Source organism: Electrona antarctica (assembly GCF_951216825.1).
Source record: "Electrona antarctica genome assembly, chromosome: 9".
Taxonomy (NCBI): Eukaryota; Metazoa; Chordata; class Actinopteri; order Myctophiformes; family Myctophidae; genus Electrona; species Electrona antarctica.
The window spans coordinates 19,251,537-19,395,715 of record NC_136790.1 but is presented as its reverse complement, the minus strand read 5'-3'; the positions used below and the strand labels follow the sequence as shown (position 1 = coordinate 19,395,715).

Sequence of the window (144,179 nt, the reverse complement as noted above, 5' to 3'; positions counted from 1 at the left end):
TGGTTGCGAAAAATTCCAGACGCATTGTCAGCATGCACCCCAAGTGTAAAATCAGGCATTATACGACGCCATCAAGGCCTGTGAAAATATCTATATATGTCGTCAAAATCAACTTCAGATTTTCTCGACTAAAATCTTGATGATATTTATTCGACTAAAAAAAATAGAATGAAACTAAAACATTTCAGATGATTAAAATATGACAAACTAAATGAAAATTCTATTCAGCGGCAGTGGCTCAGGGCTCAGGGGTAGAGTATCTGGTAGAACAGCCGGATGGGAACTGCAAGGTTCCCTGTTTGATCCCTGTGGGCTCCCCCAGAGTTAGTATTGAAGTGTCCTTGAGCAAGACACTGAACCTCTAATCGGTGTATGAATGTGTGTGTGTGAATGTAATGCACAATCCATGTAAATCGCTTTGGATAAAAGCGCTATATAAATGCCAAACCATTTACCATTTATTCAAAAGACTAACGACTAAAAACGGTCAAAATTGTCTTTCCCACAGGCATCGACCAGGGCCAGATGACGTACGACGGACAGCACTGGCACGCCACGGAGGGCTGCTTCTGCTGCGCGCGCTGCAAGCGCTCGCTGCTGGGCCGCCCCTTCCTGCCCAAACAGGGCCAGATCTTCTGCTCGCGCTCCTGCAGCCTGGGGGAGGAGCCCAACGGCTCGGACTCCTCCGACTCCGCCTTCCAGAGCGCGCGCTCCACCCGAGAGTCGAAGCGCAGTTCCAAGGCGGGGAAGAGCGGAGGAACGGCCGGGGGGGGAGGAGGAGGAGGAGGAGGAGGAGGTGGAGAAAGGGGCCAGGCCGGGGGGAGGTTCTCCGGCGAGGTGGACCCGCTGTCCCTGCAGATGGACCTCCTCAGCCTCTCCAGTCAGACGCCCAGCCTGAGCCGCGAGCCGCCCGCGTGGCAGAGCCAACAGGACCACCAAGGGGCCGACTGCTACCCGTACGAGTCCCGCGGCCAGTCCGACCCCACCGCCAACAACGCCAACCCCACCCCTCTGCAGCTCCTCAGCCAGTGCAACGTCAGGACTGCCTATAACAACAACAATAACCCTGCCTCCTCCTCGTGTGGGCAGCAGCAGAACGGCCAACAGCAGGACCCCATGAGGGTCAAGGAGAACGGAGGCATGATGAAGAGGCCGCCCATCTCGGCCATGAAGGGCCAGTCGATGAACGAGGCCTGGTTCCACGGGCCGGGCCCGGAGGACTACTACCCCCCCAAGCTGAGGAGCCAGCAGAGCTACAGCGACAACATGGCAACACAGCAGCATCACGGCGGCTTCTCTCCCGACCGGCGCTCGGTCAGCCTGCACGCCGGCTTCCAGAGGGACAGGGACATGGTGGCCGCTCTGCCGCCCGCCCAGCAGCTGGGGAGGAGCAGGAACCCCATCAACGCACTTAACTTCAGCGGGCAGCTCACGGATCTGGAGCAGACCCCGAGGGGATCCATGGAGTCTCTGGCCCTCTCCAACGCCACAGGTTGGTACAGTCAGTCAGGGATCTGTCACAGCTGTCTGTCTGTCTGTCACAGCTGTCTGTCTGTCTGTCACAGCTGTCTGTCTGTCTGTCTGTCTGTCTGTCTGTCTGTCTGTCTGTCTGTCACAGCTGAGGTATGCATGGGCAGGGTTAGAGATGGTTCAAGGAGAGATGACATATGGGAAGATGTTTCAGAATTAGTGTTATGTATTGCTATTCACTATTGTCCTTCCACTTGACAAAAAACATTATTTTTTTTTGTATTACAATGAACAAAACCCTCTTTACTCATCGTTTTCCAGGGCACTCGGCAGATAGGGGCGGCAGGCGGCAGGAGCACCTCTCCCGTTTCTCCATGCCCGACCTGAGCAAAGACTCCGGCATGAACGTGTCGGAGAAGAGCAACATGGGCACCCTCAACTCCTCCGTGGCGTACCGCAGCTCCGAGTCCCTCCGCAGCCTCACCGCCGGTCAGCCCTACCTGGAGATGGACCCCCCCAACGCCTCGCGCCAGTACCCCATGCCATACTGCGACGCGCCGGGCTTGGCCGTGGCCCACCTGCCCCCCGGCTTCACCTACCAGGAGGAGGACCGGGTCAGCCTGGTAAGCAGCGCCAACGCCGCACGCCTTCCGCCTATCGCCGAGCGGCGGGACGGCGGCATCGGAGGTGGAGGAGGAGGCCGGGGAGGAGCGGATCGAATCCGCGTCGAAGACCCCGGGGAGACCCAGCAGAGGCGCCGGCACCACCACCACCACCACCGCTCCCGGAGGTCCCGGCGCTCTCGCTCCGAGAACGCGCTCCACTTGGCGGCGGAGCGGCGCGACCGCCCCCCGGAGCGGCCACTGCAGATGCGCGTCCGCGAGGACTACGACCGCTTCCCTCCGCCGCGCGGCGCCACCAAGGACCAGTTCGGGGGCGGGGTCCTCCGGGGCGGGGGCGGGCGCAACCAGCCGCAGCCCTTCAGGCAGTGCCCCCGCACCACCTCGGACCTCACCCTGCAGAACCACGCTGGCGGCGCCTCGCACCGCCGCGCGGGCCTCAGCCAGTACTCGTCCTGGGACGACTACGACGACTATGACGACGACGACGACTCGTGCTCCACCTGCTCCTCGTCCTCCGAGTCGGAGGACGAGGGCTACTTCCTGGGCGAGCCCATTCCCCGGCCCGTCCAGCTGCGCTACCTCAGCAATCAGGAGCTCATGCACAAGTACAACGGTGGTGGCAGTGGTGGCGGTGGCGGCGTGGGGGGCGGGCCCAGCGCACGCGGCGGCGGCGGGCAGGTGCACACCCGCAAGCGGCGGAAAAGCAAGAACTGCATTATCTCCTAACGTTCTCTCTCTCCGAACAGTCATGCACCTCGCCTGGGCTAAAGGAAGTGTCCCCCCATGTCCCAGCCTGCGTGTGGGAGTGTGTGTGTGTGTGTGTGTGTGGTACACTAGTATACAGTATTTCATCTGAAACAAAAAATGTAAAAAAAAAAAAAAAAAGAACTTCACTTCTTTTCAGTGTTGATGAGTGTTGGGTGTCGTACGGTCGCCAGTATGTGGTATACTTACTGAAGTCGGGTAAACAGTGTAAAAGCACCAATGTTTGCATGTTTATCCATCTTACAACAGTGTCAGAAATACTCGAGTGTCGCGGCTAACAGTACACTCCGCAATCCTACTAGTCAAGGCAAAATGCTTCTGAAAGCCATCGCGTTGCAGTTAATTACAATAAATGTCCTTTCCGTGCAGAAAGCCATGTTAAAAAGGTACAAAGTCACATTAGTACAGTCCTGCTTTTACAGTCATGCGTAGTGTGGTTCAAGTCACATAGGATATACTGTACTATTGTATTGGGTTTATAGTAAATGTACATAGTGCAAATGAATGAATAAATTCACTTAAGTTAAGGAAGTCAATGTAAATATGATTGTACAGTAAATGAGGCCCCAAATATTTTTATATTTTGTATGGATAGAATCATTTATGTATTGAATATCTATAATGTAGAGGTAGACCATGATGACAAACACAACGCATGCATGCTTTATTTGGCTAACCTGATCCTGCAGTTGGAATAAAAGAGTATTTCACAGAGACCTTTGAGTGACATGTCGTGTTTCTCTTGAGTGCGTGCGTGCGTGTGTGTGTGTGTGTGTGTGTGTGTGTGTGTGTGTGTGTGTGCACACACGTGCGCGAAAGCATGTCGTGTGCACAGGAGTGTGTAAGGGTAGTCTCCCTGCTATCAGTCATCTTTTCCATCTGTCTAATGCATAACGAATGAGAATAAATCGTCGCTGTCGAGCAGAAAACTCTGATCTATGGTGTTTTTTTCCCTTCCCGTAAATGAACGCCCTACGACGTGATCATACTTCAGCGTCGCACAAAAGGCTCAAAAGTAGCAGATGCACAAGTTCGAAACGTTTGAAAGCTTGAAGGATCTGCTACTTTTGATGCTTTTGAATTTGAATCCTGAAAAGTAACATTTTTGAACATAAGGAGGTTTCCACCCGACAGAGACGATAAGCCAATAGAGGTTGAAGGAGTCACTCTTCAAGGGCCCACTATGGCCCACTAACCTGGGGTGGATGGATGGATGGGTGGTCCTAATGGCCCACTTACCTGGGGTGGATGGATGGATGGATGGTCTTTCAGAATTATCATCCTTGAAACTTCTCAAAGTCCAAACGTTAACCAACAAGGTATGATCTCAATGTCTATTGTATTAATAGACAGTGGCGTGCACATGTACATTCTGACTTTAGAGGGGCAGGTGCTCAAGTGGAAAAGGGCACCTTGCGCGGCGCGCGGAACAGCCTTAATAGTGTGAGATTTATAGAGATTATTTTTATCCAGAACTGATCAATGTCAACATGGGCCACATACTGTACACTACAAAACAAAATAAAATTAACAAACTGCACAAAAAACTAACTTTCGATTTCAAAAGGGCGCATTGCTGTCCAGAGGACAGCATCCCTGTTGAGCATGACAGGTCGAGTTGGTCGATCGTAAAGGGGTGTAAGACGCAGACGCAGGGCACACCGCGAATCGTATTCTCTCTGACGTCCATGTGGTCGGTGTGGGGGATTAAACTGTCGACGATGTCTCCTCTCCCGCCCCCCCAATAATCCACACGCACGCTTTGGAACCCAGGTATTTCAACCTCAGCCTCTTGATTAGAGGCGATGGGGGCACTGATGCTGTTGACATGAGTGGCACATTAGTGGGTTTAGAGACTTCACCCTGATAGCCTCGACTCGCGCCATGTGTTCCACTTCTCGTGTTTACTTTGGTATAATCAAATAACTCCCGCCTGAAGCTGCTCATTTAGTCAGCCTTGTTATGACAATAACAGCTGCTGCATAAACTCACGCCATACATCATGTTGGCTGATGATGACGGGGCGGCGATGTGGGCAGCGTGGGCCCCGCCCGACTTGAAGGGAATCCTCAAAAACCTTTAACGACGTGGAATGTTTATCGCGGTTGATCGTTTTCTAAATTAATGAGATCACTCAGAATAAGACAAACATACAGCCTTTCTCAAGTTACAAGCAGGCGTTTTTTTATTAATGTTTCCCACACACCTCTTTGTGGTTTTTATCTCTATGGTTTTTATCCTGTGTTTTTATCCACTAACTGCAACGAAGCCTTCGTGTGTGTGACTGTGTGTGTGTGTGTGTGTGTGTGCGTGCGTGCGTGCGTGCGTGCGTGCGTGCGTGCGTGCGTGCGTGCATGCGTGTGCGGCATCTCCATGTGTTTAATTAAAAAGCAAGTGGAGGACGTAGGCCGACAGTGAGCGGGGGTGCCACAGATTGCAGCCATATGCTTTGGGGGCCGTGCCATATCATTCAAGATATCAGAGGGTGGGGTCGTGTTGAAGCACCCTGTAAGTGGCATCGTGCCGTTGTCCGCTCGGACTCCTCTGGGATTGGGAAGATCTAATCCACGAGTGACTAGGAGGTTGAACCAGACACACACAAAAGGCCTTCATATACTGTACATCGTTGCTGATGTTGGGGCAGAAACCTCCCATCTCCATATTCCAACTTTTTGTGTTTTAATGTAGGCCTACAATAAACACCGCACTTCATCATACCACAGACTCAACGCAAAATAATCAAAAGTAGCAGATCTACAAGCTCGAAACGTGGCTCGAAGCGTCACGTTCTGATTGATTGATTGATTGAAATATGTATTAACAGTTTGCAGAATTACAGTACATTTCAAGCACAACTCAATACAAAGACTGAGCTTGTAGATCTGCAACTTTTGGTATTTTTTAAAGTAACTGTTGTGGACATATTAGGTTTTCCACCCGACAGAGACAATATAGTGTATATAGTCGATTAACCCATTTTGTGTGGGAACCCCTTTTGGTGTTTTAAGCATTCTGTTATACTTTAGCTATTGAAAAATAGCAAGCTCAGTGCCGCGCTATGAGCTTGTAGGTCTGCTTCTGGGAGGTCCCTGGAACAACATATTTTCAGATGGGGGGTCGGCGGCCATTTACAGATATTTCTTTGGGTCCAAGACATGAAATATTGAGCAACACTGATATAGAAACATAGGTATTTCAGAAAACTGTCAAAATCTGATTGATTAGTTGAACAGAAAACAAGATGTTTGCTTATTATGTGCTTCCTGATCCATCATCCTCCATCCTCGACAATGGAAAACTGATTTCCCCACCAACGTCCACGCTCCACTTCATTTCCACGAGTCATGTTTATACCATTTCACAGTGATGGAAGAAGTACTCAAATATGGAAATACTCCTTTACGTAACAGTCCTGTATTCAAAATGCACAAAGTACAAAAGAATTGGCATCAAAATATACTTAAAGTACCGAAAGTAAACTGTACTGTAACGTAACTACAGTAGTATGAGGCTTACCTAACGTTTTCAAATAATTGCAGTGGAGTAAAAAGTACAATACTAGGCCTATTTGAGATGTAGTGGAGTAGAAAAGTATTGAACATTGGAAATACTCCTACTACAGATCTGCTGCTTTTGCTGTCCATCTCTCCATTGTGCAGAATGCCCTTAATGAAAAAGATGTATTCATTTATAAAGAAATACCGGGTAGGAAAATGCTACTGCGGTGCTTCTATCATCTGAAACACACACACACACACACACACACACACACGGACAGAGACGGACAGACGTTTTTACCCATAGCCCTCAGTGTCAATTTATCCACTTGTAAGAAAATGTTTACCAGATCCATTGGGTTGCATTCTGTACACAGGCTGTTGGGTTTGACTGTGTATCTCTATCTTTAACATTCCTCTGGCTCAGACACAAATCGTTTCATGTGACCACCAAGTATAGCGTGCAGTCACGATGCGAACGCACAAAGCAATTGAGAGAAAAAGTCTGAGAAATAGCCGCAGTTAAGTTTGCTTATTCACGGTTGACAGGGATGTCAGTGAAAGGAGAACCGATCACGCTCTCTCTCTCCTTCTCTCTCTGCAGTTATAACTCTGAGGTATGTGTGCTGGATGAGCGACGCGCACGTCGACGCGCACACCAGCTGATCCGGCCTGTAAATGGACACACCGGGCCTCAAACCTCTGCACAAAGCCTGTTTTCTGGCTTTTGAGATTGTTAAAATGCCATGCAATATAGACGAGGAATGCTTTTCAGTCCCTTGCACACTAAGGCGGTGCTTCGCAAACCGTTTTTATTTCTTTGCTTCAGCCAGTGGCATATCTACAATAAGGCGAGGACAGGCCTGTCCAAATCCATTTCTGCCAAAATCCATACACTGAGAAAAAAAGAGACGACAAACACCAGACCTGAGAACTATTAGTGGACAGCGGATTGGCCGTTGCGTGTAGAACGCGACCCTCAATCACCCATTGGAATGCAAATGCTTGCCTTTCAGCCTTTGTAGCCTACTTCGTCTGGCAGGTATATCTCTTTGAAAACCTTTAGTGCTTCTGATCGAGCGCGTCGTCGTCCCCCCGACGATGACGACGACGATAAGGACAATAAATCTTGTCTGCCCAAAATGTAATTCCCGGAAACGCCTCTGGCTTCAGCAGTGCATGGTGGAGTTACTTGTGGGTAAATGTATAGTATAGACACTCCTAGCCAAATATTACGCAAGTACAAGTGAACTTGAATTAAAGGCCTACTTCTGTTTTTCAAAGGTTTGCCTCCTGATGGCGCTATAACAGACTGATGTGAAATATTTGAGGCAGCGGTTCTGTTCTGTTCTGTTTCATGTTGATCAAGCTAATGATGCCGGAGATCAGCTGAAGAAACACGCACGCGCACGCACGCACACACGCACACACACACACACACACACACACACACACACACACACACACACAGTATACAGACAGTTGGCCACTGGTATTCGGCCTGGCGGAGACAATGAAGCAGTCTGGAGTCTACTAGTGGGCCTTGCCGGGTATCCAACTGGTTAGTGCTGCTACCTGTGATATGAGAGAGAGACCTGGGTTCAAATCCCCATCTGCATACTTATTTGTCTTTGTTGTTTGACTAGGTTAAGACTATAAACACCTTGCACTTAAATGATAAATGCATTTGAAATATAAAAAGTGAATGTGTCAAATCCAATCTCTTTCATCCTTTTTTGTCTCAATTTACGTATGTCTCCCACTCATTTGTGAGCTAGAGACTTGTTTTCGCTGTCCCATCTGTGTGTCCGTCCGTGTGTTTGTGAGAAGCTAATATCCGGCACCACTGAACCAATCAGTGTGTATCTTTACACACATACTCCAGGAAGGCCAAGGAAGAACCCTCTGCCCGGCCTGGGGCACTTTGGCCTGTTATCGCGAAACCAGGAGGCCGATTTAGCACTGTGGAGCATAGCTGTGTGCAGACTTCTCTCTTTTTACACCATATTTAGCACTGTGGAGCATAGCTGTGTGCAGACTTCTCTCTTTTTACACCATATTTAACACTGTGGAGCATAGCTGTGTGCAGACTTCTCTCTTTTTACACCATATTTTATTCTGGCCATGATGCTGACCAGGATGCTGACATGAATCATGATCATTTGAAATATAACCTATGCCCATTCCACATACCTGTACCTCTTTTCAGCAACACTGCACTAAAGGTGGCCTTACACTAGCCGATTCTTTTCAATCTGAAATCTGATAGCACCACACACTACAGGATAATCGGGGCAGAGCAAATATCAAACATTCTTGATGTTGATCGGGCCGATCCCGATCACTCTTTGAACGGTCGGGCACCCCCCGAGCGTCAAAAATGACCGATTATCGACTAGTGTAAGGCCACCTTAAGGCAATGGTTTCCAAATGAAAGGTCCGGAACCATTTTTGGGTCGCTGACCCATTTTTACGGGTTGCAATGAAATATCCCTTTTTAATGATTCCTTGCAAAAAAAATACTTCAAAAGATTCTCATACAAGATCACAAGACGTTCCATTGTGACCTTAGAATAGTTGTGTTCCAAAATGCATACAGTAGGCTATATCCCTCACATCTGAAACTCATCATTTCTAGAATGCATCTAGGATCCAGTCCAGCTAGCATAAATATTATTTCCCAACCAAGGGCCTATATGTACCGTATCTAATAACAATTTGACAAATAAATTAACTTCTCTCCCCCAGATGGTTTTACGTCCATAAACGAAGGCATATTTCCATCCAGCAGCCAGATGTAAGACACATATACAACAAACAGCTCCATAACATTCCATAATTGATGTTAACCCATTTTTGGCGGGAACCCCTTTTGGTGTTAGCATTATGTTATGCTTTAGCCATTGAAAAATAGCAGATCTACAAGCTCATAGCGCGCCACCGAGTGGCGCGCTATGAACTTGTAGGTCTGCTATTTTTTGAAAAATCGAAGAACGACTGACATAGAAACATAGCTTTTTCAGAAAACTGTCAGGATGTAGAAGACATTTTTAGAATCTGATCTCAGGTCAGAATGGGTTAACTGGGAAAATAGCCCAAATATACTGTATACATTAGACTGGCACCGGTCCACCATGCGAGTCAGGAATGATGCAAATTGGGAGTTCATGCCCCACCTGGTGGTGCCCCTATAGAGGGTATGCACATGCCCCACCTGGTGGTGCCCCTATAGAGGGTATGCACATGCCCCACCTGGTGGTGCCCCTATAGAGGGTATGCACATGCCCCACCTGGTGGTGCCCCTATAGAGGGTATGCACATGCCCCACCTGGTGGTGCCCCTATAGAGGGTATGCACATGCCCCACCTGGTGGTGCCCCTATAGAGGGTATGCACATGCCCCACCTGGTGGTGCCCCTATAGAGGGTATGCACATGCCCCACCTGGTGGTGCCCCTATAGAGGGTATGCACATGCCCCACCTGGTGGTGCCCCTATAGAGGGTATGCACATGCCCCACCTGGTGGTGCCCCTATAGAGGGTATGCACATGCCCCACCTGGTGGTGCCCCTATAGAGGGTATGCACATGCACCACCTGGTGGTGCCCCTATAGAGGGTATGCACATGCCCCACCTGGTGGTGCCCCTATAGAGGGTATGCACATGCCCCACCTGGTGGTGCCCCTATAGAGGGTATGCACATGCCCCACCTGGTGGTGCCCCTATAGAGGGTATGCACATGCCCCACCTGGTGGTGCCCCTATAGAGGGTATGCACATGCATAAAGTGAGTGGCAAATCGAGTGGCAAAGTGAGTATAGCGTTGTCTAACGTTGTTTAACCCATTTTGAAAAAGCTATGTTTCTATGTCAGTCGTTCTTCGATTTTTCAAAAATAGCAGACCTACAAGCTCGTAGCGCGCCACTCGGTGGCGCGCTATGAGCTTGTAGATCTGCTATTTTTCAATAGCTAAAGCATAACATAATGCTAACACCAAAAGGGGTTCCCGCCCAAAATGGGTTAATGCAATCAGATAGGACTTCTCTATTTGGATGTATGTATGGGCTGTCAAACTTCCGTGAAATAAAATAAAAAAGTTTTGAGAATCACTTTGGGTTGATTCAGCTAGTGGATCTCTCAACCTTTGGGTCTGGTCCCCATATGATTTTCCACGGTTCAAATACGATTATTTTTTGGGGGGGGGGGGTCATGACTTGTCCTGGAAGCGTGATTATGAATCCAACCAACGTTCTAGGGTAGACCCGCCTCACCATGTGTCTGATTGGCTCCCGGGAAGGCATCGTTTTACTGAGGTTAGGCCGTTCGGGTTAGGTTTAGGGGGGTGCATACTTAGTTTAGACTAGTCATTGGTTAGACATGGGTTAAGGTTAGGTTTAGGTGTGCTGCCACGTGGGAGGCTAGGTTTAGGGTGAGGGTTTGAGATAGGTTGTAGTTGTAAGACTAATGACTGGTCGCAAAAATGAGAACTGTCAATCACAACGACTACTGGCCAATCACAGCAGGGCTTTCCTAGAACTGCGGTGGGATAAATAATAACGCGTCCTGGAAGGTTGAGAGCCACTGGGCTAGTGTACCGTGTGCCCGGACCGGAGCCCCAGATGCACAGCTGTCATGAGTTGAGGCTGGGTGAGTTGTTTTGGAAGACTCTAAAAGCCATAATTACCGGTCCTTTAAGAGTAGAACGGCTGCAAATTACAGCTGCGCTCTGAGCACACTAAAATAGCCTGATTCAATTATTTACAATTTGAGGAATGTGGGTGGTGTGTTATCACCTCTAACCCCCACCCCCCACCCACACCCACACCCACACACATGCACAAACTCACACACACATGCACGTACGTACACACACCGGGGAGGTAATATAACTGTATAATAACCAGGTAGGGCCGGGCCTTCATTTTCGGGCCTGTTGAGAACTCTAGTTTTCGCCGGCTGCCGGGCGCGGCTGCACTAATAACTTTGGGGTATGAATGGACAGGTATCAGTCAAAAGGGAGACATCGAAGAGGAAGGACGGGTGAGGAAGGATCAACATATATAATAATAATAATAATGAATTGCATTTTTATAGCGCATTTCCAAGTGCTCAAAGCGCTTTACAATGGTTCATTCATTCATAGATTGGGAGGTGAAGCCTCCCAAAGGAATGTCAGAACAGGTCAGCTCCATATATGGAGATCTAAGGGTTTGAGGTTTGAGATCAGATGTAGAGTTGCTGGCCAGCTCCATATATGCAGATCTAGGCCATGATCCAGTCTTCTCCATGTATGGCTATCCAGGGTTTGATGAGTCAGTGATGTGATCTTCATATATGGAGCGTGTCACGAGGCATGCAGGTTTTCATAGTAATCTGCGACCTACTGTTGCAATAACAGTACTAGCAGCAGTAGTAGTGATATGTACGAAAATCTACTTACCTGAAAGCACAGCACTAGTGATTTTAGTGCTAAAAAACATAGCCTACCTAAGTACATGACAAGGCAATTGCATTACTTTTCAACCCTGTACAGTGTACGCGCACGCACGCACACACACACACACACACACACACACACACACACACACACACACACACACACAGGAGAGACCATGCAGGCGAAGGGAATGAGAGACTCATGACAGGAACATCAGAGCTCTTTCTTCCTCCTCGTCTGCCCCTGTCATCATGTGTGTCCAATTGCCTTGATAAGGCCTCGTTTATGCCTCAACGCATGATCGTGTCGCACGCCGAAACTAGCTGACCTACAACATCTCGACGCGTCACAACCGCAACGCATTGAGAGCTTGCAGATCAGCTAGCGTCTTGACATGTGACACTGACAGTCATGCGACGAAGCACAAATTAAGTAAATCAGGCTTTATACTTTGCCAGTGCGGTCGACCAGTGGTCGTACTTAAGTAAAAGTATCAATAGGCCTACCACAGTGTATAAATACTACAGAAATACTAGAAATTTGAAGTATGTCAGGATGAAATGTTTTTTAACCCAGATGCAGACACAGAGACAGACAAGCTTAGGTTGCAGTTTTTATTAATATAGATTTAGAAACCCCATTCAAATCTATTTAGGTTCATCTTACAGTGGACATGTTTGCCTGAAAAGGAACCTTTGAAATGTTTCATCGTTTTAGAAATATAGTGCTTTCAAATTTGAGACATTTACAATGGGGCTCAATGGCAGATATTGGCACGTCAAAAAAGCACTTTCATAGAAACTCCATTCACACTTTTTATAATTCAGCTTACTGTGGAGACACATGCTGGAACTTTTTACTTTGAAATGTTTTGTAAAACATGTGTTTTGTTAAACACCCAATGCATTCCCAATGGCAATATCACAAACTTTGGCATGCTACTAGTCCTACATACTTACACCTAGAATCCCCATTCAAACCTATTTAGGTTCATCTTACGGTGGACATGTTTGCCTGAAAAGGAATCTTTGAAATGTTTCATAGTTTTAGAAATATAGTGCTTTAAATTTGAGAAATGTACAATGGCAGATAGTGGCACGTCAAAATCACTTTCACCTAGAAACTCCATTCACACGTTTTATAATTCAGCTTACTGTGGAGACACATGCTGGAACTTTTTACTTTGAAATGTTTTGTAGTTTCTGAGTTATTTAAGTTAAACGCCAAATGCATTCCCAATGGCAATAGCACAAACTTTGGCATGCTACTAGTCCTACATACTTACACCTAGAAACCCCATTCAAACCTATTTAGGTTCATCTTACGGTGGACATGTTTGCCTGAAAAGGAATCTTTGAAATGTTTCATCGTTTTAGAAATATAGTGCTTTCAAATTTGAGACATTTACAATGGGGCTCAATGGCAGATATTGGCACGTCAAAAAAGCACTTTCACCTAGAAACTCCATTCACACTTTTTATAATTCAGCTTTCTGTGGAGACACATGCTGGAACTTTTTACTTTGAAATGTTTTGTAGTTACTGAGTTATTTAAGTTAAACGCCCAATGCATTCCCAATGGCAATAGCACAAACTTTGGCATGCTACTAGTCCTACATACTTACACCTAGAAACCCCATTCAAACCTATTTAGGTTCATCTTACGGTGGACATGTTTGCCTGAAAAGGAATCTTTGAAATGTTTCATAGTTTTAGAAATATAGTGCTTTAAAATTTGAGAAATTCAGAATGGGGGTCAATGGCAGATTTTGGCAAGTAAAGATTTGAGTGGGGTTTGTACCCACAATCTCCAGATAATGCAGCCAGTGTGCTAAATCAATGATCTACTTGCTACCTGCCACAACACAGTCTGCTGTTCCCTTTGAGTACAACATTGATACAAAAATAAAATACAAAAAATAAAATAACAGGAGATTTGTCTATTGTTTCTTTTGCTGTTGTTTATCTCTAGACGTTTGAATGTTTATGAACCACAATGGAAACAAGTCTCTGGCTCTTCTGTCATTTTCTATTCGGCCTTTTAAGAACAGCATGCACAGTGGCTCAATGGGTACAGAGCCTGCCTGGGAATCAGGAGGCTGCAGGTTGAAGTCCTGGCTCTGACATAGTGTTCCATAATCATGAAAATATGACAAAATATATTATGCCGTCCCAAACCATGGACTATAGTATGTCGTTTTTTCATGATTTTCATCTTTTTTTCAAATCCTCCAAAATCATGAAAAACAACATGCTATACTATGCCGTCCGAAACCATGACCATAGTATGTCGTTTTTTCATGATTTTCATATTTCTTTCAAATAGTCCAAAATCACGAAAAACGACATGCTATAGTATGCCGTCCGAAAAAAAATTATAACTTTGGCATGCTACTAGTCCTACATACTTACACCTAGAATCCCCATTCAAACCTATTTAGGTTCATCTTACGGTGGACATGTTTGCCTGAAAAGGAATCTTTGAAATGTTTCATAGTTTTAGAAATATAGTGCTTTAAATTTGAGAAATTTACAATGGCAGATAGTGGCACGTCAAAATCACTTTCACCTAGAAACTCCATTCACACTTTTTATAATTCAGCTTACTGTGGAGACACATGCTGGAACTTTTTACTTTGAAATATTTTGTAGTTTCTGAGTTATTTAAGTTAAACGCCCAATGCATTCCCAATGGCAATAGCACAAACTTTGGCATGCTACTAGTCCTACATACTTACACCTAGAAACCCTATTCAAACCTATTTAGGTTCATCTTACGGTGGACATGTTTGCCTGAAAAGGAATCTTTGAAATGTTTCATCGTTTTAGAAATATAGTGCTTTTAAATTTGAGACATTTACAATGGGGCTCAATGGCAGATATTGGCACGTCAAAAAAGCACTTTCACCTAGAAACTCCATTCACACTTTTTATAATTCAGCTTTCTGTGGAGTCACATGCTGGAACTTTTTACTTTGAAATGTTTTGTAGTTTCTGAGTTATCTAAGTTAAACGCCCAATGCATTCCCAATGGCAATAGCACAAACTTTGGCATGCTACTAGTCCTACATACTTAGACCTAGAAACCCCATTCAAACCTATTTAGGTTCATCTTACGGTGGACATGTTTGCCTGAAAAGGAATCTTTGAAATGTTTCATCGTTTTAGAAATATAGTGCTTTCAAATTTGAGACATTTACAATGGGGCTCAATGGCAGATATTGGCACGTCAAAAAAGCACTTAGAAACTCCATTCACACTTTTTATAATTCAGCTTTCTGTGGAGACACATGCTGGAACTTTTTACTTTGAAATGTTTTGTAGTTTCTGAGTTATTTAACTTAAACGCCCAATGCATTCCCAATGGCAATAGCACAAACTTTGGCATGCTACTAGTCCTACATACTTACACCTAGAAACCCCATTCAAAACTATTTAGGTTCATCTTACGGTGGACATGTTTGCCTGAAAAGGAATCTTTGAAATGTTTCATAGTTTTAGAAATATAGTGCTTTTAAATTTGAGAAATTCAGAATGGGGGTCAATGGCAGATTTTGGCAAGTAAAGAATTGAGTGGGGTTTGAACCCACAATCTCTAGATAATGCAACCAGTGTGCTAAGTCACTGATCTACTTGCTACCTGCCACAACGCAGTCTGCTGTTCCCTTTGAGTACAACATTGATACAAAAATAAAATACAAAAAATAAAATAACAGGAGATTTGTCTATTGTTTCTTTTGCTGTTGTTTATCTCTAGACGTTTGAATGTTTATGAACCACAATGGAAACAAGTCTCTGGCTCTTCTGTCATTATCTATTCGGCCTTTTAAGAACAGCATGCACAGTGGCTCAATGGGTACAGAGCCTTCCTGGGAATCAGGAGGCTCCAGGTTCAAGTCCTGGCTCTGACATAGTGTTCCAAAATCATGAAAATATGACAAAATATATTATGCCGTCCCAAACCATGGACTATAGTATGTCGTTTTTTCATGATTTTCATCTTTTTTTCAAATCCTCCAAAATCATGAAAAACAACATGCTATACTATGCCGTCCGAAACCATGACCATAGTATGTCGTTTTTTCACAATTTTCATCTTTTTTTCAAATAGTCCAAAATCACGAAAAACGACATGCTATAGTATGCCGTCCGAAAAAAATTATAACTTTGGCATGCTACTAGTCCTACATACTTACACCTAGAATCCCCATTCAAACCTATTTAGGTTCATCTTACGGTGGACATGTTTGCCTGAAAAGGAATCTTTGAAATGTTTCATAGTTTTAGAAATATAGTGCTTTAAATTTGAGAAATTTACAATTGCAGATAGTGGCACGTCAAAATCACTTTCACCTAGAAACTCCATTCACACTTTTTATAATTCAGCTTACTGTGGAGACACATGCTGGAACTTTTTACTTTGAAATATTTTGTAGTTTCTGAGTTATTTAAGTTAAACGCCCAATGCATTCCCAATGGCAATAGCACAAACTTTGGCATGCTACTAGTCCTACATACTTACACCTAGAAACCCCATTCAAACCTATTTAGGTTCAACTTACGGTGGACATGTTTGCCTGAAAAGGAATCTTTGAAATGTTTCATCGTTTTAGAAATATAGTGCTTTTAAATTTGAGACATTTACAATGGGGCTCAATGGCAGATATTGGCACGTCAAAAAAGCACTTTCACCTAGAAACTCCATTCACACTTTTTATAATTCAGCTTTCTGTGGAGTCACATGCTGGAACTTTTTACTTTGAAATGTTTTGTAGTTTCTGAGTTATCTAAGTTAAACGCCCAATGCATTCCCAATGGCAATAGCACAAACTTTGGCATGCTACTAGTCCTACATACTTACACCTAGAAACCCCATTCAAACCTATTTAGGTTCATCTTACGGTGGACATGTTTGCCTGAAAAGGAATCTTTGAAATGTTTCATCGTTTTAGAAATATAGTGCTTTCAAATTTGAGACATTTACAATGGGGCTCAATGGCAGATATTGGCACGTCAAAAAAGCACTTAGAAACTCCATTCACACTTTTTATAATTCAGCTTTCTGTGGAGACACATGCTGGAACTTTTTACTTTGAAATGTTTTGTAGTTTCTGAGTTATTTAACTTAAACGCCCAATGCATTCCCAATGGCAATAGCACAAACTTTGGCATGCTACTAGTCCTACATACTTACACCTGGAAACCCCATTCAAAACTATTTAGGTTCATCTTACGGTGGACATGTTTGCCTGAAAAGGAATCTTTGAAATGTTTCATAGTTTTAGAAATATAGTGCTTTTAAATTTGAGAAATTCAGAATGGGGGTCAATGGCAGATTTTGGCAAGTAAAGAATTGAGTGGGGTTTGAACCCACAATCTCTAGATAATGCAACCAGTGTGCTAAGTCACTGATCTACTTGCTACCTGCCACAACGCAGTCTGCTGTTCCATTTGAGTACAACATTGATACAAAAATAAAATACAAAAAATAAAATAACAGGAGATTTGTCTATTGTTTCTTTTGCTGTTGTTTATCTCTAGACGTTTGAATGTTTATGAACCACAATGGAAACAAGTCTCTGGCTCTTCTGTCATTATCTATTCGGCCTTTTAAGAACAGCATGCACAGTGGCTCAATGGGTACAGAGCCTTCCTGGGAATCAGGAGGCTCCAGGTTCAAGTCCTGGCTCTGACATAGTGTTCCAAAATCATGAAAATATGACAAAATATATTATGCCGTCCCAAACCATGGACTATAGTATGTCGTTCTTTCATGATTTTCATCTTTTTTTCAAATCCTCCAAAATCATGAAAAACAACATGCTATACTATGCCGTCCGAAACCATGACCATAGTATGTCGTTTTTTCACGATTTTCATCTTTTTTTCAAATAGTCCAAAATCACGAAAAACGACATGCTATAGTATGCCGTCCGAAAAAAATTATAACTTTGGCATGCTACTAGTCCTACATACTTACACCTAGAATCCCCATTCAAACCTATTTAGGTTCATCTTACGGTGGACATGTTTGCCTGAAAAGGAATCTTTGAAATGTTTCATAGTTTTAGAAATATAGTGCTTTAAATTTGAGAAATTTACAATGGCAGATAGTGGCACGTCAAAATCACTTTCACCTAGAAACTCCATTCACACTTTTTATAATTCAGCTTTCTGTGGAGTCACATGCTGGAACTTTTTACTTTGAAATGTTTTGTAGTTTCTGAGTTATTTAAGTTAAACGCCCAATGCATTCCCAATGGCAATAGCACAAACTTTGGCATGCTACTAGTCCTACATACTTACACCTAGAAACCCCATTCAACCCTATTTAGGTTCATCTTACGGTGGACATGTTTGCCTGAAAAGGAATCTTTGAAATGTTTCATCGTTTTAGAAATATAGTGCTTTTAAATTTGAGACATTTACAATGGGGCTCAATGGCAGATATTGGCACGTCAAAAAAGCACTTTCACCTAGAAACTCCATTCACACTTTTTATAATTCAGCTTTCTGTGGAGTCACATGCTGGAACTTTTTACTTTGAAATGTTTTGTAGTTTCTGAGTTATCTAAGTTAAACGCCCAATGCATTCCCAATGGCAATAGCACAAACTTTGGCATGCTACTAGTCCTACATACTTACACCTAGAAACCCCATTCAAACCTATTTAGGTTAATCTTACGGTGGACATGTTTGCCTGAAAAGGAATCTTTGAAATGTTTCATCGTTTTAGAAATATAGTGCTTTCAAATTTGAGACATTTACAATGGGGCTCAATGGCAGATATTGGCACGTCAAAAAAGCACTTAGAAACTCCATTCACACTTTTTATAATTCAGCTTTCTGTGGAGACACATGCTGGAACTTTTTACTTTGAAATGTTTTGTTGTTTCTGAGTTATTTAACTTAAACGCCCAATGCATTCCCAATGGCAATAGCACAAACTTTGGCATGCTACTAGTCCTACATACTTACACCTAGAAACCCCATTCAAAACTATTTAGGTTCATCTTACGGTGGACATGTTTGCCTGAAAAGGAATCTTTGAAATGTTTCATAGTTTTAGAAATATAGTGCTTTCAAATTTGAGACATTTACAATGGGGCTCAATGGCAGATATTGGCACGTCAAAAAAGCACTTTCACCTAGAAACTCCATTCACACTTTTTATAATTCAGCTTTCTGTGGAGACACATGCTGGAACTTTTTACTTTGAAATGTTTTGTTGTTTCTGAGTTATTTAACTTAAACGCCCAATGCATTCCCAATGGCAATAGCACAAACTTTGGCATGCTACTAGTCCTACATACTTACACCTAGAAACCCCATTCAAAACTATTTAGGTTCATCTTACGGTGGACATGTTTGCCTGAAAAGGAATCTTTGAAATGTTTCATAGTTTTAGAAATATAGTGCTTTTAAATTTGAGAAATTCAGAATGGGGGTCAATGGCAGATTTTGGCAAGTAAAGAATTGAGTGGGGTTTGAACCCACAATCTCTAGATAATGCAGCCAGTGTGCTAAGTCACTGATCTACTTGCTACCTGCCACAACGCAGTCTGCTGTTCCCTTTGAGTACAACATTGATACAAAAATAAAATACAAAAAATAAAATAACAGGAGATTTGTCTATGTCTTGTTTCTTTTGCTGTTGTTTATCTCTAGACGTTTGAATGTTTATGAACCACAATGGAAACAAGTCTCTGGCTCTTCTGTCATTATCTATTCGGCCTTTTAAGAACAGCATGCACAGTGGCTCAATGGGTACAGAGCCTTCCTGGGAATCAGGAGGCTCCAGGTTCAAGTCCTGGCTCTGACATAGTGTTCCAAAATCATGAAAATATGACAAAATATATTATGCCGTCCCAAACCATGGACTATAGTATGTCGTTTTTTCATGATTTTCATCTTTTTTTCAAATCCTCCAAAATCATGAAAAACAACATGCTATACAACATGCTAATCTTTGAAATGTTTCATAGTTTTAGAAATATAGTGCTTTAGATTTGAGAAATTTACAATGGCAGATAGTGGCACGTCAAAATCACTTTCACCTAGAAACTCCATTCACACTTTTTATAATTCAGCTTTCTGTGGAGTCACATGCTGGAACTTTTTACTTTGAAATGTTTTGTAGTTTCTGAGTTATTTAAGTTAAACGCCCAATGCATTCCCAATGGCAATAGCACAAACTTTGGCATGCTACTAGTCCTACATACTTACACCTAGAAACCCCATTCAAACCTATTTAGGTTCATCTTACGGTGGACATGTTTGCCTGAAAAGGAATCTTTGAAATGTTTCATCGTTTTAGAAATATAGTGCTTTCAAATTTGAGACATTTACAATGGGGCTCAATGGAAGATATTGGCACGTCAAAAAAGCCCTTTCACCTAGAAACTCCATTCACACTTTTTATAATTCAGCTTTCTGTGGAGACACATGCTGGAACTTTTTACTTTGAAATGTTTTGTAGTTTCTGAGTTATTTAAGTTAAACGCCCAATGCATTCCCAATGGCAATAGCACAAACTTTGGCATGCTACTAGTCCTACATACTTACACCTAGAAACCCCATTCAAACCTATTTAGGTTCATCTTACGGTGGACATGTTTGCCTGAAAAGGAATCTTTGAAATGTTTCATAGTTTTAGAAATATAGTGCTTTAAAATTTGAGACATTTACAATGGGGCTCAATGGCAGATATTGGCACGTCAAAAAAGCACTTTCACCTAGAAACTCCATTCACACTTTTTATAATTCAGCTTTCTGTGGAGACACATGCTGGAACTTTATACTTTGAAATGTTTTGTAGTTTCTGAGTTATTTAAGTTAAATGCCCAATGCATTCCCAATGGCAATAGCACAAACTTTGGCATGCTACTAGTCCTACATACTTACACCTAGAAACCCCATTCAAACCTATTTAGGTTCATCTTACGGTGGACATGTTTGCCTGAAAAGGAATCTTTGAAATGTTTCATAGTTTTAGAAATATATAGTGCTTTTAAATTTGAGAAATTCAGAATGGGGGTCTATGGCAGATTTTGGCAAGTAAAGAATTGAGTGGGGTTTGAACCCACAATCTCTAGATAATGCAACCAGTGTGCTAAGTCACTGATCTACTTGCTACCTGCCACAACGCAGTCTGCTGTTCCCTTTGAGTACAACATTGATACAAAAATAAAATACAAAAAATAAAATAACAGGAGATTTGTCTATTGTTTCTTTTGCTGTTGTTTATCTCTAGACGTTTGAATGTTTATGAACCACAATGGAAACAAGTCTCTGGCTCTTCTGTCATTATCTATTCGGCCTTTTAAGAACAGCATGCACAGTGGCTCAATGGGTACAGAGCCTTCCTGGGAATCAGGAGGCACCAGGTTCAAGTCCTGGCTCTGACATAGTGTTCCAAAATCATGAAAATATGACAAAATATATTATGCCGTCCCAAACCATGGACTATAGTATGTAGTTTTTTCATGATTTTCATCTTTTTTTCAAATCCTCCAAAATCATGAAAAACAACATGCTATACTATGCCGTCCGAAACCATGACCATAGTATGTCGTTTTTTCACAATTTTCATCTTTTTTTCAAATAGTCCAAAATCACGAAAAACGACATGCTATAGTATGCCGTCCGAAAAAAATTATAACTTTGGCATGCTACTAGTCCTACATACTTACACCTAGAATCCCCATTCAAACCTATTTAGGTTCATCTTACGGTGGACATGTTTGCCTGAAAAGGAATCTTTGAAATGTTTCATAGTTTTAGAAATATAGTGCTTTAAATTTGAGAAATTTACAATGGCAGATAGTGGCACGTCAAAATCACTTTCACCTAGAAACTCCATTCACACTTTATATAATTCAGCTTACTGTGGAGACACATGCTGGAACTTTTTACTTTGAAATATTTTGTAGTTTCTGAGTTATTTAAGTTAAACGCCCAATGCATTCCCAATGGCAATAGCACAAACTTTGGCATGCTACTAGTCCTACATACTTACACCTAGAAACCCCATTCAAACCTATTTAGGTTCATCTTACGGTGGACATGTTTGCCTGAAAAGGAATCTTTGAAATGTTTCATCGTTTTAGAAATATAGTGCTTTTAAATTTGAGACATTTACAATGGGGCTCAATGGCAGATATTGGCACGTCAAAAAAACACTTTCACCTAGAAACTCCATTCACACTTTTTATAATTCAGCTTTCTGTGGAGTCACATGCTGGAACTTTTTACTTTGAAATGTTTTGTAGTTTCTGAGTTATCTAAGTTAAACGCCCAATGCATTCCCAATGGCAATAGCACAAACTTTGGCATGCTACTAGTCCTACATACTTAGACCTAGAAACCCCATTCAAACCTATTTAGGTTCATCTTACGGTGGACATGTTTGCCTGAAAAGGAATCTTTGAAATGTTTCATCGTTTTAGAAATATAGTGCTTTCAAATTTGAGACATTTACAATGGGGCTCAATGGCAGATATTGGCACGTCAAAAAAGCACTTAGAAACTCCATTCACACTTTTTATAATTCAGCTTTCTGTGGAGACACATGCTGGAACTTTTTACTTTGAAATGTTTTGTAGTTTCTGAGTTATTTAACTTAAACGCCCAATGCATTCCCAATGGCAATAGCACAAACTTTGGCATGCTACTAGTCCTACATACTTACACCTAGAAACCCCATTCAAAACTATTTAGGTTCATCTTACGGTGGACATGTTTGCCTGAAAAGGAATCTTTGAAATGTTTCATAGTTTTAGAAATATAGTGCTTTTAAATTTGAGAAATTCAGAATGGGGGTCAATGGCAGATTTTGGCAAGTAAAGAATTGAGTGGGGTTTGAACCCACAATCTCTAGATAATGCAACCAGTGTGCTAAGTCACTGATCTACTTGCTACCTGCCACAACGCAGTCTGCTGTTCCCTTTGAGTACAACATTGATACAAAAATAAAATACAAAAAATAAAATAACAGGAGATTTGTCTATTGTTTCTTTTGCTGTTGTTTATCTCTAGACGTTTGAATGTTTATGAACCACAATGGAAACAAGTCTCTGGCTCTTCTGTCATTATCTATTCGGCCTTTTAAGAACAGCATGCACAGTGGCTCAATGGGTACAGAGCCATCCTGGGAATCAGGAGGCTCCAGGTTCAAGTCCTGGCTCTGACATAGTGTTCCAAAATCATGAAAATATGACAAAATATATTATGCCGTCCCAAACCATGGACTATAGTATGTCGTTTTTTCATGATTTTCATCTTTTTTTCAAATCCTCCAAAATCATGAAAAACAACATGCTATACTATGCCGTCCGAAACCATGACCATAGTATGTCGTTTTTTCACAATTTTCATCTTTTTTTCAAATAGTCCAAAATCACGAAAAACGACATGCTATAGTATGCCGTCCGAAAAAAGATTATAACTTTGGCATGCTACTAGTCCTACATACTTACACCTAGAATCCCCATTCAAACCTATTTAGGTTCATCTTACGGTGGACATGTTTGCCTGAAAAGGAATCTTTGAAATGTTTCATAGTTTTAGAAATATAGTGCTTTAAATTTGAGAAATTTACAATGGCAGATAGTGGCACGTCAAAATCACTTTCACCTAGAAACTCCATTCACACTTTTTATAATTCAGCTTACTGTGGAGACACATGCTGGAACTTTTTACTTTGAAATATTTTGTAGTTTCTGAGTTATTTAAGTTAAACGCCCAATGCATTCCCAATGGCAATAGCACAAACTTTGGCATGCTACTAGTCCTACATACTTACACCTAGAAACCCCATTCAAACCTATTTAGGTTCAACTTACGGTGGACATGTTTGCCTGAAAAGGAATCTTTGAAATGTTTCATCGTTTTAGAAATATAGTGCTTTTAAATTTGAGACATTTACAATGGCAGATAGTGGCACGTCAAAATCACTTTCACCTAGAAACTCCATTCACACTTTATATAATTCAGCTTACTGTGGAGACACATGCTGGAACTTTTTACTTTGAAATATTTTGTAGTTTCTGAGTTATTTAAGTTAAACGCCCAATGCATTCCCAATGGCAATAGCACAAACTTTGGCATGCTACTAGTCCTACATACTTACACCTAGAAACCCCATTCAAACCTATTTAGGTTCATCTTACGGTGGACATGTTTGCCTGAAAAGGAATCTTTGAAATGTTTCATCGTTTTAGAAATATAGTGCTTTTAAATTTGAGACATTTACAATGGGGCTCAATGGCAGATATTGGCACGTCAAAAAAACACTTTCACCTAGAAACTCCATTCACACTTTTTATAATTCAGCTTTCTGTGGAGTCACATGCTGGAACTTTTTACTTTGAAATGTTTTGTAGTTTCTGAGTTATCTAAGTTAAACGCCCAATGCATTCCCAATGGCAATAGCACAAACTTTGGCATGCTACTAGTCCTACATACTTAGACCTAGAAACCCCATTCAAACCTATTTAGGTTCATCTTACGGTGGACATGTTTGCCTGAAAAGGAATCTTTGAAATGTTTCATCGTTTTAGAAATATAGTGCTTTCAAATTTGAGACATTTACAATGGGGCTCAATGGCAGATATTGGCACGTCAAAAAAGCACTTAGAAACTCCATTCACACTTTTTATAATTCAGCTTTCTGTGGAGACACATGCTGGAACTTTTTACTTTGAAATGTTTTGTAGTTTCTGAGTTATTTAACTTAAACGCCCAATGCATTCCCAATGGCAATAGCACAAACTTTGGCATGCTACTAGTCCTACATACTTACACCTAGAAACCCCATTCAAAACTATTTAGGTTCATCTTACGGTGGACATGTTTGCCTGAAAAGGAATCTTTGAAATGTTTCATAGTTTTAGAAATATAGTGCTTTTAAATTTGAGAAATTCAGAATGGGGGTCAATGGCAGATTTTGGCAAGTAAAGAATTGAGTGGGGTTTGAACCCACAATCTCTAGATAATGCAACCAGTGTGCTAAGTCACTGATCTACTTGCTACCTGCCACAACGCAGTCTGCTGTTCCCTTTGAGTACAACATTGATACAAAAATAAAATACAAAAAATAAAATAACAGGAGATTTGTCTATTGTTTCTTTTGCTGTTGTTTATCTCTAGACGTTTGAATGTTTATGAACCACAATGGAAACAAGTCTCTGGCTCTTCTGTCATTATCTATTCGGCCTTTTAAGAACAGCATGCACAGTAGCTCAATGGGTACAGAGCCATCCTGGGAATCAGGAGGCTCCAGGTTCAAGTCCTGGCTCTGACATAGTGTTCCAAAATCATGAAAATATGACAAAATATATTATGCCGTCCCAAACCATGGACTATAGTATGTCGTTTTTTCATGATTTTCATCTTTTTTTCAAATCCTCCAAAATCATGAAAAACAACATGCTATACTATGCCGTCCGAAACCATGACCATAGTATGTCGTTTTTTCACAATTTTCATCTTTTTTTCAAATAGTCCAAAATCACGAAAAACGACATGCTATAGTATGCCGTCCGAAAAAAGATTATAACTTTGGCATGCTACTAGTCCTACATACTTACACCTAGAATCCCCATTCAAACCTATTTAGGTTCATCTTACGGTGGACATGTTTGCCTGAAAAGGAATCTTTGAAATGTTTCATAGTTTTAGAAATATAGTGCTTTAAATTTGAGAAATTTACAATGGCAGATAGTGGCACGTCAAAATCACTTTCACCTAGAAACTCCATTCACACTTTTTATAATTCAGCTTACTGTGGAGACACATGCTGGAACTTTTTACTTTGAAATATTTTGTAGTTTCTGAGTTATTTAAGTTAAACGCCCAATGCATTCCCAATGGCAATAGCACAAACTTTGGCATGCTACTAGTCCTACATACTTACACCTAGAAACCCCATTCAAACCTATTTAGGTTCAACTTACGGTGGACATGTTTGCCTGAAAAGGAATCTTTGAAATGTTTCATCGTTTTAGAAATATAGTGCTTTTAAATTTGAGACATTTACAATGGGGCTCAATGGCAGATATTGGCACGTCAAAAAAGCACTTTCACCTAGAAACTCCATTCACACTTTTTATAATTCAGCTTTCTGTGGAGTCACATGCTGGAACTTTTTACTTTGAAATGTTTTGTAGTTTCTGAGTTATCTAAGTTAAACGCCCAATGCATTCCCAATGGCAATAGCACAAACTTTGGCATGCTACTAGTCCTACATACTTACACCTAGAAACCCCATTCAAACCTATTTAGGTTCATCTTACGGTGGACATGTTTGCCTGAAAAGGAATCTTTGAAATGTTTCATCGTTTTAGAAATATAGTGCTTTCAAATTTGAGACATTTACAATGGGGCTCAATGGCAGATATTGGCACGTCAAAAAAGCACTTTCACCTAGAAACTCCATTCACACTTTTTATAATTCAGCTTTCTGTGGAGACACATGCTGGAACTTTTTACTTTGAAATGTTTTGTAGTTTCTGAGTTATTTAACTTAAACGCCCAATGCATTCCCAATGGCAATAGCACAAACTTTGGCATGCTACTAGTCCTACATACTTACACCTAGAAACCCCATTCAAAACTATTTAGGTTCATCTTACGGTGGACATGTTTGCCTGAAAAGGAATCTTTGAAATGTTTCATAGTTTTAGAAATATAGTGCTTTTAAATTTGAGAAATTCAGAATGGGGGTCAATGGCAGATTTTGGCAAGTAAAGAATTGAGTGGGGTTTGAACCCACAATCTCTAGATAATGCAACCAGTGTGCTAAGTCACTGATCTACTTGCTACCTGCCACAATGCAGTCTGCTGTTCCATTTGAGTACAACATTGATACAAAAATAAAATACAAAAAATAAAATAACAGGAGATTTGTCTATTGTTTCTTTTGCTGTTGTTTATCTCTAGACGTTTGAATGTTTATGAACCACAATGGAAACAAGTCTCTGGCTCTTCTGTCATTATCTATTCGGCCTTTTAAGAACAGCATGCACAGTGGCTCAATGGGTACAGAGCCTTCCTGGGAATCAGGAGGCACCAGGTTCAAGTCCTGGCTCTGACATAGTGTTCCAAAATCATGAAAATATGACAAAATATATTATGCCGTCCCAAACCATGGACTATAGTATGTCGTTTTTTCATGATTTTCATCTTTTTTTCAAATCCTCCAAAATCATGAAAAACAACATGCTATACTATGCCGTCCGAAACCATGACCATAGTATGTCGTTTTTTCACAATTTTCATCTTTTTTTCAAATAGTCCAAAATCACGAAAAACGACATGCTATAGTATGCCGTCCGAAAAAAATTATAACTTTGGCATGCTACTAGTCCTACATACTTACACCTAGAATCCCCATTCAAACCTATTTAGGTTCATCTTACGGTGGACATGTTTGCCTGAAAAGGAATCTTTGAAATGTTTCATAGTTTTAGAAATATAGTGCTTTAAATTTGAGAAATTTACAATGGCAGATAGTGGCACGTCAAAATCACTTTCACCTAGAAACTCCATTCACACTTTATATAATTCAGCTTACTGTGGAGACACATGCTGGAACTTTTTACTTTGAAATATTTTGTAGTTTCTGAGTTATTTAAGTTAAACGCCCAATGCATTCCCAATGGCAATAGCACAAACTTTGGCATGCTACTAGTCCTACATACTTACACCTAGAAACCCCATTCAAACCTATTTAGGTTCATCTTACGGTGGACATGTTTGCCTGAAAAGGAATCTTTGAAATGTTTCATCGTTTTAGAAATATAGTGCTTTTAAATTTGAGACATTTACAATGGGGCTCAATGGCAGATATTGGCACGTCAAAAAAGCACTTTCACCTAGAAACTCCATTCACACTTTTTATAATTCAGCTTTCTGTGGAGTCACATGCTGGAACTTTTTACTTTGAAATGTTTTGTAGTTTCTGAGTTATCTAAGTTAAACGCCCAATGCATTCCCAATGGCAATAGCACAAACTTTGGCATGCTACTAGTCCTACATACTTAGACCTAGAAACCCCATTCAAACCTATTTAGGTTCATCTTACGGTGGACATGTTTGCCTGAAAAGGAATCTTTGAAATGTTTCATCGTTTTAGAAATATAGTGCTTTCAAATTTGAGACATTTACAATGGGGCTCAATGGCAGATATTGGCACGTCAAAAAAGCACTTAGAAACTCCATTCACACTTTTTATAATTCAGCTTTCTGTGGAGACACATGCTGGAACTTTTTACTTTGAAATGTTTTGTAGTTTCTGAGTTATTTAACTTAAACGCCCAATGCATTCCCAATGGCAATAGCACAAACTTTGGCATGCTACTAGTCCTACATACTTACACCTAGAAACCCCATTCAAAACTATTTAGGTTCATCTTACGGTGGACATGTTTGCCTGAAAAGGAATCTTTGAAATGTTTCATAGTTTTAGAAATATAGTGCTTTTAAATTTGAGAAATTCAGAATGGGGGTCAATGGCAGATTTTGGCAAGTAAAGAATTGAGTGGGGTTTGAACCCACAATCTCTAGATAATGCAACCAGTGTGCTAAGTCACTGATCTACTTGCTACCTGCCACAACGCAGTCTGCTGTTCCCTTTGAGTACAACATTGATACAAAAATAAAATACAAAAAATAAAATAACAGGAGATTTGTCTATTGTTTCTTTTGCTGTTGTTTATCTCTAGACGTTTGAATGTTTATGAACCACAATGGAAACAAGTCTCTGGCTCTTCTGTCATTATCTATTCGGCCTTTTAAGAACAGCATGCACAGTGGCTCAATGGGTACAGAGCCTTCCTGGGAATCAGGAGGCTCCAGGTTCAAGTCCTGGCTCTGACATAGTGTTCCAAAATCATGAAAATATGACAAAATATATTATGCCGTCCCAAACCATGGACTATAGTATGTCGTTTTTTCATGATTTTCATCTTTTTTTCAAATCCTCCAAAATCATGAAAAACAACATGCTATACTATGCCGTCCGAAACCATGACCATAGTATGTCGTTTTTTCACAATTTTCATCTTTTTTTCAAATAGTCCAAAATCACGAAAAACGACATGCTATAGTATGCCGTCCGAAAAAAATTATAACTTTGGCATGCTACTAGTCCTACATACTTACACCTAGAATCCCCATTCAAACCTATTTAGGTTCATCTTACGGTGGACATGTTTGCCTGAAAAGGAATCTTTGAAATGTTTCATAGTTTTAGAAATATAGTGCTTTAAATTTGAGAAATTTACAATGGCAGATAGTGGCACGTCAAAATCACTTTCACCTAGAAACTCCATTCACACTTTTTATAATTCAGCTTACTGTGGAGACACATGCTGGAACTTTTTACTTTGAAATATTTTGTAGTTTCTGAGTTATTTAAGTTAAACGCCCAATGCATTCCCAATGGCAATAGCACAAACTTTGGCATGCTACTAGTCCTACATACTTACACCTAGAAACCCCATTCAAACCTATTTAGGTTCAACTTACGGTGGACATGTTTGCCTGAAAAGGAATCTTTGAAATGTTTCATCGTTTTAGAAATATAGTGCTTTTAAATTTGAGACATTTACAATGGGGCTCAATGGCAGATATTGGCACGTCAAAAAAGCACTTTCACCTAGAAACTCCATTCACACTTTTTATAATTCAGCTTTCTGTGGAGTCACATGCTGGAACTTTTTACTTTGAAATGTTTTGTAGTTTCTGAGTTATCTAAGTTAAACGCCCAATGCATTCCCAATGGCAATAGCACAAACTTTGGCATGCTACTAGTCCTACATACTTACACCTAGAAACCCCATTCAAACCTATTTAGGTTCATCTTACGGTGGACATGTTTGCCTGAAAAGGAATCTTTGAAATGTTTCATCGTTTTAGAAATATAGTGCTTTCAAATTTGAGACATTTACAATGGGGCTCAATGGCAGATATTGGCACGTCAAAAAAGCACTTAGAAACTCCATTCACACTTTTTATAATTCAGCTTTCTGTGGAGACACATGCTGGAACTTTTTACTTTGAAATGTTTTGTAGTTTCTGAGTTATTTAACTTAAACGCCCAATGCATTCCCAATGGCAATAGCACAAACTTTGGCATGCTACTAGTCCTACATACTTACACCTAGAAACCCCATTCAAAACTATTTAGGTTCATCTTACGGTGGACATGTTTGCCTGAAAAGGAATCTTTGAAATGTTTCATAGTTTTAGAAATATAGTGCTTTTAAATTTGAGAAATTCAGAATGGGGGTCAATGGCAGATTTTGGCAAGTAAAGAATTGAGTGGGGTTTGAACCCACAATCTCTAGATAATGCAACCAGTGTGCTAAGTCACTGATCTACTTGCTACCTGCCACAACGCAGTCTGCTGTTCCATTTGAGTACAACATTGATACAAAAATAAAATACAAAAAATAAAATAACAGGAGATTTGTCTATTGTTTCTTTTGCTGTTGTTTATCTCTAGACGTTTGAATGTTTATGAACCACAATGGAAACAAGTCTCTGGCTCTTCTGTCATTATCTATTCGGCCTTTTAAGAACAGCATGCACAGTGGCTCAATGGGTACAGAGCCTTCCTGGGAATCAGGAGGCTCCAGGTTCAAGTCCTGGCTCTGACATAGTGTTCCAAAATCATGAAAATATGACAAAATATATTATGCCGTCCCAAACCATGGACTATAGTATGTCGTTCTTTCATGATTTTCATCTTTTTTTCAAATCCTCCAAAATCATGAAAAACAACATGCTATACTATGCCGTCCGAAACCATGACCATAGTATGTCGTTTTTTCACGATTTTCATCTTTTTTTCAAATAGTCCAAAATCACGAAAAACGACATGCTATAGTATGCCGTCCGAAAAAAAGTTATAACTTTGGCATGCTACTAGTCCTACATACTTACACCTAGAATCCCCATTCAAACCTATTTAGGTTCATCTTACGGTGGACATGTTTGCCTGAAAAGGAATCTTTGAAATGTTTCATAGTTTTAGAAATATAGTGCTTTAAATTTGAGAAATTTACAATGGCAGATAGTGGCACGTCAAAATCACTTTCACCTAGAAACTCCATTCACACTTTTTATAATTCAGCTTTCTGTGGAGTCACATGCTGGAACTTTTTACTTTGAAATGTTTTGTAGTTTCTGAGTTATTTAAGTTAAACGCCCAATGCATTCCCAATGGCAATAGCACAAACTTTGGCATGCTACTAGTCCTACATACTTACACCTAGAAACCCCATTCAAACCTATTTAGGTTCATCTTACGGTGGACATGTTTGCCTGAAAAGGAATCTTTGAAATGTTTCATCGTTTTAGAAATATAGTGCTTTCAAATTTGAGACATTTACAATGGGGCTCAATGGCAGATATTGGCACGTCAAAAAAGCACTTAGAAACTCCATTCACACTTTTTATAATTCAGCTTTCTGTGGAGACACATGCTGGAACTTTTTACTTTGAAATGTTTTGTAGTTTCTGAGTTATTTAACTTAAACGCCCAATGCATTCCCAATGGCAATAGCACAAACTTTGGCATGCTACTAGTCCTACATACTTACACCTAGAAACCCCATTCAAAACTATTTAGGTTCATCTTACGGTGGACATGTTTGCCTGAAAAGGAATCTTTGAAATGTTTCATAGTTTTAGAAATATAGTGCTTTTAAATTTGAGAAATTCAGAATGGGGGTCAATGGCAGATTTTGGCAAGTAAAGAATTGAGTGGGGTTTGAACCCACAATCTCTAGATAATGCAACGAGTGTGCTAAGTCACTGATCTACTTGCTACCTGCCACAACGCAGTCTGCTGTTCCATTTGAGTACAACATTGATACAAAAATAAAATACAAAAAATAAAATAACAGGAGATTTGTCTATTGTTTCTTTTGCTGTTGTTTATCTCTAGACGTTTGAATGTTTATGAACCACAATGGAAACAAGTCTCTGGCTCTTCTGTCATTATCTATTCGGCCTTTTAAGAACAGCATGCACAGTGGCTCAATGGGTACAGAGCCTTCCTGGGAATCAGGAGGCTCCAGGTTCAAGTCCTGGCTCTGACATAGTGTTCCAAAATCATGAAAATATGACAAAATATATTATGCCGTCCCAAACCATGGACTATAGTATGTCGTTCTTTCATGATTTTCATCTTTTTTTCAAATCCTCCAAAATCATGAAAAACAACATGCTATACTATGCCGTCCGAAACCATGACCATAGTATGTCGTTTTTTCACGATTTTCATATTTTTTTCAAATAGTCCAAAATCACGAAAAACGACATGCTATAGTATGCCGTCCGAAAAAAATTATAACTTTGGCATGCTACTAGTCCTACATACTTACACCTAGAATCCCCATTCAAACCTATTTAGGTTCATCTTACGGTGGACATGTTTGCCTGAAAAGGAATCTTTGAAATGTTTCATAGTTTTAGAAATATAGTGCTTTAAATTTGAGAAATTTACAATGGCAGATAGTGGCACGTCAAAATCACTTTCACCTAGAAACTCCATTCACACTTTTTATAATTCAGCTTTCTGTGGAGTCACATGCTGGAACTTTTTACTTTGAAATGTTTTGTAGTTTCTGAGTTATTTAACTTAAACGCCCAATGCATTCCCAAATGGCAATAGCACAAACTTTGGCATGCTACTAGTCCTACATACTTACACCTAGAATCCCCATTCAAACCTATTTAGGTTCATCTTACGGTGGACATGTTTGCCTGAAAAGGAATCTTTGAAATGTTTCATAGTTTTAGAAATATAGTGCTTTCAAATTTGAGACATTTATAATGGGGCTCAATGGGAGAGAATGGCACCTCAAAACAATCACTTTCACCTAGAAACTCTGATCTCCATTCCTACTTATCCTCAGTTGTTTTCCTTTTTCCTTGTTCTTTAAGTCTCTTGGTGGATCCAGTAGGTGGTGGTGGTGGCATGAGGGTTGAACCTGCAAGCACTGCAGCACAAACATCCAGGTATCAGCAATCTATCCACTCCACCATCACTACCTTTGCCAGACTGATTGAGATTTCCGGGGACTTTTATCTTCTTCTTTCTTCAAAGTAAAGTTTCAGAGTAAAGAGCAGAGTGGGGTTTGAACCCACAATGTCTGGATCATGTGGACAGACGCTTAACACTGTGAGCTAGCAGCACTCTCTCTGTGGTCTATCATGGTTTCTCCTCTCTTTTATCTGACTAACATCCATGATAACAAAGCACTAAAGACACGTGATGTACCAGCAAACTCTGTTAAGATGCGCTGTACATGATCCCAAGGCCCCATTTGAAGTGACAACCAGAAGAACAACCTAAAATAGAAGCAAAACTGTGAGGAATCTCAGAGAGCTCAGTGGCTCCCGGTGTTAAAAACTACATACTATAGTATGTCTTCCGAAACCATGATATAGTATGTCGTTTTTTCATCATTTTCATCATTTTTTAAAAATCCTCGAAAATCATGAAAAACGACATACTATATGTCTACCGAAACCATGAACTATAGTATGTTGTTTTTTCATGAATTTCATAATTTTTTTAAATCCTCAGAAATCATGAAAAACAACATACTATAGTATGTCTTTCGAAACCATGAACTATAGTGTGTCGTTTTAGTATGCCGTTTTTTCATGATCGCCCAATGCATTCTTAAGGCGTCTATAGTCTGTCTTCCGAAAACATGAACTATAGCATGTCGTTTTTTCATGATTTTTTTAAAACTCCTCCAAAATCATGAGAAACGACAAACTATAGTATGTCTTCCGAAACCATGAACTATAGCATGACATTTTTTCATGATTTTCATTCTTTTTTAAAAGTGTGACCAAAAAGCGTGACCAAAAAGCGCGACCAAAAAGCACGACCAAAAAGCGTGACCAAAAAGCGTGACAAAAAGCGACACCTCTGATTTGTTGTGAGACATAAGCTGCTTGGACAAACACGTCTGTGTCTCCGCAGTCTAGAACAACAGGTCCAGTGTAGTTGGTGGTCCTCACCTTTGCATAGGCGGAGAGCAGCATTGTATCTGCCTCTGGATGTTTGAAGACAGTCTCCATTCGCCACGCCAGTGCTGAGGTTGGTTGACAGTTTGACACTTCTCCCTCACAGTATATGATATCACCCTGCACTTGACCAACTTGTTTTTTCAGCTCGCTTTTCACAAGTTTTTGCAGTCTGACCTTGTTTCCTGAGTTGACCACGAGTTCACTGAATTCAGCAGCACCTGCATGGGAACCTGTCTTCGGGTTTCGGGTAGACTTTTGGGACCTGTGGATGTTTTGCTGCCCGACGATCATGCTCATCATCCTTGATGCTGAAGGGAAGGTCATACTTGTCGTTGATGAGAATGATGAGGTAAGCATGGGCATGGCATGAGAAGATGATTGCGCAGATTTTATGCAGGTAGTCAATCCAGCAGAACTCTGAACCCTCCGTTTCCTAGCCTCTCGGTCCTCAGGTGTGGGAGTGGCAAGCCGCCATATCATACCCATGTCTACAAGGCTCACGTGGTTCTGTGGTTTCTCAGGTACTGGTTCTAGGGTGAAAACCTCTAACATCTTGCTCTTCACAGTCTTGCGCATTGACCCATCCACATTGAAGAGTGAAAGGCACTCCTCTGTCACTCTTCTCTCAAGGGCTGATTCAAGTTGTATCATTAAGAGGAAAATTAGCAAGACAGGCCAACTTTGCTTTACTTCCTGTATCTGCGTGAGGTGGGCGGTAACATTATTAGGAGACAGGAAGAATGTTGGAGTCTATTCATTTCCAATGGAAGAGTGAACGTGAACACAGCTTCTGAACCATTCCTTAACTCCATGGTCACTGAACTAAATACTGGACCCAATCATCACAAGGCACACAATATTTACAAGATATTCATAGTAAAATGGCTTCTTTTAGCGAGACAAATCAGGAGAAAATCTACTTTGTTAATGACATTTCTTTATCCCAGCAACAAACTCTCGCGAGATTTGAGATGAGTCCGGAAGCCACTGGGTATGGGCACATCTAAGATTCCATGCGCGGCCAAAGGAAGCTGACTCCCGGGGTCTCTTCCGGCTTTTTAGACAGCTGGTGGATGGAAATGAAGCTCCACCCACCCGGCAGATTGCCGCGACGGCCAGCTTCCCGGAAAAGCTTGCCCCAGCGGCATTCTGCCGCGTGGGTGGAGCTTATTTTCCATCCACCAGCTGTCTAAAAAAACGGAAATGACGCAAAACACAGCTTCTTCTGTCCGCGCATGGAAGTTCAAGTGTGCCCAGGCAGTCAGCCTGGGCACACTTTAGATTGATTGATTGATTGAAATATTTATTAACAGTTTGCAGAATTACAGTACATTTCAAGCACAACTCAATACAAAGACCCAATAAAGCATTACACTTGTTTACAACCTTGTTCAATTCATCAAAACATTTAGAGACGTACAAATAGACACTTCTATATAGCCAAAGAACAGAACAGGAATGCATCATAAAGGAGGTAAAAAGGGAAAAGAAACATATACAGTGAGGGGGAAAAAGGGGGGGGACATTATGTCACACAAACATACACGATGCAATGCAATATAACTGTACAAACAAAATAACAGGTAACACAATGGCATGATGGTAACCATGGCAACGAATGGTGTCTGTTTCCTGTTTCTGCACAAGGAGGGCGAGTGCATTTCCAAACTGTTTTTTATACCCAGCACCCTAATCAAGGGAACTTGATTCAGCTGGAGGGGAACTTCCTGACGAGGGAACCTCCCGAGAGCACTTCAAGTTAAGGGACTGGTTTCAAAAAGGGCCGATCGGCACAGACTTGAGGGCCTTATAAGCCGCTTCCACTTCCAGGTCGGGGAGAAGCAAACCAGGCCTACTATATTTAGGGGACCATTTGTACTAGGCTTTGTGTACCATTTTGCCTCTAGTGGCTCCAATGAAGTTGGCCCATCTTCATACATAAACTATCTTTGATATGTCTATGGTTGTTGTAGACTAGAGGAAATGAGAGAGAGGCGGGGCTATTGGCCTGTGCTGCTCTCTCTCTCTCTCTCTCTCTCTCTCTCTCTCAAAAGTCAAAGTCATCTCTCTCTCTCTCTGTTTCTCGCATGCACGCACAGGACTGTTACTTGTAAGAATCTGGTATTCTCCCTCCCTCTCTCTCTGTCTAACAGTGCAACTCTCTCTCACTCTCTGTTGCTAGCTCAACCGTGCCACTTTGGCACCTGTTGGTACCCTAAACATAGGGACATACTTAATACAGACATACCCTAAACATAGGGACATAATATACATAGGGACAGACATTGCTGTTCCTTGGAGTGGCTGCACCACTCAAAAATAAATAAATGATAACCAACTTAGAATGTTCTCTCCTGCAGCCACCCCAACCCAAACTGCAGCCCACTGACCCACCCGATACCCCAACTGTGAATCTCCATATTCCAAAACTGCATCCGGATAACTGTGTGGGATAATTGGTCTATATATGGCCTATAATCCACATACACATAAACTCTCCCCTGTTCACGCCCTCACAGAAGCCCTTGTGTTAAGTAACGGGAGCTGCTAAGTAACCAATCCCTTTGCCTGAGAGGTTCTGGTTGTTTTAAAGCCCACCCTTCTCCTGAGGTAGATGCCCTGCAGACGATCAAATCCCCTGTGCCTCTCCTCTCTTCTCCTCCCCAAGCCATAGTTAGCAATGACAGTCCTCATTGCCTTAAAAGCGATCTGAAAGAGGCTTAATTTCATAACGATTTTTTATTTTTCGTCGAAAATCATGAAAACCAACATACTATAGTATGTTGTTATGTTGTTACTATAGTATTGTGTTGAAAAGCGACATACTATTGTATGTAGTTTTTCATGATTTTCATAATTTTGTTAATACTATAGTATTCATGTTACCAACGAGCAGGGACGTGCAGAGAGTGTTAGAGGAGCAGGGGCTGAAATCCTGTAAGAGGGCACTTTTGGACATTAACTGCCAAAGACACCAACAGCTGGTAACACGGGCACCGGTCACGAGGACGTCCGACATTAATGTGGATGTGCTCAAGAAAGACGCAGGAGTGCAAACTCAGCAAAGCACCAACAAGCTGGCCAGATGTATGGAGAACCAATTCTTACTTTTTGTGTTTTTAATACATTAACGCCCAACTTGATTATACTACAGTAACTACACTGTAGTATGAAAAGCATCACAAGTAGATGTGCAAGCTCGAAATGTGGCCCGAATCGAGGTGTTTTGAGCTTGTAGATCTGCTACTTTTGCTACTTCTGAATTAGAATCCTGAAAAGTCACAGTTTTGGACATACTGTATGAGGTTCCCTCCCAACAGAGTCGATATCTACAATTAATCAAAGTACCACAGACGAAAAACAGTCTAAGTCCAAATTTCATTCTGACCCCTCCACGGAAAGGCCTCGTTGTCCTGATCGCTTATCCATCATTTATACATTATGGATAAATAGTGTGGACTTAGACTGTTTTTCGTCTGTGGCATTTTTTTTTTTTTTTTAAGATATTTTTTTGCGGCTTACGCCTTTTATTGTTTTTTGAAGGGACAGACAGTAGGCTGACAGGAAACGGGAGAGAGATGGGGGAAGACATGCAGTAAAGGCCGTGTCGGGCTCGGGAGTCGAACCCGCGGCACACTGCGACTGGATTACCAGTCGGGTGCCCAGACGGTTACGCCACTGCCTGGGGCATTCTTTATTGTTGATGGTTGTCAAACCATTGGGTGTTATGGGTTAAAAAAAAGAAGCCATCTTATATCAGTATACATAATAGACCTACTGTTCCTGTGTCAGACATTATCCAAAAACCACATCTGACTTGGGCCAAACTTATGAAACAGCAACTCGTGTCTCATTTAATCTGTAACAACCAACGGTATGAACAAACAAATTGGCTCAAAACCTTACAGACTACTCAGCAAGCAACGCGGTTCGAGTATAACTCTTCCTCAGGCAGCAATGGTAAGCGTGTATGAAATACTGTCAAATATATAGGCAGAGGGTCAGTGGTCTGTGATAAGTAGGCGACATCAATCAAGATTCCATCCTAGGCCTATAGACAGATATAGTTGTAAAATAGCTGTTTGAAAGGCATTAGGCCTATACCGCATTACATACAGTGTGTATAATTGTTGTCGCATTGGACGCAAAAGTACTTTCCACGACATCATAATCATTTTAACCACTTTATCCCTTTATATGTTACTTTTTTAAAGTTGTTGACTTATGTATGTGTTGGCTATCCACTATACAAGCTTGTTGGGCATCTGCTATTTTTTCTTTTTTTAAATAAAATAAAATTAAAATAAATATTGTAACTGTTTGGAAATGTTTGATTAAAACCAAATCTCCTCTTCTCCATATGAGCATCCCTGGCACAAAACACTTTCAGATGGGAGCCCAAATTGAATACGTATCAATTTGGGGGTCCTTGGTTTGAGAGCTACACGGCCAAACAGTACAGCCTACAGCAGTTCTCCTACTCTTTTTGCATTGGTTCTGGTTGGCGGCGCTATTAGTGAGCTCACGCACTGTGACTTGACTACGGTGTTGCCAGGCGAACTAGAGAGCAGCCAAAAGCAGGGTAATGGCCTCGCTTTCACCTCTTGGGTCCCCATGGATTCACTGCTGCACGGAACCTTTCTGTTCTGCTCCGCCTCAAGTCTTTGTGAACTAAGGCACTGAAAGGTTTAAAAATACCACCGTTTGTGACGCAAAAGAACAATGCCTTTTGAAGCTGTAGTCTTTACCGTAGGCCTACTACCTCTTGTCTCATATTATTAGAATAGATACGATGATATAAAATAAGAGTCATGCTTCTATGTTGGATAATTACATGTACTATGCCTACTATTTGTTATCATGTACTGTACTGTACTAACATTTGCATAAACACATGAAAAAGGACATGAAGAAACTGTTTGTGTGCGTGTGTGCGTGTGTGCGTGCATGTGTGTGTGTGTGTGTGTGTGTGTGCGCGTGTGCATGCGTGAGTGCGCGTGCTTGTGTGTGCGTCATGTGAATGTATGTCCTTGCTTCAGAATGATGTAAATTCTTCAGAATTACCCTACAGTAGACCATTGCCATTGGAACACTGGTTTAAGCCTGTCAACAGCAGACTAACTGCGCCATCTGTTGACGCGATAGAGCCATTACACATCTGTAAAACATTACTGAATTCCACAGGAGGGATGCAGCACACAGAGGCCCCTTTTCCACCAAAATAACTTTGGCTGTAGAACTGGTTCCATTCTAGATTGGTGCTTTCACGGAACCGGCAGACATTATTTTCAACTTCTAGGATTCTGAATCCGAACCATTTCATTTGCAATAGAAACACTGAACTCGAAAAATGAAGCGAAGCGGTTCAACCACGGTGAAAAAGGGGCCCGAGAGGAGAACAAGGTCCATCATGTTTATCAATATTACAACCTCTGGCGTGGTTCCCACGCCACTTTTCTTTTCTTTAAAACCTTGACATGTTTTATTTTCACTGTGAAACCAATAGAAACTTAAAGTATTCTACTATCTTACCCTTAGTTCCACAATTGTTCATTAAGAGGCTCTGAAAATGCACGTGTCCCAGACAGACCCATGCATGCACCCATCAGACCACTTGACACGGTAGCCATTCGTCCACCATAAATGGTGATGACATTGGACATCACATCACTCAGATTAAACCTGCATCCCAAATACCCGTCCCCTCCTCCTCCTCCTCCTCCTCCTCCTCCTCTTCCTCCTCCTCCTCCTCCTCCTCCTCCTCAGCATGCATGTACACATTTGACACACTTGTGCATAAAACATCGTAGACAACAAATGTCTATAAATGATTTCTATAAATTAACAGCAAAACCAGCCACAAATAGTCCATAGCATGCAGGCTCGTAAGAGTGAATGGTTAAGATGTTACCATGGTTCCTCTCATTAATCCCCCCCCTCCCGCCCAAAATTAATCCCCTCTGAAAAGCAGCGGGATGCTGATGCAGGGTGATCAGCCCGGGCCAAGATAATGCCAATCCTAGCTGTGCATCCCCAGAGCTCTGCAGAGCCAGGGGCCGGTGTGCGTTTACTGGCTAATGACCTCCCTGGTATACCGTTATAGCAGCTGCTGACTACTGATAAGGCAGAAAGGAGGTGCAGGGACGGATTATTTTTAACCACCCTATATATTATAATATGGTTGACCGGAGTCCCTCAGGGATCTATACTAGTGTATTTTCTTTTTCTGCTGTTGTGGGGAAAGCTTTTGCTGAAAATAGCAGATCGACTATAGCTCACAGCGTTGTGACGTGGATGCTGGGGTTCAAGTAAAAACTCACGTTCGTGGGAAGTGAGGGCACACACACACACAAGCTGTGCATATGAGCACATTCCGTGCTCAGAGAAAAACACAAAGCTGTGCATAGGAGGGGCTAGCGCACCCGTGTGAAGTGAGGGGCGCTCGATCTTATCATCGTACATCCTCATGACGTAACATTTTTCGAAAATTGCCTAATTATAAAATAGAGATTTATTGGTATAATGTATGTTTTGTAATCATAATCTTAGTAGAAGATTATTATTGCATGTTACACCACTGAAGGAACACACAGTAAAATCATTGGTGTTAAATTGACTCTGAGAGTTACAATTAAATGGAACCAAATGGTAAGGGTACATTGCCTCCATTCCACTTTTACTCTAAGTACAGTACCTACACGTAACTGAAACAAATAATAATGGATACTGTCAGCTTAACCCATTTTGACCTGAGATCAGATTCTAAAAATGTCTTCTAAATCCTGACAGGTTTCTGAAAAAGCTATGTTTCTATGTCAGTCGTTCTTCAATTTTTCAAAAATAGCAGACCTACAAGCTCGTAGCGCGCCACTCGGTGGCGCGCTATGAGCTTGTAGATCTGCTTTTTTTCAATAGCTAAAGCATAAGATAATGCTAACACCAAAAGGGGTTCCCGCCCAAAATGGGACCACTTCAGCAATTTGGCAGCTCGCTAAGTACAGGTATGAGGAAACTGTACATGGACCCACATGACGTCACAGGGACCCTGAAAAGTTTATACGGAATAAAGTCGGGCCATTTACTATAGTCTGGTTAATGAAATAAAACTGATACATGTAAAAAGTTATTTCTCCTCATGCATTAGAACAGCGGTTCCCAAACCAGGCCATGCACCCCCTGTTACCTCCTGACCTAGCTGACGCGCCCCCCACACATGGAAATATAAATTGCATAAGCTATATAGAGACATACATTTCCTATTTATCCACATATGCACATATATGAACCTGAATATGGCATATATATGCAGCATAGGCTATGTTAATATATTTATAATAAAACCATAACACCACCATTAGCCTTTTCATGTCGTGCAGCCCCTAGAAGGCGCTCGCGCATCACAAGGGGTGCACGCACAGAACCACTGCAGTAGAAGGACAATATCAGTCACCAGAACCAAGGACGGGTGTTTTTAATCATGGTTGAAATGGAGTTGTGACGTTACAGTGGGTTTGTATAGGAAGGGGGGCGTGTTTGTTAAAATGAATATCAAATATCTATAAATAGTATATGAATCAAGCAACTTAACATTACTGACATTAAAATTACCCCAAACATTTTTTAAAGTGAATCAATACTGTATCAACACTGCAATGTAGAAATACTCCGTTACAAATGTAGCAGGGCTATATTATGAAATGACTATGCTAACCTCACAAATAGGAGTGAAGGATCCTACAAACACATTGATACCATATGCTAGCTAGCTGGACAATGTAACTGAACAAGGTAAGGTTCCCAAGTACAGGTAACTTCAGATACGTTCAGAATGAACAGAACCAGAGGCTGATGTGACAAAACAATGTAGTATGCAACATGTAGAAAAATATATTCAAGTTAAAATACAGAAGGGAAGAGGGGTTATTATAGTTGGGAAATCATGATCCTATATAAAGTGGGACCGGGCCAAAGGGCAGGTATTAGTATGTACTGTAGGGTGAAGGAGGCTTCAGGGCCTACCGGGTCCTCCTAACAAGCATACCCAGCAAATAAACAAATCAAATCAAGTCCGGTATTCAAAATGGGCTTAAGTAAAAGTACAAATGCATCGGCATCAAAATATACTTAAAGTACCAAAAGTAAAAGTACCAAAAGTAAAAGTACTGTTTTAGTTTCAAAAAGTATAAACATTTGGAAAATAGCCAATCTACAAGCTCATCGTGAGCTTGTAGATCTGCTATTTTCAAATTGTCAAAAGGGCTGAAGTGTGTTAAAGTGTGATTTGTAATAATCCCAAGTCAGTAGTAATTAAAGTTTTAATATAATTCCTAGTGGAGAAAGGAGTACAATGTTTGCCTCTGAAAGTGGAGAAGTAAAAGTAAATATCCAGTAAAGTAAAAGATCCTCATGTGTACTTAGGATGAGTACATGTACTTAGGATGAGTACATGTACTTAGGATGAGTACATGTACTTCCAGTCTTCCACCACTGCAAAATGGAAATGTTTGGTTCCATTTGTACACCCTCAGAGTCACAGATCTATAAAGGTCCATTTGGTTAAACGGGCATGTGTTCCAATACTGAGAATCAGTGGCATAAATTAAGCACTGATTGTTCCTCTGATAATGAAATACATGGGCAAAAATAGTAATACAATAGTGTGTACGTGTGTGTGTGTGCGTGCGTGCGTGCGTGTGTGCGTGCGTGCGTGCGTGCGTGTGTGCGTGCGTCATGAGAAGCTTCAAACTAAGCATGTGTGGCCGTTCTCCACATATTATCAATTTATTGATATATTTATCCCCAGAGATCACTGATGTCATCAATATGACGCCGAAGACTGCGTGGCATCCAACTACTATGATAATGGGTACTGCGAAGAACCTTACAAACGGGTACAGCGGGTATTTGCATAACAAAACAGGCATGTGTTCCAATACTGAGAACAAAAATATGTATATCTATACACAGAACAGATAAATGTGGCTTGACATGATAACTAGGTTGTCATATTGAGTTCAAATGTCCATGGCGCTGATGGAGGAAAAACATTGAAGTGCGGGGCGCCTCACTCCTTTAAACAATCACACTCTAAACAAAGACAAAAACATTTAAAAGTCCATAGACTTGGCTGCCATATGACATCTTGCTTAGTACTCTAAAAAACATTTAAAAGTCCATTTTACATGTTTGACTTGGCTGGCTGCCATAAGACATCATGCTTAGTACTCTAAAAACATTTAAAAGTCCATAGACTTGGCTCCCATATGACATCAGTTCCAGTGAAACTCCTCCCTGTGACGTCATCTTCATTTCCAGCCATCCACTACTTTCCAGATACTGTTCTTCCTTTTCCCCGATGGCACCATGTCGTCCAAATCGAGTTTGGTTCGGCAAAGCTCTTTCAATGGCTCAGGATCGATACCCTGCTTGTGTAAGAATGTGAGACATTTCTCCTCCAGTTCCTGTAGTTCTAGCGCGAGAGACTTCTTTATCTCTAGGATCTCAGCCCCTACCGATCGAATCTGTTCCCCCAGATCGTTAATCCAATGCTCCGTGAAGCAGGACTTTAGAATCAAAACCCGATTGTTTTTAACCATCTTACTTCTCTCCTTCTTCCAGGCTATGCCCCTCATGGCCGTCTCTCTCCTGAACTCGATCACCTTAGCTTTGCGCTCCTCTGCCCGGAGAAGATCTTTGCTCCTCACTTCAGTCTTCTGTACGGTCTTCTGGCACCGAACCTTTTCTATCCCCCCTTTCCATTTCTTCTCGTCTTTCTTTAACGCATCCTTGAGGCAGACCATGTTGTCGTAGTGCGCTTTCTTCATGACCGCCTGTGCGTCCTGGCTCTTCATCATCTCCTTGATCTCGGCCTCCGCGATGATGAGTTTCCCACTGAAGCTCACGCTGTCATAATTCATCTGAACGCGCTCCCGCTCCCAGTCTGTCTGCTTCTTCTCTATCTCAAACCCGAAGCGCTGTTCCAACAATTCCCGCTGCATCCCTATCAGACTGTCCTTTAACTGCATCTCCTGGCAAAGGAGTTTCTCCACGCTCTTTCTGCTGGACCTCTCCCTTTCCATGGCGGTCTTGGCCTTGTCCACTTTGTACACAAGTTCTTCGTGCTTCTGATCGATGGGCGCCTGTGCCTTTATGGCGGCCTCAAGCCTTTTTATAAGGTCTTCGCCATGCAACTGGTGGTCCTTTTGTTGACGTTCGAGGGCATTGACCGCCCTGTCCTGCTCCTCATCGTCCCTCTCCAGCTGATGGAACATGCGCAACGACTTCAACCATGATATTCGCTCCTTTGTAATATTGTAATCGCTCATTGTTGTCTGATGATCTCCTGCTCAAGTCTGCTCAGTTCACAGCGGTTTGAAGCTCACTCAAGCCTAATTCTGATTGAATGATGAGATTGACTCTGAACCGACTCATATATAAATGAGGGCAGGTCATACGTCACGTCGATGTCGTCAGAACAGCCTTGGCCTCAAAGAGCCCTCATGTACTTTTCTGGGCATAGAGGGGGGCGGGCCAATCTAGCACTGGAGACGGACGGCGGCTGTGTGTGTGTGTGTGTGTGTGTGTGTGTGTGTGTGTGTGTGTGTGTGTGTGTGTGTGTGTGTGTGTGTGTGTGTGTGTGTGTGTGTGTGTGTGTGTGTGTGTGTGTGTGTGTGTGAGAGAGAGAGATACAGGTGCAGGGCATGATCTAATCAAGGAGAGAGAGAGAGACAGAGAGAGAGTAGCATAGCCCTGCTATGCCACATTTCCAGGGGATCACCCAGGCTTCTTTTTTTTAATTTTATGGGCGCTATAGCCCCTCCTATGCCCAGCTTTCCGGGTTTGTGTAAACATTTAAGACAAAAGTGAAGACGGAAAAGTGAGGACGCAAACTGTGATTGGCCAGAATGAGATATATGATGATAAGAGCGCCCCTCACTTCACATGGGTGTGATTTGTTTTTCTTTGAAAACAAAACGACTGCAGTGTCCGAGGCTAGAGCAGCCGTGACAGGAAAGTGACATGCGCCTGCTCTCATATAGTATAGGGCCTATACTATATGAGAGCAGGCGCATGTCACTTTCCATTGGCCTATACTATAGGGCGGCCAATGGTTTCCAAACCATGGGTCAGGAGTCGGGATGGAGCTTTGGGCTTATCAAGCCTGTTATCGATGACGTCGCATGACTTGTTTAAACAATGAAGACAAGAGGCGACCAAGAATTAAATGTAATCACCCATGCTGGCACATACATGTCAGTTGAAAAGTGTATTGATACCTGCCAACCAGCGCTGCCCGGTTAAGCAAAATGACGCTTTTAAAGTGACTGTACTCATATTAACCAGTTAACCAGTTTCTTTAATATTATTTTATTGGTAATAAAGTCAATTGCCTTCCGTCTGTTAGAAAAGTACTGTATTTGAAGGCCCTACAGGGTTTGACATTAAAGCGTTATTCATAGTCACCACCGAAAATACAGACATGGATCCATGAATAGGCCTTAAGGCTTGTCCGCTTGTCCGGGACAAGTAATAAATCTTCCCGGACAAGTGCATCAAAATTCTACTTGTCCGTTGGACAAGTCACTCTTTGTTTCGCTTTTTCTGTGACGCTCCTACCAGCCAAAAATATGATCTGGCATTATTGTCTGGCTTTCCTAATCACCTTTCCAATATTGTTAACAGATTCTGGGCGGGAACCACTTTTGGTGTTTTAACTAAGCAATATGTTATACTTTAGCTATTGAAAAATAGCAGATCTACAAGCTCAGCAGCGAGTGGCGCGCTACGAGCTTGTAGGTCTGCTATTTTTGAAAAATCGTGAAAATGCGGCACAAATCTTTGAATATATATTCTTTCAGAAGACTTCGATGTCAGGCCTAAATGGGTTTTAATAGCCCTAGAATGTCTGTGTTCAAATATGATCATTCTGGGATCTCAGGGAACCCTTGGTATAGGCAGTGGTGGTAAGTAACTAAGTACATTTACAGTTTTTTACTTTTAGGCTACTTTGAGCATGTCCATTTTTCAATACTTTATACATCTATTCAACTCCACTAGGATTGTTTGAAAACTTTAGTTACAAGTTACTTTTGTATGAAGCTTCTAGGTTATTAACAGAAACATAAATGTAGCACAGAATAGTACATGATTACATGCACTTTCTTTCGACCATATATGAGAGCAGGCTTACGTCACTTCTCAGTCACGGCTGTTCTGACAACAGCGATGTGACGTATGACTTGCCCTCATTTATATTCATTTATATACATATGGCAGTTCAGTGACAATCTTTTGACTTTCGCTGAACACCTTTTCAGCGTCATTCACTGAGTTTCGCTGAGCACATCTTCAGTTTCGCCGAGCACATCTTCAGCGACAATCACAGAGTTTTGAACCATTGTGAGCCGTGCAGACTTGAATAAGCAGGAGACGGCACAATGGCCGATGTCGCCAATATTCCAAAGGAGAAGGAGAAGGAGGTAATAGAAAATTCTCTCCTAGGAACAATAGGAACAATGGGCGATTACATAATTTCAAAGGAGAGAATATTATGGCAGGAGTCGCTACGCGAGTTCCATCAGCTGGAGAGGGACGACGACGAAGATGACCAGGCGGTCAAGGCCCTTGAAATGGAATACAAGGAGTATTGTTTGATTGGCAATGAGATCCAGATGAAGCTCAAAGAAGCCCTGAGCATACATCAGCCCATCGGTGAGAAGAACGCAGAGCTCTCGTTCAGAATGGAGAAGGCCAAGACCTCAATGGAGAGGGAGGAGGCCTTAAGGAAGGAGACAGAGAAACTCCTCTCTCAAGAGATGCAGTTCAAAGACAATCAGATCACGGGTCAGCGGGAAGGTATGTCGCTGCGCTTCAAGATCGAGATCGCGAAACAGGAGAAGAATCGGGAACGGGAGCGATTGAAGATGAGAATAGAGTGCGAGACAAACAGCGAGAAACTCATCAAGGCTGAGAGCGAGATCAAGGAGATGATGAAGTTAAATGACGAATTAAAAAACATGCGTAAAGAGCACACTGCCAAAATGACCAACCTCAAGAAGGATTTGAAGGGGGACGAGGAAAAATCGAAGGTGGAGATAGATAAAATCCAGCGCCAGCAGATCCAACAGAGGACTGAAACTAGGAGCAAAGAGAAGCTCTGGGCAGAGGATTGTAAAGCTAAGGAGAGCACGTTCGGGAAAGAGATGGCCATGAAGGAGATGAGCTGGAAGACAGAGAGACATAAGCTGCTTAAAAAGAACCGGACTTTGGCTCTAAAGTCCAGCTTCACGGAGCATTGGATTAAAGATCTGGAGGAACAAATTCGAACAGTAGGGGCTGAGATCCTGGAGAAGAAGAGGTCTTGCACGGTAAACATACAGGTGCTGGAAGAGAAATGTATCGCAATCATGCGCGATCAGGCTATCGATCCTGAGCCTTTGAAACAGCTTTGTCGAACCAAACTTAATTTGTCTGACACGATGCCATCAGCGAACAAAAAGAACAGTATCTGGAAAACAGTGGATGGCTGGAAATAAAGGGGACCTCACAGGGAGGAGTTTCACAATGTTGTTTTCTAATCATCGCACTCTAGTATAGTGGTTCTCAACATAGGGTCTTGGGATCCCCAGAGATCCCAACTAGTAACTACCAATCATTTAGCTGGGTAGTTAGGTCCCTTAAAAGTCTGTAAATCAGAGAGAGTGAAAAATGGAATCAAAAGAATCAGACATGGGCTAAAAGGATGACACAAAAAAGTCCTGGGGACTTGTTTCCATTGTGGCCCTATGTATTCAATTCATCAACATAGCATAAAAATAACACAAATACAATATCGTCAACAAATATAAAACACTATGTGTACAAATGGACAAGGGGGAGATCAGGCGTTATTTGTGAATGGTTTTGAAGGGTGCTGCAAGGTGCTACAGGGTGCTGCAATGTTTCTGATAATGTTTATTAAAAAAGATCCCCATTAATTTAAGAGACTGAGGAATGAGGCTCTAATCTTCTTGCATGGTGTCCTGAACAAAGCAAATACAATACAGACTTAAAGTAAAAACTACAAATATTAAATAAAAAAAGTAAAATACAATAAGACTAATTAACATTGTAAACTAAAATCAAATCAAAATGTCAAGTCAAATTAAACAAATACTGTACACAAAATGAATGACAGCTAAATACTGATACTGATATCTTAATGTTTTTTTTGCACGTTTTTTACGATAAGAAAAATCAACTAATCTTCAAAAATAAAAAGGAAATGTAAAACATAAACAAAAGGAATTCCATAAATGTACAAAAATCACACCCATGTGAAGTGAGTGGTGCAACTCCATGTGGGGGTCCCCGGGGGGGGGGGGGGGGGGTGTTCCAGACCCACAGGTGCGTACGCACCTAGGGTGCAGGCCCGATTCTGGTGAGCCGCCCCGCTTCCGAAACAGTTGAGAAATGACATAGTTACCGTGTGGGGGTCCCTCTACTGTACTGTACTGTACTGTACTGTACTGTACTGTACTGGCACACTCGAAATCACCATATATAAAGTTAATATGTGCGTGTGTGTTTTAGGTTGCGCACAGGTGGTGAAAAACAACCATGCTGTTTTCGTGCTCAGACGCACCCACCCAGCCACCCACCCACCCACACACATAGCTCCGTAAGGGAGTGGTTGCACCACTCAAAAAGAAAGAACGAAGAAGACATTCTTCTATGCAGATAGATGCTTGTGACCGTTGTTGCTCCCCCCCTGCGGGTACCCAGAAGAGTGGGCACTTTGGGGGAGAAGAGTGGGCACTAGTGAAATCTGGGCACCAAAACAGAGTGGGCACCGGGAAAACTGGGCACCTGAGAAGAGTGGGCACTAGGGAAATGTTGGTACCAAACATAGTCTACTATACTATTTGTTGCATCACCGAATCTTCTCGCAGCTTGACATGATAGAGTACAGACATGATACTGACATGATACTACCATGATAATGACATGATACTACCATGATAATGACATGATACAGACATGATACTGACCATAATAATATGATACAGACATGAGTCAAGAACAAGTTGTCTCTTTTCCAATGGGCTTCCGCAGGCTTTTCTTTTTCTATAATTTTTATCCCACGATTTTGTAACCCATTTTTCACCCCTGTGTCAATTATCTATTGTGATCCTGGGCTCTACACACCCTCCGCCAACCTAGTCCCCATATATGGGGGACTTGGGGAGAGCAACGGACTTGAACTCATGCTTCCTTCATGCCTGAGTGTCCAAGTTGCTCCTTTACACCTGACAGGGGGGAGTTTCCCTGGTTGGACGTAGCGCGTGGAAGGAACACGTTATTCCAACCAGTTCCTTTCCCCTCCATCAGGCGCCCCGGCTGGCCAGGGGGAGGCAGTTTAGAGACCAGGATTACTGCATGTTTTTTGTGAGGGTACCTACCCAATGGGACACGGGGAGAACATGCAAACTCCACACAGAAAGGCCCTTTCGCCAACCCCGCCTCGGGTATGGGCACTGATGACGCGGAGGAGGAAACACGCCGCCAGCACCCACAGCGTCCCGAGCGGGAATCGAACCCAGGACCTTCTAGCTGTGAGGCGACAGCACTACCAACTGTGCCCAACTGTGCCACCATGCCCCCATTTTGAGCTGAATCCGAATATAAATAAAAGTACCGAGCTAACATGACACTGACATGATACTGTCATGATACTTAACATGGACCATGATTCTGGCCATAATTCTCTCTCTGTCTTTTATTTTTGACGCTCCTATGTCCTAACACAAACATTAAATGCCATTGACAATGAATTATGGGGTCAGAACAGTATCAAAAGTGTCACGGTAAATCTTACATATTTGTAACTCACAAGTTCAGATTTGCAACTCACGTGAGTGAACTCACAGGTTCACATTTGTGTTTTGTATCCACAAGTTCAGATTTGTGTTTGGTATTTGTATTTCGCATCTGTGTTTTGTATCCGTGTTTCGCATCTGTGTTTTGTATTTGTGTTTTGTATTTGTGTTTTGTATCTGTAATTTGCATCTGTGTTTTGTATCCGTGTTTCGCATCTGTGTTTTGTATTTGTGTTTTGTATTTGTGTTTTGTATCTGTAATTTGCATCTGTGTTTTGTATCCGTGTTTCGCATCTGTGTTTGAAACACAAATACAAAACACAGTTGTGAAACACAGATACAAAACACAGATGCAAATTACAGATACAAAACACAAATACAAAACACAAATACAAAACACAAATACAAAACACAGATGCGAAACACGGATACAAAACACAAATGTGAACCTGTGAGTTCACTCACGTGAGTTGCAAATCTGAACTTGTGAGTTACAAATCTGTGAGACCTTTGAGACTGTGCTAAAACTGCTGCTCTACTATTGAGACTCTTCTGACATTGGGCGTTAACGAACGTCATCATTGGCTGAGGGAATCTGTCAATCATTCTGATTGACAGATTGGCCCCTGCCATTGGGCGTTAGGGCTATGGACTAGCGTGCCCCCCACCATAGGGCATTAGAGCTATGGACCAGCGTGCCCCCCGCCATAGGGCATTAGAGCTATGGACCAGCGTGCCCCCCGCCATAGGGCATTAGAGCTATGGACCAGCGTGCCCCCCGGGCGTTAAAGCTATGGACCAGCGTGCCCCCCACCATAGGGCATTAGAGCTATGGACCAGCGTGCCCCCAGGGCGTTAGAGCCATAGGATTGGCTGAAGGCGGACCGATCTGATTGGCCGAGGAATCTGTCAATCAGAATGATTGACAGATTCCCTCAGCCAATGATGACATTTGTTAACGCCCAATGTCAGAAGAATCTCAAAAGTAGAGCAGCAGAGTTTTAGCACAGTCTCAAAGGTCTCACAGATTTGTAACTCACAAGTTCAGATTTGCAACTCACGTGAGTGAACTCACAGGTTCAAATTTGTGTTTTGTATCCACAAGTTCAGATTTGTATTTTGTGTTTTGTATCCGTGTTTCGCATCTGTGTTTTGTATTTGTGTTTTGTATTTGTCTTTTGTATCTGTAATTTGCATCTGTGTTTTGTATCTGTGATTCACAACTGTGTTTTGTATTTGTGTTTCAAACACAGATGCGAAACACGGATACAAAGCACAGATGCAAATTACAGATACAAAACACAAATACAAAACACAAATACAAAACACAGATGCGAAACACGGATACAAAACACAGATGCAAATTACAGATACAAAACACAAATATAAAACACAAATATAAAACACAAATACAAAACACAGATGCGAAACACAGATGCGAAATACAGATACAAAACACAAATCTGAACTTGTGGATACAAAACACAAATGTGAACCTGTGAGTTCACTCACGTGAGTTGCAAATCTGAACTTGTGAGTTACAAATATGTAAGATTTACCGTGACACTTTTGATACTGTTCCCACTCCATAATGAATGGACAATTTTGAGTGTTTGTGTAAACACAAAACACATTTGTCATGACGGCTATGGCCATTTTTAGCCCAAGCCTCAAACATTGAAGACGAAGGTGAGGACGCAAATTCTGATTGGCCGGAATGAGATGACGTACGATGTTAAGACCGCCCCTCACTTCACATGGGTGTGATATTTTAGGGGCGCTAGCCCCTCCTATATTCAGCTATTAGTGTAGATTTTCGTCTTACACAAACATTAAATTCCCATTGACAATGAATGGAGAATGTACGTCATATGTGGACGAGCAAATATACATGCTACGCCATGATGATGTACGATGATAAGAGCGGCCCTCACTTCACACGGGTGTGATTTTTGTAATCCCACGATTTTGTAACCCATTGTTTCAACCGGTGACAAATTCAGGGTACCAAAAGTTAGCTCTGAACTTGGTAGATCTGCTTTTGGCTTCTGTGGCCCTAATACATGGAATAACCTGCAAACGACATTGAAACTGACCACATTGGTACCCTTGAACCTTGGTGAGCATACAGACCCCCACAATATGTAACTGTTTTAGATCATTTTGAAATTTGTCTTAGCTTTTTATTTTTGAGTGGTGTAAACCACTCCTACAACTGGCTTTGTTAGTTTACGTGTCTGTCTGTCTGTTCGTACCAAAAAATGAGCATGGTTGCTATGGTCACCCAGTTCACACGGGTGTGATTTCATTACGTCAGACATTAAATTGTAAACCTATGTAATTCACATGTATATCTTTTGTTTTTCTTTTCCTGATCTTCTGTATTGTGATGTTTTTTGAGTGGTGTAAACCACTCCAACAACTGGCTTTGTACCCGTGTGTGTTCGTACCAAAAAAATGTACCCGTGTCTGTTCGTACCAAAAAAATTTAGCATGGTTGCTATGGTCACCCAGTTCACACGGGTGTGATTTCATTACGTCAGACATTACGTCAGACCACAGCTGATCAGGCTATATAAGACCTTGCACCACTCAGTTCACACGGGTGTGATTTTTTCTGTATTATATTGTATTGTTGTATTGTATTGTATTACTCGACGACACTGAAAATGAGTTTGATTACTCAGTGTAATTTCGAGAATAAACAAAACTTGAATGAAAACAAAAAGCCTAAACTGTAATCCTGGGCGCTACTCTGGCTGGGGAAGCTCATGCTTCCTTCAATGCATGAGGAGTGAGCAGGCCGCTTCTTATCACCTGACAGGGGGGAGTTCCCCCGGTAGGATGGATGTTTATTTGACCTTTTTACCTCCTTACGTGACTTCCTGTTTTTGAGGGGCGCTAGCCCCCCTCCTATATACAGCTTTTGTCCCCACACGTCTCAATATCTGCCATTGACAATGAAAGGAGAAATTAGGTCAGTTCAGTTCAGTTCAGTTCAGTTCAGTTCAGTTCAGTTCAGTTCAGTTCAGTTCAGTTCAGTTCAGTTCAGTTCAGTTCATGAGATGATGTATGATGATGTATAATGATAAGAGCACCCTTCACTTCACACGGTGAAGTATATATTTGTAACCAGGCTACGTCTCTAAATGCTCTGATGAATTGAAAAAGGTGGACCCTGTTGTAAACAAGTGTTCATCAGTTTATCAGTGTGTCGTCCACAGTAACAGTCTTTGTATTGAGTTGTGCTTTCATGTGAAATGTACCCATTCTGCAGACTGTTAATAAATATTTCAATCAATCAATGAATCAGGACACACCCACAGCGTCCCCGGTGGGAATCGACCCCTGGACCTTCTAGCTGTGAGGCGACAGTGCTATACCGACTGCGCCACCGTGCCACCAATAATTCTGTTCATAGTCCGGCAGCCGGGCTTGTGGGGTGGGAAATTTTCTCTTTTTTTATTGGCCTAAAATATTGTCTATATACATACATTCATGAATCCACTTCTTGCTGACCGGCTGTCGGTATTGAGCAATTTTTTATAGGGGTTTCTTGTGACCCTATACCATTAACATCCAATATAAGGCAAAGATGCCAAACTTTCCTTATGCTTTAAAGGACAACTTTAGTTTTTTTCAACCAAGGTTCATGTTTTAGGTTGTTATTAGAAAGAAAGTAAAAGTAAAGTAAAATGTGAGTGTAATTTTTTATTTATTTGCTGCTTTCTTTCGTTTTAGGGATTTTAGCTGTTTTTGACAGGGGGGCGGGGGCATTCGAGCACAGGGCTAAATATGTATTTCTTTACAACATTTTATAGCGATTTATTTTTGTATTATTTACTATAGTCCTACTAGACCCCAAGAAATTACATTTGTCCACAAAAGATCACAGGATCTACTGAATGTGTCAAACTGACATTTTGACCCTTTGACACACAGTGTGGCTTCCCCCCCAGTAGGCTACCTTCACATTCAGTAGATCCTGTGATCTTCTGTGACCAGATGTAATTTTCTGGGGTCTATTAGTACTATAGTAAATAATAAAAAAATAAATCGCTATAAAATTTTGTAAAGAAATACATATTTAGCCCCATGCTCGAATGCCCCCGCCCCCCTGTCAAAAACAGCTAAAATCCCTAAAACGAAAGAAAGCAGCAAATGAAAAAAAATTAACACTCATCTTTTACTTTCTCTCATAACAACCTAAAACATGAACCTTGTTTGAAAAAAAACTAAAGTTGTCCTTTAAGTAGCATGTGACATGTCAAACTATAGGGGATTTTCATGATTCTGAATCTATTCCAAGCATTAGTTTTGCACAAAAAACACTTCTTGGGCTAAAAATGGCCATAGCCGTCATGACAAATGTGATGAAATTAGCACAAATGTGATGAGGTCAGCACATTTTGGGCACATTTGGTCAAGTGGCTATGGCTGTTTTTAGCGTTTTTTTGTGTTTTTTGTGCAAAACTAATGCTTGGAATGGATTCAGAATCATGAAAACCCCCTAGTTTGACATGGCACATGCTACTTAAAGCATAAGGAAAGTTTGACATTTTTCCCTTACATAGGATGTTAATGGTATAGGGTCACAAGAAATAACCTGACTCCGCCAGATGGGCCAGCAGAGAGTACACTGTTACTCTCTGCTGCCCCATCTGGCGGAGTCAGGTTACACAAGAAACCCCTATTAAAACAATTGCTCAATACTGACAGCCGGTCAGCAAGTGGATTCATGAATGTATGTATATAGACAATATTTTAGGCCAATAGGCCAAAAAAAAGACTATAGCCGCCCTATACTAAATTTCCCACTTTAAAAAAGAAGCCTGTCGGCTGCCGTGATACTGACCATGATACTTACCGAATATTATACTGCCATGATATGCCCATGCCTGTATGTATATATATAACGGATGTTTAAAAGATGTGCACTTCGCACGACAGACATATATTGTGCATATATATGTGCATGCATATATTGTCATTTTGGCTTTCAATATGCTGTTATGATCAACATCCATAGCAGGATCAAGAAACTTCTGCAAGCAGATCAATCAATCAATCAATCAATCAATCAATCAAGAAGAATCACTCACTGCCTTGCCTTGGAGGACCACAGGTTGCATCCAGTAGGTTGCGCTATGTGCTTTGAAAGTAAAAAATAAACCAAGGCGGTAGGGGCAGCGTTGCCATGTCTGCTTATTATAAGCGACTTTGGGGTGGTTTCTTTTTTCACTTGTCACTTGGCAGTTGCAGTTTTTTTTTCTTCCTATGCTGTCCATGTATTTGTCCCTATTTTTTTTTTACAGTCTATGATTTGTCCGCAGAACCCCACCTGAAAATATTTTGCCAGCAGGGACCCCATACAAGATTTGTGTAGTTAAAGATCTAATAGATCTACAAACATTCTTATAACGCAACGTATAGTATCCAGTCATTTTGTGGCATAAACAAGAAGTTGATGGATAAAATCAAGTCTGTACCGTGCATGTTCACATCATATTTGTAATTCTTTAACATTTTTAACCCTGGTTGCTTTTCTCCCTCACAAAATCTGGCAACGCGGAAAACAAACACCGACCGACCATTGAAGAAATCCTTGTTTTCCGGCGGAAGCGGCAGTGCAGTGTTTTTCTCAATTTTCTGTAGTCATCGTTGAGGCTAGCCGCTAGCAGCAGCAGACAGACAGGAGAGAAGAAGAACAGAAGCTTCTCCAGCACAAAGAAACCCCTTCTAGAGATATTTTTGTATTTTTCGTCTTTTATATATTATCACACACTGCTATACTAAGTCGTCAGCCATGCCTCAGGAGAACCTAGAAGAGGAGGGTCTGCCCAAGAACCCAGACCTGAGGATAGCTCAGCTAAAGTTTCTGTTGACCATGGAGGGACACAAACAGGACGCCGCGGTGAAGAGTGAGCTCATGGACTCCATCAGAGCCAACAGTAATTTGATTTAATGATTCATAATAACACGAACGTCTACCTGTGTATGATAGAATGCAGTTATTGTGTGCGTGGTTGGTGCCTGGTGGTCGTCGGGGTGGTTACTTGGAACGTGGCCTCCTCCCCGGCGTTGTCGCGATGGGAGCGTACATGTTTTTTGCCCATTGTAAAACGTCACGATTGATGTCAATCAACTTTGTCTCTCGACTCAGGCGTCAATTAAAGACAAATAACATCATACATAGAGAAAGAACACCCTTATACCATAATAAACACGCATCAGCGCGATTACAAGAGACAATCATACCAGTGTGTTTCCAGAAATGAGACCCAATATCTTGTAACACCGACGCTACGGTTAGACAGTAGCATAAATAGAATAATAATTCTGAAATAATTTGATTCAGTAGACAGTAGACACGTGCATTTGTTTATCAGGTCTCTTCAGGTGCCTAAAAGGTGTTGATTGGGGTTATCTCTCTGGTACCCCACTACTGTATGATGTGGTCTGTCATTTTGGTCTACAATTAATTTACTGTAGGCTACTGACTACTGTACAGTACTATGTCTGTATGTGATATGGACAGTGCAACTCTGGTCAAAATATCCATTCTTGTTACTCTCTAGTATTCATTGTCTTGTTTATGTATTAATAAACATGAAGATTGAACTATCATTTAACTGGGGGGGGGGGGGGGGGGGGGGATATTAATGACTAATATTTAGTCGCATCAAGCCTTGTGTTATTCCTACTGATTAAATGTACCAGACGGCGATGGCAACAACATGGTCTTTCTTTCACGTGGTGTTCTTAGACATGGCTCCCTACTACGAGGTGCTGTGCAAGGACCTGAAGTGGCAGCTGGACGGCGACCTGCTCAGCAAGATGAAGAAGGCCAACGAGGAGGAGCTCAAGCGTCTCGACGAGGTCCTGGACGACGCCGAGACGAACCTGGGAGAGAGCGAGATCCGAGACGCCATGATGGCCAAAGCAGAGTATCTCATCCGCATTGGAGATAAGGTAGAACAGTGGTTCCCGAAGTGGGGTCTGGGGACCCCTAGGGGTCGTTCTTGAGGGAGTTCCAGGGGGTCCCCAGCTAAATGATAGTTTGGAACCAAATGGACCCACATATGGGTCTGTAACTCTTGAGAGTTAAATTGACATTGATTTTACAATATAAATTGGGGTCCCAGAGATAGAAATGCCATTAAATGGGGGGGTCTGTAGACTGATGCATGTCAAACTGGGGATCCTTGAAATTTAAACGGGTTGAGAATCACTGCTAGAGCCGTACAAATCTTCTCTTAATGTGGGGGTCCCTGGCATATCTTTTCAAATGGGGGCCGTGGGATAATTGGTGTCAATTTGGGGGTCCTTGACATGAAAAAGTTTGGGAACCACTGGGGTAGAAGATTGAAATGTATTGCTAGTTATGGTCTCAATGTCCTCATGCAAGTTCAGATCTTAATGTGTGCTCACAGTGGTTTATTATCGGTCAACCCACTGAGGAGAAAATGTGGTTCCAGACAGACCGAGGTGTCATTTTATCTTTATTTTATCCCATTGAGAGATGAAGCCGATTCTGCAAATGCCTTCAAAATCTGTATTTCTTAAACATTTTTGTTTGGGACCCTCCACAATTATATGCATTTGCCCCCGCCCCAATCTGAAAATGTTTTGTGCCAGGGACCCCCAGAAGAGAAAATTTGTGTTAAAGGAGAATTCCATACTAGAAGGCTTTCTTACCTTTATTTGTAATTGTTACGTCCCCACTAAAGAGGTCCAGGTGTTATTTTGTGCAAAAGTGCATTATTGGCTATTTCCCCTACCATAAGCCCTCAATGGGGGTTGGGTTTTTGTGGTAATTCACTTGATTTTTGAGCGATGGAAATAAGTGAATTAGCACAATACCCCATAGCCCAATTCAATTCATTGAGGGCTTATGGTAGAGGAAATGGCCAAACTGCACTTTTGCACAAAATAACACCTGGACCTCGTTGGTGGGAACTACAAATAAAGGTAAGAAAGCCTTCTAGTATGGAATTCTCCTTTAAAGTAAAATTATAGGACACTTTTCAAACACTTTGCAGATGTACAATTATGGAAAAATAAATGCTGCAATTATGATCATGTTTAGACTGGCTTCCTGCTGCTGTAGCCCTGTTGACGGAGATGTTCTTGTCCTTGCTGTGTGCTTCCACAGGAGGGCGCTCTGACAGCCTTCAGGAAGACCTATGACAAGACGGTGGCCCTGGGCCACAGGCTAGACATTGTCTTCTACCTGCTGAGGATCGGCCTGTTCTACATGGACAGTGACCTCATCACACGCAACTCTGAAAAAGCAAAAAGGTACAAAAGTTGTCTGAACCTGCCATTTATTTTCTTGCCCAAAATGTACTTGGTGAGCAGAGCAGACGGCCATCATCATTATCATTGGTTTAAAGTCCGCTTTTCCAGGCACCGCTGGGTTGGACTGGATCCTCAGTGCTATGGGGATGTTCTCTGAACTTCTTCCATCCACTTCTCACCCTTGTGGTCACCTGCCGACTACAGCCTGATTTGAATTCCGTAGATGAACTCTTTCGCGACAGCCTAACTAACACTACTGTAGAGCTCAAGACCCTGAAGCTAGATAGGAGAGTGGAGGGCAGCGATTCAGTCCGAGTTGGTGTTGGCTAGACCGCCCTCTCGCATCGCACTTTAACACAATCAGCGCCGGGATTCCTTCAAAATAGAAGCTCTGGGGTGCCGGGAAGACATGGCCGCTTTTACTCTGTAAAGCCTTTCTGTTCCGGAAAAAAAAACATATTTTTGCTTGCTTACCTTGCTCCCGTTACCATAATATCGCTGAATGATCTCTCGCGTTCATATTTTAAACGAGAGGCAGGTGAGAAGTCAGAAATGAAGAGCTTATCCATCAAAACCACAGAGAGCAGATACAAGGCTCTTTCTGCACTTCCTGTAAACTAGGAAGTGACCGGGACCAGGGGTGAACGAAGAGCGAAGCGTATGGGGGGGAAAAAAGAGAAAGATTCAGAATATTCTTCTCTCGTATGATATCATAGAAGATGCGCTAGGACGTGTACACACGTCATAGCACCCCGTCGGTTGATTTGCTTATGGCGTGTGTGTGTGTGTGTGTGTGTGTGTGTGTGTGTGTGTGTGTGTGTGTGTGTGTGTGTGTGTGTGTGTGTGTGTGTGTGTGTGTGTGTGTGTGTGTGTGTGTGTGTGTGTGTGTGTGTGTGTGTGTGTGTGTGTGTGTGTGTGTGTGTGTGTGTGTGTGTGTGTGTGTGTGTGTGTGTGTGTGTGTGTGTGTGTGTGTGTGTGTGTGTGTGTGTGTGTGTGTGTGTGTGTGTGTGTGTGTGTGTGTGTGTGTGTGTGTGTGTGTGTGTGTGTGTGTGTGTGGAACCAGTGTCTGCAAATGTGTCCACCAGAGCGTTGTTGAAAACATGATGGTCTTGTTTTTCCCCTCCAGTCTGATTGAGGAGGGTGGCGACTGGGACAGGAGGAACCGTCTAAAGGTCTACCAGGGCCTGTACTGCGTGGCCATCAGGGACTTCAAGCAGGCAGCCGAGCTCTTCCTGGACACCGTCTCCACCTTCACCTCCTACGAGCTGATGGACTACAAGACCTTTGTCACTTACACAGTCTACGTCTGCATGATCGCCCTCAAGAGGCCCGACCTCCGGGAAAAGGTTAGGATATGAAGAAGCCTGCAGTTTGACATGTTTTGACGTCGTGTCAGATTGGCTTGTTAGGCCTGTCACAATTATTACGCAATCCGAATCGCCCTAATTGCAGTTATTTTAATCGTTGTCATCGTTTCCATGTTTAAAGATTTTCATATATTTTCACTTCAGACATTATCCAGCTTGTAGATTTGCAATTTTTTGCCGAATCAATTTGTCTAGAGTGAAATATGAGTGTACCAAATGCAATCTTTACAGGTCTGTTATATAAGCAAAGACACAGGTTTAAGTGGTACTGAATTTGGAGCTCAACAAATCGTAAATCATCATGACAGTTTCACGATGAATTTAAATCTCTGCGATACGATTCCTGTGAAGTTTATTTTTTATTTTTTAATTGTGTCCCATCCCAAGGTGTAACATGAAGTTCTCTCTCGTCTCACGCAGGTCATAAAGGGAGCAGAGATCCTGGAGGTGCTTCACGGCCTCCCTACCATTCGGCAGTACCTCTTCTCTCTGTACGAGTGCCGTTACTCCGTGTTCTTCCAGTCTCTGGGTGAGCAACACAGGGTTTCCTTTAACTGGCATGAAGCTTCTCATCTCCATCAGCCACACAAACGATTGTTTAGCACTGGTTATTCCTTTGTACATGGCTCCTTGACAAATACGTTTAGATATGACGCCAGTCATGTTATACAGATATATGTTATCATCTCTGTCGGGTAGAAACTTCATATGTACCAAACTGTTACTTTTCAGGATTCAAATAAAACAAATGCCTAAAGTAGCAGATCTACAAGCTCAAAACGTGTCACTACATGCCACGCTTCGAGCTTGCCGATGACGACATGACGATGTGGTATGATCAAGTAGGGTGTGAATTTACAAAACAACACAGTTAAAGTATGGACATGAGGGGTTTCTGCCCGACAGCAACATTATTTACTTGTTCGCGTATGCTATGCATGTCGATAACATGTAATTTAAACCAGAGGTTCCCAACCACTGGTCGGTACTAGTACCACTAGTGGTACTTGAGCCCCCCTCTGGTGGTACACAGCGCCCAAAAAGGAGAAAAAAAGACTAAAGTGGAATGAAATATTTGTATTACTACAGTTTTACTATTGGCTGAAATAAGCATGACAGCACACCTGTAGCCGTTAATAGAAGATCTGAGAACAGATTAATCACATTAGAAATATAATCAGTTGTGCTGATTAGACAGTTTTGTCAGAGCAGCAGCATTATTGGCTTAGGAATGCAACAAAAAGTGCAGGTATACGCTCGTGTATGTTAACATCAGTTGTTATGGTGGTACTTGGAGAGCCAAATATTTTCTGAGGTGGTACTTCAGTATAAATAGGTTGGGAACCAATGATTTAAACAGACTCTAGGTTTTGATATTTATCTAGTGTCCTGGTGGTTTTTCTTTGCACTCTTGTTGACCATTTGTTTGTGTGTCATATATGTGGTCGTGCTGTAGCCACGGTGGAACAGGAGATGAAGAAGGACTGGCTGTTTGCCCCTCATTACCGCTACTATGTGAGGGAGATGAGGATCCAGGCCTATGGTCAGCTGCTGGAGTCCTACCGCTCTCTGACCCTGGGCTACATGGCCGAGGCCTTCGGGGTCAGCACAGAGTTCATAGACCAGTACGTCTTCAACACACACACACACAAACTAGACTCAGGCCGATATATCGGTCCTTATTAGATTATTATTATTTTTTTAATGGTCTCTAATATTTCATAAAAGCAAAGGTTAAAGCCTAAATCTGCTTAGCAGTATGTAACGGAAGGAACAACATATTTAAAACATGTTCATTTTACATATTGTGTTAAACGGCACTAGTGTGTGGGGGGGGCTCCTTTCAGACTGTTTCGCAAATCACACTTTAGGACTTGGCCATAAAAAAGATTGCATTTTGTTTAATTCCATTAGTTTCTATCGACAATGCATTTCATTAAAACAAAAGTTTTAATTCTGGCATCGTCAGGCTCGAACAATTCAGAGGTTTTATCTCTGATAGAATCTGTGGCTATTCCGTTTGGCCCGTGTTTTCACTGCCACCGTTTTGTACTAAGTGACGTTATCTCACTCCTGTCCCCAGGGAACTGTCCCGATTCATCGCCGCTGGGCGTCTCCATTGCAAAATTGACAAAGTCAATGAGATCGTGGAAACCAACAGGTAAATTAAGACTTGTTTTTAACGACCAAACCGCAGTATTATTAGTTTATTTTTAGATGCTCAACTCAAACAGGGGGAAGCAGATTTCTCTGAACTGTTGCCGTTTTCCTCCCTAGACCTGACAGTAAGAATTGGCAGTACCAGGAGACCATTAAGAAGGGAGATCTGCTCCTCAACAGAGTCCAGAAGCTGTCACGAGTCATCAACATGTAAACCCCTGTGGAGGCGTGGCCTCTTTATTTTTTTCTAAGTTTGTCTGACAAAGTGACCCTTATGTTGTGTATATAATAAAGTTTTCTCTGGACATGTTTTCATTCAAGTCTTTTAATCTCTCTGCAAGCTGCTTTCTATTATAGTCAGGTGGAAACCTGTCATGTTAGAAACTTACTTTTCAGGATGCAAATTCAAAAAGGTTTCTTTTTCTCCTTTGAAATCTTTTCAGGGCAATTTTTCTACTTAGGGTTTTCTGGTTCAAAAAGTTTCAAAGGGTCATATCCTTTTCAAATATTTTCCAATTTCAATGAACAATACATCATATGAAAGCTTACATTCTGTAGTTTCATAATGTGTAGAAAGCAGAAAAATGACCATGGCCTATGTGGCCTATATATACGAGCCAGCCCTGGGTGCATTTATATAGCGCCTTTATTCAAGGCGCTTTACATAGATTGTGCATTACATTCACCCATTCACAGACGCCTTCAAACTGATGGCGACGGAAATCATGCAAGGCACCAACCAGCACATCAGGAGCAATTAGGGGTTCAGCGTCTTGCTCAAGGACACTTCGACACTAACTCTGGGGGAGCCCGTGTTCGAACTGGCAACCTTGCGGTTACCATCTGGCCACTTTACCTCTGAACCACCGCTGCCCTATAGATATATAGTACAGTAGTTACAAAAAAAAAATCTAGCTCAAGTTGAATAGCAAAGTGCAAAACTAACAATGTAACGATAGTTAGTGTTTGATGTGATCGACCGATGGTCGGCTGATTCTACATAAAGGCTTCATGTGGGGTTCCTCAATGTTTTAGAACCACTGGTATATAGGAGGGGCTCGCAACCGGATTGTTATACTTTAGCTATTGAAAAATTGCAAGCTAGATCTGCTATTTTTGAAAAAGTGGTGCAAATCTTTGAATATATATTCTTTCAGAGTGAAAGTTTTTAACTCAAATCTTTGCTTCCCTGGAGCAACATATTTTGAGATTGGGGTCCGGGGCCAATTAAATCAAATTTTGGGGGTCCTTGACATGAAATAGTTTTAGAACCACTGACATAGAAACAGGTTTTTCTGAAAACGGTCATGATTTAGAAGACCTGTGTAGAATCTGTTCTCAGGTCTAAATGGGTTAAAACGTCTACACGGATGTGTATACAGTGGTGGATAGTAACCTTTACAAGTACATTTACTAAGTACTGTACCAAGTGAGTTCCTTTATTTTATTTTTTACTTTACTGCAGTATTTCCAAGTATCCATTTTACAAAACACATTAACCACTTATCAACTCAACGGAGCAAGATCTTGCATGGAGGGCCCTGAACGGCATGGCCAGTGTATGGAACTTCAACCTCCCCTGTCGAACCAAACTTAGCTTCTTCTATGCAACGGTAGAGACTGTTCTCCGATACGGCAGTGAATGCTGGACCCTGAAGCCAACCCTGCAAAAGTCTCTAGATGGGTGCTGTACCAGAATGCTGCCAGCAGTACTTAACATCAGCAAGAGTACAAGAATCTGTATGATGGAATGCCAAGGGTGAGCCAGAAATAGCAGGACACTGCCAAAGACACCAAGAGCTGCCAGCCAGCAAAGTAGTGCTGTGGGAACCAACACATGGGCACCGATCAGGCGATCACGAGGATGTCCCACATTAACATATGTGGACGTACTCAAGAACGACGCAGGAGCGCAAACGAGCTGGCCAGATGTATGGCGAACCGGGATGACTGGAAGCGACGATGGAGGGCTCGTCTGAGGACGACCTATAGAGCCCTATATACTTCTGCTATTTGACACATTGTGAGATTGTAGATCTGCTATTTTCAAAGGATTTTCATGCTTGTGAAATGGGACATTCTGCAGGAGTACCTTTACTTTTGACAAAGTATATTTTGATGCCAATGCTTTTGTACTTTTATTTCTACAATGGGGTATTGCTACTTTTCATTTGACTTAACCCTAGAATAAAACCCAGGTGATTTTCATAATATTGCTGATGTCTGAGGTGGGTATAGTAAGGGCATTTGATCAGGTATTTGACCAATCTGGGAACTAAATCGTTACCAAGAATTTTCTTCACCAATGTGTTTCTAAAGGTGTCTAATAACATATACTAAAAGTTTGAAATTCAACTCCTGTGGGAAATTGAGTTATTAGCATAATATGTGACCATACCCTTAACATGCTATATAAGGCAAAAAAGTCCAAATTTCATCATTCTTTAAGTAGCATGTGACATATGAAACTAGGGGGTTTTCATGATTCTGAATCCATTCCAAGCATTAGTTTTGCACAAAAAACACTCCTTGGGCTAAATTAGGCCATATCCACTTGACCAAATGTGCTGACCTCATCACGTTTGTGAGGCCGTTTTCCTCCCAAGGAGTGTTTTTTTGTGCAAAACTAATGCTTGGAATGGATTCAGAATCATGAAAACCCTAGTTTCATATGTCACATGCTACTTAAAGAATGATGAAATTTGGACTTTTTTGCCTTATATAGGATGTTATGGGTATGGTCACATATTATGCTAATAACTCAATTTCCCACGGGAGTTGAATTTCAAACTTTTAGTACATGTTAGACACCTTTAGAAACACATTGGTGAAGAAATTTCTTGGTAACGATTTAGTTCCCAGATTTTCATAGATTTCTCTTACTAGTAGGTCCTTGCCACCTTCAGGATGCTCAGTGGCATCATAGAAGGTAGGCGTTTCCCTGACCACTTTTTTAATTGTTCTTTTGCATGAAAATTCATGTTGAAAAATAAAGAGTAACTCAAATTGCCATGTATTGTACTTTAAATATTTTGATGAGAATTATTTGTTGAGTTTAGTGTTCTACAATAAGTACTTCAATCACTGTTCAGAGCTAAACTTCCAGTGACAGTGTATTAAGTGGTTAACAGGTGCCCCTATAAAAACCAGGAGTCTGGTTGGACCCAAAGCTATACTTTTAACCACGGTTAGAAATTAAATACAAGACCCTTTTTAATCTGCTCTGAATAAGGCGGTTTGCCGAAACGCGTCAGCGTTCAATAAAATGCGAAATTTGCTTCTGAGCCAGTCTTGCATTTATGAGTTAATGTGAGTTAACCACTTGCCTTTACTGTAGTTTTGATGCTCCGTGGCCGTGGGATCAGCTTTACTATAGTTTTGATGCTCTCTGGCCCTGGGATCAGCTTCAGACATCAAAAGTGGAAGTCTGTGCTGCAGTTTTACTCAAGATTGTATAAAAGTGGAATTTGACTTTGTTTAGAATCGTGTTTAAATCCCTGGTTGTTGCTTGCTCGTAAAAGACACCTCAAAAGGGACTCGCATGGTTAAATCCGAGAAAAAACAAAATTGGAGAAAAGAGGCAGAGACATAATTTCATATAAATAGCAGTATAAATTATTTTTTTTATTTACAGAAACTTGTTACAAAACAAATAGACTATACAATCTTTCTTTAAATATTAAGTAATTCTAACCTAACTGTTTTGTTCATGAATTACATAGCAGCCAATACATAAAAGTCCAGCTGATCAAAATTATTTTTGAATGTATAAAAAAAAAAGGAAAAAGAAATCTATACACGCTTTTACATTATATGAATGGATTATTTTTTTTCCTCCCAGAAGCGAGCTCTGTTCTTTCACTTTTAACATTCCAAGTCTATGGTGCTTAAACTTCACAACATGTTTCCATGTGAATGGAAACGAGATGCAAAGATGTCAGTGGAATCTGAGGGTAAACAAAACACTTTGATTGAACATTTTACATACAGATCATAGTAAACCAAGGGGGCTTAAGCTGCACACCTAGGCCTACAGAAAACCTTTTGATGTAGTAATGTCTGGAAAACATTGATAATCCAAACTATATATATATAAAAAAAAAAAGTTAAACTAGAGTTTCATACCGGGCAGCCGACAAAGCTCTCGGGTTTTTCTTTTTACCACATATAGGGTTCATCATAGGCAGATTTGAAAAGCAAGCTTCCTAAACATTCAAGTAAGGTGAAACTTAACCCCAAACATACTGTCCTCAAAAACAGTCAGGGTGAAACAAATTCAGGCACTTTCTTATTTAATCATTTCTTTAAAAAGCTGCAAACTATTTCCTTATATAAGCTGTGATTCAAATGACTAACGTTTGGCAACGATGATGCAAAGCAGTTTTCACTGTTTTCCAAGTGTTCCTCTTCCTTGCAATGATGATTGCTTCAAGTCCCTTCAGCCTTACAAAAAACAAACAAAAAAAAAAGAAATAAGTGCTTCAATCACGAAATGGGGTTTAAGGTCTTCCATCTAGGAAGATTAAATGATTGAAGAGTTAATGGAAATTTGTTTAACGGGCACAGCTTTTAAGCCTGCATAACATATTTTAGAATCACAGGCAAATTGGGACATAAAGATTTCTTTTTTGTGTCGATTCATAGGCAACGTAAAAGGTATAGAGTACGGAAGTCCTGACGTCACTCGTGCATCCCCATGGGCCTCGGAAGTAATTTCTCTATGGAGAACAACATCTTCTTCTCATAAGAATCTTCGTCTCATAAGAATCGTGTCCCCCTCCTCCCTCAGTTGATGCTTCATATCCACCATGAGTCAAACCAGCGTGCTCGTTTGTATTTTTTTGGAACAGTTCTTGTATGACGCAATCAATATTAAACAGAATTTGGGGGGGCGTGACCCACGTAGGATGCGTACGTTACGTCAAGACTTCTGTGCTCTATTGAGAAAGCACACGAGTGAGACCTCGACTTGAAGTGAATGAAGGTATCCTCTGTCAGACACATGCTACAGTGGCAACACTTCACCTTTGTCTTTTTTTATTTCTTCCTTTAAGGACCCCAGTACACGATTCATGAGATGCTTTCAACGTTTTACTTATAGGCGTATTGCATTATATAGACTTGGCAGTGAACCACTTCAAATAATCAAGTCTTTTGACTCATCTTGTTTATACTAAATAAATAATAATTACTTTTCAATTGTACCAAAAAATCATCCGTATGTGTACGAAAATGCCTGTGCAAAAATACATATTTCAATATGTACAATTTGTTAACAAAATATGTATTCTGAAATAGGGATACTTCAATACTTGTTTGATAAATAAGCTACGAGGAGGAGGAGGAGGGCAGGGGAAAAAAGGAAGTTACAAAAAGAAAATAGTCTCCTCCGCTCCCAACACTTGACATCTGACATCAGTGGAGGTTCAGCGAAACAACAGGTGTCACCTAAAAGTATAAACATTCCCTGTTAAGTTATCACCATTAATCTCGCACCAAAAACCCAACACCACCTGAACACACGTCAGTGAGAGGGAAAACTCGGAAGTGATGGGGAAGTATTGCCAGATTTTAAGACTCCACTTAGACAAAAAGGAATACGAAGAGTAAATGTCGGCCTTTCCTTGCCTTCTTGTGACCAAAATCTCCATCGCACACCGTGTGGCGTCGTATTCCGATGGGACATAGAAAACCTTTACAGCCAAAGCTGGGGTAGTGGTTACACCTGCGAGTAGGGTTTGGGAAGGAAGCTAGTAGCGGCCTTTGGCTAGCGTTGTGGGGAAACTAAGCACTGCCTGTGTGGAGCAAGTATTTATTTAGTGCTGTTCACAGTCGCGGGGATAGGTCTACTGTGGCTGTCCTTTTTGCACAAGGAAAAACAAAACATTCAGGAAATACACAGGTGTACTCGATAACCAAAACGATCTCTCGGACAAAAGATTCAATTGAATGAATGGGCACGTCAGGTGTCCTGTTTCACATTTGCATGCACGACTGACTGTCTTCGCCAAATTTACTACAAAGAGTCTTTGTAGTTCAGTGTAAAAAGCTCATAAGAAAAAACATAAAAAGGTTAACACTTGCATAATCATTTGGGGTCATAAGAATCGACTGGATCCGCGCCTAGCGGCTCGTCTCTGGCTACCGTACGTAACCTGAGGTTACTTAGGAAATGTCACTAAGAAGAGGAGTCGGGACTAATGGAGAAGGGGAACGACGGGGCAATAGTGTGTGGGTTCAAACGTGACCGTCAGCTCCGACCGTTGCCTGCTCCTTCCAAGGCTTAGGAAATCAGGCGTTGGGGGCGTCAATAAGGTTTAGAGTTTCCAGTAGTCCAGCAGAATCTGACAAAATAAAAAAAAAACGTACACGCGCGCACACACACACTAACAGACGGAAGAGATCGGCTTGTTGGCTCCCCCTAGTTGCTGAGTGTCACGGTGGCTTCCTTTTTCGGTGTGGGGCTTTGCACTGGCCCTTTACCTGAACCCCATCAACTCTGACCCAACCACAGGTTACAAACCCCATGGCTGCTGCTGCTGCCGTCGTTGCTCCTTCCAAAAACGGACGGGAAGACCTTACAGAGCATCAGGACAACACTGAGACGGGCAGGGTGCTGGCTTACTCCATCAGAACCCCAAACCCCCCCCCCCCACCCACCCCCCTCCCCAGGGCACTGTACGCCTACCGGTTTCCTCACACGGAAGGTGCCCCTGAAGTCCCCCCCCCCCCCCCCCTACACTCACATGGCTTTGGGAGAAAAAAGTTCAATGACCACGACAAAGTTGACGTAACTGGGCTGTCCAGATCATCTCCACCCTGAGGATCGTGGGAAGCTGAGAGTAACGCAGATTTGCTTCTAGAAGGCCTCGTGCAGTCTGGAGCAGCACGCCGGCTGCCGCCCTCCTCCTCCTCTCCGTCTGCCCACCGGTTCCACACACAGAACCCCAACACCGCTGTCAGGGACGGGCCTTTGGCTGGGGGGGAGGGGAGAGGTGAAAGCAAATTGGTATTAAAGCAATCCAGTTTCAGTCAACCCATTTAGACCCGAGGACGGTGTTTCTATGTCAATGGTTCTCAAATATTTTCATGTCAAGGACCCCAAAATTATATGTAATTGGCTGCCGAACCGCATCTGAAAGTTGTTCCAGGGACGCCCCAGAAGCAAAGATTTTAGTTAAAAACATTCGCTCTGAAAGAATATATATTCAAAGATTGCACCACATTTTCAGTACTTTTCAAAAATAGCAGATCTACAAGCTAATAGCGCAGCACTCGGTGCAGCGCTATGAGCTTGTAGATCTGCTATTGTTCAATAGCTAAAGTATAACATAATGCTTAAAACACCAAAAGGGGTTCCCGCCCTGAATGGGTTAATATAATGTTAAAACATCAACATGTTGGCCTGGGCCATGGCTCAGTGGTCCAGGCACCTTGGCTGGTAATCCAGTCTGGCAGTGTGCCGCGGGTTCGACTCCCGATCCCGAAGGCCTTTACTGCATGTCTTCCCCCCATCTCTCTCCCCATTTTCTGTCAGCCTACTACTGTCTGTCCCTCCATAAAAAATATAAAATAAAGGCGAAAGCCACAAAAAAAACATGTTTCGACTCACAAAGGAGTCTTCATCAGGGCAAGTGGATCGCTGCCTTTTCTTCAGCAAGAAAAAAAGTAATCAGAAATAAGGCAAAAAAACCCACCTGATGTATGTGAGAGTTGTTGGGCAGCCCCGGGGTCCCCGGAACGCTCCGGCCATGCTTCCCGTGGATGTTGTTGATGGCGGGTGACTTGGGCACCTTGGGCCTGCCTGGGCCCGGCCCTGCTCCTCCACCTGCTCCCCCCGGCCCCCCGCCTCCAACCCCGCTGCCGACACCGCTGGAGGCCGGCGAGCTTTTGCGCTTCTTGCCCTCCAAGCGGCTGTCGGAGGAGGCGTGGTGGCCGAAGCCGGCGTGGTGGTCCGACAGGGACTGGTGGTGGACGAAAGGGCCCAGGGAGAGGGTGGAGTCGCTGCTGTTCATCACCACGCTCATGCGCTTGATGGACTCGGCCGGACTGGCGGAGGGGGGTCCGCGGGCAGGCGGGCCCGAGGAGCCGCCCGCGGCCCCCGCCGACGCCTCCGCCTTCAGGCTGAGGGAGTTGGTCCGCACGGTGGGGCCGCAGTTCAGCCCCACGCTGTGGACCCCGCTGTGAGAGGACGACAGCGAGGAGGCGGGGGTGGAGGTGGCAAGCGGGCCGTGGTGGTAGTTGCTCCCTGAGCTGCTGACGGCCACGCAGTTTTTCTTGGAGGAGGAGGAAGAGGAGTAGTTGGCGTTCGACGACGACGACGACTCGGTGGAGCCGTGGGACGAGGAGAGGAGCGAGCTATTCTTCCTCTTCTTTCCCGAACTGAAACTAGTGGTGCTGCTACTGTTATTGTTGTTGTTGGGCCCACTGCCGACACCCCCGCCGGTCGAGTTGGGGGTGACGGGAGCAGAGGAGGTCTCCCTGGGCCTGAAAGAGGACGACTTGGTAGTGCTGCTGCTAGAGGTGGAGGAGCGGGACTTGAGCGCCCGGCCTGAGGCAAGGGAGGGAGCGGACGAGGAAGAGGTGGAGTGGGCTGAAGGCATCTGCGGCGACGAAGACACTTGCCGGGCCTGCGCGGTGCCGTAGGCCAGCTGCTCGGCCCCGCCCTGTGGGGAGCTGCGGGTGTTTAAGGTGGTCCCGTAGGAGAGTGCAGACTTGCCCTCGTAGGATTGGCTGTAGGGGGGCTGGGGCGGCGTGGCAGGGGGCCCCAGGAAGCCAGAGGAGGGAGTGCTACCATGGGAGTTTGTGCTTGTCCTGTGGGCCGGTGCAACGGAGGAGGAAGAGGAGTTCTCCAAGGCCAAAGGGATTTTCCTACAAAGTTTAATGAATAAATAAATTAGCAATTTAACCACAATAACCCATCACTGATATAAGCTAAAAAACTGGCCAGTCGATGTCGGCAGAAACCTTGTATCTTCATATTTTAACTTTTTTCGTAAATGAATGCCTTACTGGATCATACTACAGCGTCACACAGAAGCATCACAAGTAGCAGATCCACAAGCTCGAAGTGCGGCACAGCATGTTTTGAGGTCGTTAAGTCTGCTTTTTTTAATCTCCATTTTTTAATCTTGAAAAGTAACGGTTTTGGAAATATGAGGTTTCCACCCAATTAAGAAATAAACAAATCACCTTTAGCGGAGGCACATGGCATTTATTGCCGTCAAGATCAAAGAAGCAACCCCAGAATCTTGAGTCATTCCAGGCTAGACGCCTATTTTCGTATGTACCTCATCGCCAATTGCGCCTTTTGACGCCTTTTTAAATATCGATAGATAAACTGCTTCCAGTATCCCCGGAAATGAAAATGTGGCTCATGCAGTCTATGGGGACACAGCTTTTTGAACGCAAATATCTCCGATTACTCTTTTTGGGTCAAAACAAGCTAGATTTTCATTCATTTCTCAAAACGATATGATCCCAGCTTACAAAAAAAGTATGTTTTGGGTGGACTAAATAACAATCGCGGGATATGTTAAACAGCAGATTTTTACTTCCAGATTCTCGGTTTTCGGCCAAACAGGGCTTTCAATCTAAAGGTGCTGCAATTGAAAATGCACTTGTGGCAGCGAGAGCCCTCCACCAGATGGCGCTGTGGCTCCGAATGAGTTAAGCCAGAAAATACATACTTCCACATTTGTGAGTTGACATGTTTGTCCATCATGGCGGTCAGTGCACATCGCATCCGGTCCCAGCGACGGTCAAACGAGTAGCAGCTTCTGCCAAACAGTCGACTTCCGAAGGTACAGTACTGGAGGAACAGAGACAAGGTGTTTGGTCTGACGTCTTTTTGTCTGAGCTTTAAACGGCACAGCAACATCAATATCTACGTTACATTTTTGTTTGTCAAATTAAACAATTCGGGAACCGGAACTCAGAACAAACAAGGAAGGCATTTAACCCATTTAGACCTGAGGCCGATCCTAAAAAAAACGTCCTAACAGTTTTCTGACGCCTCCTATTGAAAATGAATAGGTGCGTCAGCCGCTCCCCGTCTGGAATAAAAGGCCTTAACAGTGTTCTGACAAACTTATACCATCTTTGTCAGGTGGAAACCTCAGGCTCATATGTCCAAAACCGTTTCAAGATTCAAATTAGCAAAAGTAGCAGATCTACAAGAGCTTTCAGATCTCAGATCACTGTAGTTTGATCCATTCATTTACAACAAGTTGGATAGGAGGTTTCCGCCTGACAGCTGCGATATATATACCCTATCCAGTGGTTCCCAAACTGTGGTGCGTGCACCCCTTGTGGTGCGTGCACCCCTTGTGGTGCGTGCACCCCTTGTGGTGCGTGCACCCCTTGTGGTGCGTGCACCCCTTGTGGTGCGTGCACCCCTTGTGGTGCGCGAGTGCCTTCTAGGGAGTGCGCAACATGAAAAGGCTAATGGTGGTGCTATGGTTTTATTTTAAATATATTAAAGGTATATTCAGTGATTTGACTTAATCTAAATATCACTTATTTTTTATTTTTTTCTGGATAATCCTCCCTACTATAAAGTGTGCTGACCATATAAGGAGTTCCTCCCTGTCCCCAGTGAGCCCCTGGGGTCAAAAAACCCTAGTTTCAGTTTTGGTGGCGGGTGGCAAAACCGTCATCCAATCAGGATGAGTGGGACCTTCCTCCAATCATGATCGAGTGGGGGGCACATGCTGTTGGCCTGTTGCACTTCCCCCCACTGTAGAGCGTGCATGTGCACATTTTGTTACCGGGGCGGACTGGGTGGTTTTCCAAATCACCCGAATCACTGAATGCTCCTTTAACATATTATGCCAATATATGGCAAGTATATGCAGAATATAGCCTATTCTGCATATATATGCCATATTCAGGTTCATATATGTGGATAAAATAGGAAATATATGTCTCTATATAGCTTATGCAATTTATATTCCCATGTGGGGGGTGTGTCAGATAGGTTGTGAGGTAACGGGGGGGGGGGGGGGGGGGGGGGGGGTGCATGGCCAAAAAGGTTTGGGAACCGCTGCGGCCTATACCAAAATCTAAAATGACACCATGCTTTCCCTGGATGTTATGAACATGTGAATACGTTTTTTTATATAATTACGAACAAATGTAAATAACGTAAAAATACAAAGAAATTAGTGACATTTAAGAATGTATTCTTTCATTTTTTTAATAGCTGATCTACCAGCTTACAACACGTCACAAAGTGATGTGTTGTCAGCTTGTAGATCTGCTATTTTTGGAAAATGTTTCCAGCATGAAAACAATTGACTTTTATGCAAAATAACTGCGTTTCTCAAATAATTGTGACTTAAGCATGTCACAATTCTGTAATAATCATGAAACAACATAATCGCTTAATCACAGGCGGCTGACTGTTTACTTACAGCTGCCGGCCGTGGGTGATAACCTGAATAGTGGCAGTCCAGTTTGTCCGAGCCCTCCTCCCGCTCGTCGTTCTCCCCCTCGTCGCTCGAGGGACGGGAGACGCCGTCGGGGGCAGTTGGGGGATGGTGCGTCGACTCGTGGACTAACGAGGGGTCTCCGGGCGGACCCCCACCTCCGTGACAGCTGTTTAGTCTGACAGGGTAGAGGGGAAGAGAGGTATGGTAAGGATTAGTCACCTGATGTTACTGCAAGTCGTTCAGATCGAACCTTGGGGACAAGACTGACAGAGATTTCTAGCATTTGTCTGTCTTGGTACTTTTTCCACCAGTGCCATTGCGTGAATATGCATTGCTCCTGTACGGTTCACTCATCACATGCAACCTGGAAACCATTCTGAAACTCAATGTTCAACTGTGATATTCTATCCTTGTACGTAAAACCTGTCCATGCTAATTATGCCCATGAGCGACGCATACACACACACGTCACACGCACGCACAGACCGCAGAGGACAATAGAGCTGGGTTATTTCAGTTTCAGCATATCTCTCGCAGCCTAATTAAAAATTTGAAAGGCACCGAATGTTGTCGTCTTATTCAGTAAAAGGTTTTGCATGTTAACATTAACCTTAAGCACCGGCTTGTCGAGGCTGTGGGGTTGACGAGTCGCGCACAGCGGGTGGTTAAGAATGATGACTTCGTAGCGCACCACTGCTCTGTGCTCTTCCACATTTAGTGAAACAGTCAGTCACACACACTACAAAATGCTACCAGATAAACCACCATCAGTGCTGCAGCTTAGAGGAAAGAAGGTGAGAAATGCATGCCATCTTTTATAATAAAAAATAAAGACTGTATGGCACATGATTGAGCGAGAGGAGAGTTGGTAGTAGGCAGGGCTTGAAGCAACACAAAAAACCCCCAAGACTGAAAATGATTTTTTGCAAATCTGCACTGATCTCATTAAATGACCCCTATGAAATCCTCAGGACTGAAATCCGTCCCCAGGACTGAGAACTTTAAGCCATGAGTAGGCCATATGTTTAGACTCAAGTGGAGACTGACTATAGTCTACAAGAGAATAAAAAGGCAAAAGCCACCGGAGACTGTTGTGAAACACTTGATGATCCATGGTGATCTTGCATAGAAGTGGAGCGTAACCATCTATTTTCACCAGCAAAATTAAAATGTTTTTTTCTGTGAGTTCAATACAAATATAATATAATAATGTAATATATCGGTATATGCATCGGCAAATAATCGGATATCGGTCAATATCATTTCAATATCGTGCATCTCTAGCTTTAAGTTCTTACCGTGGAAGACCAGAGTTGTGAGGTTTGGGCTTTCCGAGTGGCAAAGGCTTAGTGGCGTCTGGTGCAGGGCCGTTGCCGTGGGCCACCTGGTGGGGATCGTGGGCAGAGGAGAGGCGGGGTGAGGGGTGGGGTTCCCTGAGAGCGGGGGTGGGCTGGGAATGGGGCGGGTGGTGGATTTCCCGTTCCCGGGCTCTGTTCTTGTGCTCAGCCAGCAGCGTGTCAAAGCGCTTCCTCCGCCCAGGCACCGCCCTCCGCTGGCTTAAGGAATGTGTCTGTGAGGGGTTAGTAGAGGACAGAGGTCAAGATAAGGTGCACACGTAGCTGTAGTGCGTTTTCCCCATAGACATAGAAAGGTAGACGCCTCATTGGCCGCTGCAATTCATTGGAGTGACGTGTATCGCACTGAGGGCGGATGTGCGGCGTTAAATGGCGCATCCCGGGCGTCCAGTCATGTGACTCACGTCCTTTCATTTCATTACTTTCCTTAGCACCAACGCGGAAGCTTGCCCCAGAGCCGAAGGAGGCGTCTACCTTTCTATGTCTATGGTTTTAGCCCCTCATTTACTAAAAGAATATATTAGGACCGATTCTGGATCAGCACTATTTTACGGCAGACGTTATGCCAATTAATTCCTCCCCACTCACGTTTCTGTGTTGTATCTTACTGACTCACCTGCCAGAGAGGAGCCCCCACCGGGAAGACGTAGAGCCTTCATTCTAATCCTCCCAACCAACACTCCCTGCCGACAGGTGCTGCCCCACCCCGTAGAAATACATGCAGAGACACCGGCCCCTGCCCGGCTTCCCTCCCTATTGACACTCGACAAAGCCGGAATGTACCACGGTGAATTCGAACACACAACCTCTGCGGTGGTGGGGCAGATACTTTACCACTGCACCACCCGAGTGCCTTAATGTGTTCTTTTAAGTAATTAATTACCGTGCTCATTTGATTTAAAACCGGCCTTGCCAGCAGCAAAGGTTCAAAATCAGTGGAGAGAAGCATCCTCTTCAAACCCAACATGGCAGACAACAGATCAAATGGTTAAAACAGAGGTACCCCAGGGATGCCTCACATTGGGTACCTTGCATAATTCAAAAAGGTACCACATGTGGCGAGGTGGAAAGTCTGCTACTTCATCGAGTGCATTGTTGAAGGCTTGCAAAAAGCTACCGTTATGTTAAGTTGCACTTTTAAACAACGAGGCCTCATACAGAGAGAAGGAACGGGCCCATTATTACCTTGCATGTGAGGGATCTTGTGCATGGTTTCCGAGCTGTCATATCCACAACGCCACAGTGGATATCTGGCTGGAACTCTCGTTCTGATGGCGAAAGGGTGGAAGAGAGAGCAAGAGATTGAGCAACATGGGAGGGACAACGTAATGAACAGGCATTGCAACATATCTGCTGCCCTATACACACACACAACCTGATGCTCAGGAAGGACTTTGGATAATATCAGCTTTTAACCACTTCAACCCTCAGTAGGAATTGGCCAAAAATAGCCGACAAGCGGCGACTGTATATAAGAGATTTGGTGTGAATGTTGCAAATCGCGTGCAGTTTATCAAGTCTAGATGGTTTATGTGTTTAAAAGCTCTGAGATTCTAATTCAGAAAATATGACATTTCGGAATGTGATATGTAAGGAAAAAAGAAAGGAAAAACATTGTGCAGGGTAAAAAAACATTCTAAAAGATTGAATGACGAAAAAGGAAAAAAAAGGCAGATAACAAAACAAGACTGAGTGAGATCCAGTGTAAAATACTGGTAGCTGGATTCTTTCTAAGGAAACCACTGGATTCTTTCAAAACTAGCTTTAAAACCATCTACAGGAGACCACAAGGGGAGGACGTAAATGCAAATTCCCATAGAAAGGAGGTGTCATTCACATTCGTTTTCCCTTTTTCTCAGTGGTCTGCATTTGTTGATGACATGTATACATATTTTTTTATACTACGTTGATGAATTGAATATATTTAGGTCAAGGACTATACTGGAAACAAGTCTCCAGGGCATTTTTGCGTTATCCTTTTAGCCTTAATGTCTTGACTGTACCTCGTGCCAGTTGACTAATAAAGTATTCAATCAAGCAAATCCTCTGTCTGACCTGACAGTCTCTTGTAGAGGTGACGTCTGCTACTGGCGCTGCTGTCCTGCTTCTTGTCCGACAGGACCGAGATAGAGTGGCCCTTGCCATTGGGGATCTGGCCCGGGGCCAGCACAGGAGGCTTTGGTATGGAGGGACAGTTAAGGCCTGGCTTGAGGGCTGATGACGACGACGAGGAGGTGGAGGAGGAGTTGGGGGCGGTAGTGTTGGAGCTCACAGTGGTGCTGGAGGAGGGCGTGGAGGTGGTGGTGGCGCCAGAGGCGGGGGCCGAGGGAGCCTGTGTCAGCTTGGCCGTCGCGTCCGACTTTAGGTGCATCCTCTCCACCTTGACGGCTGGGCTGGGGCTGAGAGAGAGAGAGACGGGAGAACAACATTGATGTTAAGGGGATGTTTGTAGCTTGTCGGGATTAACCCATTTAGACCCGAGGACGATTCTTAAAAAATGTCTTCTAAATCCTAAAAGTTTTCTGAAATACCTATGTTTGTGTCAGTGGTGCTCAATATTTCTTGTCAAGGACCGCAAAAATTATATGTAATCGGCCACCGACCCCCATCTGAAAATATCTTATTCCAGGAACCCCTCAGAAGCAAAGATTTGAGTTAAAAACGTTTGCTCTGAAAGAATATACATTCAAAGATTTGTGCCGCATTCACGATTTAAAAAAAATAGCAGACCTACAAGCTACGTAGCACGGCACTCGGTGCTGCGCTATGAGCTTATAGATCTGCTATTTTTCAATAGCTAAAGTATAACATAATGCTTAAAACACCAAAGAATGGGTTAAGGTGATGTTAGTAGCTGATCGGGATTGAAACATTGTTTGTGTGGGCATGTGGGCAGATGCTGAATGCCAGATAGAACCAAAAATCAAGGTCTTTTACAGTTCCCTTGACGGGAGATTCAAATTTTTAAGTCTACATCTGGAAGGCCAGATAAGGGAAACGGTCAAGATTAAGCGGCCTAGGAGATCTAACACAGGGAACGGATAACGCAAAGTGCAGTGATCGAGGGATTTGGGAGGCAGGGGGGAGTTTGAGAACGACTGATCTAGGAATAAGTAACATTTACATAAATAATTGTTAAAGTGCAGCTACAAGTTAGAAAAATAATGTAAATCGTAAAATAACAGTATAAATCAACTGAAGCATTCAGGACAAAATAATTGATTACTGTACATGTGATAAATTAAGTGGTATCGGAATGGCATAGACTGGCCAATACCAGCAGTTGAGGCAGTATCGGCAGCTTTTCAGACACCAGTTTCGGTATCTCTCTCTAGGTATCGAAACAACTATGCTGAACTTCAACACTAGCCACAGAGTAATGCTGCTCTAGGTGCTTTGGTTGACGCAAATTTGCATGGAGATACGTACATCTTGTCTGGCTGCAGCACCCTGAAGGGGGGGAAGTGGGTCGTCCTTCGCTGGATGCCTGGCTTCTCTTTGGCTGGTTTGAGGAGTTTTGCATTGGGGAGGGTTGCGGAGGGAACGCTGGAGCCAGCTGTGGAGGGTCGTCCCTGGACCCCTCCGGCTTGGACCCCGGCCGCCGTGCTCAACCCGGGCGCGGCCCCGAGGCCACCGCTCCGGTTCCGGGCTGACAGAGGGAAGGCTGAGGCGGGGGTTGGCTTTACAGCCGAGCTGTGTCTTCTCTCTGCGGAGACAGGGGAGAAGAATGAAAACACACAGCTTATTGATTGATTTAATATTGTATTGACGATTTGCAAAAGTCCAACAATTTTAAGGATGCCACTCACGAGAGACATAGCAGAGCTAAGGAGAGAGCAAATTGCAACCCTTGGGGCAAAGGCACCCAGGGGACGAATTTAGCTAAGACCAATTAGGATTTCGGGGGAGCCATGATTTAGGTCAGCTTTAAACTTTAATGGGGAGTTTAGAACGTTCATAGCTGTTTTCAGAGCATTCCACTAAATATAGTCAGTCAGTCAAACACCAAGACAATCCTTCAACAGGAAAAAGCAGCTTGCCTCAACAACAAAGTAGTACAAAGGATTTGCAATCCAATCCAACTAAAAAAGAACTAGTAGCCCTTGGCATTGAAAGAGAGCTTGTTTCTCAGCCATTTGAGTAGAGCAGCCACTGTAGAAAGTGATGCAAGTCAACACTTGGAAAGGTTAGGACAACACTGAATTGAGAAAGGACAGACAAAAATAGCATCAAAAGGTGATACAGGGCCAACTGCTCTCATTCAAAACGTGATATCTTTTACCCGCCCTTAGAAATATATGGAAGCAAATAAATGGTTGGCAACGTCACCTCACCAGACATGGGCCATTCTTGTGCGTCGACAGGAGGGACTAAAGATTACTCAGGTTAAGTATTCTAAGTAAAACGGACCCGAAATGCAACAGTACTTGGTACATTTGCTCTACACCAGGGGTCTGCAACCTTTTTCACATGAAGTGCCATGTTTTAATTTTTGTGATAGTCAGTGTGCCATATATAATTATGACGCTACATCAAAATAAAATATTCCCAGCTGATTTTGATTGTCCATAGGATACACAACAACCTTACAAATATTTCCTTTCACATCAGGATATATAAATGATCGTTAAACTCAGAGCAATAACCGACCTATCTCCCAGAATCCTTCCCCAGTCATGAATGTACAATTATGTGCAGGATGTTACTTGGCACTGACGAAGGCAGTGCTTTTTAATTTCACTTTGAGCAGAGCACTTTATGAGCACGATAAAAGAGAAGAAAAATTATTTTCTTAACCGTTTGACCGCTACCATTATTCAATCCCTCCGCCGCGTCCTGCCAGGGTTTTATCGCGCGTAACACTTACTTTGAAGAGCCAAATATCCGTAATCGCATTTTACTATGAAACCATTCCGTGTGTGTTGACGAAGCTGGTGCTTGTTCTCTCGGTCGGTGGTGGAAAAAGTGGACCGCGAGTATCACAGCGCCTGCTACAGGCCGTTGAAAACACTTGTCTGGGACAAAGCGACCCCTCCAATGTCGCTTCTGTGAGATACAGCCGTCTGTAGCCATTGGCTCAGAAGCATAACAGAGCTAACGAACGGTAGCTTTCGATACGATCGTATTAAAACATGCATTAAAGAATACATCGCTGTTAAAACGGCTTTTCCGGGTGTGGCACGCTACGCTATTCTACGTGTCTATGTTCCTGGCAGGCCTCGTGTTAAGTCTCAGTCTAAGGAGTTTTACTTATTTTCTATACGGTGAGCGAGTCTTTTTCTGTCAAAGTTTCCCTTATGTTTTTGAGACCACCGCTACCGTAGTCAAGTTTGGAAAAAAAAAGGACGAAGAAAGGCACAACAGTTTTCTCAGTGCTTCAGGATGTTACTTGTAAATGTGAGTGGACTTAATTTAAGTGACTAAACCTTTTTTGAATATTTAAAAACGTCTGTCTCACATTTATGCCAGTGTGCAAATGATCATCCTCCCGTGGCACCCGTGCCTAAGGTTGCCTACCCCTGTTCTACACCACATCTCTTTACCAAGAACAGATCGGAGCTTGTAGATGTGGTATTTTTTGCAGAACCCCCCCCCAGAACAGGCATGATAGGGCTCAAATACTAAAGGTATGCAGAACTAACAGATTTAACAGAAAAACATGACAAGGGGTCATTTCACAACATTTTAGTCGAGATATAAAAATGTTTAGGTAACAATGTTGCCTGGTCCGATACCAGCCATGCATGCGAAAACAGAACAGAAAAAAAACTCCGGAATGGCCATTTAAGAAAGACATTGTACCAAAGTTTGTCTTGTTCTTAATTCAAAACCGCTGCAGCTTCCATGGGAACCTTGAACATTACAATAACAAGATGGACCTCGTGCCATTAGACGAGGGTCACACCGACACACAGACATCAGCCATGTTGCTCTGGCTATATGCACGGAGAGACAGGTCCGTTGGCACAGAAACAGCTGGGGAAGGGGCGGTCAGTCGTTTTAAAGTACACTATGTCACAAATTAAGCCGACTTTAAAGTGTAAAATATCAAAGGGATGAATGCGAATAGTGAATTTGTGAGCATGCGCATCAGGAGCATAGTAGAAAAAGAGTGTAATTATTTATTTTTGTGGGCAGCATCTGGTGGGAGTCAGCTAGTGTAGGGCTGGGGCGGTACTATGGAATGTTTATTACCACGGCGAAGAAGCAACGCATCACGGTGGTTAAGCCCATGACACGGCCACGTGTAAAGAGGAGTCATTTTTATAGACTCAGCTTTTCTCTATGACAACAAACGAACCAGACTTCGGTGTAAAACATCAAAGGGATGAATGCAAATAGTGAAAATGTGAGGATACGCCTCAGGAGCACGCGTTGATCATGGTCCAAGAGCGTGTTATTTATTTATTTTGTGGGAAGCATCTATTCTGGTGGGAGACAGCTAGTGTAAGGCTGGGACGCCATGGGGTGCATGGAATGTGTATTACCATGGTGAAGAAGCAATGCATCACGGAGGTCAAGCAAGCCCCTTCCAAGAAAGCGATGTGAGGTATGGGGCTACTTTTTCACACACACACACACACACACACACACACACACACACACACACACACACACACACACACACACACACACACACACACACACACACACACACACACACACACACACACACACACACACACACACACACACACACACACACACACACACACACACACACACACACACACACACACACACACACACACACACACACACACACACACACACACACACACACACACACACACAGTGTGCTTTCGAGGCCGCCAGTCCCCAACTATTTTACATTTACAACCTATCCGATTCATGGCGCAACACTCTCTTCCCCTCTCATTCCTCACTCCCTCCTTAGCAGCAGAACAGCCCGAGGCTTTTCTCTCTCTCTCCCTCCCGTCGCTCACTCCCCCACAGCCACAGCAGTCAACAGCGCGCCTGCATGCAAGCTCACACCAGGAAAGCCCAGCGTGATGCAATCTCCCACAATGCTCTCTGCCAAACACAAGCGGGGCAGAGAGCCCAATTCCAGTGGTTCCTGAAGTGGTATTAAAAGACGAAGGAGAGAGATAAGCGGGAGGTATAGATGGAATAGGCGGAGTCTTATTGTTCCAATTCATTCAGTCAAATAAACAGTTGGCTCGACACCACATGGGGAAACCCTGGCAATGGGAGGGACAACATGATACAGTATTGCAACTGTAGCTTGAATGTGGACCTTACTAGGCCAGTCACAATTATCGCATTATCGCCTAATCACAACTATGTGAGATGAACGCAATTATTGTGCATCTAATCGTCATAATCGTTTGCATGATTAAAAGATTTTCAAACATTTCCCTCAAAATAGAATAGCAGAAATATCAGAATCTACAAGCGTTTGTTTACGAAGCCTAAAAGCCAAAACGGAAATGTAATTATATGTTGTCAGTCGGGTCGAAACCTGACAGACAAAAACTGTTACTTTTCAGGATTCAAATTCCAAAGTTGCAAAAGTAGCAGATCTACAAGCTCAAATGCTGGCCCTGTTATGGAGTGGTGCAACCATAGGGTGCAGCACTCCAATGCCCAGCTATGTGTGTCTCTGCCTGGCTGTGTCCCTGGGTCTGAGCACGGTAGTAGAGGTTTCTCACCACCGAGTGTTGCTGTTGCGCAGCTTAACCTATTTTGGGCGGGAACCCCTTTTGGTGTTAGCATTATGTTATGCTTTAGCTATTGAAAAAAAAAAAATAGCAGACCTACAAGCTCGTAGCGCGCCACTCGGTGGCGCGCTATGAGCTTGTAGATCTGCTATTTTTTGAAAAATCGAAGAACCACTGACATAGAAACATAGCTTTTTCAGAAAACTGTCAGGATTTAGAAGACATTTTTAGAATCTGATCTCAGGTCAAAATGGGTTAACACACGTACAAGTAGAGTACAGCACCACTCACTTCGGATGGGTCAGATCTTTTCTTTTCCAAAGTGACCATCTGCAGCTCTCAGACTAGATGTAGCACATTACTGCTTCATTCTAATACAGGATACACGCGTCATTTTCGTGACCGCTTAACCTCCCAGGACGCGACAATGTTCCGCATGAGGATGATCCAACTTGGTCCAGAGCTTACTGTACATTATTATTAATTTCACCTCTTTGGATTTAGACAACGCATCTATCAAATCTCCAATGTTGCAGCAACAAACTGCATATTAAGGTGTATTCTTAAAACCCCAAATGAAAGGCTTTGTTCTTAAACCGTGGCTGGGAAAGAGAAAACACTATTTTTAACCCATTAAGACCCATCAAGGACCCCCAAAATGACCTGTATTTGGCAGCGGCCGGCGTCCCTCATCTAAAAAATATTTTGTTCCAGGGACCCCCAGAAGCGAAGATTTCAGTTAAAATGTTAGCTAAAGAAAGAAAAACCAAAAGAGAGAAATAGGGATTTGGAAACCACAAGGCAGTGGAAAAGACGGATGACTGACTGTTTTAACTGCATTTGAATGCTGTCCATCTTGTCGACTGTCTGTAATAAGATGGTTGGCTTCATTTGCCACGTTCCAAGTACTGGCATCAGCTACGCTACATATAAAAATACAGTCGCCGTGTCCAAGCAAGGCTTGTGATGCAAGCGCAATGCTATACTCATTTGTGTAAATATGATTTCACAGTACAATTGATCACACAAAACAGCAATCACATCAAGAGTACCCAGCAACAAAGGAAACTCCCGAACACCCATCCTAGCTGAACAAACGCGGTGGTAAACCTGCTGTGCGCTCATCTGCGAAGACCATCTGATACACAGCACACTGAAAACATAGCACTAGCAGTCCATGTGTTATTTATCTCCATCGTCAAGGTCATGAATGTTACGCTTATTAGTGTTTTCATGACTTATTAATTTACTGGTTGGGGTTGTTTACAATGCTCTGCAAACTTTGCCTGTGGCAGATCCAACTCAAGGAACACGTAATTCAAAAAATGTGTGCTTGTGTGTGCAGTCCAGGCAGTGTGCCTGTGTGAGCCGAGAGGAGAGGAGACAAGTCTTTGTTCCAACAGCTTCAGAAATGAATGCATAAAACAACGGCAGGCAGAGCTTGCAGCTTCCCAGACTCCAGTGGGTGTCAACCCTGCTGGGAGCTACCCGAGCAGAGAAGCTTCAAGCACAAAGACCTCGAGCGGGTCGACATCGGACGGGATTGTTTTCACGGCGCAAACACGTGGAATCAATTACTCTTTTGTTTTGTTTTTGTTTTGTTTGTTTTGTTTAGATGTGTATGCGCCAATCAATAAAGTAAACTAAACTTTTAAGTGAAAAGGGGGCAGGTATTTATAAGAATTTATTCTTCTTCCTGCTCCTTTTCGTCATAGTTGTATCAGATACTGTATGAAAGACAAATGAATTATGAAAGATATTAATTGTTATCTATTATGATTTGTACTGTATTTGTGTTACACTATGTGCGAAATAAAATGAAATGAAATGAAAATCATATGGCGAGACACACTGATCTCCATCATAGTGCGGCACGGGCCGCATGGCACACAACACCGCATGGCGTATTCTCATAGTGACATCTGAGAGAAGGAGCAGGAGGAGGGTGCTGTAAAATAAATAAATAAAAACATGGCAGCGGTAGACAGAGGGCTCCTACTGCGCTTAGCTGCATAGTGTGTAGTGCACCTGCCAGGGGAACAAGCGCCCTATGGGCTACTTCAACTCTGGCGATCTGCACGATACCCAACGGTGTACACGATATTGACGCTTTATCTTTGCTGTTAATCTGGCGACACCATTTTAATTAATATCAATTAAGTAGGGCTGTGCTATGCCAAAGTGGGGGACATGTTTTAATATGATAACCAGATAAATGTCACAAGCTCTGTATGAGTAATCACAGTCATGTCTACTTGTCTAGTCGACATGGGGCGGCAGTGGATCAGGAGGTGGAGCGGCTGCTTTGGGATTCGGAGGGGTTCCCGGTTCAATCCTCGCCTCCCCCCCCCCCCCCCCCTGGGTTTAGTCCTTGAGCAAGACACTGAACCCCCAACTGCTCCCTATGAACAGCTTGGTGTCTCGCATGATTTGCGTTACCCATTTTGGGCGGGAACCCCTTTTGGTGTTAGCATTATGTTATGCTTTAGCTATTGAAAAATAGCAGATCTACAAGCTCATAGCGCGCCACTCGGTGGCGCGCTATGAACTTGTAGGTCTGCTATTTTTGAAAAATCGAAGAACGACTGACATAGAAACATAGCTTTTTCAGAAAACTGTCAGGATTTAGAAGACATTTTTAGAATCTGATCTCAGGTCAAAATGGGTTAAAACACTTTGGATGGCACTATAGAAATGCACCATTTAGAAGTGGACTGGACTGCAGAGTCAGTGGCTTTCACACATGCACTGTAACCTGGAATTAATCTAGACAGGAGCACAAATGTCTGAGTCAGTAGAACCTGACGTACAATGGAAGCTTCCTCGAGTTAAGTACGTGTAATGTCCGAATGGAAACGGCCGTTAGCCCAGTGAATTTACATGGAGCGAGTGGGCGTGTGGATGATGCTTATATTGTTGATAGAAAAGCCTCTTCTCCTTTGAGGTGTTTGGACTTTGGAGAGATGCAAAAAAAATAAAAAATAAACATTCATTTGGCCTTTTTCAATTAGCGAGGATATATTCACTGATTGAACACCATAAGTGAAACATTGTTAAAACAACGCTTGACTACTGCGCACTCGTCTGTAGTGTACATAAGAGACCAATGTTATTCGTCTAGCTTTGGAGGACATCTTGTTTTGATAAGGTTGTAGCTGGCTGTCTACATTAGGCCTACAACAGTGTGTGTTTTGATAAGGTTGTAGCTGGCCGTCTACATTAGGCCTACAACAGTATGTGTTTTGATAAGGTTGTAGCTGGCCGTCTACATTAGGCCTACAACAGTATGTGTTTTGATAAGGTTGTAGTTGGCTGTCTACATTAGGCCTACAACAGTGTGTGTTTTGATAAGGTTGTAGCTGGCTGTCTACATCAGGCCTACAACAGTGTGTGTTTTGATAAGGTTGTAGCTGGCCGTCTACATTAGGCCTACAACAGTATGTGTTTTGATAAGGTTGTAGCTGGCCGTCTACATCAGGCCTACAACAGTATGTGTTTTGATAAGGTTGTAGCTGGCGGTCTACATCAGGCCTACAACAGTATGTGTTTTGATAAGGTTGTAGCTGGCCGTCTACATTAGGCCTACAACAGTGTGTGTTTTGATAAGGTTGTAGCTGGCTGTCTACATCAGGCCTACCACAGTGTGTGTTTTGATAAGGTTGTAGCTGGCCGTCTACATCAGGCCTACAACAGTATGTGTTTTGATAAGGTTGTAGCTGGCTGTCTACATCAGGCCTACCACAGCGTGTGTTTTGATAAGGTTGTAGCTGGCCGTCTACATCAGGCCTACAACAGCGTGTGTTTTGATAAGGTTGTAGCTGGCTGTCTACATTAGGCCTACAACAGTGTGTGTTTTGATAAGGTTGTAGCTGGCCGTCTACATCAGGCCTACAACAGTGTGTGTTTTGATAAGGTTGTAGCTGGCCGTCTACATCAGGCCTACAACAGTGTGTGTTTTGATAAGGTTGTAGCTGGCCGTCTACATCAGGCCTACAACAGTGTGTGTTTTGATAAGGTTGTAGCTGGCCGTCTACATCAGGCCTACAACAGCGTGTGTTTTGATAAGGTTGTAGCTGGCTGTCTACATTAGGCCTACAACAGTGTGTGTTTTGATAAGGTTGTAGCTGGCTGTCTACATCAGGCCTACAACAGTGTGTGTTTTGATATGGTTGTAGCTGGCCGTCTACATTAGGCCTACAACAGTGTGTGTTTTGATAAGGTTGTAGCTGGCTGTCTACATTAGGCCTACAACAGTATGTGTTTTGATAAGGTTGTAGCTGGCCGTCTACATCAGGCCTACAACAGTATGTGTTTTGATAAGGTTGTAGCTGGCCGTCTACATCAGGCCTACAACAGTATGTGTTTTGATAAGGTTGTAGCTGGCCGTCTACATCAGGCCTACAACAGTGTGTGTTTTGATAAGGTTGTAGCTGGCCGTCTACATCAGGCCTACAACAGTATGTGTTTTGATAAGGTTGTAGCTGGCCGTCTACATCAGGCCTACAACAGTATGTGTTTTGATAAGGTTGTAGCTGGCCGTCTACATTAGGCCTACAACAGTATGTGTTTTGATAAGGTTGTAGCTGGCGGTCTACATCAGGCCTACAACAGTGTGTGTTTTGATAAGGTTGTAGCTGGCCGTCTACATCAGGCCTACAACAGTGTGTGTTTTGATAAGGTTGTAGCTGGCTGTCTACATTAGGCCTACAACAGTATGTGTTTTGATAAGGTTGTAGCTGGCCGTCTACATTAGGCCTACAACAGTGTGTGTTTTGATAAGGTTGTAGCTGGCTGTCTACATCAGGCCTACAACAGTGTGTGTTTTGCATGGGTGAATCAAGGGCACACTGCATGGCACGCAATGTGCTGCGTTCTGTGGAAGGAAACGAATAAAAGATAATGACCATTGAACTTCCACCTCCCTCACATTTTTAACTCATTTAAACCTCATTTTTCCAGGCACTTTAGGGGCCGGCCCCACATTCATTATGATAGCTCATTGTGATGTATTGTCATTTTACTATTTATTCTATTGCGCTTACATGATATTTATCCTGTCTTGGTACCATAAATAGAGACTTCTTATTGATACTGTGTAAGATGATAAGGGTTACAATTTACAATTTACAATTTAGGCATTTAGCAGACGCTCTTAATCCAGAGCGACTTACATTAAGCAATAACAAAAAGCATGGCATACATCACATGTATAAAAAGTAGTTATCATGAATCATGCGTAAACTAAGAACGTAACAGTGGAGTATCTATGTAAACTATACATACTATACTATATAATATATTATACATGTGTACTATAAAGTGCTATGACTACATAAAGTGCAATTCTAGAGCTGTCTACATAACAAGCTATAAGTCTGTTTAAAATACTATCTAAGTCTACATAATGTGCTATCTAAGGGACTAGGCTAGGGCAAGTGCTACGGGCCATGGTGGAGTCTGAAGAGGTGGGTTTTCAGACTACGGCGGAAGATTGGGAGTGAGGCTGCAGTTCTGACTGCAATGGGAAGTGCATTCCATAGTTTTGGAGCCAGAAGGGTTGACACCTGTGTTCAATTACTGTTGATTGTATCTCATACCCATGCGTAAATACCACACTTCCTGTTGTCTTGTCACAAACGCTGAGGAAGGCAGTACAGGCCGAAACACGTCCGTTTTTCAGTCTCCGAGGTAAATAAAATCATGTAAAAAGGACATACAATGAGTGCTGGCATTTTCTTCATCTCAACTCATTTAGACCTACCATCGATTCTACAACAGTCTTCTAAATCCTGACAGTTCTGTGAAAAACCTATGTTTCTATGTCAGTTGTGTTCAAAAAGTTTCATGTCAAGGACCCCCAAAAATTTATGTAATTGCCCGCCGACCCCCCATCTGAAAATATGTTGTTCCAGGGACCACCCCAGACGCAACGATTTGAGTTAAAAACGTTCACTCTGAAATATATATTCAAAGAAGATTCAAAAATAGCAGACCTACAAGCTCATAGCGCGCCACTCGGTGGCGCGCTATGAGCTTGTAGATCTGCTATTTTTCAATAGCTAAAGTATAACTGAATGCTTGAAACACCAAAAGGGGTTACCGCCCCAAAATGGGTTAAGTGGGAGTAGCCAACATGTGCGCCTACTACCAAATATTGAAGTTCAATCTGATGAATGCAGGTCTTGTCCAGATGTTATCAGTGATTTGGATTGATCAGGGCCAGAGGTATCCTTGATCAGGGCCAGAGGTATGCTAATGCTATTTGGAGTAGCGTTTGTTGTTGACACAGCGGTGGTGGTGATGACAGCCCTGCTGGGAGCCACGCGTTGCTGTGCTTCCCTCTAGTGGCCCACCCCGTTACTACCGTTTACGCAGGAAATGACTCCACACTTGTCTACAATTAATCAAGTAAATAAACACTTGAAGCTGCGTCTAGGGGTGAAGAACTACAACAAAACCAATGTGGGATTGTGGGATATAGCTGAACGAGTGCTAAAAATACTTTCACACTCGGGGCCTTGTCAAGAGTGCACTCACTGCAGTACATGAATGAACTTGCAACAATTCAACAGGAACAAAACCAAACGGATCCATGAAGAGTCCTTGACAATTCCCACTGCATACAAACATGCCTACATGAAACGATCACCCCGTTTAACCTGCCTCAAACAAGCTGGGGAGTGGGAACAGATGGCTAATTGCTCCGTGGTGGCATCTCCACGAAAGTTTGACCGAGCTGAATGAGGAGTAGGACGGGGGACGTTCAAATCAAACGTCAACGTTTTTAACGAGATCCACAGCAAACGGATCCCTTGACTCACAAGATGCATAATTCATCAAATGCTCTCTGGTCAAAGCTGTCTGTTTAACTGCATTCACAGCCCGAGAACGAACACGCACGCACTCCCCCCCCCGCCCCCCAAGTAAGTTTTACATCACTAGAGAGCCGACTACTTAGGGAAAGCGTTGCGCGATAAACCAGTGCATTAGCAGGCGGCAGGCGCATGCACAGACGCACGCAAGACTTAAATCAAATATTAACAGGAGAACTGTAAACACACACAAGGCAACGGAGCACTGGGGGCAGGTGGGTAGCTGTAGGCAAAGTCTACGTAAGGCAACGGAGCACTGGGGGCAGGTGGGTAGCTGTAGGCGGAGCACTGGGGGCAGGTGGAGCACTGGGGGCAGGTGGGTAGCTGTAGGCAAAGGCAACGGAGCACTGGGGGCAGGTGGGTAGCTGTAGGCAAAGTCTACGTAAGGCAACGGAGCACTGGGGGCAGGTGGGTAGCTGTAGGCAAAGTCTACGTCGCCCACCTCGCCCTGGGTTATTATTGGAGACAGACAAGTGTTGGGAGAATGGAGTGGAGGTCAAAAACACACCCCTGGGTGTGCTAATGTGTTCAATTTTACCACACACACACACACATAGTTGAGCACACACACCATTCACCTCTTCCATTCATTGATCTAACGTCTCTGTCCTGAGGCTCGGCTCTCCCCTCCAGTCAGCAATAAAATGTAAAACTATTAAACCAAACTGTCAGCTCTCACGGACAGCGTTTGCATGACTGATGGAAAGATAACTGCAGACACTTCTGCGTGTGTGTGTGTGCGTGCGTGCATGAGAGGGAATGGTGTACATGTGTTTGTGTATGCATGGATTAAAGCAAAATGGTATGGCATATAGATGGTATATAGAAGACATGCTGACTTCTATGGAATCCAAATGACTGAAATCAGTTGTGGTTAATCTGTGTGTGTGTGTGTGTGTGTGGCGCTAGATCTGCAAGCTCGCAAGAGCTTGTAGATCAGAGTCATCCTGGAATAAGTATAACTCGGAGAGAGACTTACCGTAGTGTGCCTGGAAGGCTTGGGGCTTGACTACCTGATTGCAGTGGTTGCACATCACCAGGTAGAAGTCATCTTGCGCGGGGCACTGGCCAAATATGGGCATGTCTGTACACAGGAGAAGAACAGAAGAAGGCAGAAGTAGTCAAAGGGAGAGGCAAATAAAACAAAACCTGGTGCTCGTTTTCACTTCTTGGGGCTTTGAAATGCTCTCATTCACTGACAAAAAAAAAAGAAAAAGAAAAGCGTGATCTCAAGCTGCACAAAACGGATCACTCCTTTTCCAATGATAAGCATGTTCTCTTCTACGCATGGTACAGTATTTGTAAGGTGTGTGTGTGTTTGCGTTACTGTAAGGTGAAGCACTCGTCTTTGGCCATGCCCAGGCCAGTAGTAATACAGAAATGTCATGTGGGGGTTTAATAAATAAAGCAAAGTAAGCGTGACGCAATTCAAGACCATTTCAAGGTAAATAAATGCATGATTAATACCAACCGATGTTGAACCAAGGGCACACGTTATACACATTTTTGACACAACATTGTGACTGCACAATGCAGTTCTGCCAGGCCCGTTGCATGGAATCAGTTCCCAACAGATTCCCAAACTGTTGTTGAGGATTGCAGGTTTCGGTACATACTGTACAACGTCCTGTGTGAGGCTCTCCCGAGCAAGACACTTGGCGAGCGTCGTGGAGCGGTTGTGCAGCTCCATGTGTCTCACGACTAATCAGTGACTGGACTCGAGGCGGCGTTTTGAGGAAGACTTATTGGTTTGTTTTTCGCACAACAGAAACTAAGGAGCATAACACAGTTAACATCCTAAACCTTCTTCCTTCAAAACTTTTGGATGGAATGCAATGCATTTCCTGTGTCCGAGTGCTGTGTCGTATGAGCGGCCGGGTTTTTTTGCAGCCAGCCCGCATGCGTACCGACTGCCATCAGTGTGACGTTTTCTGATAAGGGATCTACAAGCACGCATGCAGCACCACCATGTCCATTTTCAGAGAGAGCGTGACCTACTGATTAAAATGAATATGCTTTTATTTATGCTGTCGTCTTACGACAAAACAATATTAAACGTTACATTCACATCTCAATAACGGTAAAAAAAACAGTTTAGACAAAGCTAGGAAAACATTTAAACTGCATTTAACAAGGAGACAAAATAAATGTCACGGATATGTTCTTTTCATTATTCCAAGCTTTCTCTAGTCAGCAAATGCACATCATGTGTTCAAAAAGCCATTTAAAAAAGGCTTTGTGCCCGAGTGTCCTTGTGCAATACACTGAGCTCCTAACAGATCCCGATGAGCAGGTTAGTGCCTTCTGCCTTGCGCACGATTTCAGTGTTTCAATGTCCATTTGGAGAGATGAATGTTATGCACATTATTAAAGGCTTTGCATCATCTCCCATTTAACATTTCACTCATTAAGCCAGTACACTTCTGGTATAATCATGTCATATTCATGCCAACTAGTGTCAACACATTTCTTTCCAGTTTGCACTGGGCAAAAACCAAAACAAACAATCTAAGGATAATGCCGGCTTTCACCAGAGTGTCATCAAAATTGATCCTGAGAACAGAACTCACAAACCTCCTAATTAAGGAGGCCAATTAAGAGATCGCCTGGAGCTGTGTGATTAAACACATGGAGAGGAGAGAGTCCCTCTCCAAGCACACACACACTCCACTGGAGCAGTCAAGGGTCCTTCAAAAATCATGGGCGGAATCTGGGAGGGATGAGAGACTATTAGCGTAGGAGGCCCCCACAAAAAGGGCACAACTAGTGGGTTCTCTTTGTGGAAGATCTTTTACAGTCTTGCGTGGAAGGAGCGACGACTGGAGCCCCGCTGCTACTTGACACGTGTCAAGTGTATCAGACTAAAGAGTTAAAAAACACTTAAGACCCATTTCATTATACTCAGCAGTACAATTGGTGATGTGCAAAAATAGCCTATCTGTAGATATGAAACGGTAGATCTACCATTTCATAACATTTTTGCATAATGGCAAGCCCAAAATAGAGATGCCAGGTTTAAAGTGGTTAATAAAATCTATTGTGAAAGGCAAATAACTTCGGTTAATGGACAATAAAATATGATGGGTTGAATGTGGATGTTTGATGCACACAGCTTGATGCACCTACACTAGCCCAGTCTCCGCCTGTTCCGTAAAGAGACGTGGTATGGAGGAGCGGTGAACGGGGGAAACAATGACTGCTTTCCGTGGTTTGGGCTTATACCATTTAAGCAGAGGCTAGAATCTGCTTCCCAAAGTTCTGTCCAACTTTTGGCACTATCACAGCAAGACTGAAGTGTAAACTAAAGTGCATCCCATTTTTACCACTTTAAGAGTTAACACTCAGGATTTTGCTTTGTACTCGTCTGTTTTCATTTTGACTAAACATGATCCCCTCCCCTCCATATCCCACAAGTAAGTCATTTTATTGAATTTTCTGTCTCGTGGCTTGCATGGCTACTCATTCTGCACTTTTCCAGCCATCAGGTTAGAGAGGATAGTGAAACGGTCTGTGTGCGTGCATATGTATGTTGTGCAAATTACCAGACACAGGTAGTAGGCAGGCTCTAGGCCAGATCTGAGCACAGAAAATAGAAGCTAAAAAATAGAAAGGCTTTCCACAAATACTGTGTGATGATCAAACAAGTTCAGGTTATATATATATATCCTGGAGTGGTTGGCAGATTCAATCAAAAGAGTATAGAGGTGGAATAACGTGGATTGACTGAACGTCATACTATAAAGGGGGATTTAGCACAGACCGCAAGCTACGCTTAGCATCACTAGCAGTGTTGAGGCGGCCATAGCTGAATGGGTAGAGAGAGCCCGCCTAGGAAGCAGGAGCTTCCCAGGTTCGATTCCCAGCACTGGCAATGTGTCGAGGAGTCCCTGAACAAGACATTTATTTAACCCCCATGTGCCCCTCCCCCCACACTCAACTCTGAAATACATCAAATCTAATTCTTATTAGACAACAACAGGGCAGCTACATTAAAAGACGACAAATGGGTGAACATTAACAAATGACGATTACGACAATCAAAATTTCTCTGTACAGTACCATCTGTACTATTTTCATCATCAAAGAGCGTGGACTTCTTCGTGCAGACCCGATAGTCCGCAGAGACACCCACGTCACATGAATGTAAGTTTAGTCTACCTCTACCCCCAGGCTACTAACGGATACGCTCCATTCACAGAGTAGCTGCCGCGACCATATGCCGCCATCATAATGGCATGACGTCACCTGCCCTATTTTTTTAAAACTATGTTCTAAGGTTAATCTGAAAGGTCCACCAGATATTCAAACCTTATAAATGGCTTTGGGGCCAGCCCCATCCTAACCACAACAAGTAAACCTTAATTATGCCGAGATGCTGCAAACGTTTTTCCTTCTTTGGAAGTGTGTCCTCTATTAACTCAATGCTTCTCCCAGTTCCCTCTCTGAAACGTACTGGGATCCCAATGAGCTGACACGGTTTCCTGGCAAAAGAAATCAGCAGGATAGGGTCAAAACGAAACCTCACTCCTAGCTGCTACTGTTGTTCACTGTGGGCTGTTCTTCTAACGGGGCTCTCTGGAAAAGAAAAAAAAACAGAAAAAAGGCACTCTGCATTCAGTGCACTGGCACCCACTGTACCGCTGAAATGGCCTGACTTGAAAAGTGGTAGAATGCCATTGTGACGCGGGGGGTTATTCTCACTCTCTCCGTTTTAGTCTTGTGCGGAGAAGAGATGAAAAGAGAAGAGAGAGGAAGTCGAAGCACACGGGAGAGATAGAGAATGAGAAATGTGTTGGGGGAGGGGGGGGGGGGGGGGGGTACATAAGCAAAAAGGCAGAGCAAGAAAAGCGAGAGAACATGAAGGAAAACCCCCAAAGAATGAATGGGTGAAACGGAGCAAAGATACAGGCCCGGGCCCAGACAAAGGGAGCGCAGAGTGGAGGACCTGTGCGCAAGGAGAGAGAGCAGAAAGCCTGTATGAGACAGAACGAGAGTCCAGTTAATTTCTGCGTCCTCATCCGTGGCATTGATGAATGATCTAGGTGCAGCAGTAGCAGCTCTGGCTGCTTCTCAGCAGCACACAGGCTGGCTACACGTGCACACACACACACACACACACACACACACACACACACAGGCCAGCAGAATCTGACCTGCGGCTGACATTGGCACCAAGCTTGCCCAGCTAACGTGACTTTGACTCCTGCCACTGTAACATTTTAAAGTGAGCCTGCTCTCGAGGAGGGAATTAATTAGCCACTGGCCACGTTCACGCGATGAGCTGTGCGAGTATGTGGCGTGTGTGTGTGTGTGTGTGTGCTGGAATGGTTGCTATAACCAGGGGAGATATCTGGTGGTGAGTCACAGCAAAGACATGTAGTCATCCACTCGTAATACCCGCGCTCCATACCAATTCTTAAACAGCCAGACAGAGCGATGAATAATGTTGCGAGGGAGAACATGCTGAGGCCACAAGGAGCAAACGGGGAGAGAATGAACTCAGCGACACGGATGACAGTACTATGGAAAAGCAGCCAGTCAGGTAACTGGAAGAGGAGTTGTGAGTCGCTGCCTGGGACTGCAAGAGACATTACATTACAGCCTTGAATCTAAAGTGAACCATCAGTCTCTCTGCCGTATGCTGAAGCCTCCCTTGACCCGGAAACAAACATTCTGTCCATTTTCCAAAATCATCATTGCTTCAACAAAACAAATGGCATTTCACTGTAATCCTGCTGACATTCTGTATTGAACCACAACTGTACATCTATTGTTTGCCAATAAACACATGTGAATACGACGAGTTTACATTCTTGTGGTTATGAGAAACCTTTGAGACACCAATTATTTGCTACTGTATGAAAATTGCGCAATAGCCTCAGTGTGTGCACACACACACACACACACACACATACACACACACACACGCACCCCATTGTTAGCCAATGCAAATGCACCGTTACATGCATGCCCTGACAGGCAGACTACAGTCAGTGCACCATTTTCCCGTAAAGAAAAAAAACTAAAGGCTGGACGCACATTGTGCGTCGCACATAGATGACATCACAGGTGTAGGTCCTTTCATGGCTGATCTACAGTATGTGCCATTTTGCCAGTTCTACGTGACATTTTGCCAACCCTACTCTTCCAAGAAGGGTTCAAATGAACCAAAGAATTTAATGCAAGTTTGATGAAAAGAAAATTATCCAATAATTGAATAACCTTTTCTAAATTCTTCCCGGCAACGAATACTAACATACATATTTGTTTACGTTTATTTTATATACTTTATCCAAGAAAGCAATAAGGTACACGCGCACACTGTATCTGCTCGGCACAAGAGTATCGTCTTATTTAATGAAGCAACATTTCGGTCACTAGGGACCTTCCTCAGGCATATACTTTATCCAACCATGAGGTTACATCTCACAGTGTAGTAACTGAACAATTATCATTCATGTACTTATTACCAGTCAACTGGTGTTAACCACTTAACAGTTCAGTTTTACACCAAGCTTAGAAGACATCATGTGACTGAAGATATTGCCGATACTGTCTAGTATGCGACGTGATGTTAGCTTGACAATCAGTTCCGTCGGTAAGTGACACTCTCGTGCAATGGAGTAAGGTTCAACCTGCCTCTTTCAGGGATGGAAAACAAGAAGGATAGACTGTACACAAAGATAACTTCAGCATTAACCTCTCTCAGCCCCCTTCTGTGGCTTAAAGTCAGAGTGCCGTGTGTGTGATGTTGCTGTAGGTTGGTTTCAGCATATTATGACGTATGTTACGCGACACCGGACCCTCTTGTTTTGTTACATCACTAGCAGTGTTTTCCATTCCATTGCCTAATAAGGCAGGAATAAAGAAAAGATTTGCAAGATGAAAATTTCATTCATAGATGTGGTGAGATTTCGTGGATCAATCCACAAATTGAATATACAATTTGGGCATTTAGCAGATGCTCTTTATCCAGAGTGACTTAAAACAAAAGTAAAACACATGCATCAAATGTATAGAGAATGTGTAGTCACTACACTTTCTACACTGTAGTGCCTCAGTAAACCAGGATCACGGGCAAACCAAGACCCTAGCATCAGTCTACACAATATACAAAAACAACCTGTACATTGAAACTAGTTAAATAAACAGGAAAATAATGAACCTAGCATCTGTCTAAATAACATGGTATCTAAATAACATTTTAACCTTTGCATATGTCTGCATGGTCATCAAGACTAGGTCAAGTGCTACGGGCTACAGTGGAGTCTGAATGGGTGAGTCTTCAGTGTTCAAATTAAATTGGGAGTGAATCTGCCAGTCTAACTGCAACGGGGAGTTGGGTTGTTCCACAGTTTGGGAGCCAAGAGGAAGAAGCATCTGGGGCGTGTGGAGCATTGTTGTTTGAAAGTATAGAATGCATAATATCAAGAAGAATGGCAGACACGCTTGTTGTCAGGTTCAGGCTATAATGCTCTCAGTGACACAAGCTGATAACTAATCACATGATATGCCAAGGCCTGTAACAATTGTGTCACTGTAATAGTATAATATACTATTAATCTGAGGTTACAGTGAAAATACTCATTAATGTTACAATTTGGAGTTTGAGCTTAATTAATACATGCTTGTCTCCCTATTGATGCAACACGTTTGTTTGTAAATCAGCTCAGCGGCAAACAACAAAACAAAGAAGTGCAACAGAGGCATTTTGGGTAGTCAACAGGTAATATGCTTTCATACAATTTTACATTGAATACTAATAACTACCATGTATACAACATTTACCTATTCAAATTGGTGTAGTTCTTTTTCTAGTTCTTCTGTTATACTTGGTATAATATTGTGTTATTTTCTTGAAATATGCGCCCAGTGTAAATCTGAGCAAAATGAGGGTTGTGGATATCGTGTGCGTGAGGTCAAGATGTAAGAACATGCATGTCATTGTTAAGACATACAACCATTTCTCCAAAGTCATGTTCCTAACAGAGTGCTCCTTTTCACCTAGTTAGAATCAGAATTGCTACTGCATTTTATTTAAGGTTAGGACAGATGCAATATAGTGGCAGCAGTGGTTTTGAATAGCCTAATATTAGCAATGTTGTTGTGAAAACTGGAATAATGTAGGCTGCCTATATATCGCTGGCCAACCACACATACAGCAACAACACCCCAAATATAATAATAACAGTAGGTCATTGTTACATTTAGGCCTAGTCTGGACTGCATGGGGAGAGTTTAAGTTGTTGCCAATAAACTTGTTTTGGTACAAGAGAAAATAACAGTACCAACAACCATTTAAGTGATGTGGCTTCTTGCTGGAGTCAATTCACGATACACTGATTGGCGTCTCAATTATGAATCCGTATGTGTGCGTTATATATGTAGCCTAATTATGTGAGAACCATCACATTCAAATACACCTTGATGGGCCAGATGAAATAAAAACACTCACCTTCTCTGTACAGACGCATGGCTTCTCGATTTTTCCCTAAGTCTTTGAAACTTTCCTCCGAATCAGCACCTACAATAAAAAAAAACGAGGCAATCCGTCAGTCAAGTAAACACTTCAAATAAATAGTTGCACTTGCTTTGCCTTGCCTGCTCGTGCTGTTGCTACCAGTAGCGTTTCTTCATATCCTCCCCTCAAAACTGCATGCAATGAAATCGGGGGATATTAAACCAAAACACACACACACACACAAAAAAAGCCCCAGTGCCAACAGAACAAACCATCCGCGTTCATATTATAAATGTCACGCCGTCTCGCCGGGTAATGTAATTCGGGACGGGGGATCGGATCGGCTCGCTTTGCGCGGGGCGTGCGGTAAACAAGCGGTCGGAGGGGTTTTGCAACTCACCATCGTTGCCGTGGAGTTTGGCGGCGTCGACCCAGTTGCTCCAAGACTGTCCCAGCATTATTTCTGGACTAGGCAGGGACCTACTCCGCTCCGCAACAGTCGCCATTGCTGTGGAGCTGCTGCCTGCTGCTGCTCCTCCTCCTTCGCCGCCGCCGCCGCCTCCTCCTCCTCCTCCTCCTCCCCGCTGGATGTGCTGTAGCTGTAGCTGTAGCTGCTGCTGCTTGAGCTGCTGCTGCTGCCTGCTGGTGGCCAAGGCCGACGACACTCTGCTGCTGCTGCGCTGCTGCGGCGGCGCAGGCTCCCCCCTGACGTCATCATCGGCCCTTTCCGACATTCTTTCCGCTACAATGTAACACAACAGGAGTCTGTCAGCAGCAGGCGCGGGTCTCCCCCCCACACACACTTGTGAAGCATGATAGAAGCAAGCTAGCCGCCGACACGTAAAAAATGTCGCCTCGTCACACACATACCGGTACACTACACACACACACAAGGCACCGCCGCGGGACATGGATTCCTTCATTCATTGATTGACCCCCGGCCCAGGACACACGCATGTTTTCACTGGGGACCGTCCTCTAAACTCTGTCACTGTAAAACTGTGGTTCTCAAACTTTTTCATGTCAAGGAAGGGACACCCAAATTCAAATACAGTATAATTGGCCACGGCGGCCCCATTTCATCTGACAAGATTTTCTGCATACTGTAATATTCCAAATTGTTCACGTTCGTTAAAGATCTCTTGAAAATACTAGCAGCTGCTCTTTTCAAATAGCCAATGTATATTTATATTGGGTTAAAGTGGTTCAAGTCCGACTGATGATATCAACTAGTTTGACCGTGGACACCCTGGAACGCCCCCGGGGCTAGGGGTCCCCGGACCCCACTTTGAGAACCACCAGTGTAGTTTGCAAGGCAGTAGCCTGGGCAGCATTCCTTTTCGGGTTTATGATCCGGTCGGGAGAGGATGATTATCGCTACGTCATCGTTGCAGTCAATGTTTGTAATCATCAGGCAGGAACCATCAATCTGGAAATTCACTTTTTCCTCAAACCTATTTTTCTCAAAAGCCACAGGCTACGAGAGCTTTTATTGTTATTCTTCCGGTTTGAGGGAAAGGAAGTTCCAGATGATGGTTCCTGCCTGATGACTACAAAACAATGACTACAACATGACGTAACGATATCATCCGCTCCAGACCGGTTCACACGGAAATTTTGTAACACAGACCAGGCTTTCCTCCGAGGTGGAAAGCCTGGTGACGCGAGGCTAGCAAGGCAGCATCTCAATCTGTGTGTGTAACAATAGGCGTTATGGTAATGTCTCATGTCATTGTTCCGACCTCCCGTTAGTTCAACCGATTACTAACAAACACCAATCCCAAACCTCAGTCTTAACCGGCCACGTAGGTCGCCAACCCTAACCTGTCTTAACATCTTTAACATTTAATGCCTAAAATGTCTACAATGAATACAAAACCTGCGGCTAGCCAGTCATGACATAAACAAGAAGTTGAAGGGTAAATGTAGGTCTTATATAGCCGCAATTTGCAACACTCGTTTTTTTAATGGGTTGAATCTAGAGTTGCAACACCCTCCATTGACAGCCAATTCATCCAAATAGAAAAGTCTGATCTGCTTGCAATGCATTAAACAACGTTAAACTCACCAACATTGAAGCTGTAAGGCAAGCTTGAATTATCCCCTTTCAATCTGCAAAGCGTTTGTTTCATAAAAATCCACCGTAGACATGTTATTATGAGCTACTTTCTGTCAAGAAATTCTGTGCAGGTTATGCTTTTTAAGTGTAAATTTACGCATCGTGCTGCTTCCTGCATTATGTGCAAATTCAAAACAGGTGGTATTCAGGGCCGTTCAGTGACTTGACTTCCGACGAACGCTTCCAAACTCCAACACACAGAATTTCTTAGCAGAAAGTAGCTCATAGTCATAACTTGTCTACGGTGGATTTTTATTAAACACTTTGCAGATTGAAAGAGGATAATTCAAGATGGCCTTACAGATGCAATGTTGGTGAGTTTAACGTCGTTTAACACAAGCAGATCTGACTTTTCTATTTGGATGAAAACTCTAGATTCAACCCATTATAAAAAAGATCTAGTGTTGCAAACTGCAGCTAGGTCTGAGGGGCGACTGTGGCTCAGGAGGTAGAGCAGGTCATCCAATGATCCATGGGTCGGCGGTTCGAATCCCGGCTCCTCCTGTCTACTACATGTCGAAGTGTCCTTGGGCAAGACATTGAACCCCAAATTGCTCCCGATGTGCTGGTTGGTACCTTGCATGGCTTCCACCGCAATCAGTGTATGAATGTAAAGCACCTTGGATAAAGGCGCTATATAAATGCACCATTTACCATTTATTATAATGATGTAGGTACACTGTGCATGTTCAAATCATGTAACGTTTTTTGTACATTTAGGACAAAACTAGCCAATTTAACACTGATGTGCCCACAATGATTATGTGCTCACTCTTCCTGTATCCATCCACGACCACCCCAACAACAAAAACACTCAGCGTGTGGCCGGGCAAAAGGGGCTCTGCTCTGTCACTGTAGATTACAAGGCAGCTTATGGTCAAGTGTTGCCAGATTTCGTGAGAGAAACAAGCAACCAGGTCTATGCTGAAAAGAAGCAACGAGTTTTACCACTTGAGCCCTAATACATGAGCTATTTGAAAATATCCTATCCACAAGCTCATAACGGGCCGCAACATGTGAGGTTGTAGATCTGCCATTTCCAAAAATAATAGTGAATGAAAATTTCACAATATTTAACACCAATATTGTATAGAGCGTCGCAGTCCCGCCTCCTACCAGGGACCAGGAAATGATTCTCCGTTCATTTTCCTCATAGACATTTCAGAAAGTATTTATTTAAAGACGTTTACGCCGCGGACAAAGCCAACTCGAGTCGTGACAAATCATGACAACAAACACAATTTTTGGGGCCGAAAAAAATATTAGAAAGAAGAAAAAAACGGCAGGTTACAACACTTTTTGTTGTTTTTCTTCTTTGTAATTATTTGTTTGGTCCAAAATATTGTTTGTGTTGTCACGACTCGAGTTGGCTTTGTCCGCGGTGTAACCGTCTTTAAATAAATACTTGTTGAAATGTCTATGGGAAAAATGCATTGGGATTCATTTCCTGGTCCCTGGTAGGAGGCGGGACTGCGACGCTCTATAGGGGATGCCTGGCACAACATCCTTTCAGATGTGGCGGTCTGCAGAAAATGCATATTAATTTGGGGGTCTTTGGCATGAAAAAGTTTGAGAACCACTGGTTTAAACAACAGTACAAAACAAGCCCAAAAAAGCTTATAACAAGCAGACCTGGCAACACTGCTTATGGTGCCGAGCTGTTGACACAAGCAGGGAGTGTTTGTGTCTGTGTGTTGGGGTCTTTCTACCCCCCCCCACTACCACCACGAGTCCACGACACACACCCACCCCACCCGGTTGCATTCTGTACATTCTGAACAATCACAGATAGAGATAAAACGTTGAGAGGGGGAAGGCAAGCGTTCGGCACTTTGCTTACCTTTCAATTTACATTCCGGTGAACTATAATGGCGCTAAATATAGGTCATTACCCAACACGTGCAAGTAGCCACGAATATGCACATTATAAAATCCTATTACAGTTGCAGATTTGGATCATAATTTTACAACTCAAACTGAAAATTGATGTTTGGCAATGTCTTGAGGCTTTGGAAGGCATCTAGGCGAGATTTTAGACAGTGGGCGGTGATTTTTATTTAGTCTAATAAATACATTATGTGGTGTCTAGAGACCTTTCTTTTTTTTTACATTCCTGCATATGCCAAGAACAATATTTATGAAAATATTAGTCAGTCATGTGCCACTGCCATTATAATCCAAACTAAAACACACTGACATATATTGTTCCCCTCATGTTAGTGTTGAAAGAAATGGGTTGGAACAATAAAGTAATATGATTTAACCAGATCTACTCCCACAAGGAAGATCATAAATAGAAATAAACTGGCGTCTTAACATTGCAGGGTCCACTTTCAGTTTGTGCGTGTATTGAAATTGACAATAACCAAAGCTTAAGAGAGAAAAAACAGCACTATATTAAGAATCCCAACTCTCACCCATAGATTGTCTTGTCAAAGACATAAAACATAGATAAAGAAATATGGGAAATTCCCAGTGAGAGAAATTAAGGCATATTGTTTTGCTCAAAACAACTACCAAATCCACAACACAATCAGAGAAATGCTGCTCACTTGATCTTAACCTTGTACTGTTCTTTAATCCTTTAGTAACTTACAATCTGTCATACATTCATTCACTTTTCTTATCACTAGAATTTCCTTAAAAACGTAGAGCACACAGCAATGTGTCTAACAAAACAAGAAAGTCACTTGATGCAGTGACCAACGAGGATATCTTTCTACTTCAGGGACTATAAATGTGATTTTCCATCGTCTGACATCCTGTGTGAGTCCAAATTGAAGAGACCACTGGTCTGTCAAAATAAAATGTACAGTTGACGGTAATATCCTGAGTATTATTTTAACTGAAAGTGTATGTAAATTGAATTCCCGCACACCGCCTATACTCGCACAATAAGGACAACTTTTATTAAGGCAGCGTGTCGGTCATGGACCTTTTTCAGGCGTTGAGCAGGCCTTTACACTGGCCTGGCCTTAAACAAACTCTGAATTGCAAAGAAAAGAAAGAAAAAGCAACAGAAAATACAATAAATCTTCCGTAACTTGGGTCACCACCTATTCTGCTAACTCATGCCAGAGGAAGGTCCACAAGTTGTCCTTATTGTGCAAGTGAAGACACAGGACAGTGTGCAGGTGGTTTCATTTTATCAATCTGATCCCCTAGACCCCTACCTACACATCCGTCCCTGAGTTGATCAGGTGTGCATGACTTTGCTTTAACTCTGAAGTGTTCAAAAGGACATGCGGGAGTGCAATTGTGTGGGAACCTTGGCGTTGACTTTGACCCTGAACTTAATACAAGCTAGGTCTATTTCTGTTTCATGTTTTCTTTTCCAGAATAAGAGTCATCATGAATAAAACAAACTACTTTATTCTGGTGACATATGCAATATGCCTTTTTTTGCTCTCGTCTTGGTTACTGCAGCTCTTTTTAAACACATCTTGGTCGGAAATGGATCTATCCATATTGCCAACTAGTTCAAACTACAGCAGAAAGGCTTTTAACTTTAATCACGCAACATGAACACGCCAGCCTTAATTTGAACACGTCAGCCTTAATTTGAGCATCTTTACACTGCCTGTTCCATTTCCATCATTGTTTTCTCTTTTACATCTTCTGTGTAGCCATTCTTTCTGTCATTTACCCATTGAGATATGGCTACTAACGCAGATTTTGAATAGCATATAATTCACAAATAAAAACACCTAAAGCAGGCCAAATAAACAGGTATACATTTGATTGAATGAAGAGCTAAACGACACATTCTAAAACTCCCACAAATAAGATGTATCCACAGTCTTGTAATATCATAACCAAAACTGTGTGACAGCTTTTATAACAATTAATGTATACATGTTGCACACTCACCTATATTAGTGAATGTCTGATATTGACGATTGCTGGATGTGAAGATTATTTTATAATACATAGGAAAACATCTCCTTGGAAATGAGAAACTATTTGGATTAATGAATGCTGTTAAAGGATTGTCACGGGGCCGCAACCTGTGCCCTATATACACTAAAAGACTCCACAGTGTAAAACTGAACATGACAAACACACACTGCACAGCTGCTTCCATTAATTGACTGTCATCAAGCCGTCTTGGATGTATGTGCAGCAGCCAGTGTTGTGGCCTATACTCTTATATCTGTTGCCTAATTCTATTGTAATTGTTTTGTGATTTATTTGATGCCTTGAAAAACATTCAGTCTATTAACGAAATGTGTAATTGTATAGTTAATCTTACTCATGGGTCATGGTTTACCTTGTTTGAGTTGATTATTCCAATTACTAATCATTGTGGGTGGGTCTCACCTGGTATATCAATAGAAATATTGAGGGGAGAATGCTCAGAGTGAAATGCTCAGTTTGCTTGAAGCTAAGGAGACACCAGCGGAGTGCTTCCAGGGCCTTGAGGAAAGAGGCATCATTGCCTGTTAAAGTATCTTTAGTTATTGGTTTGTTTGTTTTTACTTAGTTTAGTTATCGAGTGTTTATTTATTGCTTTTGGTTTTTTAAAGTGTATTTTTGCCTGAGACCTTGACTGACAATCCTGTCTGGGCTGTTCATTAATTTTGGAGGTAAATAAATACGAAACATCTACATTCATGGACTTTGTCGATTCTTAGAGCCTTGACCATTTGGCCAACTGTTACAAGGATGATATTAAAGTTTGTGAAGAAAATAAAGTAAATAACATACATCACTATGGATGGCCAATTATATATATATACAGTATAACCCCAGATAGGCCTATAGCTCATAGAACTCCATGGTTGACCAACAAAGACATAGTCCGTTTCCAATCACTAGTACAGTATGTGCCCTACAAATCACACTGCTCAGTAGTGAAGCTGCACTACAGAAAAGGTGAGCATAGCATCGCCTTCACATTGACCAACTGGCTGCTTGTGAGCATGTCAAGTACTGTAGCGTGGTGACTGTCTATAGCAGTGGTTCTCAACCTAGGGGTTTTTCTTGGTTAATAATTCAGTAAAATCACAGTCACAATACAGAATATTTAATTAGTAGGTAGGCCTAACATTTTGCAGCGGAAGAAAGAGTGAGTGAGTGAGCGTGCGTGTACAATACACACGTCTGTGTGTGGCACTGGCCACACTGAAACAGACCGTTAACGCTGGCTCTGTTCTCCCCACAGGGGAGATTTACTCCACCATTTGCCACATAAATTTAACTTTCTCCATGAAACTTTTATATGACATTGGCAATAGCGAAAAGTTAATCTATGTAAGGAAACTGTCGCAATACATGGCTCTCAACAGCCTGTGGACAGTGGATGGAACGGTGTGGTGACAGTGGAAGCATTTTGTTGTTAGTAAGATAGGCTATTAAGATCCATAAAGATATCACACACCTACACTCTACAACATAAGTATTGTCGGCTTTGAGAAACTCAAAGTGGGCACAAAGTCGAGGCACAGCCGTTTACAAAGCGGGGGAAAAAATTAATTGATCAGCACCAATGTGTTTGAGGTTCAACTTCTGACACAAAACGCTGATGCACAGTTCGACTTGAGTGTAATATTTCTCCTATTATCAAAAACTAATATAGCCAATTAGGCATTTAATTTTTATAGCAGTCTCAGTCGTGACCTGGAAATCATTCGCATCCCAAGGAACCAAAAGCAAATGAACATGTGGATACATTATGTATGTACTGTATATCCTTCATGTCTCCTTCGCACAGTATACATTCTCCCCAGTGCATAGCTACACCAGGCTTTTCACCACAGAGGAAAAGCGATTTAGTAACACAGACCAGGCGTCTGTGTTACTAACTAAACTTTTATCTTTTATTGGGTAGGCCCTGAAATGACGATGCCCTTGATCGTGGGGAATTATTTTGGTTATTCTTTATTCAGGTTTGGGATCCGGCCTAATGACTACAAACCAGTGACTACAACATGACAGTGTCATGTTGTAGTCACTGGTTTGTACTGTAGTCATCTCACGTCGTGTCATGATGACACGATGTGAGATATCATCCGCTCCCGATCAGATCATAAATCCGAAAAGGAATGCTACCCAGGCTATAGGTTGTGATGGAACTACAAATATACTGCACATGATACAAGATGTATTTTTTTTTAATACAGTTCTACGACTTATGAATATGAGCTATATTTTGGTCTCGAGTCTTTTCGTAGAGGCTAAGATGACAAATTAAATTATGCCGGCCGTATCCCGTAACAAATTCACATAGCTTTCTATTTAAATGTAATCACTTTTTGCCAGTTTGCAAACTTGTGTAAATAAATACAAATTGCTCTTAATTCTTACACGACTACTACAGAATACACTGTAGTCTGAGTGGTATTAAGCCTGGCAGGGAATAGTAGCCCAGTATATTGTTAGCCCATACCTTGTCAAACAAACGTGAAAAAGGGAACTCAGTCTCAACTCAATCAGCCGATCCTCATCAGTTTGGATGATTGCTGGCTGCCACACAAGCTGGTGAGAGAAATCTGGACGACAGACACACACACACACACACACACACACACACACACACACACACACACACACATGGGAGATGAGTCAGTATCAGTTTTATTGTTTTTGTAGTTCTACAAGAGTCCATAAGTGTTTAGGCTGCCTGTCTAGGACTAGGCTTTCCCTGGGTCCGCTCGTGGAGGATTTGGACCTCGGCTCACTACTTATGGAGCTCCTCGCCGCTGCACATTAATCCAATCCAATAAGCACTATCCTTGGTTAACCACTCACTCCCGCAGCTCAGTAATCCCTTCCACAGATTGGGAGCTGGGGGACAGCAACAACACCAGTGAAATCATTTAGCCTTTTCATCATTATTCTTTATGTATTCAGAGAAGCAGCACATTAGCAACCTTTGAATTTGCATAGTTAATCAGTGTGCATATTAACAATGACAACATGACAACTTAATTTGAATGCTTGTTCAAATCTTAAACAATTTTGCCACAAGGTTTGTAGATTATGAAAGAAATGCCACGTTTTCATGTGGCTCGGACTGGCTGCCTCCAAATTTGACAAAGTTGAACCTGAGCTTTTTTTCCCTTAATTGCCATTTTCTACCTATTTTTTTTATCCCCACATGAATTATTGTAGAGAGAATGAACTGCATAAAATTATGTGATCCCAAACTTGTAATAGCAAGTTACATTATGTATGAAAAAGACCGCACACGCCATGTGTACATGTTATCGTTAAATGAAATTAACATAAATTATGCATTACAGTTATCTTAATAATTAGCAGATTAGCATATTAGAAAGGGCATATTCACAGAAAACACAGGTTGATATCGCATATACTGCATAGCATAAAACAGCTACATATACACCCTTAAAATACACACGGGCATATTTGAAAACTTATCAGAGAACCCTTGTGAACTTGCTAATTCTGCCTTGGAAGGTGCTGGAGTCAACCAGGACTAAACCTGTGTGGTCACTGGTTATCAAATGCACGTCACATCACATGCACCTTTCATTTTGTAAGCAATTAATGAACAGTACTGTTGAGGTTATTGACATTTATTTAAGGTCTTAAATGATGCAGCTATATATATATATATAACTTCTTTAATAACAAGACGCAGTTGAAAAGGGAAACGAAAAAAATGCAATTAGAAAGTTTGCAGTCTAGTTGAACAATATATCATCTGATGAATTGAAAATGGGAGGACCCTGACGTAAACAAGTCTTAGTGGTCTGCATGGTTTTATCCTCGTTGCAGTTTTTGTATTGACTTGTGCTTTCGTTTTAAATGTAGCCAGTCTACATAAGGTGAATACAATTTTCAATCATAAAAGGATAGAGCAACATTTCACTTTCACTATCATTCATTATAATATAATCTACATAGGCCATATTAAAGGCTTTATACAAATCGGTTAAAAGTTAAAACACCACACATACATAGCCAAAATAAACAAGTCAAAAGTGTAGTGTTTGTTTACACCACAGCACAGCTGTGTGTGCAACAACCATAGACCTGTGTCAAACTGGATAAGTGTATTCAAATACTTATTACATGGACTGCACTTTATTCCTATGTGCATTGCACTGATGTACCATGAAAGTCGAGAGGGGAACAAAAGCAATCACCAAGAGTGATGAGTGTTTTAGCACCTGCACCATAGAGTTTGACACCAAAATGCACTAACTTGAAGCCAGGTCAGCTAGGCTAGGTAGCTAGCCAGATAGCTAACATTAGCAACCAAAGCAAGCAGCAACACAGCCCAAGCCAGACAGGCAGCCAGAGCAGAGCAGTCTTGTGGAGACTAGCAATGCAGCAGCAAACCCTTTCCCAACGCCCCTTAACATGAAGCAAAACAACAAATAAAACACGTGACAATCGTAAAACACAAAGCTACCAATACAAACAAATGTTCAACAGATGTGAAATAATAGAGCATTATTTAGAAAATATATATAAAATAAGTTCTTGCAAGAATGTGGTAAAAAAAATGTTGACTGTCACTTGTACTTGGAATGAGAGGAGTGGCTAAATTAGCTTGGGCTAAAGACCGAGTTATACTTCAGGCGTGGGACAGTGTCGCGCGCCGCAAATTGCAGATCCACAAGCTCACAGGGCGTCGTGTCCGCGATGCATTGTGAGCTTGTAGATCTGCTATTTCTCGGCCATGTCTTGTTTAGACGGGTTAGCGATGGGAATGCTAGCCTGGGATGGCTAAAAAAAACACAACACGTCATGAAGAGTCGTCATCTTAGAAATAAATGAAGCACAAGTTCTCCACTTTCTTACCTAATGGTGGACGACGTGGAGGATGGTGTGGTGACAGAACCGGTGGTCGCTGGATGTGTGGCGGCCGACAGGAGAGCGAGGAGGCTCGGATGCACTGACTGGTGGGTTCAGTTCAGTGCTGCTGCTGTTGCTGGCTGCTGGTGACTGCTGTGGAGGTCTTCACCAGGAGCGGCCATGTCTGTTTACCGCAATGCATTCTGGTGAGGCCGTACGTCATTGTGTTCCGGTGTTGTGTTCCGGTTCCGGTTGGCGTCGCGTTGTTTTTGTTCCCCACATTCATCGTAATGTGAATCGATGAGTTTTCACGTCGCGCTACGAGTTAGAATAAAAGATTGGTATACCAAGACGATGATTGTGCCAAAAGAAAACAACCGATTATACCGAACTGTAAACAAAATGCAAACTACTAGGGGAATAACTTTGGAGGTGCACGGCAGGGGAAGTTCCATGCGAAGTTCCCGATCAAGTGTTCCGGCCACCTGATGACGTAAAGGTATTTCCGCTCCAGACCGGATCAGAAACTCGATAAATGGTATTGATCCCAGGCTCAGGGGAGGGAGGTGTAGGGCAGGCCTATATATTTATAAATTAGCTATTGGGAAGGAAGGTAAATTGGAGAGCTTGTAGACAAACCTCAAGTCAAACAGTTCAAGGGTTCCCAAACTTTTCAGCCCCCAAAATAATCATATTTGAACTGGGGACCCCACACGCACCCTGACAAGCACGACTTGTAGTGTTGAGGGCCTCAACCGAGTCAAACTAAATGTAATGCCTCAACTTGAGGCATTACATTTAGTTTGACTCGGTTCCACAGATAAATACTATGAAAATAGCTGAACTACAAGCTCACAACTGCCACTGCGAGGTGTTGTGACTTGTAGATATTTTCACAATGACTGCCTAATACTTGACATTTGGTGGTCCCCCGACCTCCAGTTTGGTCCTCCCCAGGACCCCAAACGTAATGTATTTGGCCTGCAAGGATTTTGTGCCATCGACCCACAATAGAGCTTGATGAACCAAAAAGGGTGCCACTTCTCCATTGAACTCAATGGATGAGGCCACCCTAGTATTCGGTCAACCACTTTGAATGTTGTGCAACAAAATGTGTGTTTCAAGACTTTTTCAACACATGTTTGATTGATTGATTGAAATTGAAATTGAAATATTTATAAACAGTTTGCAGAATTACAGTACATTTCAAGCACAACTCAATACAAAGACTGTTGTTAACTGTGAGTGGACGACCCAATAAAGCATTACACAGTACACTTGTTTACAAGAAGGTCCACCTTGTTCAATTCATCAAAACATTTAGCGACGTACAAATATACACTTCTATATAGCCAAGGAACAGAACAGGAATTCATCATAAAGGAGGTAAAAATGGAAAAGAAACATATACCAGTAGGCCTACAGTGTGACCTATAGCCTAGGGCTCAAGTGTTTGAAATAATTCTGCTGGGGACCCCCTGCAAACCTAAGGACCCTGCCCTGGGGAATACAAAATAAGCTTTTAACCTTTTAGCATCCTTTTGTATAAATACCACGTGCTGGACCATTTTGGCCAACTGTTAAATAAAGTGGCCTGTTAATCAAACATACCCCGGGCCCACCGGCCCACTTTGAGAATCACTGAGTTAGAGAAGGGCTGGAGGGGTCCACTTGCCCACTTCCTGTTGTTTATTATTACATCATGAAATTCATTAACACAATATACTGTAGTATCAGTAGGCCTATGTAGTGGTTTTGTTTTCTTTCATCGCTTTCATCACCACACTCCAATCCAGTAGGCGGAGGTAATGCCCCATTGCCCCTGCTGCTCTACACACCAAAGAAGAAAAATAATAACTTCCTGTTGTTGTTTCAATAAAGTTTATTGTATTCGCTTTGCTTTGCAGACAAAACATGGGAGCTGTGACAGACGGTGAGACATTATGGTGGATTTATTATAGTTTATTCGTTAACTGTCTGTAGAGGAAAGTGGCGAGTGTAATGTCAATCACATTGTTGACGATGAATGAACGAAGCAGAGAAACGTTATTACGAACGTTTAGCTGCTAAAATGACCATGCTAGGTGGCTAACGTTAGCCTCGCAGGGGTAGGAGTGGGTACCTAACATTGTAGGCAACTCAATGTTAAATTGGCTATTTTATTTAAAAAAATCTAAATAATAATAGAAATGGCTATGAATTGGCTACTAACCCTGTGGATAGCCAGTCATTATGGGCATAAACAAGAAGTTGAAGGGTACATGTAGATCTGATAATGATTTACTGCACATCATGTTCACTTTGCATGACTTTCAGACCATTTTACAAATTACTTATTTTATACATTAAGGCAAAAGTAGCCAATTGAGGTTCATATCATTTGACAGTGAGTGTCATTTAGTATTATTGCATAAATCACGTAGATATTTCAATTTGTGCTCTCATAATGGTCTACTCTAGACTCTATGCTAGGGACACATAATTTAAATTATTTCAGAGGTGCCCATGAATTATGTTTGCCCTCACTGCCCTGTGTCCATCCGTACCTGCTGGCATTTATTTGATTTGTTTTGTTCACCTTCTGTCGGAGGTGTACTGCCCTGCAAAGCCAAAATGCAGTAATTTGTTTTACTGATGGGTTTAAATGGGTTTAAATGTCCTCAGCCAAATGCGATATCAGCATACAAGTGATATATAACTATAAATGCAGGGCACCATGTCTCTGTCTGTCTGTGTGGTGGTTTGGTTGTGAATGATCCACGTAACTCGAGAACCGTTTGCCCCACCGACTTCAAATTTGACACACGCGTTCCACACCACCACAGGGAGTGCAGTGCCAGAAACACCACTCTTGTCAGGCTCTGCCAGTGGACCTAATGAGCCTAAGTCCTCACCTGTAGAATTCCCAGCCTCTGCCTCAGCCAATTGATTGCTTTACAGTCCACTTTTCACAGTCAGTTTGCTTGCACTTACGTTATTCATTGTTCTCCTCCTTGTCTAGATGAAGTGATCAGAAAGCGTCTCCTTATTGACGGCGATGGAGCTGGAGATGACCGCCGTATCAATGTCCTCTTGAAGAGCTTCACCAAATGGTGCAACTCACCCGCTGGGACACCGGAAGAAGGGTAAACTTAACTTCAATTTGATTGTATTAACCCATTTAGGCCTGACGTCGAAATTTAAAAAATGTCTTCTAAATCCTGACAGTTTTCTGAAAAAGCTATGTTTCTATGTCAGTCGTTTTTTTCAAAAATAGCAGACCTACAAGCTCGTAGCGCGCCACTCGGTGGCGCGACCGTGTCGGGGGAGAGAGAAGGAGAGCGAGAGAGAGAGATGCAGGCAAATACAAGTAGTAGCAATAATTATAAGTAATTCAGTATTTTAGACGTGACGTGAGCACCCCCTCCAGAGATACTTCCGGGTCCTACTTTTGTGTCCCCATAGAGTTATACTGTGTCCCTCCGTCGGACTAAATCTGAGACGAAAACAACCACGAAAGTCTCATTTTACCGCTTTCCTTGCAACAACAAAGCTACATGCCTACATGGTCTCCCAAATCTGGCTGTGACAGGCCATCTGCCCCGCACGGAATACTATCACCATTTTATTTCATTGTGTCAACTAAATCCTCATTAATGCAAACTAGATTCAACATACTCAACCCTGCACACATTCTAAATATGCCCCCGAAATATTGTACTGAGCAAATGGACTGTTACCACCTTCAATAATAATGATGATAATAGTCTCACTACAAAATGACGTCGGAATTAAATACAGAATAGTGTGTAAGATAATATAATATGGTATAGCAATGATGTCAGAGTATATAGTGGTATAATAATGTTGAGATAATCTACAGTGTAGACTGGTATGATATAATATGGTAGCAGTCCATGGTTGTGCTCTGTAAAGGAACTCTGGAAACCCTTAGTTTGAATACTTTGGTTTTCTCACGGACATACAAAGCGAGCAGCGGTCAATATTAGATGAAAGAACCACCAGTGTTGGAAAAAGTACCTGCGTTCTTTATTTAAGTAAAATTATCACTACTGCAATGTAGAAATACTCTGTTACAAGTAGATGTCCGGAATTCAAAATTTGGGTAAAAGTACAAAACTATTGGTATGATCTAAATGTACTTGAAGTACCAAAAGTAGAAGGTACTCATCATGCAGAAGTTTTCAAATGTATAAATCTTTTGGAAATAGCAGATCTACAAGCTCACAATGAGCTTGTTGATCAGCTATTTCAAATGGCCAAAATGTATATTGGGCTTAATCAAAATCTACAAAGTAACTACTAACTAAATTTGTCAAATAATTAGTACAGTACTTGAGTAAATGTACTTAATTACTTTCCACCACTGAGAACCACTTAGAGCTAGCCCTCTTAACCCATTTAGACCTGAAGCCGATTCTACAAATGTCTTTCTGAAAAACCTATGTTTCTATGTCAGTGGTTCTCAAACTATTTAATGTCAAGGACCCCAGAAATCATATGAAAGTGGCCGCCGACCCCCATCTGAAAATTTGTAGTTCCAGGGACCCCCCACCCCCGGAAGCAAAGATTTGAGTTAAAAAACGTTCGCTCTGAAGGAATACAAGCTCGAGCTTGTAGATCTATGAGCTTGTAGATCTGCTATTTTTCAATAGCTAAAGTATAACATAATGCTGTGTTCTACATAGTGTGTTTCGTTGCTGTCGGACAGAAACCTTTTTGTTTGTTTTCTGTAAAAGCTTGTAGATCGGCTATTTGTGTACTTTTGTCGTGTTTCTACAATGTACCTTTTTAGAATTGAAAGGAAACCCCTTAAGATGTATATCATGTCATTTCCGAGGGGGTCCTTGTCACAAATATACAAAGAGTACAGAACAACACAATACAATACACCCATGCATGCACAGACAAATACAAAATGCACAACAGCTCTTCTGTAACTATCAGCTCTAACTCCACATAATTGTCCACAAAATGAGAAACTTCAAGCATACACTTACAGTACAAGCACATGCAGCAAGTAACATGCAATGATATTGGTTTCCAACCAGCAAAGCTATCCTGCGTGGTTCAACTGCTTCAGAAAGTCTTAAAACTGAAAGCTGTATGGCTCCTTTAATGTCGCCACCCCAAAATTATTTCTTGTTTGGCAAGAATGTGGCACACACATGATAGGAGGCTGTATTGATGGAATTAACTTTTAAAACAGACCGTGCAGTTACAGATGAGGCATACATTTTCGGTTTATGAAGAGAGAAAAAAATATATAATATACTACCCGATCTCTTTCTCAAAACATGGCTTGTCTCATTAGCGGTGGTTTAAAAAGTAGCCTCGTAGGCTACAGTAGTTGCAGTTTATGATACACACTGGGCCATTTGATATGCAGCATGCAGTCAGGGCCATTCCTATCTTAATTTGTGCTATGGCATTCACTCCATTCAGAAGCTTTTATCAGAGGGTAAAATAGTTATATTTGACTCAAAACTCGGACATAAGGGGGTGCTGTTCTACACATTTGCTCATGAATATTATATACAGTCAGTGCAGACTGGGGAAAGCTGTAAATCTGGGTGGGCCTGCGTCCAGTCCACCCAGGCCCACCTACAAATGTATATGAACACTTGACGATTTGTTTCATGTGTTTGTGTGTGTGCAGGTTCACAACATACCAGAGGATGCTTGGTACGTTAGCCCAATGTGAATTCTCCATGGGGAAGACATTGATGGTTTATGACATGAACCTTCGCGAAATGGAGAATTACGAGAAAATATACACAAATATAGGTGGGTTAACAGCTTGGTTGTATAGAGTTTGACTTGTTACACACACACACACACACACACACACACACACACACACACACACACACACACACACACACACACACACACACCAATTTAGAACTCAATTGAAATGTGTACATGAATGAATTGTAATAATTATCCCTGAGGCCACCTGTGTCAATGTCTGAATATGAAGAAGTTGATGTTTGCTTCAACTGTAACGTTCTTACCGCCTTCTGTTTAAACGCTGTAGAGGAAAACATCACATCTGCACACGACAAGATATCAGAATGCAAGAAGGAGATTCAGAGGGCAAAGAGAATACGAAAGAATCGACAAGGTGAGACAAGCATGGCAGCATTACAACAACCTCTATTGATGTTGTGGGGATGACTGTCTACACAAAAGTTTATTAATATCCAGCAGTAGTGCCTATATAATAGGTGGTAAAGGCAAATAATAGAACAATAGAAGAGGTTAACAAAATGACATGCATTACTTTACAGTAACACAGCCTTGAAAACCAGGAAAAGACCACATTTATGCCATGTCACAATCTTTAAAAAAAAATGTAATATGATTATTTATTTGGGCACATCAATTTACAGTATACAGTACACACACATGACATGTGCTTGTATCATTACATTGTAGCGTCCCTGTGTTTTGTTTTTGTTTTGTTTTTAAAGACAGACAAATTGTAAACCACCTACATTCAATACATCAACGATAAAGCAAGTACGAAACAGGCTAACAAAAGCAGACAAAAAATAAACGAAATAAGAAAAAAAATTGATCATTGGTTATTTTTGCATTAGTTCATCAGAGCAGTTCATCAGCTATAGCAAGACACATCAAGCATTCGAGACAATTAACCAGCTATATACCGAGACACATCCAGCATTCCCTTGCATTGGTTCAGAGCAATAAACAGCTTTACATAGACCAGTCAAGCCTATTGGCTAAGGGCAACCGATGGTAGGTGGTCGAGTAGAGGTTTCCATATTTTGGTAAAAATGTCTTCATTGGCTTTAGACCTAGCACTCATACTCTCCATGGGTATAATTTCATATATGTCCCGGTACCACTGTGTAACTGTTGGTGGTTTGTCCAATTGAAATGATACATTTTCTGGCGAGAAGTAGTAACTTTTGAAGAAGCATAACATTAGCTGGGTTCAGGGACATATTCCGCTCTGGAAGGCTGAGCAAAAAGAGACCTGGTTTTCTTTACAATTATACATTTAAAATTTGTTTTTATCTCCTTAGAAATTGAGGTCCCAAAAGCAGTCCCAAAAGCAGTGAATATAAGTACCAGTTCTGTCTTTGCATTTAGAGCATAATGGAGATCTTGAAGGGTCAAACTTGTTCAGCATGTATGGTGTCCTGTGTTGTCTATGCAAAATGTTGTACTGGGTCTTCCCAAGTTATTACAGCAGAATGTACTGCTGCAGGAAAGAATGCCTTCCAGTCTGCCATTTGGTAGTGAGTTCTGAAGTCCCCTTCCCAGGATGATATTACTTTATCTATGCTATGCTTGTTCCAAGTATCCATAACCTGATAGAAGTGGGAAATAAAGTCTCTAGGCTTTGTTAATTGGGTGAGACATTTATCTAGTGGGCTTTTAACTGGTTCATCTGGGGGGAGCTTAATGCTGGTTTGAATAAAGTGACGTACTTGTAAAAAGGCAAAGAAGTGGTTATTGGGTATGTCAAAACGAGATTGAACCTGTGCGAATGACATGAGCCCTTCTTCAATGAAGAGGTCACCTATAGTCTTAATTCCCTTTGTAAACCAATGGCTAAAAATACTATTCATACCTGGTAGAAAATACTTATTGCTGATTATAGGAGTCAGGGAAGAGGAGAATTCCTTCCTCCCTATGGAGGTGGAAATTTCTCTCCAGGGCCTTACTGTATTATAAATAAAAGATTGTTTTAATACTTGATACTGGCTTCCCACTGTCCGTTTATAGACTCAGCAAGTTTGCAGGTGAACAACACCACTCGTCTATATGATCCCATGCTCCGCTAATATGATCAATTACCCATTCATGAAACGTCTGTGCATGGCAAGCCAAGTTGAAGTTTATTATGTTGGGAAGCGCCAGTCCGCCCCTCTCTACAGGAAGCTGTAATGTCTTTCATTTTAGTCTGGGCTTTTTGCCATGCCAAATACATTAGGAGAGATCCCTTTCCAGGTTTCCATGTCACGATCTTAATAATCCCAGACGTTAATTGATTGAATACTTTATTAGACAGAAATGCAAACAGTACAGGCACAGTCATACAATTGGGCTAAAAAGATAACACAAAAGTCCTGAGGTCCTATGTATTCAATTCACCAACGTAGCATAAAAAATAACACCAAAATCCAATATCGTCAACAAAAAATAAAACACTACAGTGTACACATAGTAGAAGAAAGGGAGGGGTGATGGCAGTGGATGCCATCAACGTTCTATGGAAGAAGTGAGTGAAGTGCCTCCTGGAAGATGGATTTTCAGGCCTGATTTAAAAGAAGCCAGGCAGTGATCCTCACTTTAAGGGATGGCGTCTAGTCTCGTATCGCAATATTGCCCAGCCCTACATTCACTCGAGCAAAGTTCTGAATGAAATAGTTTACAGTGCTTAATGGTTCACAACTCTGTTACAGACAGTGGTGGCACCACACACATGCCATTTGGTGATTAACCCATTTTGGGCGGGAACCCCTTTTGGTGTTTTAACTAAGCATTATGCTATACTTTAGCTATTGAAAAATAGCAGATCTACAAGATCATAGCACGCCACCGAGTGGCACGCTACGAGCTTGTAGGTCTGCTATTTCTGAAAAATCGTAAAAATGCGGCACAAATCTTTGAATATATATTCTTTCAGAGCGAACGTTTTTTTTATTTCGACGTCAGGCCTAAATCGGTTAAAGTGTAATGATGAATACCTCTCTTTTGCAGAATATGACGCTCTGGCCAAGGTTATTCAGCAGCACCCAGATCGGCATGAAACACTGAAGTGAGTTTATAGTCGCCCGATGGGATTTTGGCCTTCTTTTTTTTTTTTTATAAAAAAAAACGAAAAATGTCACCTTTGTTCTCCCCACAGACAGCTGGAGGCACTTGACAAAGAACTTCAGCAGCTTTCCAACATCAAAGAGAATGTGGATGCGAAGGTAACGTGTTTCCCTTCAAGTCCACCTAGTTACGTTGGTGTTAAGCTGGTGATGAGGAGTTTTCATATTTTCTCTCTCTTTTCCCCATTCAGTTGGAGTTGAGGAAGAAGCAGTTCCATGTACTCCTCAGTACCATACAGGAACTACAACAGACACTGGAGAGTGAGTAAACCGCTATCATGTTATGTCACTGTGAGCTCTGTCTCTACTTTTGGAAAAGGAGGAATTCCTACAAATGCAGAGAGTGTTTATGCATTAGTATTATTGTGTGCCATTGAAGTGGTAGTGTGGTACACAAACAACTGTTTTCAATGTCTGCTGTTGTAGAAGTTGCTTCAAATGACCGTGAGACTCTCATGTTCATTTTGTTGTGAGGAAGTCCAAGTGAACTTTTTTAATATGTAAATATTTGCATGTAAAAGCCTTGGAACACAATAATCCAGTCACCAGACCCAACCACGTCCCAACTCCCAAGGCCAAAGCAGTCCAAAGCAGAACACACATTACACAACCACATACAGGGAGAGTGATGGAGGGTTCCTTAACCCATTAAAACCATAGGCAGATTCTACAAATGTATACACTTAAACTTGTGTTTATTATTATTATTACCTTGTGATATTGGAGGATTGGTTTGAGCTCAGGTGGCACCAGTCACTGCTCATCTTTCTAGCCAATCACAGTTGTACCCATCCTTTTATAAAGGTACACACCCATTTCCCGTAGTATTCCTGAAGAACATCCTAGTGATGGAAACGTTGAATCAATAATAGACCTGTGGAGCTGAGTTTCTTTAACAGGGTTGCAGACTCTATTTTTTCCTCCCGATTCTACAAATGCCTTCTAAATCAATAGTTCTCACACTTTAAAGATCTTTCAAAAAAGTAATAAAAAAAAAATAGCAGATGTACAAGCTCACAAGCTGTTAGCTTTTTTTATCAGCAATTTTTGAATAGCCATCACCAAAATCTAAAATGACATGGGATGCTTTCTCGGTTTGAATGCCTTAAAGCTGCACTCTGGAACTTATTTAAATGAATACAACCATAATTTTAACCATATCACAAATCTGTATGAAGGCATGTTAATATATAACTAGCACATCTGCAGTGGGTTGGAAATGGACTCTACCTTCTGTTCCAAAGAAAGAATGAGAAATGCAGATCCTGGTGTCGGTAGGACACCTAGTGGTTGATGTCCGTAAGACACCTACTTGTTGAAGAGTAGCAGTGCCTTTTGATTGATTGAAATTTGTATTCATTTTGTAGACTGGGTACATTTCAAAGAAAGTAAAGGTCAATACAAAATCTTGTTTACATCAGGGTCCTCCATTTTCAAGACATTTAAAGACATACAGTACAAATATACACATCGTATCTTCAAATACGCAGTTAGAGAAAAAGGGAATATGTGAACAGTATAGACAGTATATTTAACTTACAGGGGCCTGTAAGTGCTCTTTGAGAGCGGTTTTGAAGGAGGCTAGGGATTCACATTTCTTATGGCTCTTGGTAGGGCATTCCACATTTTAGTGGCATAGGAGCAAAATTAATTTAACCTCTTGTCTTGGGAAGTGGAGTTCTGCTGTCTTGGGTTAAAGTAACAAGAACATGAAACTTAGCTTTCTTGGTTAAAGAAATGGGAAAGTGAAACTTAGCTATCTTAGTTAAAGGAGTAGGAAAGTGAAACTTAGCTTAATTCTGGGCGGGAACCCCTTTTGGTGTTTTAAGCATTGTTATACTTTAGCTATTGAAAAATAGCAGATCTACATTACAAGCTCGAGCTCGTTGTGTATTCTTTCAGAGCGAATGTTTTTAACTCAAATCTTTGCTTCAGGGGGGGTCCCTGGAACAACATATTTTCAGATGGGGTCGGTGGCCAATTACATATATTTTTGGGGGTCCTTGACATGAAAATGTTTGAGAACCACTGACATAGAAACATAGGTTTTTCAGAAAACTGTCAGGATTTAGAAGACATTTGTAGAATCGTCCTCGCGTCTAAATGGGTTAAAGAAATAGGGAAGTGGAGTTCCGCTTCCTTGGGTTAAAATAATACCAGAAATGTGTGGTTGGTGGTTCACAAAATGTGCTGATGGAAGGATAGAATTACCTTTTATATGCCTTGCTATTAATTGTTTTGTGTTCTATTTTCTAGATGATGAGAAATCAGACAGTGATGAAAACAACCAGGATGCCCCCTTGGAGAATGGTGAATGAATGTGGGGGAGACTCTGTGAACAAATGAGGACTTTTAAATGATTTAGTTTTTTTGCCCGTTTGTTTTTATATGACGTCTAGTTTTTTCCTGAATAAAGTTAATGCATACTAATGTGCTTGTGTTGTGATATAAGTGGTGAGATATGCCATGATTTTCATGGTACAATTGTGAGAATCTGTTTTCACACTGTCAGAGAAGACATGATCAATGTGTAAATGTAAATGCTTTCCTTCTTCCTGTGACTATAGAAAGTGTAAAAGTTAGCGTTATGAGTACATTTTCCACATTCAATTAATGATTTTGCTGTGTAGCTTCAGTATTGCTGTTTGAAATCTATCACAAATTAGATCCTGATCATATAGGTTTTCAAAAGGTTACATGAAACAGAAATGCTTTACTCAAGACAAGGCCTAATCGGTTATTGATAGTTTTTTTTTGTCAATTATCATTGACAAAAAACCCTCCGTTGCCAAATTACATTGAAAATGACAGGGATCATTAGTGTCCTCATGCTGGTTGGCCATCTGTGATGGCCCTTCAAGGTTAAGGTGATGTATTGGGAGGCTTCTGAGGCTATGGCCTGACGTCTTGAATCACATGAAATATAGCATCCCTATCAAACATTTAGTAAAAAAAAAAAAAAATGGAGGCACCTTTAACAATGGCAGATCTACAAACAATAGGTTGTGACAGGTCATGAAGTAATGAGCTTATAGATCAGCTATTTTTGCTATTTTATATACAACCCATAAGTGGTTAATTGAGGTGAGTTCCGTAGAAATCTGGATTGTTACTGTTTTTCAGTTCTCAGCTCTACAAATTATGTACATGTGTATTGTTGTGTCGCGCACCGGAAATGGCAGATTTCAATCTTACAGCGAGGGTAAATACAAATAGAAGGATATGTTGTGTTCATAAACTGATTGTCAAATGGTGTCATTGCCATGGCCATCACCATTGATAATGCTGTGGTGACCTCAACTCGGACTGCGAAAAATCTGGGTGTGACCCTGGACGATCAACTGACGTTCTCGGCAAACATCGCATCAGTGACAAGGTCCTGCAGATTCCTCCTCTACAACATCAGGAGGATTCGCCCCTTCCTCACGGAGAAGGCAGCCCAGGTGCTCATCCAGGCTCTCGTCATCTCCCGCCTGGACTACTGCAACTCCCTCCTTGCTGGTGCTCCGGCATCTGCCATCAGACCCCTGGAGCTTGTTCAGAAAGCTGCGGCTCGTCTGGTGTTCAACCGCCCCAAGTTCTCCCACACAACCATCCTTCTCCGTTCTCTACACTGGCTCCCCGTAGCGGCCCGCATCCAGTTCAAAACCCTGGTGTTAGCCTATAGGGCAGTGAAAGGAACAGCTCCTTCCTATCTCCGGGCTATGGTCGATGCCTACACCCCTGCCCGACCACTTCGGTCTGCCACCTCGGGGCGACTGATTGCCTCGTCACTCAAGGGTCCTTCTGGCCGATCCACACGGTCACGACTCTTTTCTGTTCTGGCCCCACAGTGGTGGAATGAACTCCCCACTGATGTTAGGACAGCAGAGTCACTGCCCATATTTCGCCGCAGGTTGAAAACCCACCTCTTCAGGAAACACTACCCTTCCTCTCTGCCTGACCTACTTGTTGTTAACTAGTTGTACGAACGTTTGTTTTCTATTGTTGTATTGTTTATTGGATCTTGTTTAGTCGATACACTTAATTGTTTTAGCTCATGCTCATTTGATTTAGCTATTTTGTCTCATCCGGTTAAGGAAATAGGTAGCTGATATATTGCACTTTTACCTTAGCGCTAGGTATACTCTTGGTTGCTTGTTTTTGCAGAAAATGCACTAAAGACTTCTGGTGATTAGTAGTTTTTGTTCCCTACCTATGTTGAATACACTTATTGTAAGTCGCTTTGGATAAAAGCGTCTGCTAAATGACTGTAATGTAATGTAATGTAATGTGTCACATTGATTCTAGACTACTAATATTTATTTATTATTTATTTATTATTGATGCTATGCACGCCTTCAGTCTCCAGGGATAATGCTGTGCAGTCTTTGCTGTTATGTCCTCATCATTCTCATATTGTGTTCTGTAACAGCTGGTCTCCAGTAATTGGACGTGGGCTGACCTCAGGGAACGTGGTTCATAAACAATGATAGGCGAGTCTCTATTGGGTAACAGGTACTTTACACTATATTATGACGTTAAAGGGGCAAATTGTATTGCAGTAGCCATGAATGCACCACCAGGTGGCAGTTCCATCACAGCAGCCACACCAACATCCAGCTGCTTGTCATCTGCTGCCACAGCTCAACCAGACTGCGACGAAGGATCAACAATTACTTTGTGTATTGGTTTCAAGTGGCCGATTTTAATTGTGAACAATTAATAATATTCAATATATAAAATATAATTCCATTCATATTACACACAATCGGCTGTGTAAAGACAAGAGATGCTTGTAGACCAAAGATATAGTTTAATGGGTAGTAATAGCCTACTTTAAGCACACTAAAGGTGACTCCAGACCAAACAAACTTGCACATTTTCACTATAGCCTGTTATTGACTAGGTTCATGGCACCTCTGATGGTAGCTATCTACTTAATTACTTGTCAATCTGGAGCATCATATACCAGTTATTAGGCTATCATTTTTGTCTGATTGGCTACAATCTGTTAATTTGTCTGATATTTATATGGAAGAAGCAGGAGCTTTCTTTTTTTTATAGCTTTCTTTTCTGCAGGGGGTTGCCCAGCCCCATATGCCCTGACAAGAAATGAGAATCAATGAAACATTCGAGGCTGGGTGCTATTGAAACTTTCATCCAGAGAAACGAAAGTGAAACTTAAAATATGCTAAGAAGGAGTTCCAGTAAGCATCCCTGTACAGTGGTAGCTTAAACAGCCCCTATACCGACTCAGAGTACCGACTGCCTGTCCGTTATTGCTAGTATCCGTATCGCCTATCGTGCATGCGACGGACAATCAATTTGTAGGTGTTTTAATAATAGCCATCATCCTTTGTTAACCAATAAACGGTAAATCATGAATAATCTAAACGAACATTTCGAGGAGAATGTGCGTCCCTGCATTGACCTCATTGATTCTCTTCGCTCCCTGGGTGTGGACAAGGACCTGGCGCTTCCAGCTATCGCCGTGATTGGAGACCAAAGCTCCGGGAAGAGTTCTGTGTTGGAGGCGCTGTCCGGAGTGGCTTTACCAAGAGGAAGTGGTAAAACTCTTTTACAATATTTATTTTTGCACTAGAAATAAGCTCAAAAATAAATTGCAGGCTACAGAACTTTTTAACTAAACCATGCATTTTTTTGATGAATTGAACATGGTGGACCCTATTGTAAACAAGTGTAATGCTTAATTGGGTCGTCCACTCACAGTTAACAGCCTTTGTATTGAGTTTGTGCTTGAAATGTACTGTAATTCTGCAAACTGTTAATAAATATTTCAATCAATCAATCAACGCAGGAGAGGAGAACATAGCCGCACGCACGCCCCCACATGCACGCACATGCATTAATGGGCGGTCCTTTTCATAATTCAGTGTTTTAGGCAAAGCGATGCTAATTATTATAGGCTATTATGTATGTTCATTGACTTCATTTCATACCAAAACTGTGTCGCGTGTGTGTGCGTGTGCGTGTGTGTGTGTGTGTGATCCTGACATGTCATCTCCGTGTGTTGACACACAACACACGCACAACTGATGTCACTACACTGATATTGTGTAAGTGACATTAAGGTGAAGGTTAAAATGGGTGATTTGACCTCTTTTTCCCACCTCTTAACTCTTTCCCACTAAGGTATTGTGACAAGATGTCCTCTTGAGCTGAAGATGAAGAGAGGGCGTGAGGGAGATAAGTGGTTTGGAAAGATCAGTTACCAGGACCACGAGTACGAGCTAGAAGACCCCACAGATGTGGAGAATAAAATCCGTGAAGGTGGGCTCACTTTGGATTGAGATGTTCCAATCCCTAATTGTCTTGCATTTTTCATTGTTGTTCTTTTACCATTTAATACAACCCTGAAACCATCCATCTCTTTTTAGGTTGAGCTAAAAAGCAACTTTGAGGGACATAGTCAATATGATATTAAATATTAAAAGCAGTTTTAAAATGCATGTTATTTGCGCTTTAAACATTTTTAACTCCAATCTTTGCTTCTTGGTGTCCATGGAACAAAATAATTTGAGATGGGGGGTCGGAGGCCAAATACATATGGGGTCCTTGACTTGAAAACGTTTGAACACCACTTACATTTTTCAGAAAACTGTTAGGATTTAGAAGACATTTGTAGAATCAGACTCAGGTCTTAATGGATTCATCATGATGTTGTACCATATTATATCTCCATTAGCCCAGGATGAGATAGCAGGAGTTGGAGTGGGGATCAGTGAAGATCTCATCAGTCTGTTGATCATCTCTCCTGATGTTCCAGACCTCACTCTCATAGACCTGCCTGGCATTGCCAGGGTGGCTGTGAAGGGACAGCCTGAGAACATCGGGGACCAGGTATGCTACTGCAGCTCAGCTTACTGCTACCTTAGGGCTGCTGGGCAAATAACCGAAAATATATCGAAACGGTTGTGGAAATTTAGAGATTTCCACAGTGAGAGAATGAATACCGGTAATTACAACTAAATGCCTACAAATGTAATAATATATAATTATATAGGAATAAAAATGTAATTTCCATTACAGAAACCAATATTTTACTACTCGACTTAATACTCAACTTAATCTTGCTCATGTACAGTAGGTTAATTGATTACTCACGAAACAGGCAGATTCGAATGCCATCAATGCATTGAAAGGGACAAAATCACGTTTAATTAGAGCGTATGCTCTCAGTAGCTGTCTACTGATCTACCGCAACTGTCACCAGCGCGAAACGTTATATTCCGACATTACTAACCCTACCTAAGCCTAACGTCAGTCTTAACCGGCCACGTAAGTCCCCTAACCTCATATCAGTCTTAACCGGCCACGTAAGTCAGTTGACAACGCGCGTCGTCGCTGTCAAAACAGTAGCCGTGATCAACTCACAGAATGCAGCCTACTGAGATCTTGGTAGGACAGTAGACGGCTACTGAGAGCATGCAATGCTCTGGCTAAACATGAATGCTTTCAATGCATTGATGGCATTCGAAACGGGTGCTACTGAGGACTCCGGTCAACAAAGTATGTGTATAAGGTTTAAGTGGTTAAGATCGAAGGTCATTTATTTGTGACATATTTGAGCATTTCAACCATTTTCAACCTTATCTTCATATAATTGGTTTTCACTCATTATACACATAATAACACATTTCAACATTGCTTTTGAGTGTTTAGAAAAGTGACAATTGAACTGTGCGGACAGTTCAGAATCGGGGAGAAAAAAAGAAAATAAACTACAGCCTTTATCTTCCTGGAAAGTTAGCACACTGAAATAGAAGCCATCTTTCTTACGTTAATATAAATAAAGATAAAAGTTTGAAATCTTGTTTGAAATGAGCAAACCTGGCTGCCGATGATGTCACTGTCTGGTAGGCAGGATTCTGAACTGTCCACAGCCCTCCGCTGAGACATGGGATCCGCTGCTCCCATGCTTGCGGTTATGGTTAGTTTGGGGTTTGAGGTAGGTTGTTGTTTGTCGGACCAATGACTAGTCTGAACTAAGTACTGCACCTGTGTGTGCAGACAGAAACGGTGCCATGATATAATGAGCATTACTGAGGTCCAATTATATAGATAGGTCGAAATAAGTGGCCCTTTAGATCATAGCTGATTTGAAATACTAAGACAGGTTCATCAAAATGACACAACTTGGATGTTTATTTTCAGATAAAGAGACTGATAAGGACGTTCATCAATAAACAAGAAACCATTAACTTGGTAGTTGTTCCGTGCAACGTGGATATAGCAACGACCGAGGCGTTGCAGATGGCAAAGGAAGTAGACCCTGATGGCCAAAGAACTTTAGGTAAATAATAAGTGGGTTGTGCTGCTCAAATTTGATGAAATGCTTCTTTGTGTCTTAGGTTTTGTTGTGTTTTAGGAAAGACATACAGTAGACATTTGCACCTCTCTCCCTTACACTCTGGGTATACAGGCATCCTCACCAAACCTGACTTAGTTGACAAAGGCACAGAGGAGACAGCAGTGGACATTGTTCATAACGAGGTCTTCCCCTTGACGAAGGGCTACATGATCGTCAGGTGACAATGCGCTGATTCTCTCTTTGCACCTTAATGTCTAATATCATACCTGCTGATATGTGTATGCACCTTATGTCTAACCTATGCATGTGCAATGCATACTGTATGAACTGGATTGTGACAGCACAGACTACTGTACAGTACATTCATATTATAATGTCATGTAGATATTTTAGATTTCTCCTTGTTTCTTTTTGCTCTAGTGTTTCTCCATGCCACACACTCCCTCTTATTTCTTTCATTCTGAAAAAATTAAATAAATACAAGCACGTGTAAACCCTGTGATGTGATAATGAAGTCCATTCTGATTCTGATTCAGGTGTCGGGGTCAAAAGGAAATCACAGAGAGAGTGTCTCTGAAGGAGGCCTCGGAGAGAGAGAGGGACTTTTTCAAAGAACACGCGCACTTCCGGTAAATGCCAATGTAGTTTGTATTTAGTCACAAGCTCTTCTTTAGTTTTAGTTTTTTAATTGCCAAAAATAGCTGAACTACAAGCTCAAAACGCAAGCTTGTAGATCAACTACGCTGTTGTATGATGGAGAAAAAACAGTTGAAACATGGAGATACAAGGTTTCTGCCTGACAGTAACATAATATTCTTACCCTACCTGTTTTAAAGTTCTTGCTGTACAGATCGTGGTACCGTATGTGATCAGTAACTTCCCCATTGTTTCTTTCAATAGCTGTCTTTATGATGAGGGCTATGCCACCATTCCTAAACTGGCTGAGAAACTCACCCTGGAACTCGTGAATCATATTCAAGTGAATCCTTCTCATTAATTCCCTGCAACGTTTTGATACATAAATTGACTAATAATCACAGCATACTGTACACACATTAAACTTGCATTTTTGTATACTGCATACACTGTATTTAGGTCTTGGAAGTTGACCGTTGCTGTCCCATTTGTTGTTGTCTCAGAAATCCCTGCCTCGACTTGAGGAGCAAATCGAGGAGAAGTTGGCACAGACCCGCGCAGAGCTGGAGAGATGTGGCACCGGACCCCCAATTGACCCTTCAGAGAGACTTGCCTTCCTCATCAATGTGAGCGCCTTCATGTGATGCAACCCTGACACTCCACTGGCTCTGATCTGCAGATTCTTCCACCTTAATATTCTTTGTGTACAGTATATCTGGAGATTTTTACAAATGCCACAGAATTTAGATATATTATTTAGGGGCGTCCGGGTGGCGCAGAGGTAAAGTTCCTGCCCCCACCACCATGGAGACTAGGGGTTCAAATCAGTCTTGGCCGGGCGCTCTAACAAACACAACTGGGTTAGAAGCAGAGCCGAGAGGGAGATCTCCCACCCATCATTCACCACTAGTGAACTGTACCCCTGCATGTGCACCGTCCTCCCAGCCTTGACATCACAAATTGTAGGAGTCAGCAGTTGGCATAGTAACTTAATTGGTAGAAAGAGAAAAAGAATTGTAAATAATGTATAATTTAAATTTCTTTCAAATGTGTTCAAAGACACCTGTCTGTAAATACAATGTATAGTTTATACACATAGAATACATCTGAACTGGTTTTAATTTGTTTTCCAGAAAGTGACAGCGTTCAGTCAGGACGCCATCAGTCTGACTAAAGGGGAGGAGCTAAAATGTGTGAAGAGCTCAATGTCTTCCCCATGCTCAGAAGAGAGTTTCAGAAGTGGCAGCAGCACCTGGACCACTCAGGAGAGGACTGTGAGTGTGTTAGTGCTGGTTTGGCTCTGCCCACAAAGATCTGGACAGACATATGAACAAGACATTTAAATGCATGTCAAAATTATCAATATGTTACAGTTCACGAGTTCATTGAGAGAGAGGTGGCTGAATATGAAAATAAGTACCGTGGAAGAGAACTGCCCGGGTTCATCAACTTCAAAACCTTTGAGGTGATGGTGAAGGACCAGATCAAAAAGATGGAGGAACCAGCAGTCAAGAGACTTAAGGATATAGGAGGTATAGCACTATTATTAATACTCATGATTCATGAAACCAGTTTACACAGTTGGACGAGTTCCTTCGCTAGTTCAACTGGCCTCCCAGGCTCCCCCGTGTCCATCAACCCACCAAGTACAATGCACATGAATCTCTGTCTGAATGTAGACTTTCTTTCTATACAAAGTACTGTGTTGGGAATTAAAAGCTGATCTGTTGGAATGTTGTTATGACCTCTAGATGCTGTTCGGAAGGTGTTCATCCAGCTGGCTCATGATAGCTTTGTTGGATTTCCTCATCTGATAAAGACAGCCAAGGTAAGCATTGAACAACAAAACAGATAATAATAATAAATGGTATGCTTTATATTATTATATGTGATAGTTGCTACGTTTTTGTCACTGTTTCCCCCTGTATCCTTTTATGTTGGTTTGTTTTCCAGGCAAAGATTGAAGCCATCAAGCAGGAGAGGCAGACCATGGCAGAGTCCACCATCAGGACCCAGTTCAAAATGGAGATGATCGTTTACACACAGGACAGAACCTACAGTCAAAGTTTGGACCAAATGAAGAAGGAAGAGATTAAAGAGGAATCAGATCTTGAAGTGCCCAAAGCTTTTCCTTTTGGACAAATTGGTACCGCCAAAATCAACCTTCTGAGTTTAGAGAGAAGGACCACAATTTACTCCTCTGATAAGCATGCCACCCTGCAAGAGATGATGTTGCACCTCAAGTCTTATTTTTATGTAAGTTTTAAGTTAGCAATTTTCCGTCTAGAGGTCCGTAATACGTCAAACAAATCAGAGAGAAAGGCCATATGCACTGGAGTGTCTCTGATCATTGGCATCATATCACTCACTGTCCACTTGTCTTCTGGTCTGCACCCTCCAGATTGCCAGGCAGCGCCTGTCGGACCAGATCCCTATGGTGATCCGCTTCTTCATGCTGCAGGAGTGCGCCTCTCAGATGCAGATGCAGATGCTGCAGATGTTGCAGGACAAGGAGAACGTGGAGTTCCTGCTTAAGGAAGACATCGACATCGCCAGCAAGAGAGCCTCTCTGCAGAGCCGCCTCAAGCGCCTGACGCAGGCCCAAAGCTACCTGGTGGGCTTCTAGCAGGGGGGGACCTAACCCACGTTGTTGTTCTCTCATTATCGCTGTCGGGATTCCAAAACTGTTAATTTTCAGGAAATGGGGAAATAAGAATATGTGTAGTTATTATTAAGTCACAAGCTTTTGTTAATACGTTTCATTGGTTGGATGTTTTATAAAACACAGACAGACTGTACTGTAACATTCCTCTACCCCAGATGTGAACCCCAGTTTCCTGCACTGAAGTGCTGAATTTGTTTTTACCATTGAGCTATAGAGCCTGCCTGCTTGCTCATAATGTATTGACCATCAGGTCAACATTCTTGTAAGATCCTGTGTCTACTGTCTATAGGTTAGACATGACCTTTTGACACTATCTAAATATCTCTATAGAAGAGCAGGGAGACAAATGCAACCACTCCAATTGTATAAGTTATATATTGTATTAACATACTGTACCATACAGATTAGACATTCTATTCATAAAAAAGGTTACATAATAGTACTTAACCATTTTCCCAGTTATTTTATTAAAATATAGTAAAGTGTGTATCTACAAGCTTGTAGATCGGCTATTGAAATATGGAGATGCAATCTTTCTGTACGACTGCAACGATAAGACCTATGCAAATAGTTTTTATTTTATTGTTTACAGGAAGAGACCATTATCCAAGTTCAGTAAAATGCCACAGTTGGCCAGCTGTAGCCTGTACACTCAGTTTATGATGTTACAATGTTACTATTGTTACAATTCAAGCTTCAGTTATTTTGCTATAGAAATTTACCTTGTGTTTTGGTATTTGATATGGTTCCTTTCATATGTACTTAAGTACGCTCCAGACATACCTTCAAGAAGATTTATTACACATTAGTTGAAAGTGTTACTACTGCTATCTGGTGAATAAATTCTTTGATTATTGAATCTTGTAACAGTTTTTTTCCTTAATCCATCATCATAACTGCTGAACACATTTGTGACCAGATTTGACTGATGGACCGCCATTGGATTTTTTAAAATTTTTGAAAGCATGGAATCATAGCTTCAAATTGACATTGGTTCAGTTTGACCCACCAGTTTTGGACATATGGCTTATAGAGTGATGTCTTACAGAAAACTGTATCCGTTGTTCAAAAGTCAGTGGAAACTGTCATGGAACTCCCCTCTTCAAATCCCAAGAACCACCATACATAAAGCATTTCACACCTTTTTCCAAGGGTTTTATTGAAATCCTTCAGGGTAGGAAAACAGAAACTTAACATGAACAGCCCAAACGTAATGAAAATGTTTTTTTATGTTTTGGTTTGTTAACAAATTATAATTACAAAATTATCTAATGTATATAACCATCAGGTAAATCAGAAAGCACAACACAAAACATGCGGAGAGGAAACCCAATCACAGAACCATCATTATGCGTTCATACAGATCTACTTTATATAAAGGGTTTATAAATTATATATTTGTATACTACTACACTACAGACTATCACATAGTATTAACAATGACCCTAGATTATCATATTTAACCAACCACTCACTCAAAGTTTTCCTTGATTTGATAGCAATACCAATATATTTAAGCTTTGTTGTATAGCACGGCACTTGTTTTTTTAAAGAGCTTCATGGTTAACAAAAGCACAAAAACAATCACATGGAAATGCAACAGTACACACTGAAACCAAAATAACAGTGGTTCTCAAAGTAGGGTCTGGGGTCCTTTAGTTAATCCTCATCTAAAGTATTTGTTATAGCATAAAAGTTTTAACTTACAAGCTCACGGCCAAATCTACAAAGAGTGTTATGCACCTGGCCTAGGGGGTGCCAAGGTACACAACAAAAAACAGGGGAGACGCAGTTTAACAAATAGAATTTATTGATTAACCAAAAATAAGTAATCAAAGATGAATCAGGAATAAACAGATGAAGTGTGGAGATCAGTATTCAGTGGTGTAGTGCGTGTATGCATGACATGAGTGAAATGTATGTGTGTGCGTGTTGTATGTATTAACAGAAATGTTGAAAAGTGTGCATGGTGGAAACGGTGCAGGAGGCAAATGAAAAGAACAGAACTGGGGAAGGACTGGGGAAGCAGGCATTTATAGGGCGTCGACACCCGGGCCCAGGTGCGAGCCACTTAGGCCGATCATCATGATTAGGCTCTGCTCCCCAATCCTATTGGATAAAAAGAACAGAGGTTACTATAAGGTAAACACAACATATACCAACCTAAGATTTGACCCATTTCTTGCCTATTTTTTTTTTTTTGCAGAAACTTAACCTATAGTAACTTTCCCCAAATTAGGGAATACAAAGGTGCAACATTTGGTTAACAGAAACTTCAGAGTTTCTGTAGAGATATTAGAACTCCACCAAGCGAGTGCGAGCCTGCATCAGGCGCTTCGTGCGATTCTGCAGTGCGGTTCTTCGGTCATTGATGCCAGAGTCCTCGCGCAACAGGAACTCCGTCTTGTCCTTGTCCTGCAACATCTGCAGCATGTCCCTCTGCAGCTGAGAGGCAGCCTCCTCCAGGACGTAGAAGCGAATCACCAGAGGAATCTGGTCTGCCAGACGCTGGCTGGCAATCTAGAGAAGAAGAAAAAATAAAGGTCACTTTGTTCCAGTGTTAATTTCGTTGACATAAACTATGACCAAAAAATGTTTGACGACTACCTTTTTTTCACTGGTGAAAACTAAAGAAAAACTACCGTAAGCTATGATGACTAAGGCTAAATATATTGATCATTTCGTCAACAAATGAAAACTAGACTAAATGTTAGGGAGGGAGTAGTGGAGAAGAGATTCAGTAGAACTAAAAGACAAGTCAGCCAGACGAGGTTGAGAATCACTATATATATGGAACTAACCCTGAGGATTTTAGATAGTTGCTGTCCCTGATTGATTGATTGATTGATTGATTGAAATATTTATTAACAGTTTGGAGAATTACAGTACATTTCTGGAGCCTTGTTTTAAGGGCCTTTGAGGTGCTGTGGCACCAAGAGGTGCATGCATAGTCGAAGAAACCTTGTACGAGGGCTCCTGTTAGGGTCTTCAAGGTGTTTTTGTTGACCAGTGAGGAGATCCTGTACAGGAATCTTCTTTGGTTGACTTTTTTGATTACATTGGTGGCCATTTTATCTGACAACAGTGTAATGCTTCTGTAGCAGATATACTGTAATCCATGCATAACTAACATTGCAGTATTCGGATCCATTTAGAAGACATTTTTAGAATCGACCTCAGGTATCGTATAAATGGGTTAATAATATATAATTTTCTCTGGGCTAAAGATGCAAGATTTACTTGGTAATAGGATTTCAGGTGAAACATCAGCTCTGACAGGGTGGCCTCCGGCTCGAGTCCCGTTTGGATTATAATCTGAGTGGAGTGGTTCAGTTTTCTCTTCTTTAAGGCATTGCTGTATGTCCTGTCCTGGGTGTAAATGATCATCTCCATCTTGAACTGGGTCCTCAGCGTGGATTCTGCAACGGGCTCTTTCTGCTGCTTGATGCCTTCAATCTTTGCCTGGATAGCAAAGCAAATGGCAATTTAATAATAGTAAAGTGATAATAAACTGCATTTTATAATCACAATAGTGCATAAGAATTTGTGACGGATACCTTTGCAACTTTGATGAGGTTAGGAAATCCAACAAAGCTCAACTGAGCAAGCTGACTCAACACTTTCTTCACAAAATCTAGAAAGCAAATAGAAAACATAACGGTGATAAAGAAACTGAAGATATTAAATTATTTATTAAATTTAGATGACACCAAACACATAGCGTTACCTGCGATGTCCCTGAGCTTCTGAACAGCAGGCTCCTCCAGAAGTTTGATTTGCGCCTGCACCATGGTCTCAAAGGTCTTGTAGTTGATGAACCCAGGCAATTCCTTTCCACGGTACTGCTTCTCATAAGCAGCCACTTCACTTTCAATCTTTCTGTTAACTTCAATATTAATAGATATGTGGATAAGAGATTCGGAGCATAAACTATATGTAGGTTGTAGTAGATCTTATAATGGGAATGTATTAGTTTAATAATTTGGGGTATTTTTTGTCACTGCATATTGTAGCTACAGTAGATGGATCAATGTACTTACAATTTATTCCAGATTGGTCTATGTATTTACTCCATTTCCCAAACTCTTCTCTGAGACTAGCAAAGACATTGGGATTGTCTCCACATTTGACTTCCTCCCCTTTAGTCAGGCTAATGGCATTTTGAGTAAATGCCATCACTCTCTAAAACATAGGAGGAGAAGGGGCAAGTACATAGGATAAAAGTTAGTCATTTATTTTATACATTTATATTGTATTATGTAAAATCACTCAGGTCCATTGTTACCAGGTAGTCTTGACCATAAGTTGTTTTAATTTGTATTACATCGAACCACACAGTTACTGGGTTCAGTGTTACCCCAAAGACACGGTCATGAGAGTAACAATAATGATACTCACATCAAAGAGGAATTGCATTCTCTCTGCTGGATCAGAGGGGGGCCCACTTCCACATCTCTCTATCTCGCGTTGCGTTTCTGAGAGTTTCATTTCAATCTCTTTCTCCAATGCAGGCAAGGATCTCTGAAAATGGGAACGAACAAGAAGATTGCTTAAATGATGCAGTACTATAGTATGAAATGGCCCATAAACAATTTCCGTGATCAGGTACTTAATGTAAATTTTGAAATGAAGGACATTGAACAATTTGCACCTCGATATGGTTCACCAGCTCAAGGGTTAATTTCTCAGCCAGTTTTGGAATGCTGGCTTGACCATCATCATACAGTGTGCTGTTTGGTGAGAATGGGGAACAAGAAAAACACTGATAGCTGTTTGGATATCTTATTCAGAGACTTATGAATATGACTTATACATCAGAGAGTAGCAAGCATACACACTGATCATATTTACAACCGTCATGGGTCACCATTAATAATAATGAATTAATTTGGATGATTGAATGAATTAGGGATGGGTTTGTTGCGTTGGCAGTTTGGCTCGTCTCAGGTTCTGTGTTTAATATGTAAACCAACCAAAATGTGTCATTGTGAGAAGTTCAGGTCATGTTCAGGCCACCTAGTGCTAAAAAATAGGCAAGAGGAGAAGAGCCACAAACAAGCCTCAACGGATATACCACACTTCTCAGCCCATCCCAAGAACCACAAGTCAAATGTCAACACAGCTGACCCCCATACACAGAAACAGGATTTGCACAGGAAGAATTAACACAGCTTAGAATTTCTCAAATTAATAACATAAAATGAATAACATTGCTTAGTGCATTACAATGGAACACCACATACTGACTCAAAGACCAGCAGCTTTATAGTGCCGTCACAAACAAGCCTCAACGGATATACGACACTTCTCTCAGCCCATCCCAAGAACCACAAGTCAAATGTCAACACAGCTGACCCCCATACACAGAAACAGGATTTGCACAGGAAGAATTAACACAGCTTTGAGTTTCTCAAATTAATAACATAAAATGAATAACATTGCTTAGTGTATTCCTAATTTCCTTGACAGTACTCTTGACCATCTATGTATACAGTTGGGTCCACACCTAAAGTGTGCATGTTCTTTGAAGAAGACCTTCTCTCTCCTGGTGACTTCCCTCAGTGGCACCTGGTCCACGATCTCCTGCTGGCCCCTGCACCTTACGATCATGTAGCCCTTCTTGAGGGGGATGACTTTGTTATGAACAATGTCCACCGCCGTCTGCTCTGTGCCTCTGTCAAGCAGGTCCGGCTTGGTGAGGATACCTGCGTGTGTGCATGCATGTAGAGACGACAAGAGAGACATGTACTGTGTTAACCTAGTAACAGGAGAGCTACGTACATCAAGTTGACATTTTAAATAACGTCATATTACCTAAAGTCCTCTCTCCGTCGCCGTCCACCTCCTGTGCCATCTTCAATGCCTCAGTAGTTGCAATGTCAACATTACACGGAACCACCACCAAACAAATTGTTTGTTGTTTAGCGATGACTTTCTGTATCAATCTCTTGATCTGAAACACATCATAAAAATTTCAGACACATTTAATTTTACATTTTTGTTTTAGCTTCACTAGTATAGGGGCTCTATTAAAGGACCACTTCACCACTTTTCAACATCTCTTCATATAATTGGTCCTCACTAATGTTCATGATAAAACACCACCATTTTTTCCTACTCAGTCTGTGTCTCATAGGAGGGCTTTGGGCAGTTCGGACACCCGTTCACCAGTGACATCATCATTAGGCAGATTTTCTTTTAAACAAGATTTGTTTTAAAATATATTTAGATTTGTATTATCGTGAGAACGATGGCTTCAACTTTTGCATTGCAACTTTTCAGGAAAAGACAGCCTGCCGTTTCTATTAGCTTGGATTCACCATCGATGATGTCACTGGTGGGCGGGTTTCTGAACGGCCCACAGCCTTCCTATGAGACACAGACTGAGTAGAAAAAAATGGTGGTATTTTATCATGAACATTAGTTAGGACCAATTATAGGAAGAGAAGTTGAAAAGTGGTGAAGTGGTCCTTTAAGAAAGGCGAGGTTGTTAATTCAGTCGGTCAATGTTGGCTGGATTGTTCAATGAATTTTCTGCGCATCTTCACACTCATGACTTCATGGAGAATGAAGATATCTCACCATCTAATGAAATTAAACTTGCTGAGCACTTTAACAACGTTAATGTTGTAACCGCAAGACAGCGACGCTTTAGTAATGAGCCGTGAAGCCGTTTTGATCAAAAACCTCACCTGGGAAATGAATCCGAGATAAAAGAGTTTTAAGATTTCAGTTAGCATGGCAGTGGACGAGGGGGAGCAGCACAGACTCTAGAGATCGCTTGTTCAACACAGAAGCGGCTTTACCTGGTCCCCAATATCTACTGGCTGTCCCTGTACAGCCACCCTGGCAATGCCAGGCAGGTCTATGAGAGTGAGGTCTGGGACATCAGGAGAGGCGATCTCCAGACTGATGAGATCTTCACTTATCCCCACTCCAACTCCTGCCATTTCATCCTGAGCTGGAATTGGAACAAAACAAAAACAAACCTGAGCATGCATGCAGATGGGCTTTGTCGTGTTTGGCGCATCTTCCATTCACGGAATTAAAAACAATGTCTACGATATCCGTTATTTTCACCTCGCTTAATAAGCTGCTCCACTTGTGAAGGATCATCGATGATTTCACTAACGGACATCATGCCTAGTAGAAATCAAAAGGTGTTATGTTCAAACAATGAAACTCATCGTTGGGCACATAGAGGGATTTATTGAACTATGACAAGTTACTGCTTTTGTTTTGTTGTAATAAAATATTAGACATCATAGCTGAGTAATGAGCATAATGTATCCCCATAGAAGAGAAGTGTTGCCACCTGTTCTCCCTTCTAAATGAAGATAATTCACTTTACTTTATTGGTTTATTTGGACGGGACAGAGTGTATTAATGAACATTACATAAAAATGTAGCGTAAATACACTGGATAGAGATGCTAATTTTCATCCGTAGTCCCCGGACATTGAACACTAAACAAAACTGACATAAGAAGACATGAAAAGACAGCATACAAAAACACATTGTACATTTCAAACACAGTAAAAAGAGGAGAAAGAGTTGAGAGAAACATAATTCAGCATTCATTATTTTTGTTGCAATATCCTCTTTCAGTTTATTATGGAATAAAATCAAACCTACCGCCTTGAACATTGTAGCTTATGCTCCCTTGCCACTGGTCTCCTTTCATTGTTTTTCTCATCTTTAACTCAAGAGGGCACCTTGTCACTATACCTGTAAAGGAAAAGGACTACAGTAAATGGCCTTTGGGCACGGAATATCTTGCTACAATGTTAGCCTATTGACACACCCACCGCTTCACTAAAATATGTCTTCTTTTTTTGAGTGGTGCAACCACTCCAAGGAACAGTTTTGTCCCAATGTCCTAACCTATGTGACTGTGACTATGTCCGTTTAGAGTACCAATAGGGGGTGCTGTTGCACCACTCGCTTCAGACTGGTCTGATTTTTTTTATGTCATGGACCCCAATCCAAAAAGAGTTTGTGCCAGGTACAGTATGAGAGGATTTGTGTAAACATGCCTGACGTGCTGTTTGCATTTTTTCTTATTGTCTAATAAAATATTCAATCAATCAATCAAACCGTACTTCTGTTTTCCCCGCTCACAGACCGCCATTGTAAGAAAAGGCTAATGTTAGTGTGAGAAATGTTTATATTTCAATCGCGATGCGATGGAAACTCAGAAATCTGTTGCATAGCAACCGGCTCAGGGCTAAAAGTTGTTTAACGGTGCCATTTCAGGTTCATATAAAGCGATATCAATCATGTCTTGTAGGTCTTACCACTTCCTCTTGGTAAAGCCACTCCGGACAGCGCCTCCAACACAGAACTCTTCCCGGAGCTTTGGTCTCCAATCACAGCGATAGCTGGAAGCGACAGGTCCTTGTCCACACCCAGGGAGCGAAGAGAATCAATGAGGTCAATGCAGGGACGCACTGTGTCCTCAAAATGTTGCTGCAGCAAGGAGGGTTTCTACAGGGACCAGGAGGTTACATTTAACACCTTTTAAAGACAATTTTAACAACACCTAGAATTAAACTTAAGCCAAAACTTTCTATGAAAATAAACATGATACAGTATACTGCATTGGGAGATTTGTGGAAATTGTGGATGGTTTTATCCCCATTGTGTATTCACCTTTCTCACGTGATTTACTGTTGAACTTGCATTTAGCCATAACACTGTTATTTTGATGGCTTGGCTAGCCCCATATGGAACATCTCCCATATCGGCAGAGCGGGACACCGGCGAATATATTTTTAAATACTTTTCCAAAAATCGTATCGTATCAAATCCAAAAAGTAAAAGTCGGGAGACCTGCATGTATGTTGCTGCTCTATGTATGACCTGCTCTATGTATGTTGCTGCTCTATGTATGACCTGCTCTATGTATGTTGCTGCTCTATGTATGACCTGCTCTATGTATGTTGCTGCTCTATGTATGACCTGCTCTATGTATGTTGCTGCTCTATGTATGACCTGCTCTATGTATGTTGCTGCTCTATGTATGACCTGCTCTATGTATGTTGCTTCTCTATGTATGACCTGCTCTATGTATTTTTTAATTGCAAGAAAATCTAACTGACGGACGGGTTGAAACAAGCATTTACATAGCTTATTAAGTCAACCAGTTCCAGAAGACTTTCCGGAAGTCTTAATTGGTTTCTGGAAATTCCGGTATGCTTCAGACTACAGCCTGCTCTATGCTGCCACTTGGTGGGCACAAAGGAAGAGTGGGCACCTCGAATGTTAAATTGAATAAATTGCCCCCCCAAATGTCCAAAAGGAAAAAAAACATAAAGGTAAAGTATACATCTAATAGGCTATGTAACGTATAGTTCTGCAATTGCTACAAAACCTATCCAGTCATTTTGGGGCATAAACAAGAAGTTGAAGGATAAAATTAAGTCTGATAATGATGTGCCGTGCATGTTCACATCATTTATACTTTACATTAGGCTCCGTTGGTTATCTTATCTTACATAATTTTGTAATCAGTTATCAAACATAACAAGGCGTCGCCGCGTCTTCATCGGCGTATATATATCTGTCCACTTAGCTCTCGTCCATAGCTCTAATGCCGTCGCATTTGGCAGCAAGAGCAGTAAAAACGCTATGGACCAGAGCTACTGTCCAGTGTCCACTTACGTTATCATGATTGGTCTGCTTGGTTTTGGAGGTGCTGGAGGGAGTGGACTCAGTGGAGGAAGTGCTCTTCTTCATCGTGGCTTTCTTCTTCTTCGACTTGACCAGAATGTCTGTGATTACTGTGAACGAAGACAAATTATAGTCCATTATTAGTACAACCTGAACATCAAAGTTATATAAGAAAAAAGACCAATAAAACAGGCATACCCTGGCCTGAAGATCAGACTATACTATACCGGCTTAATGTGAGTTAGGAGCAGGAAGCAGGAACACAAAGTTGAAAGCATCAATCCGTCAGATCTGTCATATGGTTCAGGTGCTTTGTTTAATTTTTCTCCACTGGGGGATGTGAGGGAGGGTTGATTCAGGAGAAATCAAAACTTTAGCATAAGTTTCACTTTCGATTTAACTGCGTTTGCAGGAATCCAAACCATCTTTTTCTTTTTCTCTTTTTTTTTGCACGATATACTTCTTAAGAGCATATAGGCTACTTTAAATTAAAATAAAATACACCAATTTAGAATCAGATATTTGATAAACATCACTATTGCTGATCGATGTGCTTGTTTAAAAAGTGGAGGACATACCGACCTGTTGCTTTGACTTCTGTTCTCATGAAATGCCTGGAGAAATTGGTTATTTTTTATATCAAGAGCATCATCCCTGCTAACATTGATCCATTACAGTTTGCTTACTGTTCAAATAGATCTGTGGACGACGCGATCTCTCTTGCTTTACACACTGGCCTGGTACACCTTGAAAAGAAAAACTCTTATGTCAGACTACTGTTCATAGATTACAGTTCCGCATTCAACACTATTGTACCATCTAAATTAGTGTTGAAACTCAGTGGCCTTGGTGTGGGCAGCTCCATCTGTAATTGGCTATTTGATTTTCTGACAGGCAGGCCCCAGTGTGTACGCATAGGACTCCTATGCGTACACACTGGGGCCTGCCTGTCAGAAAATCATAGGAGAGAGATGCTCATCCACAGTTCTCACCAGAACCGGTGCGCCCCAAGGCTGCTGCCTCAGTACTCTGTTGTACAGCTTGTTTACGTTTGATTGTGTCGCCAGATGTGGGAATAACAGCGTAATTAAATTTGCGGATGATACCACAGTGATCGGTTTAATAACCGACGGTGATGAGAGGGCCTATAGGAGGGAGATAGAAGATCTAACTCTATGGTGCGATAGCAACAACCTCTCACTTAACACCAATAAGACCAAAGAAATCATTGTAGACTTCAGGAAGTCCAAAGGTATCCATACCCCCATTTCCATCAAAGGGTCATCTGTCGACATAGTTGATAACTTTAAATTCCTGGGCATAGGCTACACATCACAGACACATTCACATGGTCACTTAACACCGAGTACATCCTCAAGAAGGCGCAGCAGCGACTGTACTTTCTGAGGCGCCTTCAAAAGTTTGGCCTAAGTACAAAAGGACTAGTGAACTTTTATCGCTGTATAATTGAAAGTGTCTTAACTGGCTGTATCACAGTGTGGTACGGTAACACGACCGCTCAGGACCGCAACAGGTTGCAGAGGACCGTTAAAACAGCAGCTAAAATCATCGGTAACACAGAACTACCCAGTCTCCACAACATCTACAACACTCGTTGTATGAAAAAAGCCCACAACATCATCAAAGACACCAGCCATCCCGCAAATACCCTGTTCAAACAACTCCCTTCCAAAAAACGCTACCAGAGCATCAAATCTCGCACCACCCGTCTCAGCAACAGCTTCTTCCCCCAGACAGTCAGGCTGCTGAACAGCTGACCTTTAACTGTATTGCACTGTTTTGTCACCCACTTGCACTTTGTCTGTGTTTTTGTATTTTTCTTTGCACTATAGATGTTTGTCTATGTCCTGTGTTATAAGACTGAGAATGCTCTGAGCAAAATGATTTTCATTGTATTTATACTTGTATTTATACATATGACAAATAAACCTGAACCTGAACCTGAACCTGAACATAATAAATATGACCCAATATGCAGAGGCACAATAATGGGTGTGGTGTGTGGCTCTACATATAGGCCTACGACTATACAATAACAGTAACAACTTAGTCAACTTAACTAAACAAACAAATCTAAATTAACATTATAAAACAGAAACACATATTTCACCACTAGCGTTGTGTGCACAGCCACAGACCCACCCACCCACACCCCTGTGAAGTGTGGAAATCCAACACCTTACTAAAATGTATCGTTCGTGGGGATCGGTCAGTTGGTCACTACTCCAAGCTTACAGCCAGCCATACAGTGTGCTTGCCTTGAAGCCAAGGATAAGTAAAAGTAGGCAAATTATTTTTGTTGTGGCTACAGGTTACTAGTACTGAAAGACAGTAGAGAAAAGTTGAGTAACTTCCGAGTATAAGGTCCAGCAAGGGCAGCAAAGGACGATGGACCAGATTGTCTATTGGTAACAGCGCTCTCCTTGGTGCTGAATATACAGCAGATCTACTGTGCATAGGGTCTACACACTACAGGAGAACATGGGCGAGTCCAAGAAGCACTTTTGTCCGGTGGTGATGCGACTCGAGTTTAGCATAGGTGCAAATATGCATCTTTGTTGTTTAAATGCTAAGCATTTTGTTTTGTTTTAATGTTTAAGCATGTTTTAATGCTTAACATGTTAATCATGTTTTAATGCTTAAGCATTAAGTTTAATAATTTCATTAAGCATCCATATTTTTTTCTCTTTTATTGATGTTACCTTTTATATACAGTTTTTATTGTGTGAATAAATAAAACTAAAAAAACTAAAACATCCAAGCAGCCTATATAATGAACCTATTAATGTGACGTCTTACCAGATCAAATGTCCTGAAGATGAAAGACCATGCACAGGTCTTCCTGGAAATAAAAACGTCTGGGTTTCCGAGGCTAATTAGTAGTCGAAAGTAAACATGGGACAATTCTGGTTAGATCACCGGAACACAAGGGAAGGACTGCATTAAGTTTTGATTCACGAGAAATGGGCCATAGATCATGTAAGTTTCACTTTCGATTAACTGCATTGTTTTTTTGTACAAATGCTGTAGCTGCTAGGCCTATTTGTTTGCTGTTTTCGTTTTGTTTTACCCACTATTGAGTAAGCCTAGTGAATTTGACATGCTGTCATCTGACCCTCAGACCCGCGCCCATGTGGGTGACCCATAGGGTAACCTTGCGGCCATTAACCCCCAAGTGGGGTCCGGGGACCCCCAGTGATCATTGAGGGAGTTCCAGGGGATCCCCAGCTAAATGATAGTTAGGAACCAAATGGACGCTTATGGGTCTGTAACTCTGAGAGTGTACCATTTGGTTCCATTTGTACACTCTCAGAGTTACATTAACATTAATTTTACAATATAAATTGGGGTCCCAGAGAAATGCCATTAAATGGGGGTCTAGCTGTTGAGTAATATGTCAAACTGGGGGTCCTTGAAATTAAACGGGTTGAGAATCACTGCTAGAGCCGTAACAAATCTTCTTTTATGGGGGTCCCTGGCATATCTTTTCAAATGGGGGTCCGCGGGCTAATTAGTGTCAATTTGGGGGTCCTTGGCGTGGAAAAAGTTTCTGAACCAGAAACAAAGGTGACTGTGGGAAGGAGGACCTCTATAGCTCTATGCTGCCACCCAGTGGTCGCAGCTTCGTATGACCTTACTGCACTGTAACTTTCCTTTTCTACCCCGGATTTGAAACGGAATCTTTACCATCAGGTCAGACGTCAGAATGTGTGTCAGATCGTGTGTCTATACTCTATGAGACAACATGAACTTTGACACGATCTAAATGTCTCAATAGAAGAGCAGGGAGACTAAATGCAACCACCCCAATTGTATGTTATATTGACATAGGCCTACTCTATGGCTACTATACAGATTGAACAAAATTACATTTTATTCATTAAAAAAGTGGTTTTCAGATCATTCAGAGACCCAAGTGTATTTTGGCTGAGACTGTCTATCCCAGTCACTGACAAGTTGAGTATGGAGAAAGGTGATGGAACACATTGTTGCCTAATGGATTATCACTCAGAGAAACGTGTATGATGTTCGAGGGCCAAGAGGGTTTCTTCTTCAATGTGAATCATTTGGCACTGAGGTCCAGAGACTCTAAACGGTTAACACCGTGGATGCCACGGACAAGAGCATGAAGATCAAATAGATTATTCTTTCGTAGAATGAGTTGTCTCGTCTGATTGATGCACTCTCAATAGTTCCAAACAACTTGCTGTAGGACAAGTCGACAACATGGAGATTTGGCAAACTGAGTAGCTTTCCAAGAAAGAAAAACAATGTCAAACCCTTGATTATTGACCCTTAATACTTCCAAATCAGATCAATATTCATAAGGAAGGTGAATAACTGGCCACACATGCCGGGTGAAACCACTATTAGTGTTTGTAAGTACAAGATTTCTAAGGTTAGAAGATGTGTTCAAATCCGGCACATCAACCACAAATGGATAGTCATAGGAGAAGTCTATTGACAATGAATATCGTGTCAGCTGCTGACTGCAGAACATTCCAGGTGGGTCACAGAGCTGAAAAGTGAGCACTTTATAGACCAGTCCATTAAAGTGAATTTGCTCAGGTTCCTCATGTATTTCAGCTCCTGAAATGGATCTCCCACTGAAAGGTTGCGGAGGTTTGGTCTGACTATGGTCAAATTCACCACACTGCTGCCATGTAGATCTATCAGGATGTCATGCAGCACTGTGGGTTTTCAACAGAAAGACATGTTCAAGGTCAGCTCTCGCAGTGAAGTCAGTTGAGCTAAAGAGCTAGGAGAGGTCAGTGCTGCTGGTGTCTCTGATGCCTCCACATCTTAAGTCTACCGCTAGCAGCAGTGAAAACAACAGCACGAGAGCAGAGCAGCCTCCCATTGATTGATTGATTGAAGTATTTATTAACAGTTTGCAGAATTACAGTACATTTCAAGCACAACTCAATACAAAGACTGTTAACTGTGAGTGGACGACCCTCTTGTCCACCTTGTTCAATTCATCAAAACATTTATAGACGTACAAATATACACTTCTACATATAGCCAAAGAACAGAACAGGAATTCATCATAAAGGAGGTAAAAAGGGAAAAGAAAATAAACTAGAAAAAGTGCCCTTCTGGGCACAGGTCTCCACCAGGAGGATAGGAGTGTGTGTGATGTTTGGCAAAATGTTTAGGAGTGATATAAACATGTTTGTTTGTTTTTTGCAACAATTTTCTTCATTTTGTTGAGGAAATGCAGAGCCAGATCACTCATAGCATCTCTGAGGATAGAATTATGGATGAGCAGGACATGTGCAGCATTTTGTACAAAACGGGCCACTCCTGAAGACTTTGGAAGGCAATCTTAGCCAATCAGTGTAGAATCTGAGAAATCAAACAGACTCGTCTTGATCACATGACTACAGAGATCATGTATACCGATTTGCATGAGATTTGGATGAAATCTGTGCGACTAATATAAACAATGTGTTTTGCAGAAATCGGCCTCATGGTGGCGCTATAACCGGCAGATGTGGAGGGATGCAGGGAAAATGTTTTTCCATGGCCTCTAGAGAGTGCGCATACAAAGTTGTACACAGATCGATGCAGTTATAGGTAAAAACAGGAATTGCCCTGTTATAGCGCCACCATGAGGCTGGTTTGGAAAATAAATTGTGTCATGTCGTCCTCAGCCTAGTGGAAATGTGCGTGTATAATTTCACGGAAATTGCACACTGTGTTTGTGATTTGTGGCATTTTGTTCGAAACGGACCAATCATGTGAGCTTTGGAAGCGAATCTTAGCCAATCAGGAAGGAAGATGGGAAATGGTG

At 42.1% G+C, this 144,179-nt stretch overlaps 7 protein-coding genes across 8 annotated transcripts in view; 5 read left to right on the top strand and 2 right to left on the bottom strand.

The window, feature by feature from the left end:
- prickle2b (prickle homolog 2b) overlaps nt 1–3,575 on the top strand; it is a 156,699-nt gene extending 153,124 nt beyond the window's left edge. For both annotated transcript variants that reach the window (XM_079511141.1, XM_079511142.1), the window contains 2 exons: nt 509–1,492; nt 1,792–3,575. In XM_079511141.1, the coding sequence (XP_079367267.1) occupies nt 509–1,492; nt 1,792–2,819 (2,012 nt within the window). In that variant the 3' untranslated portion in view covers nt 2,820–3,575. The remainder of the gene's footprint in view (nt 1–508; nt 1,493–1,791) is intronic.
- A 51,721-nt stretch (nt 3,576–55,296) lies between these two features.
- On the top strand, nt 55,297–61,834 carry psmd6 (proteasome 26S subunit, non-ATPase 6). Its single transcript, XM_079511150.1, has 8 exons — nt 55,297–55,652; nt 56,468–56,673; nt 57,857–58,002; nt 59,129–59,348; nt 59,790–59,898; nt 60,826–60,994; nt 61,453–61,530; nt 61,647–61,834. Exons 1-8 carry the CDS (start codon nt 55,508–55,510, stop codon nt 61,741–61,743), a joined length of 1,170 nt encoding a protein of 389 aa, XP_079367276.1. The 5' UTR covers nt 55,297–55,507; the 3' UTR covers nt 61,744–61,834.
- Nucleotides 61,835–65,131: 3,297 nt separating this feature from the next.
- atxn7 (ataxin 7) lies at nt 65,132–108,419 on the bottom strand. Its single transcript, XM_079511140.1, has 14 exons — nt 108,226–108,419; nt 105,839–105,941; nt 97,732–98,073; nt 97,326–97,394; nt 89,850–89,954; nt 77,746–78,022; nt 76,372–76,715; nt 75,502–75,584; nt 74,260–74,531; nt 72,944–73,136; nt 71,219–71,340; nt 69,227–70,400; nt 68,276–68,506; nt 65,132–65,972 (listed from the first exon to the last, which is right to left on the bottom strand). The coding sequence occupies exons 3-13, from the start codon at nt 98,063–98,065 to the stop codon at nt 68,489–68,491; spliced, it is 2,991 nt and encodes a 996-aa protein (XP_079367266.1). The 5' UTR covers nt 98,066–98,073; nt 105,839–105,941; nt 108,226–108,419; the 3' UTR covers nt 65,132–65,972; nt 68,276–68,488.
- Nucleotides 108,420–110,030: 1,611 nt separating this feature from the next.
- thoc7 (THO complex 7) lies at nt 110,031–119,504 on the top strand. The gene is made up of 8 exons (XM_079511159.1): nt 110,031–110,152; nt 111,221–111,344; nt 113,879–114,006; nt 114,260–114,346; nt 116,959–117,016; nt 117,107–117,173; nt 117,266–117,335; nt 119,331–119,504. Exons 1-8 carry the CDS (start codon nt 110,134–110,136, stop codon nt 119,390–119,392), a joined length of 615 nt encoding a protein of 204 aa, XP_079367285.1. The 5' UTR covers nt 110,031–110,133; the 3' UTR covers nt 119,393–119,504.
- A 2,799-nt stretch (nt 119,505–122,303) lies between these two features.
- LOC306930277 (interferon-induced GTP-binding protein Mx3-like) lies at nt 122,304–129,521 on the top strand. The gene is given in 14 exon segments (XM_079511146.1): nt 122,304–122,623; nt 123,210–123,347; nt 123,763–123,917; nt 125,232–125,370; nt 125,500–125,605; nt 125,925–126,017; nt 126,289–126,367; nt 126,528–126,650; nt 127,158–127,212; nt 127,215–127,298; nt 127,398–127,556; nt 127,776–127,852; nt 127,978–128,280; nt 128,426–129,521. Coding segments are annotated over 14 exon segments (1,923 nt in total). The 5' UTR covers nt 122,304–122,436; the 3' UTR covers nt 128,651–129,521.
- A 1,345-nt stretch (nt 129,522–130,866) lies between these two features.
- On the bottom strand, nt 130,867–138,687 carry LOC306930276 (interferon-induced GTP-binding protein Mx3-like). The gene is made up of 15 exons (XM_079511145.1): nt 138,589–138,687; nt 138,353–138,471; nt 136,987–137,176; nt 136,325–136,417; nt 135,770–135,832; nt 135,496–135,650; nt 134,504–134,642; nt 134,196–134,394; nt 133,341–133,419; nt 133,088–133,210; nt 132,730–132,871; nt 132,417–132,575; nt 132,247–132,323; nt 131,930–132,151; nt 130,867–131,209 (listed from the first exon to the last, which is right to left on the bottom strand). Exons 2-15 carry the CDS (start codon nt 138,425–138,427, stop codon nt 130,985–130,987), a joined length of 1,941 nt encoding a protein of 646 aa, XP_079367271.1. The 5' UTR covers nt 138,428–138,471; nt 138,589–138,687; the 3' UTR covers nt 130,867–130,984.
- Nucleotides 138,688–141,288: 2,601 nt separating this feature from the next.
- LOC306930283 (lysophosphatidic acid receptor 6-like) overlaps nt 141,289–144,179 on the top strand; it is a 60,718-nt gene continuing 57,827 nt past the window's right edge. The window contains exon 1 of the mRNA XM_079511155.1: nt 141,289–141,361. The gene's annotated coding sequence lies outside the window, so the exon portion shown is untranslated. The remainder of the gene's footprint in view (nt 141,362–144,179) is intronic.

Excerpts from the sequence above, each read along its gene's own strand:
- psmd6 (XM_079511150.1), top strand. The coding sequence starts at position 55,508 with ATGCCTCAGGAGAACCTAGAAGAGGAGGGTCTGCCCAAGAACCCAGAC. Across the intron at positions 56,674-57,856 it reads TCATCCGCATTGGAGATAAG|GAGGGCGCTCTGACAGCCTT; the intron begins GTAGAACAGTGG and ends GTGCTTCCACAG. Across the intron at positions 58,003-59,128 it reads AACTCTGAAAAAGCAAAAAG|TCTGATTGAGGAGGGTGGCG; the intron begins GTACAAAAGTTG and ends TTTCCCCTCCAG.
- atxn7 (XM_079511140.1), bottom strand. The coding sequence starts at position 98,065 with ATGTCGGAAAGGGCCGATGATGACGTCAGGGGGGAGCCTGCGCCGCCG. Across the intron at positions 78,023-89,849 it reads AGCCTTCCAGGCACACTACG|AGAGAAGACACAGCTCGGCT; the intron begins GTAAGTCTCTCT and ends CTGTCTCCGCAG. Across the intron at positions 74,532-75,501 it reads CAAGATCCCTCACATGCAAG|ACACATTCCTTAAGCCAGCG; the intron begins GTAATAATGGGC and ends AACCCCTCACAG.
- thoc7 (XM_079511159.1), top strand. Across the intron at positions 114,007-114,259 it reads GAAAATATACACAAATATAG|AGGAAAACATCACATCTGCA; the intron begins GTGGGTTAACAG and ends TAAACGCTGTAG. Across the intron at positions 117,336-119,330 it reads ACTACAACAGACACTGGAGA|ATGATGAGAAATCAGACAGT; the intron begins GTGAGTAAACCG and ends TCTATTTTCTAG.
- LOC306930276 (XM_079511145.1), bottom strand. The coding sequence starts at position 138,427 with ATGAAGAAGAGCACTTCCTCCACTGAGTCCACTCCCTCCAGCACCTCC. Across the intron at positions 134,643-135,495 it reads CAGTAGATATTGGGGACCAG|ATCAAGAGATTGATACAGAA; the intron begins GTAAAGCCGCTT and ends GATGTGTTTCAG. Across the intron at positions 132,576-132,729 it reads AGACCAATCTGGAATAAATT|TTAACAGAAAGATTGAAAGT; the intron begins GTAAGTACATTG and ends TTAATATTGAAG.